Below are 144,179 nucleotides of genomic sequence, written 5' to 3' on the forward strand. Positions count from 1 at the left end.
TTGTATTCTCTCGAAGAATAGCCGTTGCTTTCATTGAAAGAGGAGGAAAATGACGAAGAAGGAGAAGAGGGTGACCCCTTTCTCGCCTTTTTCCTCCTTTGTTTCCTCTCTTCCCTTTCAGAGTAACAAGGAGAAGGACTATAGAGGATGATCTTTTTCTCTTGGGTGGAGTTGGGGATCGTCAAGACCATTATCTTTGTGGATCCACATCTTCAAAGAAATTCAGAGATTCACTTCTTTCTCGTTCATTGGATTCCTCCTCTTCTCTTATCGGACCTAGTCTTCTTTGGAAGTCTCAACAAGAGGCTTACTAAGCTCTCTTTCTTCTTGGAGAGGTAGGAAAATCCCATAAGCACGATGTTGTTGAGTAGCTTTGACTTGCAAGGCAGGGTTGCCTATTGTAATGGAAATGGCCTATGAACTTTGAGAGTAGCGGAATTAGGAAATTAGATGAAGCACTTTTGTGAGATTACTTTGTGAGCATAGAGGGTGAACTTAATTGAAGGTAGCAACATAAACATGATACTTAGTTAGCTTGGCATGAACAATACTTTTGCAAGAAAGAGAGTTTAGAGAACATGACAATAGTTGAGGACCGGATTCATACGGAGCCGGTCCCCCCTCCAATAGGAATTTGTATTATAGTTTCTCCCATCAAGAAAGACTTGGTACAATACAATCTTTGTGTTCCTTGTGACCTAGGTGATGCAATGAAGATGGAAAGCTTCATGCATCACAAACATAACATAAACTTTGTAGAAAGCATTAACTATCCCAAGGCCTCAAACACCTTCGAAGGTGGAGAGAGCTAGTGGGGAGTCAGGTAGGGAAGAGGAAGAAGAAACATTCCATAGGAGAAAGAAATAGTTCCTCACTTATCATCACTTTTTTTGCTAGCATACATAATAGCATAGCAATGAAGATGGAGAAGATGGCAAGCTTAAACATTGAAGCATGGCTCTTGGTTGGATTTGCATTCCATAGCCAAGAGTGTTGGTGTAGGCTCTCACTTTTCACAAGCTTGGAGAAGGAGGTGGAGTTCCTCAACTTTCACCAAGTGAGAATGAATCCCCAAAATGAGTGTGTGTGTGTGTGGTGTATACCCCCCCAGCACCCCCCTTGCTTGCTTGGGGCGAGTTGTAGCTTTTACACATGTTTCAAGCTCATTGGACCCCTCTCCCCCTAGCCAATCACATGCAACATGCATTCAAGTACATGGGTAGTCTTTCAACAAGTGTCCTCCTTACCCCTTAGAGAGAGAGAGCTTGAAAATATCTAGATATTTGTTGGATGGAACTAGAAGCTCATTGGACCCCTCTTTAACCCAACCAATAGCATTTAAGCACACCATGTGGTTAAGCATAGGAAGAGTCTGACATGTGTCCCATGTGCCCTTTGAGAAAAGGGGTGTCCTTTGGGTGAGTGGAAGGTTAAGTCAAAGATTCCCCTAACTTTGGGACTTCCATGCATAGGAAGCTTCTCCAGTACCTTCGTCATTAAGTTTGTAGGGTCTCTTTTTTACTCAAGCACCTTACCACCCATGCATGGAAAGCTTCTCAAGCACCTTTCTCATTAAGTATGACAAGCACCTCAAGTACCTTAGTCATCAAGCACCTCAAGCACCTTAGTCATCAAGCACGCACCTTAGTCATTAAGCACCTCAAGCTTGGGTTAGGTTCCCACCTCAAGCTCAGCCCTAGCTTGCCTAAGTTCAAAGGACTTTTAACACTAAGTATTGGAGGTCTTTAACGAAGATAATCCTAAGGTCTTTTTAAGCTCCATAATATGCACGTTGCTCTTTGATAGACTATCTCCTTTTGGACCCGTATTGAGATGTAACCATCTCTCCTCTTGGTCCCCTGTTGAGATAAGTTTAGAAGCACTTATTGCACCTTGCTCTTTGGTAGAACCTCTCCTTTTGGACTTCTATTGAGATGCAACCATCTTTCCTTTTGGTCGTTGCATCTCTCCTTTTGGTCCCCTGTTGAGATAGGTCTAGAAGCACATGTCTCTATTCTAACTCTTGTTCTCGTTTATTCTCCCACATTAAATGATAAGTTTAATATGACAAAATCATTTGGGTAAGCTAGATGTTAGATTTTATGACACTATAGCTTGTTGCAACCTAGTAACAAGATAGTTCACAAACATTGGGGCATTATCTGTAATGGAATTGGCCTATTAACTTGAGAGTAGAGGAAATTAAAGAGAGTACTTTTGTGAAATTACTTTGTGAGCATAGCGGGTGTACATAAACATAGCATTTGATTAACTTGGCATGAACAATACTTTTGCAAGAGAGAGAATTTAGAGAACATGACAACAATTGAGGACCGGATTTATGTGGATTCGGTCCCCCCTACGATGGCCATTTGTATTAAGGTTTCTCCCATCAAGAGGGACTTGTTAAAATACAATCTTTGTGTTCCTTGTGACCTAGGTGATGCAATGAAGATAGAAAGCTTCATGCATCACAAGCATAACATAAACTTTGTGGAAAGCATTAACTATCCCAAGCCTTCAGTCCCAAGGCCTCAAACACCTTCAAAGGTGGAGAGAGCTAGTAGGGAAGAGGAAGAAGAAACATTTCATAGAGAAAGAACTAGTTCCTCACTTATCATCACTCTTCTTGCTAGCATACATAATATCATAGTAATGAAGATAGAGAAAATGGCAAGCGTAAGCATTGAAGCATGGCTCTTGGTTGGATTTGCATTCCATAGCCAAGAGTGTTGGTGTAGGCTCTCAACCTCTACTTGCTTGGAGAAGGAGAGGGAGTTCTTGCACTTTTCACTTACACAATGAGAGTGTGTGTGGGAGAGTATATCCCCTAAGCAGGTCCCCCTACTTGCTTTGGTCGACCCCTCCCTTGTAGCTCATGCTTGAAGCTCATTGGACCCCTCCAAGCCTAGCCAATCACAAGCAAGAGTCATACCAAGCAACAAGGGTAGCCTTGGGACAAGTGTTCCCCTTTCCCCTTTTAGAGAGAGGGCTTGATAAATGCTAAAATAAGTAAGTATTTCCACTAAATTATCATTGGACCCTTGGAAGGCCAACCAATAGTTTTTAGGCACACCATGAGAGTAACCTAACTAGGGACTTGAGATGTGTCCTACTTGCCTCTTGGGCAAGGGGTGCCCTTTGGGAGAGAGAGTGGTCAAGCAATCACCCCCCATTCTTGCATGGCTTGCCCCCTCCTTTGAGGAATTCATTTTGACTTTTGTGCCACCTCAAGCCCCTCAACCTTGGGCCTAGTTCTCACCACAAGCTTGGCCCTTAAACCCCTTGAGCTTGGATTGGGTTCTCACCTCAAGTACAGCCCTAGTCTCTCAAGCATGACAAGCACCTCAAGCATCTCAATCATCAATCATCTCAAGATCCTCGGTCATTAGGCATGACGAGCACCTCAAGCTTGGGCCGTGTTTCCACCTCAAGCACAGCCCTAGCTTACCTAAGGTCAAAGGACTTTTAACACTAACTATTGGAGGTCTTCAATGAAGCTAACCCTAAGGTCTTTACTCTCCATTGGTTAGCCTTGCTCTTTGATAGACCATCTCTCATTTGGGCCCCTTTACCATTGACCTCGTGTTGAGATAGATCTGTTAAGCACATGTCTATATCCTAACCCTTGTTCCCGTTTGTTCTTCCACATTAAATGATCAACTTAATATGAGAAAATCATTTGGGTTGGTTAGATATTAGATTTTATGACATTACCTCTCTCTTGAAATCATAGTCGTCCTCGACTATGAGGTAGAAGAGATAAAGCCTTAGTCATTAGTCCATCTTACTTAGCGGGTAGAGGATCCCTTTTTACCCTACGACATCTTTCCAAGATGGATGACTAATCCATTTGGTGTTTGGGAGACATAGCTGCTGCAAGTATGTCTGCTCTTTAGTCCATTTCATGTTCCCAAGTAGAGTGACAAATTCTACTTGGTGTTTGAGAGACGTCGTCATCACAAACATGATTCTAAGCATGTATACTATTTAGATTTGCGCACAATAAAAAGGGAACTAGTCTATTTGCGCACATGTATACTATTTAGATTTGCGCACAATAAAAAGGGAACTAGTCTTATAAGACAAAAACATTGGTCATTTAAAAGAAATTTGTACATGTGTTTACTCTAATGTAGCATTGTATGCATTGACAAGGTTCATACTATACTTAAGATATATTCCTTGCATCAATCTAGCATCTTCAAAAGGATAATTTTTAAACTTAATAAGATACCGGCGGATAATCTTACCATGTCGTAGTACCTTGTCTTCATGCCGAATAATAGCTTTGGGTTGTAGCACCTCTTCTTGGTCTTCCGGAGGGTCTTCAATAATTGGTTCACTTGGTGGCTCTCCTTTATAGGGCTTGAGTAGGCTCACATGAAAAGCATTGTGTATGAGCCAATGGTTGGGCAACTTTCGTTGATAAGCCGTCTCATTGATAGGCTTCAAGATTTGAAAAGGACCATAGTATCTTTTTGCTAGCTTAGCATAATACTTTTGATGGCCTGTAGGATTTTTGCCCATCGTTTGCCTCAATCCAGCCTTAGGAAATTTAAGTAAGAGCCAATCATTTTCTTTGAACAATTAGGCCCTTATGTGCTTGTCAGCAGCAGCTTTTTGCCTTTGTTGAGAGATGGATATAGCCTCCTTAATCTTTTGAAAAGATTCTTGTAGGTCATGGCTATACTCATCGGCAACGAAGATCTTCCCATGTACTTATAGTAGCAAGGGACTTTTAGGTCTTCCCTCAATGATCTCAAAATGTGCTTTTCCCGTAGACATATGTACAATATTATTGTAGGCATACTCTACAAGAGGTAAGTACTTTTCCCATTGTGAGCATTGATCTACTTCGCTAACGTAAGTCTTTAGTAGATTGAGTATCGTAAGATTGGCTATCTCACTTTGGCCATCCGTTTGTGGGTGATAGGTCGAAGAGAAATTCAATCTTGTTCCTAGATTTTCAAAGAGACCTTTCAAAAAGTTCCTGGTCATTCTAGGATCTCTATCTCACACAATGGATGTTGGTAATCCATGGTGTTTGAAAATCTGGGATACGAAGAGAGTTGCCATTTGGTGTGCCTTAATAGTCTTTTTGACAGGAATAAAGTGTGCTTGCTTGCTAAACCTATCGACTATTGTCCATATTCCCATGGATAGACTTGGGTAATCCAAAGATGAAATCCTTGGATATACTCTCCCGTGGTGAATTTGGGATAGGCAATGGCTGGAGTAACCCATGTTGCTTCTCTCTATCATACTTGGTCTTTTGGCATACTACACATTTTGAAACATACTCTTATATGTCCACTTTCATGGTACGCCAATAGAAATATGTCTCTACTCCTCGGAGAGTAGGTTGAATATCTCTATGCCCCGCATAGGGAGGAGCATGGGACTCATACATAACTTTCTTACGAAGGGAATGGGTAACACATAGCCTATTGCCGTGGAGAAGATAACCATCCTGCAAGGTGAATGGTTCCTCTTTCTTCCCCAAAGCAAGGGCTGACATTATGTCTTTAAAGTCAGGGTTAGTAGCATACTCATCTATCATAGAGGATAGATCATTGTGAGTAGCTACAAACACCGGTCGTCGTGAAAGTGCATCAGCCACCTACAAGCAATGTGAGCAATATGAAAATTAAATTGCGAAAGAAAATTTGCCCACCTCATTTGTTTTTCGAAAAGCTTGGTTTGCGTCATGAAATACTTAAGACTTTGATGGTTGGTTCATAAAATGAATGGAGTCCCCAATAAGTAGTAATTCCATGTGTCTAGGGCATGTAGAACAGCTAAAGCTCTTTCTCATAGATGCCCAAGATTCGTTCATCCGTATTGAGCTTTTGGCTCTCATATGCTATGGCATGCCCTTCTTGAAGCAAAATTGCTCCAAGGCAATCACCACAAGCATCACATTGGACCTCAAATGGTTTTGAGAGATCCAGAAGCATGAGGACTGGTTGGAAAGTAAACTTCTCTTGGAGCTTATCAAAAGCATTTTGCTCCTTAGCAGTCCATACATACTTAATGTTCTTCTTAGTTAAGTCATGTAGTGGTCTTGCTACTTGAGAGAATTTTGCTATGAAGCGTCTATAGTAGGCGCACATACCAATAAAGCATCTTAGCTCTCATGTAGATCCCTTGGATTAGGCCATGCTTTTATTAACTCTAACTTTGATGGATACATACGGATACCATCTAGAGAGATAATATGACTTAGGTATTGAATCTCTTGAAGGAAAAAATTGCTTTTCTTTTGGTTGAGGAAAAGCTTGATTTCCCTTAATGCTTGAAAAATCGCTTGGAGATGTTACTTATGTTCCTCCAAAGACTTGGAGTAGATGATGATATCATCAAAGAGCACTCCAATGAATTTGCAGTAGGGTCTAAAATTTTTCTCCATTAGACGATTGAATGTAGCTGGTGCATTAGTCAAACCAAAAGACATGACTAGATATTCATAAAGACCAAACGTTGTGCGAAACGCGGTCTTTATGATATCTTCGTCCACTATCCTTATTTGATGATAGCCACTTTTAAGGTCAATCCTACTGAAGTAGGTAGAGCCTTGTAGCTTATCAAACAGATCTTCTACTCGAGGCACGGGAAAATTGTTTTTGATAGTGATATGGTTTAGTGCTCGATAGTTTACACACATACGGTATGTTTCATCTTTCTTTTGTTCTAAAAGGACTGGAGAACAAAAGGGAGAGGAGTTAGGCCTCACCATCCCTTTGTCTTCCAATCCTGTACTTGCCTCATGATCTCCTCTTGCTGAGCTTGAGAGACTGGATAAGGAGGCTTGTTAGGTGGTGAGCTTCCTGGAAGGAGCTCAATTCAATGGTCATCATCCCCTCGTTTTGGAGGTAAGTCTATAGGGATATCATCGATAAACACATCTTGGAATCCTTTTAGAAAATTAGACAAGTCTAACTCTTCTTGATTCCTACCATTTTGATGACACATTAGGATCTTTTAGAGACTCATTGATTTATCAAAAGCAGGAGGATTTATAAGTGGAAGAGTGCAACCACGCTCACTAGCATCTATATACATGTTCTTTCCCCTATAGGTGAAGTAGATTCTCCTTTTAGGGAACTTCATATTGGCAGCCATGCGATCAAACCATGGCGTCCCTACGATAGCATCCTCATGTTGGAGAGGAGAGATGAAAAAGTCTTCTTTGTCAACATACCTTTGGACATGAAGCCTCAACTTCCCCAATCAAGGGAGTAACGGAGGCTTGTTGTCCCTTGAAAGCTGGGTCAGCCGTTACAATATCTCCCATCTCGAAAGCTTGAATGCCCAACTTGGTGGTCAACTCCGTTGATATGACGTTGTGAGTAGAGCCAGGGTCAAACAAGATGAAGGCATCGTGCTCTCTTACCTTTCCCCAAGCATAGGAAAGTGATGATCCTTTGCAATGAGCATCCTCTTATGGAGCTTCGATGGTGGAAACCCCAGGAGTCTCATTGTGAGCATTCTTCTTGGGGCAAGAACGATAGCCATGTCCTTGCTCTCCACACTTGAAACACTTATGGTCCCTGCGAAAAGCTTCAAGCTCTTCAGGAGAGAGTTTGTTTTTGCCTTTGTAAACTCTCTTCTCCTTAGACCGATTGTTGTTGTTGGAAGTGTCTCCGGAAGAATTTTGAACATTGGTTTTGCCCTTTGCATCATTTTTATCTTTGTTTTCCTTGTGCACGACATTCCGTCTAGCCCCTTGTTGGAAATTGATGAGTGAAGCAACCATGGTATGATGGATTACTTTGATGATAGAACCAGGCCGTTGAGAGTTAACGTATTTGGCCATCTCTTCACGTAATCCCGCGCAAAATTGTTGCTTTTGCTCGGCAAAGTCTATCTTTTGGAAGACAGTAGCCTTGAGATGTAAATCCCAAAACTTGTTTACATACTTGTGGATAGAATCATGAAAGATAAGCTTCAAGCTGCACCATTCGGTAAGCACTTTGTCCTTTGCATCGCTTGCAAGGAATTGCTTCATGATGGAAACTCGTAGAGTTTTCCATGTCTTTGGGGCTTCTCCGTTGCCACGAAGGCTAGCCCACCATTGTTGAGGTGATTTTTGGAAGTGCATGGCTACATGGAGTAGCTTGGAGGACTCCATGAAGCCCTCGTCTCCAAAGGCCACATCAAATTGTTGGATGAAGGCCAACACTTTGTCGGTAGCACCAAAGGTGCCCTCATAGGTGAGAAAAGAGATACTCTTTCCTCCCTCTTTGAACTTCTTTAGCTTTTGTGACCTTCGCCATGCTGGGTAGGATTTGCGATGTCCTCCCCTCCTGTATTCTCTAGGAGAATAGCCATAACTTTTGTCGGAAGAGGAGGAGGGTGAAGAAGAAGGAGAAGAGGGTGACCTCTTTCTTGCCCTTTTCTTCCTTTGTTTCCTCTCTTCCCTTTTGGCACGACGAGGAGAAAGACTATGTGTTGATCTTTTCCTCTTGGGAGGAGTTGGTGATCGTCTAGACCACCGTCTTCGTGGAGCCACATCTTCAAAGGAGCTTAAAGTTTCATTGCTTTCTTGATCTTCAGATTCGAGAGTCTTCTTTTGGGGGTCTCTTCAAGAGGCCTCCTAAGCTCTCTCTCCTCTTGGAGAGAAAGGGAAATTTCATAAGTGCAAAGTTGTTGAGTAACTTTGGCTTGCAAAGCAGGGTTGCCCATAGCTTGCTGCAACCTAGTAACGAGATAATTAACAAACATGGGAGCATCTTCATTAGCACCTTCATGTGCAAAATCAAAGCTATCAATGTTCATTCTACTCTCTTGGTTATTGTTAGCCATGCTAACAAATTTTGTGTACGTACTTAGTGTATGATTTGGCAATTCAAAACCTTAGTTGCCACTCCTCTTAGCCTTTGAAAATTGGCTCTTAAGTATCTACACCCACGGCTCGAAGTGGTTAATTATAGAGAGTAGTGGAGTAAGTCTAACATAGTACAGTTGTCGAGGGCTAGCTCCTTTTGGACTTCTTATGGCTCAATAATGGTAAAGCCACAGGCAAGTCTAAAAAGACTCCATTATTAAGTCCAAATCTCCCGAGGTAATGGAATTTTCCTATTAACTTGAGAGTAGCGGAAATTAAAGAGAGTACTTTTGTGAAATTAGTTTGTGAGCATAGCGGGTGAACATAATTGATGATAGCAACAAAAGCATAGAATTTAGTTAACTTGGCATGGACATACTTTGCAAGAGAGAGAATTTAGAGAACATGACAACAATTGAGGACCACATTATGTCGAGCCGGTCCCCCCTCCAATCGACATTTGTATTATGGTTTCTCCCATCAAGAGAGACTTGTTACAATACAGTCTTTGTGTTCCTTGTGACCTAGGTGGTGCAATGAAGATGGAAAGCTTCATGCATCGCAAGCATAACATAAACTTTGTAGAAAGCATTAACTATCCCAAGCCTCAGTCCCAACACCTCAAACACCTTCGAAGGTGGAGAGAGCTAGTAGGGAACGAGGGTAGGGAAGAGGAAGAAGAAACATTTCATAGGAGAAAGAACTAGTTCCTCACTTATCATCACTCTTCTTGCTAGCATACATAATAGCATGATAATGAAGATGAAGAAGTTGGAAAGCTTAATCATTGAAGCATGACTCTTGGTTGGATTTGTGTTCCATAGCCAAGAGTGTTGGTGTAGGCTCTCAACCTCTACTTGCTTGGATAAGGAGAGGGAGTTCTTGCACTTTTCACTTCACACAATGAGAGTGTGTGTAGCGTGTGTGTGAGAGTATACCCCCTAAGCAGCCCCCCTACTTGCTTTGGTCGACCCCCCCCTTGTAGCTCATGCTTGAAGCTCATTGGACCCCTCCAAGCCTAGCCAATCACAAGCAAGGGTCTTACCAAGCAACAAGGGTAGCCTCGGGACAAGTTCCCCCCTTTCCCCTTTGAGAGAGAGAGAGAGAGAGAGGGCTTGATAAATGCTAAAATAATTAAGTAATACCACTAAATTATCATTAGACCCTTGGAAGGCTTTAGGCACACCACGAGGGTAACCTAGCTAGGGGCTTGACATGTGTCCTACTTGCTTCTTGGGCAAGGGGTGCCCTTTGAGAGAGAGAGAGAGGGGTCAAGCAACCACCCCCCCTTCTTACATGGCTTGCCCCCTCCTTGGAGGGATTCATTTTGACTTTTGTGCGACCTCAAGCCCCTCAACCTTGGGCCTAGTTCTCACCACAAGCTTGGCCCTTAAGCCCCTCAAGCTTGGGCTAGGTTCTCACCTCAAGTACAACCCTAGTATCTCAAGCATGACAAGCACCTCAAGCATCTCAAGCACCTCAGTCATCAGGCATGACAAGACCTCGAGCACAGCCCTAGCTTACCTAAGGTCAAAGAACTTTTAACACTAACTATTATTCAATGAAGCTAAGACTAAGGTCTTTATGCTCCATTGGTTAGCCTTGCTCTTTGATAGACCATCTCTCATTTGGGCCCCTTTACCATTGGCCCCGTGTTGAGATAGATCTATTAAGCACATGTCTATATCCTAACCCTTGTTCCCGTTTATTTTCCCACATTAAATGATCAATTTAATATGAGAAAATCGTTTGGGTTGGTTAGTTATTAGATTTTATGACATCATCAGTAGCATCTTCATGTGCAAAATCAAAGTTGTCTATATTCATTCTACTCTTTTTATTATTGTCAGCCATGCTAACTAAACTTATGTATATGCTACTATGTGCTTTGGTACCCTCAAAAACCTTAGTTTCTACTCTTCTTTACCTTTGAAAATTAGCTCTCAAGCAGCCACACCCATGGTTTTGAGACTCTTGATTACAAAGAGTAATGGAGAGGATCTGACATTGCTCAGTTGATTATGGTTCCTATTGAGCTTGCTAGTAGCTCAATAATGTTTAAGCCGAAGGCAAGCCTCGAAAGACTCCATTATTAAGTCTAGAGTTCCCAACTGTGTGCCTCGAACTGAGTACTTTTCAACCAAGGTAATAGATCCCTGTCCCACTTACCCTCTTGCAAAAAACAGGTCCAACCTTTCATGGACAACTTAAGGACCTCTCTTCTTAAGCAATAAAAGAGAGACCAATAGCTCGGATACCAATGAAATGGAGTATGGCTATAACATTGGCTGTAGCAAAAATTGAAATAACAATAGTCAGCATATTCCTTTAAGAGATTTCTTAAAGAGCATAAGAAGAGTAATTTATTAAAGGTAGCAAGATGAACATTACACCTAATTAGCTTGGCATGAACAATACTTGTAAAAGAGAGAGAGAAAGGATTAGAGAAATTGATGACAGTTAAGGACCAAATTTATGTGGAGTCGGCCCCCCCTCCAAACGGAATTTGTATTATAGATTCCCCCATAAAGTGAGACTTGGTACAATACAAGATTGTGTTCCTTGAGTCTCTCTCATGCCTCTACTTGTGGGGCTCGCTCCTCCTTGTGTAGGGATCTAGGTTGACTTTGGAACACCTCACCCCTTAAGCACCTTATTCATCAAGCATGACAAGCACCTCAAACACCTTAGTCATGAAGCACCTCAAGCACCTTAGTCAGCAAGCATGACAAGCACCTCAAGATTAGGCAGGGTTCCCACCTCAAGGTTAGACCCAGCTTGCCTAAAATCCTAGGTCTAAGGACTTTTAACACTAAACTTTGGAGGTCTTTTACGAAGCTAACCCTAAGGTCTTTTAAGCTCCATTATTTGGCCATTTCTCTTTCATAGACCATCTCTCTTTTGGACCCATTGCCTTCTCTCCCTTTGGTCCCGTGCTGAGCTAGATCTAAAAACACATGTCTATATACTAACTCTTGTTCCCGTTTATTTTCCCACATTAATTGATCAGTTTAATACTGAGAAAATCATTTGGGTTAGTTAGATATTAGAGTAAATGACATTACCTGTCTCTTGAAATCATAGTCGTCCTCTACTATGAGGTAGAGAAGATAAAGCCTTAACATTAGTCTATGTTTTGTAGCGGGTAGAGGATCCCTTTTTACCCTACAACATCATTCCAAAATGGATGACTAATCCATTTGGTGCTTGGGAGAAGCATGTCTGCTCTTTAGTCCATATCATACTTCCCAAAGTAGAGTGAAAATTGATACTAAGCATGAATACTACTCAAATTTGTGCACAATAAAAAAGAGAGATCTAGTCTTATAAGACAAAAACATTGTTCATTTAAAAGAAACATTTACATTTGCTTACTCTAGTGTAGCATTGTAAGCATTGACAAGGTTCATACTATCCTTAAGCTATGTTCCTGGCATCCATCTAGCATCTTCAAAAGGATAATTTTTTAATTTAATAAGATATCGTCGGATAATCTTACCATGGTGTAGTACCTTGTCCGCATGTTGAAGGATAGCTTCGGGTTGTAGCACCTCTTCTTGATCTTCGATCTCTGGGGGGTCTTCAATACTTGGTTCTAATGGTGGCTCGTATGAAAAGCATTGTGTATGAGCCAATGGTTGGGCAACTTGAGTTGATAGGCCATCCCATTGATTGGTTTTAAGATTTGAGAAGGACCGTGGTATCTTTTTGCTAATTTAGCATAATGCTATTGGTGACCCGTAGGATTTTTGCCGTAGATTGCCTCAATCGAGCCTTGGGAAACTTAAGTAAGACCCAATCATTTTCTTTGAACATTAAGGCGCTATGCTTGTTAGCAACAGCTTTTGCCTTTGGTGGGAGATGGATATAGCCTCCTTTATCTTTTGGAAAGATTCTTATAGATCTTGGCTATACTCATTGACAACGAAGATCTTCCCATGTACCTTAAGTAGCAAGGGACTTTTAGTTCTTCCCTCAATGATTTCAAAGGTGCCTTTCCTGTAGTAGTATGAATAGTGTTATTGTACGCATACTCTACAAGTGGTAAATACTTCTCCCATTGTGAGTGTTGATCTTCTTCTATAACATAAGTCTTTAGTAAATTGAGAATTGTAAGGTTAGCTATCTCACTTTGGCCATCCGTTTGTGGGTGATAGGCCGAAGAAAAATTCAACCTTGTACCTAGATTTTCATAGAGATCTTTCTTGGAATTACTAGTCATTCTAGGATCTCTATCTGACACGATGGATGTTGGCAATCTATGGTGTTTGGAAATCTGGGATATGAAGAGGGTTGCCATTTGTTGTGTCTTATTAGTCTTTTTGATAGGAATAAAGTGTGCTTGTTTGCTAAACCTATCGACTATTGTCCATATTCTTGTATTTCCATGGATAGATTTACGTAATCCAAAGATAAAATCCATGGATTTACTCTCCCATGGTGAATTAAATATTGGCAATGGCTGGGTAATCAAGGTTGCTTCCCTCTATTATACTTTGTATTTTGGCATACCACACATTTTGAAACATACTCTTGTGTGTCCACTTTCATGGTGGGCCAATAAAAATACGTCTTTACTCCTCAACGAGTAGGTTGAATCCCTCTATGCCCCGCATAGGGAGGGACATGGGATTCATACATCTCTTTCTCTCACGAAGGGAGTGAGTAATACATTGCATGTTGCCGTGGAGAAGATAACCATCCTGCAAGGTGAATGGTTCCTCTTTCTTCCATAAGGCAATGGCTAACATTATTTCCTTAAAATTAGGATCAGTAGGATACTCATCTATAAGGAAGATAAATCATTATGAGATGCTATAAACACCTCATTTCCCTTGGTCGTCATGATATTGCATCGGCTACTTGATTATGCTTACCAACAATATGAGAAATATGGAAATTGAAATGTGAAAAGGAAATTTACCCACCTCATTTGTTTGTCGGACGTCTTGGTTTGCACCATGAAGTACTTGAGGCTTTGGCGGTCCATTTGTAAGATGAATGGAGTCCCCAGTAGATAGCACTTCCATGTGCCTAGGGCATGTAGAATAGCTAGTAGCTCTTTTTCATATATGCCCAACACACTTTCATCAATATTGAGTCTTCGACTTTCATATGCTATGGCATGCCCTTCTGGGAGCAAGACTGCTCCAAGGCAATCTCCACAAGCATCACATTCGACCTCAAATGGTTTTGAGAGGTCCGCTAGTGTAAGCACTGGTCCAAAGGTAAGATTTTCTTTAAGTTTATCAAAAGCGTTTTGCTCTTTAGTAGTACATGCATACTTAACGTTCTTTTTTGTTAAGTCATGTTATGGTCCTGCTATTTGAGAGAATTTTTCTATGAAGTGTCTATAGTATACGCACATACCAATAAAGCTTCTTGTGGGATGGAGATTAATTATACAAGCCACACACAATGGAGAGGAGCAGTCACACTATGCATGCACAATATAATGCTTACTATACATGTATTTAACTATTACAACTTATGGATATGTACGATCAATATTGTATGTTTTGATCAATGTAGTCAATATGTTGTAGATGGTGGTTGGGTTTCCTCAAAATTAGCTCGCGATGCTGATCCCAATGATACATAGGTGGAGTCAAATAGAGAGGAGACTAGTATCTATTCAAATGAGTGGATGGACATGCTCCATGGTAAGGATGCTTAGATTGATTGTCCATGGTTCTTGGACTATGCCGATGGCAAGTTCTGCAATAATGAAGTGGATGCATACACTGGTAAGTTTTATCCTTTTTATGCAAAGAACATGGTACTCGTTGGTGTTCAATGCCCTCACTATTGATATGAATTGCAGTACTACACAAGAATGCAAGGGAAAAGGGTAAGAGTTAGAGCATCTCCATCAATCAGCTATACGATGCCCTTTCTCCTAGCACAATGAAAAGACATCCAAGCCCAAACACAGTAGCAAGAGGACCATCTAGTGGAAAGAAGAGAGGTCAAGTAGATATTGAAGAATCAAAGGAGTCATCAAAAGAGCAATAGATCGAAAGAAGCGAATAGCAAGGTGGCCCAAATAGGGTGACTTCAAGCAGCACTCAAAATCACATAGGTCAAATCCATTATGGGACTCAAGGCCTAGGGGTTGGATATGCACCACCTCTAGGGCGACTAGAATGAGCATTTGCAACCATCCTTCTTCAAATCATCTCGCAGAAGGTCTTTTGATACATTTGGTTAACCTACCCATGCTAAATGTTGTGATTTTCGCCTCTAAAATGCACCAGAATAATTGTTTGATAGTTCCTTTCCACATGGTAAGAAAAACAAATAGAATACAATGTATAATGTGAATATCAAAGTAATTTACAACCATTGATTACATTTTTCATGTAACGCAGCCTCAATTCACTCGAGCGTGGACATGGTGAAACTTGGCATTGCTAGAGTGATTCCCCTATATCTTGCAATGCTCGCCGATGTAAACCATCTATGGAGGGTGCTACTCGACCTAAAAAAGTGTCCTTGAGTGAGTTTATAGTGCGCTAGTTTCTATTTTCTAAACCTAATACATTGGATACTCATTACAACATGTTTTGCATTGCAGGAGCTTCCATCCGTTGTTTTGTAAGCTCTCTTTCCTACACCAACCTAATGGAGCCTGAATAACAGCTCGGGAGGGGTGCAACTTGTGTGGCCGGACTTATTTGACCAGTGTAAATTAAAAGGTGGTATCGACGACGTTCTCCTTTGGAATGTATTCTCTGTAGAGCTTGTGTGGAGAGTGTATTCATCTCGACTACAGATGATGCAATTGTGGTGACGTGTTAAGCTGACCATTTGTCAATCATCACCCTACTTTTGCCATCTCCACACCATTTTCATCGCGCATGTATGTTGTTATCAATGATTTCACATATGCAATCAAGTCCTGAACTACCTCTCTTTATATTTGATGATAATTACATATTTGTTTTTGTTATAACTATAAACCATATTATAGGTTGAGACTTTGGTGCTAGCCATGTTTGTACTGATTGCGACTCCTAGTGATTCCATTCTACAATTGTCGCATCGGGATGTTGCAGTCGTCGATGATGGTTTTGATGTTGACAATTATATAATTTGGAAACAATTTTAACGAGGCATAATGGACTCCAACCATTGTGGATCACCCTTTCGTCCCAATGCAGAGAAGAGCAAATTTAGGGCTCGATAAGTCATGAAGCAATTCAAGCTACAAACTATAGGTGTCAATACAATGTCTAATGATATATGTGTGCTTCTTTAGGTGGCTTTTATAGACAATCATGAGGGTTGGCAATGTAGTCCTTCATTGTCTCGCTGGATGTGCTGCCTTGGCGATGGTGTAAAAGTCTACTACGACATTGCATTAGCATCGAGCAAGAGCGCAATATGTTTAGAGCACATACGTTGTCACAACAGTGGCTTTCGAGTGAGATGGTTCAACTTTATGTTTTAGCAATGTATCACTATCCATGGAAACACAACCACCCACGTTGCAGTCATTGCACCCAATGTTGTCGTTCTATCCATCCACAATATACATCCATCTACACTACTTGGATGGCCATACCACTACCCACAACTCCACATGCCACTCTTTTCCTCACAATATACATCCATCTACACTACTTGGATGGCCTCCACCACCACTTGGCTAGATAACGGAGCCGTGTAGAGAAGACCACTTTGATAGAGTGGTTCATATGCAACTTGGAGAATCCTGATGCAAACAATACTTTGTACATTGATTTTCCTCAAAAGTGGCTGTGGAATTCATGCTCCAAGAAATGGACGAAGAGACCCATGGAGACCCTATTGGGAGGATGTATTTTGTGTAGCCCTTTGCAGGTGAACGATATTATGTTTGTTTGCTTTTGACTATTTGTAAAGGATATAAATCATTTGAGGATCTACATTCCGTAAATGGGGTATTGTTTCCAACATTCAAGGCAGCAAGCATTGCAAGGGGTATCTTGGAAGATGATGGATAATGGTTCAGATGCATAGAGGAAACTTGCAATACACATACATGCTTGCAGTTGAGACATTTGTTTATGACCATTCTAATGTTTTGTGAACCCTCCTCTCCTCATCTCTTATGGGAAAGATTTTAGCATTGTCTATGTGAGGACTATCGACACATGTTGGGGCTGAGATACGAGTCCTCAGATGGATGTGCACAGATTTTTGAAGGGTATATGTTGAGAGATTTGCATAACATTCTTGGTACATTCGGGCCAAGTTTGATTGAATATCCTGGAATTCCAATGCCTGAGGAGCACTTTGTGTCACATGATAAAAACAACTTGCTTTTCTAAGAGCAATGCCTTGATACAATGCAAGAGCTATCTGTGTCACATGCAATGGAGCAGACGCTGAATGAAGATCAAAGGTTTGCTTTTGAGGCAATTTTACATGGATTGACTGTTGATGGTGGGGCTATTTTTTTCTACACGGGCCTGCAAGGATTGGAAAAACTTATTTGTACAATTGTTTGTTGTCACACGTGAGTGGAAAAGGAAAAATCGCATTGGCCACAACATCTTCTCAGATTTCAACATTGCTATTACAAAATGGATGCACCTCACATTCCATATTCAAGATACTCTTAGAGCTCGATAGTTGCAATATCTTTGTTCACGGTGAGCTTGCTAAATTGCTTAGACTATGCAAGTTGATTGTGTGGGATGAGGCTCCTATGATGCTTAGATACACCTTTTGAGGCTTTGGAAAGGTCTTTGCAAGATATCATGTGCTCAAGAAATCCATTTGGTGGAAATGTGTTACTTTTTGGGGGATTTTAAAAAAAAATCTTACCAGTGCTCCGCGTTCTACCATTGTTGATGCTACACTTTGTTGATCATACTTATGGAATCATGTGAAGATCCTTAGATTGCCACATAACGTGCGTGTGGGAGGTGGTGATGTTGCAAATTTTGCCTACAGGGAATGGCTTATGGATTTACGAAATGGGATTTTGACAATCAATGACCAATAGAAGATGGAAATCCCCTGTCATTTGGTGCTTTCTTCACCTCCATTGGATGTATTGATGGGTTGCATCTATTCAGAAATGGATAAAGACGTGGGCCATGCAGATTACTCAAAGAGCGGGCCATCCTTGCTCCCAAAAACTATAAAGTTGATATTCTCAATGCTAAGGCCTTGTATGCAATGGAAGGTAATGTTGTGCAATACTTTAGTGTTGACTCTATGGTGGAAAACCCGATGCAAGATTCGTTCTTATACTCTGTGGAGTTTTTAAATAGTCTCACCTTGGGTGGTGGATTTCCAGGACATTGCTTAGAGTTGAAGACGAGCACCCCAACAAATCTACTATAGAACCTTGATCCAAGTCGAGGTCTATGTAATGGGACACACTTGGTGTGCAAGGCATTTTATGAAAGAGTGTCGGAGGCAGAAGTTATTATAGGTACATGGGTTGGCACCCGGGTTTTCATTCCTTGAATATGTTTTGTGCATTCTGGCACGGAGTTGCCATTTGTTCTAGACGAAGATAATTTCCAGTCAAATTGGCTTTTGTATGACGATAAATAAGTCACATGGCCAAAGAATTGCCATGTTGGGCATATACCTGGTGACACTGGTCTTCACTCATAGACAATTGTATATTGCATTGTCACGCGCACGTTCAACTGCTGGAGTGAAGATTCTCCTACGTGACGTTGATGTAAATGATACAACTGCTCTAAGAAAAAACATTGTGTACCATGAGATATTAAACAATGCCATATAAATGCTCGGTTCCTTCTTATCATTGTCTTCTTTTTTATGCGTGTTTCCACTCATAAAATATATAATGAACTCATTTTTCTACCTCTCTCCTTAACATATATTACACTATGTCATGTGAAGGTTTCGTTCATTCATCACATTGTCTATTTTTGGTTTCCATTTAACTATAGATCGTGGATCAAATTTCTTACATCTCTATGGCGGCCTTTCTTTTCAGTGTAGAAGATCATCCACATCTTGGTATGTTTTTGTCCACCATTTAGTCATTATGTGGATACTTATTGTGCTCCTTTTAGGACCTCGATTTTTTTCATTATTTTAGGTAGAGCCACGTTTTTGGTGCGCACCTTTGCCGCACGGAAAAATTGTTAAGACCATTTCCAAAGACTACAAGACTAGGTGTGTGTGTGTGCATGAAATTAGGAATTCACTTGGCATAAAGTAAGATTCATGGCCTTTTTTGTTTCTTTCTGTTTTATGGACATTAGAAAGTTGCCATCTATCAATATTTTTATGTTGCGTATTTTGGCATACTCCTCCAATGTTGAGTACGACGTATACTCGATTAGGAAGGACTGTGTGTCTTCCCTAGAAGAAGATGATGCTCAGTGGTTTGTTAGATATGAAGGATACTCCATTCTCGATGATTGGGAGTACCTCTAGAGTTCTAGGTTCTCTAAGTTGATCTACCAAGTCTACTTCCTAAGCAATTGCACGTCAAGCTCCATATGTAGCTACAATAACTAGTATGTGTAAATTGTTGGGTTTGGTACTTTGATTGCATTATTTAAAAAAAAAACCAATTTTCACTACTTTAATTTGTTAATCCAAGAGATAATCAAATTTGGGATGGAAAAACGATCCTTAATTTAGGAATGGAGAAACTCCTAGCCAATTGCCAATTGCATGATAAAGTGAGTTGCATTGATATTGCCTCTTATATCATTTTTGGCAAAGTAATGTCCTTGATTGAGTTTGTTTCTATGACAAATATATTAATAATGTTTCCATGTTCTTGATCCATTTTAGGACATAATACATTTATGAATATCTTGATGTTTATTAGGACTTTTCCAATTCTATACAATGGAGTTTTTGACTTGCAATTTTAGTTGTATAAAAAATACTAGATTCATATCTTAGATATTTTGTTCGAGCACGTCAATATTATGCATGATCTTCACACTTGTGAGAGGATAGGTTGCTAGAGAGAGAGAGAGAGAGAGAGAGAGAGAGAGATAAGAAAGATGAGATAAGGAAGAGAGAAAAGCATGCATGTTGCTAAGATGTGTGAGAAACACTTTAAAGTCTCTCTGTGTCTTTTCTTGAACTCACACGACTTATGTTTTGTGTATATATATATATTTTTTGTATGATAAAATATTAAGTATATAGCCTTTGTACAAGGGATTGCTTCCTTGGTGGTAGTCAATACATAGTTCAACTTCATATGCATTGTTATGTACTTTTTAATGGTACAATTATGGAAAATACTAATAACAATGTGATCGTTGATGGTATTGAGTCCACTTCTCCAAGATTTGCCAATGTTCGAGTAGCAAAGAGAAGTGCTCGATGTGTGGGATCCTCTTCTACTAATCCTGTGGTACATGATGGGAATTACCAACTCCTGGTTGCATTAAGGGACTTCTTTGCCCATAGTGAGTCTAGGCAGTTGGACTTTGAAAAAGCACTTTTGGACGTGACTCAACAAGCTTATGACCAACAAATTGAAGACCTTTGCAAGGAGGTGCGTTTATGTACACAACGCTTCAATGACAGAATAACTCACATTGAGGACCACCATTTTGACATGCTGGTGCACATGGAGCAACAACATTTCGAATCGTTGCAGAGCTCACACATGCCCAGTAGGGAATTTCGGATCCAGATTGATGCCCTTAAGGAGCAAGTCCTTGCTTTATAAGGAGAGGTGGCACGGCTCAAGATCCACGTAAATCGATTGAATGCATTGATGACAAAGATGGCTCGAACTTCTGATGTCTGTGCCATATAGATGCATTCAACCTTGGCTATTAGAAATACTTGAAGCACATACTTGTGTGTGCTAATTTCATTGATTGTCTTGATGTACTAAAGCATACCTTGATTTGAACTAGGTTGGTAGGGTAAAATGATGAACATGTTGTTTTGTTTGGTTTTATACTTGTGTTGCTTCATATGCATGTCATGAAGCCAGAGAGTATACTTAAATTTAGTTTTGAGACCTTGGTTGAGATGATGTTTGTGTCAAAAAAATATGAAGTACTACCTTTGTGGCTTGGGGACATAAGGTAGCATGCTATTATAAAGGGAGGCTTCAATTACTGCAACTATGCTTAGCTATGTGAGCTTAAAGGTCAAAATGAAACACTTGGAAGCTCGATACTTTCCAAGATATTTTTTCGCTATCTAAATTTCATTGTGAATGTATCTTTAGATCTACAAGTGGAAATTGTCTTACTCCTTTACATTTGGTTCAATTTTTGAACTCCCAAATAATTAGATAGGACTAGGTATTTGAGTGTATTGATGCATATGCATATGCTTGAGGTTTGTTTCCTCTTCGCAAACAACTAACTTCCTCCTATGAAACACTTTGCTTTGGAAATTAGGGACCAATCGACCCCTATTATGATGTGTACCGCAAAGCATGTATAATGTAGAGCTTGTGGAAGGTTCAAACAAGACGATAGATTTCGTGGATTTCATTTGCAAAAAGGGTCATTGATGTATGATATGCATATGGATTTTGGATATTATTATAGTTATTATATACTAGCAACTGCAACTCCAACAAAACATTCTTTGCCACCAACTATTTTGTTTGTTTCCTAAGAGTTTTGACATTTTGCATGGAGTGGATAATGTAAACCGTAAATAAAATATTTTGGTGCTTGAAGGTTCATTGGTATTGCATTTGGAGTTATTTGTTTTCAAAAAAGGCATCAAAATCTGAAAATTAAGTGTTGCTTTCCATGTTAAGTTGTTGCTTTGATAAAGTGTATAGATTTTTCATATTTTTTCATCTCATTATCTAAGAATGCAGAAAGTTTATGGTTTATGTATACATAAATGAGCAGCTTTGTGCGAATCTTTATGTATGTCTGTGAGTGATTGAGAGATAAGGTTTTGTTATAAATTTAAGAGTTTTAGTGGTATTAATAGTGTACTCTTTTGGTTTGCACCAACAAATTAGTCACATAATATGGTTGTGATGTTGATTCAATTCTCTATACACTTTCATTGTCGTGCAAGGCTGATGTTATGGTGTTTCTTGTGGATGGGGTTGGAATGTTCTATTCATAGATGCCACGTCAAAGAAGGCATTGGGTATTATCTACTTTTAGTTGGATGCTTTATTATCCGCCACATCACATCTATGGTAAGATGTGACTATATCCTTTGTAAATTTTTTAGCTCGATGTTCAAACCAATAATTTTCTCATGTAGATCCACCTGGTGGGAGAGGCCCACTTACTATGCATGATATAATACACATTATTGAAAGCTTTGAAGTTGTTAGATAAAGAATATCAATGAAGCACAATTTCTTTTTATATTTTGTTTGGTTATTGAACTTATTGTTCTTAACATGTTGGCTTGTAGGAATCACTATTATCGTGATAACATTTTAATGGAGGTACATAAGTTTTTTGGAGGACCCCAATGATAGTTTCACATCCATGTGGCTTTAAATCGTAATGCAGGTTCAACTCGCATACGGGTTCGCGAGTTCGGAGATCGCTTTTGCTGGCCAATGCAGTATACTCTTACAGGGATATGTATGAGAATTGGGCATGAGGGGCATCGCCATTTTGGTAGGAGTGTTCGTTGTGTGGGTCCATGGGTTCTACGGGTGTCAAAAGCAACATCTCGAAGGTTGTCGTTTTGAAGTTGCAACTATTTTGTGAGTTAAAATTTAGTGGCTTTCAAAGAACTTTTTGATTAAGAGACCAATTTAAGGTTATGCTTACAAAGACTACTTACAATAATAGAAGTGGATTGTTTCTTTGTTTTAGTCTCTCTCTCTCTCTCTCTTGCTATAAAGTTAAAAAAGCTATGTTCTTCTTCTTTTCTCTCTCTCTCTCTCTCTCTCTCTCTCTCTCTCTCCCCCCCCTTCCCCCCAATGTGTGATCATTTTAGTTTATGTTCATTCAATTCTCTGTGCACTTTCCGTCATCGCAAAAAATCGGTGTGATTTTTGGTTAATACAAAAAAAGATATAAAACCTTATTGTACATAATTAAACATTTGAGATATGGTTGTCACTACTTTGAATTGGATGCATAAAGAAACTTAGGCCCCTGTCACACAAGTCCGACTGACAAGTGTGAGCTGGCTCCTTTGGGGCGGCTACTTTTTCCACGCCTCAAGGCATTTCCGCTCGTCGCAGTCACACAGGGCGATATCCAAGCAAGTGATCTGCAGCGAGCTCAACCAATAGCCTGCGTTTTTCTTCAGACGGGCGAGGAAAGGGCGGCTTGGGGGGGTCGCCCACCAGCAAGAGGAAAATGCCCATGACCTGGCTGCCAGCACAAACGTTGGCTTCTGTGTCCACCGGATGCGTGTGACAAGCAAGGCAAGGAGCGCCGATTGTGATTCGCCCACCTCAGCACTAAGCTTGTCCATCCGGATGCGTCTGACACAGGCCTTACACATGTTGTCACCTTTAAAAAGAGAGGACATAGCCAGAATTGAACCATACTCCTTGATGACTGCAGCAAACGCCCCGAGTCCTTCTTAAAATATCGCTTACCTCAGTTGGGGTGGTGGTCACACTACATTTTAGTGCGGCGGAGCCTTTTGGTCTTTCGTCATCTACAAGCTTTATTGAAGGAAGGCTTTCCCCAAGTCTTCTGCTGCTCCGCTTTCCCGAGACGGCAACTCGTATAGGATTGCTAGCGCACATCAGCGCGGACTCTTTGTTTACTATTATCTCCATACAAAGATTTGTGCAACCGAGAGCTCGACTGCGAAGGAAGGAGCTCATTTTTTTATTGAAAACATCAGAGCGGAAGTCTTAGCTCGATCAAATATTGCCGCATGCAGCGGCATTTGCAGTGAAACTCATTGCGCAGAGACTTGAACATAGATCCTCCTCTTCATCACCTGTCTAAGTTTCACTTGCATCTTTGCAGTCGACTATCCCGCAGTGCCAGCTTCAAGCTAACAGGTATTTGTCTTTTTCAAGAGAATGATCTCTTCCGGCGGCCGACACAAAGGTTGCAATCCATTCAGTAAAGTTTGCAGAGATTTTGTTTCCCCAAGATGAAGCGACAGCCTACTGGTAGAAATAGTGCAGTTTATGACTTCGATGAAGGCGATGTTGAGCCTTTCAGCACCAAGAGGGCCAAGAGTGCCAAGAAAACTCAACTTTTCCAATCCTTTTGTAAGTTAAGCGTCCTGCAATTGTTTTTGACATGCTGGCTAGCTTCATGCCCAATTTGCTGGGCTTTATTCAAAGACTTGTTGACAAGCGTGTTCAAGATTTTCACGTTTTATGATGCGTGCTTGATGTATGGCATATGCATCTGCTTGCATACTTTTTTCATGGAAGATGCTCTCTTTTTGTGATTGCTCAAGACCTTTGTCTTACTGGGGTATCTACCACAGTCAAAGGCACACATGAAGGCAGAGGTTGGGGCAAGAATGAAAAGAACAATTGTAAAGATCTGACCAAAAGAAGGCTAAGCAAAAGCACATGTCGTGAAATCTTAATTGCCGAAGAAACCAATGCCAACCTGTCTTCATCTGTGAGTGATGTGATTGAGGTGAGCTAAATTAACTTCAGGTGTCCAAATAGGAATTTTTATGTGCTTTTTCTCTTTATGGTGGGATTTAAATAATTGACTGGCCTGGATGGATGTGTCAAATCTGTTGTAGACTGACGATTCTGACATGGAACCAAATCAAATGAGGAGGGACTTAGACATGAGGTTTGGAGGTGCCCTTTTCAAATGTTCTATCAGTATGCTTTCCTTCGTTAACAGTTCGGCTATTCTGAGAGTTTCTGAGTGCTTATTTTGAATTTATATAGGTGCTGTTGAAGTCTCATTTGGGGTATTGAGAGATGAGGTGAGGTGTTTGAATTCTCAGTTTCCAGTGATGTGCAAGGTTTGAAGCCCCGGTCACACTGCTATGTCCCATCATTAGCTGAGCCGGGTCCATACTCTTACAGGATCCCATGGCAGAAGAGAGCAGAAAAGTTGGGATAAAGGGAGAAGAGCTTTGGTTTTTAAATGAAAAGTATAGCTCTCCAGAATTTATTTTTACAGCCGCTGCTATTGAGTTGAAAACAGAAGCTTTTGGTGCTTTTGAGCTGCCTTTGTCCATGCTAAAGAATTTCAGATCTGGCTCTTATGAGGTACTATTTTTTCTTGCTGATTATGTTACTTGTTAAGTGCTAAGATGGAGTTATGAGGATGTTTCAAAGAGGTTTTTGCTTATAGGAATTAGGCCGGGAGGCAGCTAAAGGTTTCTTGTTGTTGCAATTGTGTACCAGAAAGGCGTTTTTTTCATTGCACTTGATCTAACAGAGCTTGGAGTTAAATGCCTCCAGCAGCATTTGGGGCATTCTGATAATCGTGAGATATTTTTATTTATTTTATTTTTGATTTTTTGTGAGTAAGAAAAGTATTTTTCAATGTAGGGGATAGGTAAGAATTTCTGTAGTGGGTTGTGGTGCAGGCCCTTCATGTTACACAATATATAGCACTTTTTCAGACAACAATTCCCGGGCTGAGAAGATCAAGCAGATTACTTCTCTTTCCGATGGATACAAAAAAACATGGAGACCTGATGAAGAGTAAGTACCCGTTTGTGTTCTGTGTATGTCTTTATGTCGGAACGTGCATTGATTTATCCTTTGATTTTGCAGGAACCTGAGGCATCATGATGAAAAATTTGGGAACATCATCCACAGAGACAGCAGGTATTTTAGTTATCCCAGACAGAATGTGAATATGCTCTTGGATGTGATATGCCTAGCCATGCATGTTGATTGCTAAAAGGCACACCATATCCAAGAGCAGAACACTTTTTAAATGCGCCTTGAATGATCAAATTTGTGTCTCTTTTCATCATACAAGTGTGATATGCATGAGTCTGATCTATTGTTTTTTGTTTTCCTGATGGTGGAAATATTAACAAAGGAAGGTCACACTATTCATTGGCAAGATTACTCATTTGATTTGTGGGGTTTTGTTGGACAGGGATGATTCCGATTCTGGAGAAAACGACCATTTGCTTGGTGATTGCTTCTTAGGCAGGTGATTGCTTGTGTTCTTACCTCTTACCAGTCATACCATAGTGATTATCAGGTGTGGTTAGAGTCTTATTGGATATTTGTGATGACAGGAGTAAAGCTAGTTTCGATAATTGGTGTGATCTGATTTATCCTACTGAAGATGATCGTGATGCGGTCACGGTGACGAAATATGATTTTTTACTTCTTGATCCTGACCAGTTTCTAAGTGATACAATTATTGACTTCTACATCAAGTAAGCCATTTTTTGGATTGTTAATGCTGTTTCACATACGATTTTTTAACATCTTCATCCGTCTCTTTCTATTCTTTATAACTGGCAGTTTGTTTTTGTGGTTCCCTTTGAAGTTTGTGTAGCAATCATCATCAGATCATTCGATGCTTTTCTATCTGATGTGGAAATTTTATTTCCTCTGGTGTCGTTTCTTTGCAGAACCAATCAATGCTTATTGCATGTTAACACCACTATGGGGGCAAATTTTCTTAGTTCAGTGGACCACCTGAAAAGTTGAGAAGCTGAAACCCAGACAAGAAGCCAGCAAGCTTGTAATTTCCTGTATAAAGAGAGGATTTAAAGAAACAAAGTGAGATCAGAGTGCAAAAGTCTGTGTAGAAGAGAGACTACAATTTTACGAAAACGAGGAAAAAGCAAGATTTTGAGGCCAGTTGAAAAACAAGAACAAAGAGGATTTTCTAAGATTTCAAGACCGTGGAGATGAAAGCTACTTGTCAAGGGTGACTCATCTACAGATCAGGATCTGGGACTTGGTAGAGTTCTAGCTGAAAGAGGAGAAATGTGGCTATGGCTCCCACTTGCTTACGTTGGGGGTAGGCATTGCCTACTTACCTACAATGAAATCGCGTAGTGGCATGGATTAGGAGAGCTTCCATGCTTCTAGAAGGGAGGCCTAGGCGGACTATATTAATGCACCATTCCACCATGCACACCTATGACTGTCCTTGGTTACCGCTTTTTACCATCAGCACTAGGGATCAGAAAATGGGCTGGTCCTTCCCCTTAGAAGGAGATTTCTTATAATTTCTTGTCACAAACCGGTGATGTGGCATGCCAGTACACATCCACAGACCCCCAACGGGAACCCTAATTGCTGACGTGGCTGGAATTCCAGAAGACTGCGCGAAATGCTGAAGTGGCAGGCTTGTACGGCAGGCCCAGAATTTGCGGCGTGAATCACGGCAGCAAAAAGCAGGGAGCATCTTGCGTGGGATTTTGCTTTTAACAGGCTACGCAAGTTTGAGAGAGAGCTTTACTTTAAAAAGTTGTGCTTTATTGTGGCTCAAGAGGGAGCTAGAGAGAGAGAGAGAGAGAAGGGTGGAATATGCTTTATTTTTCCACAGAGCTTTTGGGCTTTTGATTTTCAGCTTTTGGGGCTCTACTTTTAGCATCCCTTGTACTCTTTAAATAAGTGGGTAGGCCACTCACGACTCAAAGCATCTGGATGCAGAGTCTGAGTGTGAGCGCTTGCTCGCACTCGTGTACTTTGAACTCAGTTTAATACAAAAAGAAATACCAAAAGGGACGCCAATCTTTGGGGCCAATGTCTCTAGGCATGGAACTTCGCCGGGACAGTTGTGAATTGTGAACTGTTTTGAAGTGGTTATTTGTGCTGCCGCGATAGATTCTTGACTTGGAGTGTCCAAGTTTGTTACATTTCTGATAATTACAAGCGCATAAATTCAACACAGCATACATTGTTGCTATCCAATCACTACTCTGATGAGTAAGAGCACATAAATTCATAAGCCTAGTGGCTGAAATTTTCATACCTGTAGCCGTGGATGGCTAATTCTGGTTCGTACTTGAGATTTCCTGAGCGGGAAATACTTTTGCTGTTATCCTGCTTGCGTAGGAAGTATCCACACGAGTTCTTCTGGGCTGAATTCTGCTTTTGGATGTGATTGGAATGCTGAAATTTGTGCGGACAGTCTATACTATGCTTGTCTGAGTGCGACTAGTCCACACACTCTACACAATATAAAGTTGAGAGTATAACGAAAGAAAATTGACACAGCACTAGGGACCAGAAAATGGGCTGGTCCACCCTCTTAGAAGAAGATTTCTCATAATTTCTGATAATTACAATTGCATAAATTCAACACATCATACGCTACTGCTTTCCAGTCACTACTCTGATGAGTAAGAGCACATAAATTCATAAGCCTAGCGGCTGAAATTTTCATACGTAGCCGTGGATGGCTAATTCTGCCTCGTACTTGAGATTTCCTAAGCGGGAAATACTTCTGCTGTTATCCCGCTCGCATACGAAGTACTCACACGAGTTCTTTTGGGCTAAATTCTGCTTCTGGATGCGATTGGAATGCTGAAATTTGTGCGGATAGCCTGTACTATGCTTGTCTGAGTGCGACGACTACACACAAGGACGCACACAAGCTTTGTGGGCTGCCCTTAACTGTTCTCACGTGCTTCGTGGCCTCCTACAAACCCTTCATGGACCCGGAGCAGCAATTCGTTGGAGAGAGAGAGAGAGAGAGAGAGACTTCGCGAAATGCTAGCGCTACTTGTTTTATACCCCTCGTGTGAGTTTCCTGGCCATCTGGTGCCTCATGCGAGAGAGAGAGAGAGAGAGAGAGAGAGAGAGAGAGAGAGAGTTCGCAATTAGCAAAACGCTGGCTGCTGGAATTTTCTCATGCTATGGCTGAGATTTTTTAATGTTTATTAGATTTGGCTGCGTTCATATTGTCTGATCACCGAGTTTATAAGATTCTTAACCTTTTAACTTAAAAACACATGTAAAAACCTTATGTTTTGACCAAACTGGAGCTTGATAAGCTCGGTTTTTTTCATGCCTCTCCTGACTCAACCCGTCTACTCTCGTCGGGACGTATTTACATTGTGTCCGGCCTGCCACTACTGTGGGCGGCTACAGTGAATATTAAATGATGACTTTTCTGAGCCCTTAAGGGACACCATCTTATTCATGCGCTTGTTCAATCGGTTTTGCACTGTGTCCGACTACTGCTCTACTTATCTTACTATTTGCACCGGGATTTTTTTGAGCCCTTAAGGGACACCATCTTATTCATACGCTTGTTCAATCGGTTTTGCACTGTGTGCGACTAATGCTCTACTTATCTTACTATCTGCACCGGGATAAATTCCCAAATGGCACATTGCACCGAGAAATTTACCCGTCTATAATTAATAGGTACCATAAATTCATAAATTCATATATTCCTTCCGTGTGCACAAAAATCATTTTCATTTAACTGTAGCCGTAGCTAAAAATATTACATTCCTCTCAGAAGTGCAGAAAGTGGTTAACACTAGTTCTGTAATCGGACACTCAAATGTCTTGAGACACTAAAGTGTCCTCTTTTCCTAGCAACTTGTTATAATTATTTGGTGAATTTAGAAAAAAATTCATAGATCACGTTCATATCTTAGGTTAGCTATGAGGTGAAGAACATAGCCAAATTTTACTTTTGCCAAAAGTTAATACGAGATTATAATGATAAGTTTTAAGATGAAAAAATTATAGAAATTTAGTGCAGTTTTAACAAAATTTTCATAAATTGAATATAACTTCTCATCAAAATAAGATTTTGCATAGATTTCAAGGTGTATGGATAGGAAAAAACTTATTTTAGCAAGAAATTGAGCTTCATAACCTAGTTATGGGACTAAAGTTTTGTTAGAATCAAAAGATCCAAATCTTGAAAATGCTGACAAAGAGGAAAATTTTGGTCTTTCAAGGCCTCTTTCATTAACATGATGAGGTTATGGGACAAAGCCTAAGGTGTATAATGTATCTATAGGTGAATACCCATCAACTAAACATTTTTCAAGGGTTCAAACACAAAGGCATCTTGTAATTTAAGCTCATTTAAAAAAATTTGTAGTACGTAATTTCTTGCAAAAAAAAACAATGCTATGAAAAACTAATGAAAGTGTGTATATAAATCTCCCGATTGTGTCTATATGAGGTATTTATATACAAATAAGTCAGATGAACGAAAAAATCCAAAAGTGGACTTTATTTTAAGGCTTATCTTTGATAAATAAAAAATCATAATTACAACATGCGCAGTTTTTTGGATATGCCATAAATCACCAAATGTGGCTTGAATAACTATTAAAAACTATCATCTTATGTAATGGAGTCATAGATCTAGTATATATGCATCATAAGACATTGTAAATTTAGATGAACTAAATGTTTTTTGTGATTGTTAATTGAATTTGTGAACGTTGCATATTTGACCCACAGGACTTTCTATATTTAATTCTAGTCACAAAGATTTTTTTTCTCACGTGACAATTGCAAAAATATCAAACACATATATAAGTAGTTACCACGGATTATTGCATGCACCCTGCTCATTTTTTTCTTAGGCTAGGGTACGAGTTTTAATGAAACATTGAATGCTGTTTTGCGTAGGTTCTTTTCATGAGTAGTTACTATTGAGGTTATGATCAAAAGTGAGGGATTATAGTTTCTATGAGTACTTTGAATAACATTTTATAGGTTTGCAAAAGCATTTCTTGAGATGTGTTCTAAATTTCTGTACCATTTTATTTAAATTCGCGAAAAAAGGACACTAAAGTGTCCTTTTTGGTACCAAACTAGTGTTAAAACCCTTGAAAAAGGGAAAACAAAGATGGTGGAAGAACCACCTCAGAATCCCGCAGTACCAACTCAGGGAATACCTCAGACTGGAGCCCCAACACGGCCTTAGATTGACCTTGCAGTAGGAACCTCCCGACAGCATGAAGAGGAAGAAGAAATCTCTTCGCCGACTTACTCGCCAAACTACTCTTTCATGAAGAACTTGGAAAGTATCATTCCTGATGAGGAACTCGAGGTACCCCCGGACGAGGCTGTAGACCCCAACCATCAAAATCAGAAAAGCAAGACAAGGATCACGCTTCCGTTTTTATGACAGTGGTATCAGAGCAAGGTCCTCTCGTTTCCTTAAGGAGAGATGGTCTTTGGCAAAATAAAAAAAATATACCCGTCATGGCAGGACAAGGAGAAGAGCTTGAGCGGCTCAGGCAGCAAATGACAAAATTGCAAGCTGCTCTTGCCCAGCCAGAAGTGCAGAAAGTGCTTAAGACCCTTGAAAAAGGGAAAGCAAAGATGGTGGAAGAGCCACCTCAGAACCCCCCAGTACCAACTCAGGGAATACCTCAAACTGGGGTCCCAACAAGGACTTAGAGGGACCTTGCAGTAGGAACCTCCTGACAGCATGAAGAAGAAGAAGAAATCTCTTCGCCGACTTACTCACCAAACTACTCTTTCATGAAGAACTTGGAAAATATCATTCCTGATGAGGAACTTGAGTTGCCCCCGGACGAGGCTGTAGGTTAGCCACTAAAGCAGAAAAGCATGACAAGGATCACGCTTCCGTTTCTGTGACATGAAGTATGTTCCTCCTTACTATCTCTCTCTATCAAGTCTATGGTGTGTGTGTGTGTGTGTGTGAATGGTGCCATAGTCTAGGTGTGCTCTTGGTTTTGGGAGAGATTGTGAGAGGTTGACAGGTAAGTGTGTGAGCAATTGGAATTGTGGAAGCGAACGTTCTCCCCTTCTCCCCCCAACAGTGGTATCAGAGCTTTCAAGGAGCAATTTTTGAATTTGCAGCATCAAGTTTGCAAATCAAAGCTTAATTGGAAATCAATTGGTAAATTGACTAATTAATTCTTCTTAACGATCATCAGATTCGATATGTCAAGCACTAAATTCAAATTAACGGCTAAATCTTGTTGATTGTGAAGGTGAAGAGCGAGAATCAAAGAACCAAGAGATTTTCAAGATATTAGAGAAGCGATGATTAAGGAAATTTGGCATCGGTGGCACATGCAAGCTGGTAGTCACGTGCATATGGATTTGTGTGCCACATTGACATGTTTCATCGACTTCCAAAGCCAATTTTAAACATATTTCTAGACAGGAGTGTCTAGAATCCTAGGAGGATTAGTACCGGTAATTTTGTGAGCCTGTTTGTAGGACCTGCATGTCCGAATGAGTCCATTAGATTAGGTTTTCCAATGTTGAAATGTCACAAAATGGTGACGTGGCAAACCCTAACACACACACACTCTCTGGCAGGGCTGAAATGGTGACATGGCTGCCGGAGTAGTTGATGTGGCTGGCTGTGTACGGCAGGGATGCCACGTGGCAGCAGTATGGACGTCCGCGAATTACGGCGCAGATTGCGGCAGCTTTTTGGCGCTGATTTTGGCTACACAATTTTTGGCTGAAAGCTGACACAGGAGCGTTTTGGGGATTGCTTTATTTTTACATTAAGCAAGAAAGAGAGAGAGAAGCCTTTTTGCTTTATTTTTAAAGGCTTTTAAAATATGTAGCTTTTGAAGCTTTCTTTGGGCTCATCCTTTGTATTCTTTAAATAAGCAGGCAGGGCCTCATAACTCAAAGCATATGGACGCAGAGTCCGAGTGTGAAAGCTTGCCCGCACTCTTGTTCTTTGAACACAGATTAATACAAAAAGAAATACCGAAAGGGGCGCCAGTCTTTGGGGCCAATATCTCTAGGCACGGACTCCACCGGGCCAGTGTCGAATCAATTGTGAACTGTGAACTGTTTGAAGTGATTATTTGTGGTGTCGTGGGAGATTCTCGACTTGGAGTGTCCAAGTTTGCTACAGTCGTATCAGAGCGCGGCCGATTTCTTTCCTACGGGAAATCAGATCTTTTTTACACGACACCTATGGCTTTAGGCAAAGATCATTAGACTCTCTCGGCATTCGGAGATGCAGGAAGGGATCACAACGAAAGGAGTATGGCCCGCCTCGGCCTACTTAGGCGGAGCGTCAATAGATGGAGTGTCGACAATTGATCGGCGATGCAACAAAAATGATCCTTAATTTTGCTAAGGACCCGAAATTGGCAAAATATATGAGCCAGACTTCTTTCGAGGAAGTGCACACGCAGTGGCAGAAGACCACAAAACCACCCCGAAAACCCGCTCTCAAGAAACCTCCTACTCCAAAGAGGTATACAGAGAAAGAATTAGAAGAGGTGGTTGATGCACGAATTGCTTAGCTTTTTGACACGTAGAACAAAGTTAAAAAGCACGACAAAAAGCAGAAGAAAAGCACTGACTTCTCGGGGTTATTGGGGTTGTCAGTCTACTTTTGAAAAGGCAAGAAAGCAGAAGAAGCGTGTTCGATTTGAAGGAGTACCCAATTCTTCTTCTTCTTCTTCTTCTGACAGTTCTTCTAGCTCATCTGACACGAGCGAAGAAGACAGAAAGGGCAAAAAGCGAAGCAAAATGCAACGCTTCAGAAAGGGCAAGAAAAAGGCAAAGAAGTCTAAATCTCGCCCCGTGGTTGACAGTTCTACAAAGGACTCGTCTAGTTCGGACTTGAATAACAACAGCTTTTATGCAAAGAAGAAGAATTTTTACAAAGCCAACCAATATGACTTTCTGGAAGACAAAAGCAAGAAAGTCCGAGAGTTTAAGGAAGGTGGACAGTCAATTAAATTTGACATGTTTTTTGGTTATAGAGATGCTTCTTTTGTACATCAGTTTGACATCGCTTTCGCGGGAGGGCGATACTTCGAGCACTCTAAGATTCGGAGAGCTGCCTCTTACTTTAAGGGGAATGCTTGAACTTGGTGGTCCACGCTTCTATTAAACAAGACTGCGCCAGTTAAATGGTTGAAATTCAAGAGGCTTTTTATTTCTTCTTGGCTGACTTGAGTGTATGAACGCGATATACGAACTGCTTGGAACCATCTTCGGATGACCAAGAAGGATACAGTGGGCGCTTATTGCGAGAGATTCTAGAGCTCTTTTCTACCCGCCTCTTCATTTAAGAAGATCTCGTTCAAGGAACAAATTGAGCGGTTTACCTTGGGTCTTCCTACAGAGATCCGAGATCACTGCTTGGAATAGAAGTCAGCTTCCATTCAAGAGTTGATGAGTCATGTGAAACAGGGTTTTGCCATTCACTTTGGCAGTTTGACCTACCCCTCCGATGAGATCATGACACAAAAAGAACAGACGTCGACAAATGAAAGTAGAAAGAGGAAGAGCAACCCCGAAAAGAAGGACGCACGACCCAAGCTCACTCCTCAGGAGAGAGCTTGCTACATCAAGGAGGGGAGGTGCTTTGGATGCGGGGAAATTGGACAAAGTGCCCTAAAAAGGCACAGAAAGGATAGAACGTCGAAAGGCCTGAGAGTTCGAGAGTAGCTGAGGAACGTGGAAGAAAAGGCAAGATGAAAACATGACTGGTTCCAGATTGTGTGGGTACCGATCTGAGCACATTGGACGAGAGTACAGAACTTTACCGAGCTTGGGGCAAAGTGAAAGACCAAGAAGCCCTTATCTTCTGATGGAGGAGCCAAGGCAAACTCCATTTCACCGGAATTGCCGGCTCGGCTCGAGATCACTCCCGATCGTATGGGACCACTTGCAGAGGCAGTTCTAGCGGCACCCGGCAAGGACGTAGCCATTACACCTGTCATTGGCAAACTTTGGTTGCATTGTCAGGGGTATTTGGGGCATGAGGACTTTTACATAATGCCTTTGGAAGGTTGTGATGTTCTCTTGGGAATTCCCTGGTACCACAAGAACAACGCCGTGGTCGACTATCGGGTGAGGAAAGCGACATTGACCACAGAGAAGGGCAGAACCATTGTACTTGATATTAAACTCAAGGGCGAGTCTGTCCCTATTGTATCGGCTTCAGCCATTTCAAAGTTAATGAAATTCAGTCTGTTTGTTTACTCGATCTTAATGAAAGAGTTGAGTGATGAGGATAGGACTAATATGTCTGAACTTGATAAAGAACGCTAAGATTTTCTCCACTCTCATGCCGATTGCTTCTCAGAGGGCTTGCCAGGCGAGTTACCACCCGCTCGTCCTGAAGATCATACCATTGATCCGATACGTGGAAGCACACCACCGAACCGGCCACCTTACCGTTTGAGCCGAGCCCAGAACGAAGAGATTATGAAAGTGAAAGACCTCTTGGAAAAGGGTCTTGTCCAACCTAGTACTTCACCGTATTGCTCTCTAGTGCTGTTGGTTTTGAAGAAAGACGGATCTTTGAGAATGTGCATAGATTATAGAGCTCTCAACAAAATCACCATCAAGGACACATTTCTGATTCCTAAAATCGATGATGTACTTGACCGACTTCAGGGATCCTCGTGCTTTAGCAAGATCGACTTGAAAAGTGGATATCATTAGATTTGAATCGCGCCAGGAGACGTCTATAAGACGGCCTTTTGGACGACTTTTGGGTTATTTGAGTTTTTGGTGATGCCTTTTGGCTTAATCAATGCTCCTGCGACATTTAATTGGATGATGGATAGGATTTTTCGAGAGTACAGGCTATTTGTTGGCACTTTCTTTGACGACATCATTGTTTTCTTCAAGGATGAGGCAGAACATAGAGATCATTTGCTTCAGGTCTTTCATGCATTACGAGATCACAAGTTAATGATTAATGCGAAGAAAAATGAATTTTTCCTATCAGAGACACTTTTTGGGACACATTGACAATTGTGTCAGCAACAGGAGTGAAGATGGATCCGGCCAAGATAGAGACTATCCGTGATTGGTCCGATTTGAAGAATCTCCATGAAATTAGAAGCTTCTTGGGATTGTGTTCGTATTACAGGCGGTTCATTCGAAAGTTTGCAGAGGTTGCTTCCCCTCTGCATATCTTGACACAGAAAGGAGTCCCTTTCTCGTGGGGACCCACAGAGGTGACTGCCTTTCAGACATTGAAAGAGAAATTGACTGCGGGACCAGTCTGGATGCGGTCTTAATGCAAGAAGGCCATGTCATTGCTTACGAGAGTCGATTGTTCTCAAGGCCAGAATTGACAACACAGATTTATGAGAAAGAGCTTTTTTGGCGGTTATCCATGCTCTTACTCAGTGCCGGCACTATCGACTCGGAGCGGATTTTACTGTCTTTACAGACCATCAGAGTTTACGCTACTTCTTGTCACAGAAGCAGCTATTGGAAAAGTAGATGCGGTGGGTGAACATCTTGTCACAGTTTCACTTCCAGATTGTCCATGTGCAGGGACATAAGAATTTGGTGGTAGATGCTTTGTCTCGGAAGACGTTGGTTCCGACTATTTTCGCGATTCACTATAGGAGCTTCGAGGATATGGTCGATCAGTATGCCACGGATACAGATTTTGCAGACATTTTCACACGGATAAGGGATGGGGAGACAATTGCGGGATATTTCATTCGGGATGGCTACTTGATGAGGAAAACCATGTTGTGTGTTACACAGCCGTTGAGGGAAAAGGTTATGACTGAATGCCACTGTCCGCCTTTTACGAGTCACCGCGGCATTGCTACCACCATGAAAGGGGTAGAGAGAGACTTCTTTGGACGAGATTCAAGAAGGATGTGGACGAGTTTGTGCGTAGTTGCTTGGTATTCAAGCACGGCATAAGAAGGCAGCCGACAAGATTTGACGCGACTTGCAGCTGAAGGAAGAAGATCGGGTGCTCTTATGGTTTGAGAAGGCACGCGTAAGAAAATGCAAGAGAAAAGAGCAGCTTTTTCCAAAGCTAAAAATGTGGTACTTTGGTCCTTTCAAGATTCAAGAAAAGATGAGTGATGTGTCCTTCAGACCGAAGTTGCCAGATACTTGGAAGATTCACAATGCTTTTCATGTGAGTCTCTTGAAACCTTTCAAGGGTGAGGTGCTAATCGACAAGGAGCCTCAGGAGCAATCTAAAGTGGAAGAGAGCGAGGAGTTACTCGTTTTGAAACAGATACTGGCTCACAAGGAAAGGAAAGTGAAAGATAAAGTGAACGGCGGTTCTTAGTCAACGCATTGGATGCGAAGTGGATGGAGGAGGAGGACCTAGCAGATGCTCCTCAGATTTGGAACTTTACCATGAGATTTTCGATCCAGCTTCGACTATTCCGAGAGATCCCATGGATCAGCAGGGTTGAATCTGGTGCAGAGGGGACTTCACAAGAGGGGAGTCACTGCGCTTCTTTATCACAAATTACCTGGATGGAATAAAGTCACTGATTTTCCTTTAGATTTCAGGGATACTGATGGGCTGATAGTATTCTGATGGCTGAAAAACTGAAAACGCTGGTCCTACTAGCTGATCTGAAAACGCTACTAATCCGCAAGGGGTGCTTAGGGCTGAAAACCTGGTGGGAGACGCTGAGGGAAAAGGCCAAGGCTGGCTAAAAACGCTAATGGCTGTTGAGAACTGTTGAGAAGAGGGTGTTGTCGATACTACTTCGTCTTCTGCCTCTTCTGCCTTCTCTAGCGCCCAAAGGGCTTCTTTTATAGGTCTTTTAGCCATTTGCCCTACCTACTTTTAATAAATGTCATGTCAAAGTCACTTATTCATAAATGACTTCAGTGACTTCATATGCCTATATGCTTAAGTGACTTAGCTGTGCAATTGAGGGTATGCAACTATGACTTGCTTGATCATGCATGTCCTTCTAGAGGCTCACAAAATGCAAGGCTAGATCCTAAGCTAACTAAGACTGACGCTTGACTGTAGGAGTGGCTTGTCCATGTGGCGCAAGTGAAGTGAGTAGGTGACATTGTGTCTTGTGTAAAGTCTTTCTTTCAGTTCAGTTGTTTGATGTGCTAAACGTCTATCTTAGTCTATTCTTTTCACTTGGCACATGGTGCCCGCTATAACCGGCCCGTACAACGTAGAGGGCGGTACTATTTCAATTACCTGTTAACTTTACACAGAGCACTGAGAAGGGAAGAGAACACAGTTGCGTCCAGCGACTAGAATGTCACTGCGCACACGAGACCGACACCCTGTAGGCCCCAAAGACTGGCGCCCCTTTCGGTATTTCTTTATTCAAATTAAGGTAGACGATCCGACCACTTAGCACAAGCTTTCACAAAGCTGTCCAAACCTGGCGAGGGCTGAAAACGCAGTTTTTTGACCTGATTTTGGCAGCATAACGGCGCAAAAACCCCTGTAGGTCAAAAACACCTGTCTAGGACGGATTCCCTCGATATCTGGAAGCTTTCTGGTGAGCTGTCACAGAATTTCAGCGGGCTGTAATTCCCTGTTTTTCACTGCCGGGAGCCCAAAAGCCTGTACACGCATCCCAGGGCTCTCACGAGGCTCCCCCGATGTCCCCTTGCAGTTTAGGTGTGAAATCCTAAACCTGCAGAAAAACACAGCAGGCTGTAATTCCCTGTTTCGGATCGTTTTTAGCGGAGCGAACACGCCTACGCGTGTCCCAAGGGCTCCCGCACGCAATGGGACAGTTTCCCAGTGAATTGGACGAGTTTTCACGCGAGAAAACTCTCCAAACTCGCAATCTTTCGTGATGGAACTGTGCGTACCTGTGGGGGATTAGCAATTAGCTAATCCGGTTCCTGTTCAAAAGGCTCTTGCCTTGGCAAACGCGCATAAACCCCCAGAACTGTACATAGGTCAAATGAGAAGCCCACTAGTGGGGCATAACATATTGTACGTAGGGGAGAAAGAGAGCAGTATGTAGCGTGCGGGGCATCACTCCCGTCACCATACTGTGCATAGAGGGCAAGGTAAGCATTCCATAGCTTCTGTACTTGCTACAATCCACCTGAGGCTGAAAATGGCGCCCCCTTTGTTGATATGCAGCTCGTTTTTGCCTCCTAGAGTGGCAGAATCACTCACAGGCTGACACGTCACCCAGTTTCCGAGTTTGGGCTTTCCCTGCTAAAAATATCTCAACTGGTGCGTCAGTTGACTTGACAGCAGCGTACTAAAATGTTCCCCTTGTCATTCCAGAGCTAATGACGCGAACACATTTTCTGGTCAAAAATAGCAGTTCCCTAAATTTTAGGAGATGCTTCCATGGCGTCCCTATCGGTCTCCTGACCATCATTGAAGACTACCATTTGACCAACATCTACAATGTGGGTTAATTTATTGGCCCCTTTCAACTTATAAAGTTGCAGTGACTTGACGAGTGGCCCAAATTCCAGTTTGGCGCACACGAGCTTCCATACTCATCAGAATTCAGTGCTAATTGGCCCGGGCAGTCCCTGTCTGACCGACCTAGATCCCCGATGTGAGAAACCCATTTGGCTGCAGCCGTTTCACACTGGCCATGCAATGTCCACTTGCACCTTTTCAAGGATTCCGGGACAAAAAACTAAAAATACTTATTTACGGAAGGCAACGGGAAAAATACACCTCCTGGTGACACACCCCACCCTTGAAATACTGCAAGCGACCTCGCTTGCATGCCAATAATACATGCAGATATCTCCTGATATCACATATATTCTATGATGGGAATCCAAGATATACATGCTTCCGGAAATGTAGCGTTGGACGATTAAACAATCCCACCAACCTGGCTACGACACATATATCAAGCATAGAAGTCTTCTAGTGTACTCTTGAGCACAAACTTCTCTAGCTAAATTCTGTATGGAAAGAGTAGATACAATTGCTTAACTACTCTCTTGAGCATCATGAACCATGCTCTTGCCTTGCTCCAAAAAGGTTGCATCAAGTCACTGTGGGTTCCATTTGAAAGGCTTCAAGATACAATTGCAATAGATGAGGTGAATCAAGCAATTCAGACTCTTCCATCCATTTGGCATCTAATGATGGATAGGTCTTGAACTTCACCAAATAGCGTCTTGCAACTTTTCCTCTAACCTTTCGTTCTTTATGTGCCAATATCTGTTCAGGAACAAGGATTTCATCCAATTCTTCCACTTCGCGTTGTTCCTCATCAAGCATATTCTCTGGCACATCACCAACAAAGGGCCTTAGAAGGCTGACATGAAAAGCATTATGTATTTTCTAGCCTTCTGGTAGCTTTAACTTGTAAGCTACATCGCTGATCTTTTCTGAAATCTGAAAAGGACCATAATATCGCATACTGAGCTTAGGAAACAAGCGTTCCTTGCCTTTCCTTTTCCTTAACCTGGCCTTTTCAAAGCGCAAAAGTACCCAATCACCAAGTGAAAATACAAGTTCATGACGGTGACGATCAGCAGCTTTCTTTTGCTTAGCCCGAGTCTTCTCAAGAGCAATCTTTATCTTCCTGTATGTTTCATCCATATCTTGCACATACTTGTCTGCCTCAAATATCTTGTCCTTAGTCTGCAAAATGGGTGGGACTTTCTTTCCTCCTTCCACTATCTCAAATGGTGCCTTACCTGTTGATGTATGCACAATGTTATTGTAAGCATATTCAACCAATGGGAGATGGTGTTCCCAAGTTGCCTTGTGCTCTGAGACATAACATTTGAGTAGGTCCAAGACAATAGAATTTGCCTCTTCTGACTGTCCATCAGTTTGCGGATGAAACGAAGAAGAGAACTTTAGGGTAGTGCCCATGTTCTCAAACAATGCCTTTTAGAAAAGACTCGTCATACGTGGATCCCTGTCATTGACAATTGACTGAGGCATCCCATGATATTTAAAGATATTGCTCATGAATATCTTGACCATGTGTTCTGGCTTTATCTTCTTCCTAACAGGAATGAAATGGGCCTGCTTACTGAACCTACAAATGATAGTCCAAATCCCATCATTTCCTGTTTGTGTCCTTGGAAGATCAAAGATAAAGTCCATTGCTATACTTTCCCATGGCCTATCAGGGATCGGCAATGGCTGCAACAATCCCGGTTGCTTTTGTCTGTCAAATTTGACTTTTTGGCATACTAAGCATGATCCTACAAATGTGTCAACATCTTGACGCAAAGCTGGCCAATAGAAGAATGCTCAACCCCTTTCACTGTCGCATCAATTCCACGATGCCCAGCATAAGGTGGAGCATGACTTTCCATCAAAATCTTTGGCCGTAACTGTTTAGTAACGCATAACTTTCCATGCATCATGAGAAAGTCATTCTTAAGCATATAGTGCTCATGATGTTGCCCATCAACAAGCTGGTCATAGATCCTTGCAAAATCTGAATCTTTAGCATATTGTGTCTTCATTTCGTCTAGTTCACAATGGTACGGAATTGACACTGCTGAAATTTGGGGCTTTCGTGACAACGCATTAGCCACCACGTTCTTTTTCCCTTGCACATGCACAATCTGAAAATGGAACATTGACAAGATGTTTGCCCATCGCATGTGCTTCTCAGACAACTTCGTCTGTGTAAGAAAATATCGCAAGGTTTGATGATCCGTTTGGACAACAAAATCAGCCCCTAGCAAATAGTGTTTCCAACTAGTGAGAGCATGAATTACTGCCAGCAATTCTTTCTCATAGACTTGCAAGTTCCTTTCAGTCTTCAAAAGAATTCGGCTCTCATATGCGACCACTCGGCCATTCTGCATTAAAACTGCACCAAGACTATGGCCACACGCATCACATTGAACCACAAAAGGTTTAGAAAGATCTGGCAAAATAAATACCGGATCTGAAGTCGGCTTCTCTTTCAAGTGTTTGAACGCTAAAATTTCCTTGGCTGTCCACTTGAAAGTAACTCCTTTTCCTTGCAGTGCATGGAGTGGAGAAGCAATCTCAGCAAAATTTCGGATGAACCTCCTGTATTAGGAACATAAGCCTAGAAAGCTTTGAATGTCATGTACGGACTTCAAGTCTGGCCATGACCTAATTGCTTCCACTTTAGCGGGATCCATGCGTACCCCATCCTTTGAAACAATGTGCCCAAGGAAGTGAATTTCTTGCAAAAAGAACTCACTTTTCTTCGCATTGATGAGTAGCCTATTCTTGCGTAGCTCATTGAAAACTGTGGTCAAGTGATCCCTATGCTCCTCTTCAGACTTGAGTAGACAATCATGTCATCAAAGAAGGTACCCACGAAGTTTCTGTGGTCTAAAAATTCTGTCCATCATTCTATTAAATGTGGCAGGAGCATTTGTGAGACCAAACGGCATGACAAGAAACTCATAGAGACCAAATGTTGTCCTGAACGCAGTCTTATGGACATCTTCTGGTCTAATGCGTATCTGATGATACCCGCTCTTTAGGTCTATTCTTGTAAACAATGACGCTCCCTCAAGCCGATCAAGAATGTCATCTATCCTCGGTATGGGGAACCTGTTCTTGATAGTATTCTTATTCAAGGCGCGATAGTCAATGCAAATGCGCCATGAACCATCCTTCTTCTGCACTAAGAGTACAGGCGAACAAAAAGGGGATGAACTGGGCTGAATCAGCCCCTTCTCAAGCTCGTTGACCTGACCCATAATCTCTTTCTGCTGGGCTGCACTAACCCTGTATGGTGGTCTATTCGGTGGACTAGAACCTAGCACAAGATCTATAGTATGATCCTCAGGTCTCTCAAGAGGTAACTCCCCTGGCAAAGAGTCCGAAAAACAATCACTGAAACCACTCAAAAAAGTTGACCTGTCTTTATCTAAGGTAGACAAATTAGATACAACTTGAGGTACTTTTGCAAAGATCTTTAAGTACGCAAAAAGATGATTCTTTATTACAGATGAAATAGCAGAAGCAGAAACAATTGGAACAGACTCGCCTTTAAGCTTTACATCAAGGACATGAGTCTTTTCTCTATGTACAAGGGTAATCTTTTTGTTGTAAGTATCCACCATAGCATGCAACGTGTAACACCATGGGATGCCCAATAACACATCACAGCCCTCAAGCGGCATAATATGAAATTCTTCCGCATCCACATAGCTCTGAATATGCAGACGAAGCTTTCCCAGAATGGGAGTAACAGGCTCTGAATGTCCTGGGCATGCCAAACTTGCTTCGCGTGTCATACCCATCTCCTCTGCACGAATGCCCAACTTTGATGCCAATTCTGGTGATATGAAATTTGCACGGGCTCTTGGATCAAAGAAAACCTGCACTGTCTGGTCTCTAACTTTGCCCCAAGCTCTGCACAGCTCCGTGGCATCTGTGTTTGGCTGATCTCCAACCAAATCTGGAACAAGTCGTGCACTCGACTTTGGCTTCTTCCCTTTATGGTCTGACTTGTCATCCTTATCCTGTGACTTTTTCTGTGGGCACTCATTTGCAAAGTGTCCTTCCTGTTCACAAATGTAGCATTTCTTGGCCTCCCTAAGAGCTTTCCTTTCTTGAAAAGTTTTGCCAGAAAAATGCCTTTTTTGTCCTTGTCCTCGTTCCGAAGAAGATTTAGACTGCTTCTTAGACGTATCAGCTTCTTGAGTGGAGGGCTTCTTTGCAGGAGACTCAGAAGGCTTTGCTGCAACATTGCCCTTGGCTGAAAACTGTTTGCCTTGGGCCCCTTTCTTGTGGCTATTAAATCGCCACTCTTGCATTCTCTATCAATTGAAACATATTCATGACAGTAGTCTTTGTGCAGTAGTCCCTGATTTTCTTGGGCAATCCGCAACAGTACTTCTCAATTTGTTCTGACAAAGGCACAAACCTGTAAGAGGTGACTGGCGACAGTGTGGCCCAAAACCGTTTATTGTACTCTTCCAGATCCGCACACTGTTTAGCATTCAACTCGTGCCATTCTGTCATTACATCCACTTCAAAAGTGTTTGTCAACCATGCAAGCGCAAAAAGTTGTTTGAATTGGACCCACGTTGTTGGGGCTTGACCCTGGTTCAACAATGCGGTCCACCATTCGAGCGCATTCCCTTTCAAGAAAGTGGCAGCCTTGCGTATCTTTGAAGATTCCGTGAAGTTTCCTTCAGCATAAGCTGCATCGAACTGCTGTATGAAGGTCAACGCCTTTAATTGGTCCTCAGTTCCTCTGAAAGTTTCAAACTTCACTCCCTGCCCACCTTCCTTGTAATCCTTAGGCTGACTCAAAGGAGCCACATTATCATAAACAGGTGCCTGTAGCAGTGGTGCTCCATGAGTGTTCATTCCAGCACTCGCATCAATTGTTTTCCCTGTCATATCTGCATTTTGTACGTATGGCTGCGAAAAACCAGCCATACCAAATTGTGTTCCAGGCACTCGAAACTGGCCATAGGCACCCTGAAAACCTGGTTGGACACCCATGTTCGCGTACATAGGGTTACCCATGCCTGTTTGCATTGTCCTGAACACATTCCCTGGCATATAACCTGTGGAAGGTCGAGCCATAGCTTGAAACACTGAACCACCTCCAAAATAACCAGGATAAGTATTAGGTAATGGAAGGGTCTGACGCATAGCCTGTTCATTGCTCCCTTGACCATTCACAAACGGTTCCTATCCAGCTAAAGCAAGTTGCTTTGGATCATTGGACACCGCTAGTTGCTCAACCACATGGGCTTTCCCTCGAGCATCATGAGTCCTCTGCGCATTGGAAATCTCCTTTTCCTGCAATGGCTCAGTCATGCCTTGTGTAGGAGGCTGAAAACCCTGTGTCGGAGCCTGTAAGAATTCCTGCATCCTTGGGTTGTTAACCAACTGTTGAAACATGTCCATGCAGCAACGCAGTTGAGTTCTAAACAACCTATCCTCTTCTTGAAGAGTTGAAGGAATTTTCTCTGTGCCATGTGAGGAAGATCCCTCTTCAGGTACTTGGTCTCTCTTCTCTGCCATATCGACAAGCTCTGTGTTGCTTTCACCCACAACAATCCACGCTGCACTTTTTGAAGAAAAAGTGACTATCCCGTCGATGGAACCATATAGCTGGCCCGTACAACGTAGAGGGCGGTACTATTTCAATTACCTGTTAACTTTACACAGAGCACTGAGAAGGGAAGAGAACACAGTTGCGTCCAGCGACTAGAATGTCACTGCGCACACGAGACCGACACCCTGTAGGCCCCAAAGATTGGCGCCCCTTTCGGTATTTCTTTATTCAAATTAAGGTAGACGATCCGACCACTTAGCACAAGCTTTCACAAAGCTGTCCAAACCTGGCGAGGGCTGAAAACGCAGTTTTTTGACCTGATTTTGGCAGCATAACGGCGCAAAAACCCCTGTAGGTCAAAAACACCTGTCTAGGACGGATTCCCTCGATATCTGGAAGCTTTCTGGTGAGCTGTCACAGAATTTCAGCGGGCTGTAATTCCCTGTTTTTCACTGCCGGGAGCCCAAAAGCCTGTACACGCATCCCAGGGCTCTCACGAGGCTCCCCCGATGTCCCCTTGCAGTTTAGGTGTGAAATCCTAAACCTGCAGAAAAACACAGCAGGCTGTAATTCCCTGTTTCGGATCGTTTTTAGCGGAGCGAACACGCCTACGCGTGTCCCAAGGGCTCCCGCACGCAATGGGACAGTTTCCCAGTGAATTGGACGAGTTTTCACGCGAGAAAACTCTCCAAACTCGCAATCTTTCGTGATGGAACTGTGCGTACCTGTGGGGGATTAGCAATTAGCTAATCCGGTTCCTGTTCAAAAGGCTCTTGCCTTGGCAAACGCGCATAAACCCCCAGAACTGTACATAGGTCAAATGAGAAGCCCACTAGTGGGGCATAACATATTGTACGTAGGGGAGAAAGAGAGCAGTATGTAGCGTGCGGGGCATCACTCCCGTCACCATACTGTGCATAGAGGGCAAGGTAAGCATTCCATAGCTTCTGTACCTGCTACAATCCACCTGAGGCTGAAAATGGCGTCCCCTTTGTTGATATGCAGCTCGTTTTTGCCTCCTAGAGTGGCAGAATCACTCACAGGCTGACACGTTGCCCAGTTTCCGAGTTTGGGCTTTCCCTGCTAAAAATATCTCAACTGGTGCGTCAGTTGACTTGACAACAGAGCAATAAAATGTTCCCCTTGTCATTCCAGAGCTAATGACGCGAACACATTTTTCGGTCAAAAATAGCAGTTTTCTAAATTTTAGGAGATGCTTCCATGGCGTCCCTATCGGTCTCCTGACCATCATTGAAGACTACCATTTGACCAACATCTACAATGTGGGTTAATTTATTGGCCCCTTTCAACTTATAAAGTTGCAGTGACTTGACGAGTGGCCCAAATTCTAGTTTGGCGCACACGAGCTTCCATACTCATCAGAATTCAGTGCTAACTGGCCCGGGCAGTCCCTGTCTGACCGACCTAGATCCCCGATGTGAGAAACCCATTTGGCTGCAGCCGTTCACACTGGCCATGCAATGTCCACTTGCACCTTTTCAAGGATTCCGGGACAAACAAGTAAAAATAAAATAAATATATCTAATACTTATTTACAGAAGGCAACAGGAAAAATACACCTCCTGGTGACACCCGCTCGCTACATTCTCGCAAGAAGAGTACTTGGTGCAAAAGGCCATGTTGTGTGAGATATGGTACGGGCTTTTAGGCAAAAGGTGTTCACGGAGTGGCACAATTCTCCTTTTGTTGGGCTTCGGAACACAAAGGCAACACTTAAGGGTGTTAAGCGTTACTTCTATTGGCCTCAGCTCAAGCATCCATGTGACAAACGCTAGCATCAACCTTCACCAACGAGATTCTATGCGAAAATTAAAAGAACGAGGAAAAAACTTATCATAGATTCCCACCACGAGTGTCAGGTACAACAGAATTGAAATGGTGAAGATCTAGACTTTACACTTCCACAAATCTTTATTTCTTTGAACCGTAGTGACATAAAAATGATTTTTGGCCCTCCGAAACCTCGAAACGGACGAAACGAGTTGGATTTTCTTTTTTGCCCCCTTTTGACCAATTGACCTCAAACTACTCGTTTGGGGATTTTTTAAGCGATGTATCTTACCTTATTTACTCATGACTCAAGTCTCACATCTAGATTTTGGTATTTCGCATGTCTTGACAAGTGAATTTTATGTATATTCAATGTATAATGATAAGTTCATACATGTAAAATGAAACGTGTGTTTCGCTTTCTTTGAGCTCCGAAACAAAGCGTTTCAGAAACCTCGCAGCCCCGAAACACACGAAACCCCAAAACGTTTCGTGTCACATTGCTTCTTTCCTTGCTTGAATGTGTGCTACTTAGCACATATGATGGTTTCTTTTATTTCCTTGTAGATAAAGAGAATTTAGAGAGAGAGAGAGAGAGAGAGAGAGAGAGAGAGAGAGAGAGAGAGAGAGAGAGAGAGAGAGAGAATGGCACCCTATGGGGTCCCAACCAACCCTCTCAAGGGCCTCCCACACCTTTGCCGATGGGGTATTTGCTTTCGATTGCGTAAATAGAATGTACACACATGCAATACCTCAAAAATGCAGACTCTACTGACTCGAATGGGGAATGTCGCCGCGGTAACTCTTCAAAATGAAGCACCTCTGAGGTTGATTTGACGCACCTTTGAATCCGTCTCGATAGGCTCATGCTCCTTATACAGGGTTAGACTACTGTATAAGTACCCCTCAGGACTTAGGTAGGGAAACCTTGGAAAACCAAGTTATAAAATTAAATCATTTAAATGATTTTTTAATAAACTTGTCTAGGTAGGTGAAACTATCGCACATCTGCCAAGTTGGGAATCCGATTGACGGGGGGATTGTCTCATTGGATTCCTCTAACCTAAAACTATATGCATGTAATGTCACATGCCCACCGTAGAATAACTACATCTATCAAAACGCTTGTACACACCATTTATGCAAGAGGGTTCCATGTAATAGACTTGGACGCTCCAAGTCGAGAATCTACCACGAAACCACAAATAATCACTTCAAACAGTTCACAGTTCACAATTGATTCGACACTGGCCCGGCAAAGTTCCGTGCCTAGAGATATTGGCCCCAAAGACTTGCGCTCCTTTCGGTATTTCTTTTTGTATTAACCACAATAGTGCGGGCAGGCGCTCTCAGTCAGACTCTATGTCGAGATGCTCTGAGTTATGATGTCACGATTGTGACTATGTTAACAGCAATACATCTACTCCTAGTTGCAGATACGCGAAGTGCCATGCCTAGGAGGATCCCTACGCTTGGATGGTCACACCCCTTCGCCCAAAGGACGTGTCTCTTCGCCAAAAGCCACACTCCTTTGACGACTGGTGACACCCCTTCGCTCTACGGGTGCGACTCTTCGCCCAATGGTTGCAGCTCTTCGTCGAAAGGATGTGTCTTTACGTCTAAAGTCATGTCTCTTCACCAAGAGACGTGTCTTTTCATTATGTCTCTTCGTCTCCTATATAAGGAGCCCTTGTATCACACATTCAATCAATCAAACATAGAGTCTTCTAAGTCTTTCTGTTGCTAAACTTTCTGTTGCTAAACTGGCTTTATTTGACAAGAAAATAATTCTAAATGAATTATTGGATTTATAAGTGAGAGGGTTTTCTCGCTTGGAACAACAGGAAAAATAATTCTAAATGAATTATTGGAATTTTAAGTGAGAGCGTTTTTCTCACTGGAGACATCCGAGTACAGAGTATTCCTAGTGCGTCGTTCAAAGTAATGACGGGAGCATTGTGAATGAGAATATTTGGAAGGCCACCAGGAATGGGTACTGCTGATGCGTCACATCAGATGGGTGACAGGGAGCATCGGGAAGAAGTATCCGACCATCCAGATTGTACCGTAAGTTCGGTAGGAAAGGACTAGGTGATGGGTATTCTTGATGCGTCACAAGGTGGGTGACGGGTGCATTGGAAAGGGAATATCCATAGTCGGGAGGAAATTCCTAACTGTGTTAGAATTGTGCACAAGGAAAAAGCAAGCACTTGAATGAAGATGGGTTCAAAGGAAACTTTGAGGAAAAACAGATGCTTTTTGAGAAAGCGGGATTGCTTTTCGGGAAAGCAGATGCTTTCCCGTGAGGAAGTCTATGTCTGCATTGCAACTGTGCATGTGATTGCATCCATGGATGCCTGGCAAGTGCTGTGAAAGCATTGTTTTTAACTTATAAGGTTTTCTTGAGTTTTTGGACAGATTCAGACCATTTTTAAAGGTGACCGGCCGCCCACTTAATAGGCAACAGATCAACCAACGTTTTCTCTCTCTCTTTTTTTTCTGGCGAAACAACGCCGAAAAAAAAAAAGAAAAAAAAAAAGAAAAAAAGAAAAAAATGGCCGCGACCTCTACGCCAGCAGCTATTAGTGCCCGTGGCCGGGAGCTATAAAAGCATCTCATGCCCTCACTCAGAGGGAAGGATCAGTTTTTACAAGGAGGAGATGTTGCTGCAGAGTTCACCCGCAAAGAAGACGTTTGCCGGTGATGCCCATGGCTGTTCTAAGTGTACCCGATGTCGCCAAGACCCAGTGCGCGAGTTCCCTCGCGAAGAAGTGCCTACGGAGCGTGTTTCCATCGCGACCAGCTGCTGTTTTTCTCTGTTTTCAGCCCATAAACGTGGTAGACGGGGCTGATTTACGAGAAGGAACCCGAGAACACACCTCTTTTGTGTGTAGGATTGGAAGAGAGGAATTTTCTATGTAGAGATCTCTTCCGGGGAATTGCTTTTCGAGAATCGAGTTGCGTTTCGAGCGTCAAGACTTTGAAGGTAATGATTTTCATGTTATGATCTTTGAGTATTTAATTGCAGGTGTACTTTCTCTTCGTGAGGGAGTAGGAGCAGAGGAAGGCATGAGCCTCTGCAGGAGAAAAGCACTCTGAGGAACTAGAGCCAGATCAGCCCAAGGGTTTCGTACCCGAGTTTGGAAAGTAGATCCACGGATCGGGGAGAGGTAGTCTCTCAAGTTGTGATCCGGAAGTTGGGATTCCCAATTAAGGACTTCGTGTCCGGGAAAGCAGAGTTGTTCTGTGGGAAGAGGACTCTGGAAAGAGAGTTGGAAAAGAGTTGCAGGGATGCCATACCTTGAGTCTGAAAGGTGAGATCCAGAGGCGAGAACCTTGATTCTCGAGGAATTGGAATAAGGAACGGAAGTTCCTTGGAATAGGGTTCTAAGTTATTAGAGCACTTATCTACGTAAGAGATTACAAAATCACGATGAAATTTCCTAAGAGCATCACGATCAGAAGAAGATAAGCTATTTCTTCCTGAAGAAACGTTCCAAGAGCAAGATGCTAATTTCAAAGAAGCTTTCTTGAGGATTACAGACTTCCAATGGGTAAAAATACCTTGAACTCCTAAAGACTCCTCAAACTTTACTACGAAAGTAGAAATTCCTTTTTCTATGGCTTTGAGAAGGCAAGAGTCGATTGAGGAAGGGAGCCTATATTTAGTACCTCTTGAGAAAGGTCTTTCAAGGAATCCGAAGGAAGGATAGAACAATCGGCAGTAACAACATGACCCAAAGCTCCATTTACGTAAGAAGAAAAGGCAGTTTTACTACAAGGGCAATCAATACTTGACAAATGCTAGCCTTTATCATGGCTGAGTATGCCCATCACCTCCGGAGGGTGATAGAAACTTAGCTCGTTGGTTTTGTAGAGTACGTTCAAAGCATGAATGACCTCTATACAAACCTGCACCTACTCTTGGGCACTGGCGACGTGAGTAGGGATGTCATAGCTGTTGTCCAAGCTATGCATGATAAAGGTGATAATCTTATTCTTCCTGTTTGGACAAGCAACGAAGTTGAGATCAGATATTGTCAAGTTTTGTTCTTTGCTCTTCGTAGGTTTGTAGAGTATTCATTTTTCGATTTCGTACTTAGCTTACGTGAGGACTTAAGAATGTGTTCCATTACAAGTAGTTGTGTGAAGTTTGATTTCTAGGATAAAGTTTTTTAGATGTCTTATCCTTCTTTTGCTTAAAGTTGAGTACTTGTTTTAGGCAAAGTAAGTTGCGTCATCTTATTTTACACTTGTCTTTTCTAAGAACATTTTTAAGTTAATAATGTTTTGTTTTATTTAGTTTTGTTTCGTAGCAAACTAAGTGATTTAGTTAGTTTGTTTGTTTGTTTTCTTTTCTTGTGTCCCTTGCTTTTATTGTTTTATGAGTGCTTTATTCCCTCTTATAATTCGTGCGTGAGTTCAGACTATTCTGAACTTATGAAGGTATATAGGGTTTTACCCTAGGAATTGGAAGCTGAGGCTTCCGGGAACCATCAAGTCTTATTCTAGAACGAACGTGGTAATACGTTCGGTTCAAGTGCTTGTATAGACTTCTCGTAAAAAAGATACTATTACGGGGGGGGGACCAGCCCATCTTCTGGTCCCCAGTACTGTGTCGATCTTCTCACTCTCTACCTCTCTCTCTATTTATTTCTCTCTATATCCTCTGGCTTCAGTAATAAGTGATAAATCCTATTTATCTGAATGTATTTTATATTGTTATGCGCTCCCATTTGTGACACTTTCTTTGAGTTCAATTCAGTTTCTTAAGTCTTAATCATGAGTTTAAGTACTTAATCATGAGTTTATATTAGTACCTAGAATCCTCACAATGGTATCAGAGCAAATTTTTTTGGGACCCGAAGGTTGTGAGCCTCTCACCCTCGCCGCTACACTCTACCCCTACCCGGAGTTGCATGGATGCAGAAGAAAGATGGTACGCATGTGCATACAAGCATGAGGTAACATGAATTTTTCTGTTCCAATTCTATAAAAAAAGACAGAACACAGATATGTGTGCATAGCATACCCGGAGAGCCTCGTGTACCTTTGCTCGGGTTGTACTCCTGCTAACCCGCCCTCGCACCCGTTCCCGCGAACGGGAGCACGACAAACATGCCCCTTCTTCTCCACGCTCGCACCTTTTCCAAGGGTTGTGCCCCTTTGAAGTTTGTGCACCCTTTCCCCAAATCATGCGTTGCTGCGCTGGCTGAATGAAGGGCTGAATCGCTGGCGTGCTGGCTGGGCTGAAACGCTGCATACTCTTCACGCACCCCTTCTCCAGGCACTCCTTGGCGCACCCTCTTTCATGTTGAAATGCTGCCATGCTGAAACGCTGGCTGAAACACATGCGCTGGCTGAGATTTTACACGTGGCTGAAATTCTACGCCGACTCTTTGTTTAACGCTGGCAGCAGCCCTTATAAGTTGGAGAACTTAACATATTAATTTTATAAGTGACCGCCCAACCCCATATTGTTTAAAAACCATGTGAAAGCCCCTTTTCACTTGAACCCTTTAATTAAAACTTACTTTAAAAAAAAGTGAAGAACCCAGCAGGATAGTTAGTGAGACTTTCCAGATTTGCCACCTTGCCCCCATTGGTTCCTCCTCTCACACTCGTCCTCTCCTCCGTGCGCCATCGGCACCGTATCATGGCAAACGTTGAAGTCAAAGTGGACATTCCCTAAGTTTCATACAAAGAGGAGATTCATGACAACGTTCTCGCGGAAATTCCTACTACACCGAAGTCATAATTATTCTCGATACTCCAAAACCGGAAGTTATTGAGATTCCCGATTTGTCATAGCCGGACGCGATAATTAGTTCTGATTCCTCAACTCCAGAGCGCGAACTTTTTCCTCTCGAAGAACTTGTTCCCAACCAAGAACTTGCACCTGTTCGAGTTCATTTAAGGCGTAACCATGCCGAATTCTCAGGATGGAGGTGGTCAATCTGACGATGCCCTTACTCTTATTGAGGAGCAGATGGCCATACTTTCCATAAGCCTTGCATCACTTCACACTCGCTTGGATGAGATGCACACGGAAAATACTTCTTGAAGTCGATTTGTTGCTTCTCGGACTACACATGCTGATTCAACACCTTCTTTTGAAGCTTCAGTGGATGAACCAAACGAACCAGATCCAACTGAAGAGGTAGATAATCGCGAACTTCATTTACTTTATAAAATTTTTAATGCTGCACAGAAGAAGCTTGATGTTAAACTGTCGGAACCGTACAATGATCGCTGTGACAAGCACGTGTTGGACCATTGGCTGTTCAAAATGGAGGTTTACTTATCGAACACATGGTCGAAAGTAAAAAAGTTGCACTTGCTAGTTCTCTGCTCAAAGACACAGCATTTCTTTGGTGGCAACGATGGGTTGCCGATGATAAACACACACCTTCTTGGGATAAATTCCGGCGTGCTATTCGCAAAGCGTTCAAACCTGCCAATGCGGATTTTCATGCCCGGTCCTCTCTTCGCCGCCTGAGCCAGACAGGTTCCTTGGCCGCGTACATCACAGAGTTCCAAAGGCTAACTCTGGAGATAGAGACCCTTAGTTCTTTTGATAAACTTCACAGCTTTATCGACGGACTCGAACCCAACCTGAAGGATGATGTGCACAAATAAAACCCTACCACCTTGGATGTCGCAATTGCCTATGTCGAGCGTCTTGGCAATAATCGGCGCCCTACACGGAATTTTCTCCTTGGTGACAGATCTTCAAACAGCGCTCGCTTTTCACAGCGCGATCGCAGAGACAGCTATAGCCAAAGTCAACAAAATCAATCTCAGTTCAGATAGCAAGCAACACAACCTTATTCAACTTCAAGGTTCTATTCTCAAGATCGACAATCTGAAAGCAGATCTTCTTCACATGTTCCTCCACTTGATCGTGGTAAAGGACGTGATTTTTCTCAAGATCGGCATTCCAATACTCAGCAAGGCTCTTTGTCAAATGGATCTTCGACTTCAAAGAAGGAAGGATTATGTACAATTTGCAGTGGTGACCATAGATTGTATCAATGTCCAAAGAGACCAAATCCGTCTAATTCGAAAAGAAATTCCAACGCGGAAACATCATCGAATTTTGAACAACCAGATTGTGCTAAGGATAAAGGAAAATCTGTGGTCAATACGATTCGTGTCTCAGAGGATACGACTATTCTTATGAAGCATGCTCAATGCAATTCTTCAATTTTGGAGCCTCTCTCAAAGCAAGTTTTGAGCCTTCTTGGAACTATCAATAATCGTTCCATCAATATTTTGGTGGACAACGGATGCTCGAATAATTTCGTCAGCACTCAGATAGTTCTACAAGTTGGCTTACCAACTCAGAAGACATCTCACTTATATGATGTGGAATTAGCAGATGGATCAATTTTGACTTGTGATCACATAGTTTGACAGTTGCAATTCGAGATTCAAACTTATGCAGATCAACTAGATTTTGAAGTCATGCCTTTATCTTATTACGACATGATTCTTGGTAAGCATTGGTTATTTCAGTATGATCCAGCAATTAGCTTTCGAGGACATACTATCAATTTGTTCAAAGATGGACGTGAATTGACTTTACACGGGCTTTCACGTGTACAAGTCAAACAGCATGATATAGTGGATTATGAAACGAATATGATTCCCGATATTGATGTAGATATTATTATTGATGAATTTTTGAATTCATTAACTTCTCATGAATCAATTGATGAAGACAAAGATAAAGATATAGTTGTAGATTCCGAGTCTGAAGACGACTATGCTTTCTTTGATTCTTTACTGGATGATGATATACCAAGTACAAGTCATGAAGTTACAGTTCCAGAAGATGATTTTGAAGAATTTTGGGATTCATTATTGGAAGATGATTACAGTCTCAAGCCAAAATCCTCTCCAGAGATTCATAAAGATGAAGTTACCCCATCTGAAGAGTGCCTTGAGAAGATTTCCTCTTCCCCAAATATTTCGCAGTTACTGGAAGATTTTGAACCAGAAATCTTACATCGCATGAAGAATTTTGAAGGTCAACCTCTTGTTGCAGTTAACCTGATTATATCAGATTCCTCTAAAAAGTCTTTGAATAATGCAATGACATGGGATTTAGCAGTCAAAGCAAAAAGGTTTCGAAGAAGCAAAGGTTCAAAACAAAGGTTTCCAATAACTCGAAGATTGAAGATTTTCAAAGATTCAATGCTTTTCCGGAGTTCTATCAACATCAGAAGTCATTTCTTTGACACGGGCTCTCATTTTCAATGGGAGGGAATGTCACGATTGTGACTATGTTAACAACAATACATCCACTCCTAGTTGCACATACGCGAAGTGCCATGCCAAGGAGGACCCCTGCGCTTGGATGGTCACACCTCTTCGCCCAAAGGACGTGTCTCTTCGCCAAAAACCATACTCCTTTGACGACTGGTCACACCCCTTCGCTCTACGGGTGCGACCCTTTGCCCAATGGTTGCAGCTCTTCACCGAAAGGATGTTTCTTTACGTCTAAAGTCATGTCTCTTCACCAAGAGACGTGTCTTTTCATTTATGTCTCTTCGTCTCCTATATAAGGAGCCCTTGTATCACACATTCAATCAATCAAACACAGAGTCTTCTAAGTCTTTCTTTGAGTTCAGTTCAGTTCAGTTTCTTAAGTCTTAATCATGAGTTTAAGTACTTAATAAAGGATTAGTCCCTAGTGTTGCTAAATTGGCTTTATCTGACAGAAAAATAATTCTAAATGAATTATTGGATTTATAAGTGAGAGGGTTTTCTTGCTTGGAACACCAAGAAACTAATTCTAAATGAATTATTGGAATTTTAAGTGAGAGGGTTTTTCTCACTGGAGACATCCGAGTATAGAGTATTCCTAGTGCGTCATCAAAGTAATGACGGGAGCACTGTGAACGGGAATATCTGTAAGGCCACCAAGAACGGGTACTTCTGATTCGTCACATCGGATGGGTGACAGGGAGCATTGGGAAGAAGTATCCGACCATCCGGGAACGGACATCTCTGATGCGTCATAGGATGGGTGACATAGAGCATCGTGAAGGGGATTGTACTGTAAGTTCGGTAGGAAAGGACTAGGTGATGCGTATTCCTGATGCGTCACAAGGTGGGTGACGGGTGCATCGAAAAGGGGAAGGCATGGAAGGCAATCTAGTAGTTCAGAGGAGGAGAGGTCGTCCTCTTTTGACAATGACCATATCAACAAGAAAACCAAGGAGTTTAAGGAAGGGAGTCAGGCCGTCAGGTTTGAGACATTTTCGCTACTAGGACAACCATCGAGCCTTAGTTTCTACAACAGTTTGACATCGCCTTCTCTGGAGGCGGTTCACAGAACACTCTAGGGTGCGAAAGGCGGCAACTTACTTGATAGGACTACACAAACATGGTGGTTTCCTCTGTTGTTATGCAGAGAAGCACCTACGATGTGATTAAAATTTCAAGACAATTTTCACGTCAACTTGGACATCACATGAATATTCACGAGATGTCATCAAAAGATACATTGGATGACTACTGCCAGAGGTTTTGGGATACTTATTTGCTACTGTCTTCATTTCGGAAGATTACTTCGAAAGACCAGATTGAGCAGTTTTGTTGTGGTTTGCTAGAAGGGATTCGAGACTACTATCTAAACCAAAAGTCTGCCTCTATTCAAAGACTTATGCAAATGCCAAGGAACGATTTGGAACGCATACCAACTCATTGACTTACTCTACGGACAGAATACTATCCACCTCAACAAGGCAAGAGTGTGCCAGCGAAAAGAATTAATCAGGAGAATCGGATGACAACTCGTCGCAGAATTTTGGTGAATCAAATGGTAGCACATCCGAAGGTTCTGACGAACTAAGAGAACCACATGCAAGTTCATCAAAGGATCCGGAGAAAGGAGATCGGATAATAGTGGATCTCAAGGTTCCGATGATTGAGACTGACGTGTCAACAAAGCTACCCACAGGTCCCAAGCCACAAGGAAAGAAAGGAAAATGGTAATCAACTCGTAAATTACAGAATTCCCACACCCACGATAAGATTTTTGAAGCGGATCAGTGTGATCTAGGTCTAGATACTGCTTTTTCCAAGGTGCACGAGGCTCTTGGGAAAGGTCCATAGTATCTTTTGCTAAGCTTTGGAAAAAGCCGCTCCTTTCCCTTTTCCTTTCTCAGGCGTGCTTTCTCAAATCGTAAGAGCACCCAATCGTCTTCCTTTAATTTCAAATTGCGACGGTGTCAATCTGTTGCCTTCTTCTGTCTTTCTTGAGATTTCGCTAAAGCCTCCCAGACCTTGGCAAAAGCAGTGTCCATGTCCCTCGTGTATTGGTCGGCTTCAAAAATCTTATCTCCGTGCTTAGGACAGTGTGACATAAAAACGCGTTTCATGCAGATGAAACCTGGAAACCCCGAAACCTATGAAACGTTTTGCCGAAACGCATGCAACGAACAGGCATTTTTTATGAAACGTTTAAAATTGGGGCTTTTTTTCTAGAAACTTTGTTCAATAGAAATGCTTTGCTAAATGAATCAATGATGCATCAGTTATGATTCATGAAACTAGTGGCTGCGTTTTAACTTTCATCAATACTGAACATCTCTTTGATCGTGCTCGCTTGTAGTCGCTTCTAAGCAGTGAGCACGTCTCTCTCTCTCTTGTGAACATTAAAGTCTAGAGTCGTGTGTGCTACATTGTATACATATTTATCATATTTTATTAATATATCATTTAATGTCGTTTATGAAACTTGTTTCATGTTTTTGATGCTATGAAACGAAACGTTTCAAAACCTCGAAACCCCGAAACGATCGAAACCACGAAACGTTTCATGTCACACTGGCTTAGGAGGGGTGGAACCTTGGTAGCACCTTCAATAATCTCAAATGACGCCTTCGCGTTGAAGAGTGGATCGTGTTGTTGTAGGCAATTCACCAAGGGCAAAAACTTTTCCCATTGAGTCTTCTGATCAGAAATGTAAGACTTCAATAAATCCAGTACAATTGAATTTGCAATCTCAGATTGCCCATCTGTCTGTGGGTGGAAAGAAGATGACGAGAACTGCAACCTAATGCCAATGTTCTCCCAAATAGCCTTCCAAAACAAACTCGTGAATCAGGGATGTTGCTAAATTGGCTTTATCTTACAGAAAAATAATTCTAAATGAATTATTGGATTTATAAGTGAGAGGGTTTTTCTCACTGGAGACATCCGAGTACAGAGTATTCCTACTGCGTCATTCAAAGTAATGACGGGAGCACTGAGAACGGGAATATCTGTGAGGCCACCAGGAACGGGTACTTCTAATGCGTCAGATTGGATGGGTGACAGGGAGCATCGGAAAGAAGTATCCGACCATCCGGGAACGGACATCTCTGATGCGTCATAGGATGGGTGACAGAGCATCGTGAAGGAGATTGTACCGTAAGTTCGGTAGGAAAGGACTAGGTGATGGGTATTCCTGATGCGTCACAAGGTGGGTGACGGGTGCATTGGAAAGGGAATATCCATAGTCGGGAGGAAATTCCGAACTGTGTTAGAATTGTGCACAAGGAAAAAGCAAGCACTTGAATGAAGATGGGTTCAGAGGAAACTTTGAGGAAAAACAGATGCTTTCTGAAAAAGCGGGATTGCTTTTCGGGAAAGCAGATGCTTTCCCGCGAGGAAGTCTATGTCTGCATTGCAACTGTGCGTGTGATTGCATCCAGGGACGCCTGGGAAGTGCTGTGAAAGCATTGTTTTTAACTTATAAGGTTTTATTGAGTTTTTGGGCAGGTTCAGACTATTTTTAAAATACGCTGGCCGCCCACTTAATAAGTGGGCAGCCATCTAATAAATAAGGCAACAAATCAGCCAGCGTTTTCTCTCTCTCTTTTTCTGGCAGAGTAGAGAAAAAAAAACTAAAAATTTTGAGGGGGGGGAAAAAAAAAAACGGCCGCGATCTCTACGCGAGCAGCTATTTGTGCCCGTGGCTAGGAGCTATAAAAGCATCACTTAGGAGGAGGACCAATCTTTGCAAGGAGGAGATGCTGCTGCAAATTTCAGCCGTAAAGAAGACGTTACCGGTGATGCCCATGGCTGCCCCAAGTGTACCAGATGTCGCCAAGACCTAGTGCGTGAGTTCCCTCGCGAAGAAGTGCCTACGAAGCGTGTTTCCATCGCAACAAGTTGCTGTTTTTCTCTGTTTTCAGCCCATAAACGTCGTAGACGGGGCTGATTTACGAGAAGGAACCCGAGAACACACCTCTTTTGTGTGTAGGATTGGAAGAGAGGATTTTCTATGGAGAGATCTCTTCCGGGGAATTGCTTTTCGAGAACGGAGTTGCGTTTCGAGCGTCGAGACTTTGAAGGTAACGATTTTCATGTGAACTCTGAGTATTTGTTTGCAGGTGTACTTCCTCTTAGTGAGGGAGTAGGAGTAGAGGAAGGTATGAGCCTCTGCAGGAGAAAAGCGCTCTGAGGAACTAGAGCTAGATCAGCCCAGGGGTTTCGTACCCGAGTTTGGGAAGTAGATCCACGGATCGGAGAGAGGTAGTCTCTCAAGTTGCGATCCGGAAGTTGGGATTCCCAAGTAAAGGACTTCGTGTCCGGGAAAGCAGAGTTGTTCTGCGGGAAGAGGACTCTGGAAATAGAGTTCTAAAAGAGAGTTGCAGGGATGTCATGCCTCGAGTCTGGAAGGTGAGATCCAGAGGCGAGAACCTTGGTTCTCAAGGATTTGGAATAAGGAACGGAAGTTCCTTGGAATAGGGTTTTGCCCTAGGATTCGGAAGCCGAGGCTTCCGGGAACCATCAAGTCTTATTCTAGAACGAACGTGGTAATACGTTCGGTTCAAGTGCTTGTATAGACTTCTCCTCAGTTATAAAGATACTATTACGGGGGGGGACCAGCCCATCTTCTGGTCCCCAGTACTGTGTCGATCTTCTCACTTTATCTCTCTCTCTCTCTCTCTCTCTCTCTCTCTCTCTCTCTCTCTCTATATCTATTTCTCTCTATATCCTCTGGCTTAAATATTAAGTGATAAATTTTATTTATCCGAGTATATTTTATATTGCTATGCGCTCCCGTTTGTGACAGGGGATCTCTGTGAGAGACTATTGTCTCAAGCATGCCATATAATCTGAATATCTGGGCAATGAACAGTCTCGCTAAATGATCCGGCTTGACTGTTTTCTTCACTGGAATGAAATGAGCTTGCTTGCTAAATCTGTCAATAACAGTCCAGATACCATCGTGCCCATTCCGTGTCTTCGGTAGATCAAAAATGAAATCCGTTGCAATACTTTCCCAGGGGCGGGTGGGAATGGGTAAAGGCTGTAACAATCCGTGTGCTTTATGCCCGTCAAACTTGACCTTCTGGCATACCAAGCAACTGTGTACAAAATCGTCCACATCCTTCTTGAGTCTCGGCCAAAAGAAGTATCGCTACACACCTTTCAAGGTGGTATCAATGCCACGATGACCCGTAAATGGTGGACAATGGCATTCGGTTAGAACCTTTTCCCTCAACGGCTATGTAACGCACAACATCGTTTTCTTCATCAAGTAGCCATCCCGAATGGAATATCCCGCTACTACCTCTCCATTCTGTAATTGACTGAATACATTTGAAAAATCTGGATCTGTGGCGAACTGATCGACCATGTCCTCGAAGCTTCTATGATGAAGCGCGGAAATAGCTAAGACTAACGGTGTCTGGGACAAAGCATCTGCCACCAAGTTCTTTTGTCCCTGTACATGGACAATCTGGAAATGAAACTGTGACAAGATGTTAGCCCACTGCATCTGCTTTTTCGAAAGCTGCTTTTGTGACAAGAAGTAGCATAAACTCTAATGATCAGTGAAGATCGTAAAATCGGCTCCGAGTAGGTAATGTTGCCACTGAGTAAGAGCACGGATAACCGCCAAAAGCTCTTTCTCATAAATCTGTGCTGTCAATTCCGGCCTTGAAAACAATCGGCTCTCATAGGCAATGACATGGCCTTCTTGCATGAAGACCGCACCCAAACTACGATCAAAAGCATCAGAATATACTTCTAATGACATTTGCAAACCCGGCAAAGTAAGAAATAATCCTGTAGTCAATTTCTCTTTTAATGTCTGAAAGGCAGTCTCCTCTGTGGGTCCCCACGAGAAAGGGACTCCTTTCTGTGTTACAATGTGCAAAGGGGAAGCGACCTCTGCAAACTTTCTAATGAACCGCCGATAGTTAGAATGTAACAGACTTGGACACTCCAAGTCAAGATTCTACCGCGACACGACAGGAATTTACTTCAAAACAGTTCATAGTTCACAATTGATTCGACTCGGCCCGGCGGAGTTCTGTCACGTGACACATCCAACCCTATGTGTCCGTGGACAAGCTACAGCATGACCAGGGTTCAGTTCAGTCAAGTCAGTCTAGAATAGGAAGTGATCTGGCACCTTTGCGAGTCTGTTCGCAGACCGTGCATGTCCAGACACTTAGATTAGATGCATATCCTCTGGGTGCACACAGCATGATCATCAGATTCCAGTCAGATCCCATTAGTAGCATTTTTACAGTGCATAGGCCTATTTTTCCTATTTTTGACATTTTTCACTTATTATTTTTAAGTGACTTTTGTTGGAAAGTAGGTAGGGCAATTTTGCTAAGTTTGTATAAATAGAAACCTAGCGCTAGCACTTTCTGGCAGAAGAGGCAGCAGGAGCACACATTCAACAGGCAACTTCTCAGCAGAACCCAAGAGGCCTAGCGTTTTCTGCATCGTCATGACAACCCTAGCGTTTTTCATCTACAGGACCAGCCTTGGCGATTTGTGCACAACAGATCAGCCCGGCGTCAACACGACACAGCAGACCAGCCTAGCGTTTTGCATTTGCAGGACATCCGGCGACAACAGAAGACAATTTCAGTCCTTGCATTTTTGGTTTGCATCACAACCTCAGTGTTTTTGCAGATCATCGCGACGGAACATCAAGAACACCAGCGTTTTCAGTTTTCAGCCTTTAGCACTCGCAGATCAAGTTCCAAGCCTCACAGATCTCACCTTCCCGTAGCAGATCCCCGTCGCACAGTCAGATCCCACGAAGTTTACAGTTTCAGCCCGGAAAACGCAGATTTCAGCATCTGCATTTTCAGCGCGTCATTGTCGCATCGTCGTCATCGACATCGTCATTGACATAGAGTCAGAATTCAACAGATACAAGATTTGTAGATTTCAGCCCTTAGCGTTTTCAAATTTCAACCCGTCTCATCGTCGTCGACATCATCGGCAAGTCCAAGCATTGCAGAGATTTGTGCAATGATAAGTAGACCGCTCTCGCCATAGAGAGTGGGGCCTTCGGAGGAGGGTTTTACAACGTCTTTGGGGTCGTATTCTCTTCTCTCTCTATCTCTCAGTCTCATACACTTTCACGCACAATGTCCATTCACTTTGTTTGTGTTCATTGCACTCTCTCATTAAGAACGGAAGGCTCTCCCTTCCATAAGAACAAAAGGAACCTTGAGCACAGTTCGGAGCACTCATCTTGAGCAAAGTTTAAACATTCATTCTGCTGCACCTTACAAGTTCCGTGCCTAGAGAGATTGGCCCCAAAGACTGGCGTCCCTTTTATTTCTTTTTGTATTAATCTGTTGCACAAAGTACACAGGAGTGGTTGGGTCTCACTCTTAGACTCTACGTCCAGATGCTCTGAGAAGTGGGAGCCCAGGCCTCTAATTTATAAGTTTTACAAGGGATGCCAAAAGAAGAGCCCCAAAAGCTGGCCATTAAAAGCCTTCTCAAAATAAAGCAACTTTTCTCTCACAAGACTTGCTAAAATAAAGCTCTCTCTCTCTCTCTCTCTCTCTCTCTCTCTCTCTCTCTCTCTCTCTCTCTCGTAGAGCGTAGCCCAAAAAGATGCACGTTGCTTTTGTGTAGACTTTTCCATACTGCTACCGTAAAATGCGAGCATCCATACACTCAGCCACGTCAGTAGTTTTAGTGCCGTTAGGTCATGCCACGTCAACAATTCATCACCGTACAGGCCATGCCACGTCAACAGTTTCCGGGAGCTGGCCAAACTGGGGAGGGTGTGTGTGTGTATCTACTGGGCATGCTCCAAAGGTAAACCTCTCAATCTGTTCTTTGAACGAGATCTTCTTAAATGAAGAAGCTGGTAGAAAAGTGTAACAAACTGCTGACGTGTCAAAGCGTAAAGAATGGAGCCAACTTACAGATACCGGCCGAGGGGCCTAAACCCTAAGAAGAACAAGTAACAAGAAGAAGTGCTACCAACTTATGGGGATCCCGTCCGATGGGGCCCAAGTGATAAAGGCTTAAAATATAGCAGGTAGATTTTCAAAAATTGCGTTGGCATGATGACGTGGCAGGTTGTACGGATTTTCGCGTTTTGCGCTGTCTGATGACGTGGCAGCTGTACGGAATTCCTTGATTTACGCTGACAACTTGTTGGCTTTGCTTTTGGACCAGATGCTTTTGAGTTGAAGGCTTTTCACTGTAATTGCTTTTTAGGCCAAGGGCCTTTAAATATGAGGCTCGGGCTCATTCTCTGGCATGCTTCCTGGAGAAGGTGCAGAGTTTGGAGTGCCGGCTTGTACTGTGTTGATGCAATATAAAGAAATACCGAAAGGGGTGCCAAGGTTTGGGGCCAATACTCTCTGGGGTGGAATTCCGCCACTCCGTGTCGCGTGTCGTCTCTCTTTTTCAGTTCAGTTGTTATTGAAGTGCTAAAAGTCTGTTGAGTCTGTTCTTTTCTATTGGCACGTGGTGCCCGTCTTGTGACAGTGGCCCGGACCTTGTCAGGTTATGCGGGAGGAGTGTCCATCGGCGGCTTTATGTTTCTATGTCTTGTAACATGTATATGTGAGCATTTGTGTTGCATTGTGATGTGCCAACCATTGAATATTCCTAATTGGATGAGATTGCCTGGGTATGTAATTTTAGTGCATCAAGACACCCGTGGAAGATTAGTACGGTCTGGGTGTGATGACTAATTTTACTACGCCGGAATATCAAGAGTTCCGATTTGGAGAAAGGAGAAGCTAACCCCTTGATCAAAACAGCCGAAAGGAGAAGCTAACTCCTTGATCAAAAGAGCAGAAAGGAGAAGCTAACTCCTTAATAAAAAGAGCAAACTGATTGTCCCTCGGAATTTTTTTTGAGCTAACTTGAGTTGTTTTGTAGATATACTGTAATCGCGGACGATTACTCTCTTTCAAGAAGGGGAAATGTAACAAACTGTTGGCATGTCAAAGCTTAAAGAATGGAGCCAACTTATAGATGCCGGTCGAGGGGCCTAAACTCTAAGAAGAACAAGTAATAGAAGAAGAAGTCCTACCAACTTATGGGGACCCCGTCCGATGGGACCCAAGTGACAAAGGATTAAAATAAAGCAGGACCCGCACACACAAAAACTGATGACGTGGCGGATTTTCGAAAATTGTGCTGGCATGATGACATGGCAGGTTTTACGGATTTCCGCGTTTTGCGTTGGCTGATGACGTGGCAGTTGTACGGAATTCCGTGATTTATGCTGGCAACTTTTTGGCTTTGCTTTTGGGCCAGATGCTTTTGAGTTTGAAGGCTTTTCACTGTAATTGCTTTTTATGCCAAATATAAGGCTAGGGCTCATTCTCTGGTATGCTTCGTGGAGAAGGTGCAGAGTTTGGAGTACCGGCTTGTACTGTGTTGATGCAATATAAAGAAATACCGAAAGGGGCGCTAAGGTTTGGGGCCAATACTCTCTGGGGCGGAATTCCGGAACTCCGTGTCGCGTGTCGTCTCTCTTTTTCAGTTCAATTGTTATTGAAGTGCTAAAAGTCTGTTCAGTCTGTTCTTATCTATTGGCACGTGGTGCCCGTCTTGTGACAAAAAGAGCTCCAGAATCTCTCGCAATATGCATCCAATGAATCTTTCTGGTCATCCGAAGATGGTTCCAAGCAGTTCGTATGTCACGTTCGTACTCTCGAGTCAACCAAGAAGAAATAGAAAGCCTTTTAATTTCAGCCATTTAACTGGCGCTTTCTTGTTCAATAGAAGCGTGGACCACCAAGTTTGAGCATTTCCCTTGAAGTAAGAGGTAGCCCTCCGAATCTTGGAGTGCTCTGAGTAATGTCCTCCAGAGAAAGCTATGTCGAACTGCTGTATGAAGGCCAAAGCCTTCGAAGCATCTCGAAATCCAGAAAACGAGTCAAATTTAATTGATTGTCCACCTTCTTTAAACTCTCGGACTTTCTTGCTTTTATTCTCCAGAAAGTCATGCTGGTTGCCTTTGTAGAAATTCTTCTTCTTTGCATAGAATCTGTGATCATCGGAGTCCGAGCTGTCTAAAGACGAGTCCTCTGTAGGACTGTCAGAAATTGGGCGAAATCTAGGCTTCTTTGCCTTTTTCTTGCCCTTTCCGAAGCTTTGCTTTTTGCTTCTCTTTTCCCCTTTTCTGTCTTCTTGGCTCGAGACAAAAGAGCTGCAAGAACTGTCAGAAGAAGAAGAACTGGATACTCCTTCAAATCTGACATGCTTTTTCTGCTTTCTTGCCAAGGCAAAAGCATATTGACGACCCAAATAACCCGGGAAGTTAGTTCCTTTCTTCTGGTTTTTGTCGTGCTCTTCAACTTTGTTCTAGGCGTCAAAAAGTTGAGAAATCCGTGTATCAACCACCTCTTCTAATTCTTGCTCAGTAAACATCCTCGGAGAGGGAGGTTTCTTGAGTGCCGGTCTGAGGGGTGGTTCTGTGGTTTGCCGCCACTGTGCGTACACCTCGTCGAAGGAGGTTTGGGTCATAAATTTTGTAAATTTCGGGTCCTTCACAAAATTTAACATCATCTTTGTTGCATCGTCAATCAATCGTCGACGCTCAATCTCTTCAAGTTCCGCCTGAGTAGACCGAGGCGGCCGTACTCCTCGCGTGAATCTTCTTCGTGATCTCTTCTCGCGTCTCCGGATGCAGAGGAAGTCGACTGATCTCTGTCTAAATCCATAAGTGCCGCGTAAAAAAGATCGGATTTCCCGGTAGAAGAGAAATTGGCTGCGCTCTGATACCACTGTAACAGACTTGGACACTCCAAGTCAAGATTCTACCGCACACGACAGGAATTCACTTCAAAACAGTTCACAGCTCACAATTAATTCGACACAGCCCGACGGAGTTCCGTGCCTAGAGATATTGGCCCCAAAGACTGGCACCCCTTTCGGTATTTCTTTTTGTATTAATCTGTTGCACAAAGTACACAGGAGTCGTTGACTCTGCGTCCAAATGCTTTGAGAAGTGGGAGCCAAGGCCACTAATTTATATGTTTTAAAAGGGATACCAAAAGTAGAGCCCCAAAAGCTGGCCATTAAAAGCCCACTCAAAATAAAGCAACTTTTCTCTCACAAGGCTCGCTAAAATAAAGCAATGTAAAATAAAGCTTTCTCTTTCTCTCTTGTGTAGAGCGTAGCCCAAAAAGCTGCATGCTGCTTTTGCGTAGACTTTTCCATACAGCTGCCGTAAAATGCGAGCATTCGTACATTCAGCCACGTCAGCAGTTTCGGCGCCGTACATGCCATGCCATGTCATCAGTTCAGCGCCGTACAAGCCATGTTACGTCAGCAGTTTCCGGGAACTGGCCAAACCAGGGAGGGTGTGTGTGTATCTGCTGGGCATGCCAAGTCACTGGATTGTGACAAAGAACATAAGCCCAAGAAGCTTCTAACTTCATGAACATTCTTCAATTCGGACTAATCACGTATAGTGTCAATCTTGGCTGGGTCCATCTGTACTCTTGCTGCTGAGACGATGTGTCCCAAAAAGTGCATCTCCGGCAAGAAAAGTTCACTCTTCTTGGCATTGATTACTAACTTGTGATCTCGCAATGCCTGAAAGACGTGTAGCAGATGGTGTCTATGTTTTGCCTCATCCTTATAATGTCATCAAAGAAAGTGCCAACAAAAGATCTGTACTCTTTGAAAATCCTATCCATCATTTGGTTGAAAGTCGTTGGAGCATTGGTAAGGCCAAAAGGCATCACCAAAAATTCATACAAAACCGAAGCTCGTCCGAAAAACTGTCTTGTAGACATCTCTTGGCACGATTATGATCTGATGATATCCGATTTTCAAATCAATCCTGCTGAAACAAGAGGATCCTTGTAGTCGGTCAAGAATATCATCAATCCTCGGAATTGGAAATCTGTTCTTGATGTTGATTTTGTTGAGCTCTATAATCAATGCACGTTCTCCAAGATCCGTCTTTCTGTAAAACCAACAACACCGGAGAGCAGTAGAGTGGAGTACTCGGCTAGATAAGAGCCTTTTCCAAAAGGTCTTTCACTTGGTTCATAATCTCTTCATTTGGGGCTCGGCTAACACAGTGAGGTGGCCGGTTCGGTGGTGTGCTTCTAGGTATCAGATCAATAGTGTGATCCTCAAGACGAGATGGTGGCAACTCGCCTGGCACTGGCAGGCCCTCAGAAAAACAATCAGCATGTGGAGAAAATCTTGGCGTTATTTTTCGAGGTCAAAACATATTCGACCTTTAATCATCATTCAGCTCTCTCCAAAAATCGAGTAAAGAAACTGAATTTCATCAAGTACAATCTCTTTGCCCTTCATTTGTCAAAGTCGCTTTCTCAGCCCGATAGTCGACCATGGTGTTATTCTTGTAGTACCAAGGGATTTCTCGGAGGACATCACAACCCTCCTAAGGGCATTACGTAGAAGTCCTCGTGCCCTAAATACCCCTGACATTGCAAACGAAGTTTGCCAATGATCGGTGTAATGGCAACATCCCGTCCGGGTGCCACTAGAACTGCCTTCGCCTGTGGCTTCAGCCTGCCGGATGTAATTCCAAGTCAAGCCACCAATTTAAGTGAAAAGAAGTTTGCCTTAGTTCGATCTTTCACTTTGCCCCAAGTGCCACAAAGTTTTGTACTTTTGTTATTTGATTCGGTTCGGGCCCCATGGTACCAATTCTGTTTCATCAGCCTTTTTTGCCACGTTCCTCTGTTGCTCTAGAACTCTCTGGCCTGTCTTTAGTTTGTTCTTGCTGTGCCTTTTTGGGGCACTTTGCGGAGATGTGTCCAAATTCCCTGCAACCAAAACACTTCCCCTCTTTGAGATAGATAGCCCTTTCTCTAAGAGTCAGTCGGGGACGTGTATCTTTTTTTTCTTTGTCCTGTGAACTCTTTCTCTTTCCACTTTCATTGTGAGAGGTCTGTTGGGTTCTCCGAGTCAAGATCTCATCAGTGGGGTAAGTCAAATTTCGCGAATGTATCACAAAACCCTGTTTCGCACGATCCATGAATTCTTGAATAGAATTTGACTTTTGTTCCAGGTAGTAGTCTCGGATCTCTGTATGGAGTCCGCAACAAAACCGCTCAATTTGTTCCTTGAAAAAGACCTTCTTAAATGAAGAGGTTGGTAGAAAAGAGTTCCAAAATCTCTCGCAATAAGCGTCCAAAGAATCTCCCTTGGTCATCCGAAGATGATTCCAAGCGGTTCGTATATCTCGTTCGTACTCTTGAGTCAACCAAGAAGAAATAAAGAGCCTTCTGAATTTCAACCATTTAAATGGAGCTTCCTTCCTTAGAAGAAGAGTGGACCACCATGTTCGAGCATTTCCCTTGAAGAAAGATGTAGCCCTCCTAATCTTGGAGTGCTCTAAGTAATGCCCTCCAAAGAAAGCTATGTCAAACTGCTGAATGAAGGCCAAAGTCCTCGGAGCATCTGGGAACCCAGAAAAGGATTCAAACTTAGTCGAGTGTCCACCTTCTTTGAATTCTTTTCTTTTCTTGCTCTTGTCTTGGAGGAAGTCAATTGTTTGGCGGTAGAAGTGCTTCTTTTCAAGAGTGCTTGTCCATGTCTTTCTGCGAGTACAAGTTCCACTTTTCTGCACTCGTCTGTCTTTTCGGCTTTCCTCCCTACCTGAGAGGAGAAGCAATGGCCACACACCATCTCGAGTAAATCTTATCAATTGGGTAATTCTTCAGGTGTTTCGCCAATCTCGGTCCCTGGAGTACTTAATCAATCTGTTCGCACATATGCCAATCTATAGTTGACGTTTGTACTCCTTTCTGACAAACTTGTGTGAAAAAAAAAAGAATTTGCCCAAATCTTCACTCTTTTCTTCAGTTCCGGCACCGGATTTTCAACTTTTTATTGCCTTCCCACTGAGAGATGTCATCTCTGTCAGATTCTTCACGAGAACCCATGTGTAATTTGGGATTCTTTATGGCTTTATGCCCTGTAAGACAGAGCGCACCCGATGCGCGATGTATGAAGGGTGGGGGTGGCTAATAAGCTGTGTGCGCTGCAAAAAGGATCGGATCCTCCGTAGAAGAAGAATCTTTTTGTGCTCTGATACCACTGTAACAAACTTGGACACCCCAAGTCAAGATTCTACCACGACATAGTAGAGATTCACTTCAAAACAATTCACACTTCACAATTAAGTCGACACGGCCTGCCGGCGTAGTTCCGTGCCTAGAGATATTGGCCCCAAAGATTGGCGCCCCTTTCGATGTATTAATCTGTGTTCAAAGTACAAATGAGTGGGCATGTGCTCACTCTCAGACTCTGCGTTCGGATGCTCTGAGAAGTGAGGCCTTGCCCACTTATTTAAAGGTGCAAGGGATGCCCAAAAGAAGAGTCCCAAAATCAAACACTTCTTACTCTAAAGCATTGGGCCCAAGAGCTTTTAGAAATTAAAGCATTCAAGCCCCAAAAGCATCTTAGCGTGATTTTCGGAAAACCATATGGGTGTGTCAGCGTGAAAAGCAAAAATCCGTACAGTTGTCCATACGCTTGCCACGTCAGCGCGTTTTGCGGCGGGTTTTCCCGGATTTCCGTTCTAGCCTACCACGTGTCAGTCCGAGCACAGTGTGTGTGTCCGGGTCTACTACCGCTTCACCAGTTTGTGACAAACTCCATCAAGGGCAAGTACTTTTCCCATTAAGTCTTCTGATCCGAAATAACCATCGAATTGGCTATGTGGATGAGGACAAGAACTGCAACCGCGCACCAATGTTCTCCTTGATTGCCCTCCAAATCAAACAAGTAAACCAGGGATTTTTGTCCAAAGCAATGGACTCAGGCATGGCATATATTTGAAAAATCTGTGAGACAAATAGTTTCGCCAAATGATCGGGCCTCTTACCGGAATGAAGTGGGCCTGTTTACTGAATCTATCGATGACTGTCCAAATGCCATCATGCCCACTTTGATTTTGGGAAGATTAAAAATAAAATCTATGGCAATGCTTTCCCAGGGACGTGAGGGTATAGGTAAAGGCTGTAGAAAACTTGGTGCCTTATGCCTGTCAAACTTGACCTTTTGGCATACTAAGCAATTGCCAACAAACTCGTCCACATCCTTTTTGAGCTTCGGCCAATAAAAGTAACGGTCAACACCCTAAAGTGGTATCCATGCCGCAATGGCCGGAAAAAGGTGGACAATGGCACTCTATTAAAACCTTTTTCCTCAAAGGTTGTGTAGCACACATTGTTTCCACATCAAATAGCTGTCTCATATGGATTGGCCTGCAATTGTCTCTCCACTCTGTATTTGGTGAAAGATATCTGCAAAATCAAGATCTGTGGCGTAATGATCTACCATATCCTTGAAGCTTCGATGATGTATTGTGGAAATAGCCTGAACCAAGGGCTTCCGAGACAATGCATCCGCCACAAAGTTTTTCGGTCCTTGAACATGGACTGTCTGAAAGTGAAACTGTGACAAGATGTTGCATTTGCTTTTCCGAAAGCTGCTTTTGCGACAAGAAGTAGCGTAAACTTTGACGATCTGTAAAGACTGTAAAATCAGCTCCGAATAGATAGTGTCGCCACTGAGTAAGAGCATGGATCATTGCTAATAGCTCTTTGTTCATAATAGCAGGACGTAAAAACATCCTGCTCTCATAGGCAATTACATGGCCTTCTTGCATCAAGACTGCTCACAAATTGCGACCATAAACATCACAATAAACTTTGAATGGCTTTTGCAAGTCTGGTAAGGCCAACGTGAGTCCAGTAGGCAACGTTTCTTTGAGAGTTTCAAAGACTACAATCTCTGTGGGTCCCCAATAAAAGTAACTCCTTTCTGAGTGAGCAAAGGCAAAGGTGAAGCTATCTCTGCAAACTTCCAAATGAACCACCGATAATAGGAGAAGCAGCCCAGGTAAGCTCCGATCCTCATGAACATTCTAACCGGGTCCACATTTATTCCTTCTGTTGAGACGATTTGTCCCAAGAAATGTATCCTAGGCAAGAAAAACTGGCTCTTTTCACATTTAGAACCAATTTATGCTTCCCCAATGTCTTAGAGAACTCAGAAAATCCTATCCATGAAGCGGTTGAATGTAGCTGGAGCATTTGTAAGACCAAAAGGCATCACCAAATATTCATGCAAACCAAAAGATGTCGTCAAAACTGTCTTGTAGACGTCTCCCATAAGTAATCCGGATCTGGTGATAACCATTCTTCAAATCGATTCTGCTAAAGCAAGTAGACCCTTGAAATCTATTGAGTATATCATCGATCCGTGGGATAGGGAATCCGTTCTTGATAGTGATTTTATTGAGAGCTCTATAATCAATGCTCATTCTCCGAGATCCATCTTCCTGGTTCATTGTTTCTTTATTATTGGCTCGGCTAATTGTGTAAGGTGGCCGGTTCGGTGGTGTACTACCGGGAATGAATTATGTGATCTTCAAGACTTGAAGGAGGCAACTCGCCTTGTAAGCCCTCAGAGAAACAGTCAGCCAGAGTTTGCAGAAAATCTGGTCGGCCTGACATATTCGACCTTTTATCATCATTCAGTTCTTTCAAGAAAATCGGGTTAAAAAAAAATATCTGGATTTCATCAAGTGGGATGGACTTGCCTTTCAGTTTTCCATCAAATACAATCTCGTTGCCCTTCTCATTCTTCAAGATGGCTTTCCTTGCCCTAAAATTGACCGCCAAGGGATTCCTCGGAGGACGTCACACCCTTCCAAAGGCATGATGTAAACGTCCTCGTGCCTTAAATATCCTTGAGTTTACCAACGACAGGTCACTGATGGTTATATTGTCTTGTGGGTGACTACCATGGGTCTATACCTTGCACTTTCCTTCAAGGGTGAATCTGGGCTTATCCTGGATTCATCTAGGTATAAACTTTTCTGCCAAGAGTTTTCCAAGTCTTCATTCTTTTCTTGGCCGGATTTTAACTTTTCTCTGCCTAGCCACTGAAAAGTGTTATCTCTGTCAGATTCTTCACGAAAACCCATGTGTAATCTGGGATTCTTTATGGCTTAGCCCTGTAAGACAGAGCGATGAAGACGGGAGCGTGCCCGATGTGCGATGTACGAAGGGTGGCAGCGACTAATAAGCCCGGGTTTGGGGGACAAAGATTCTTTCACAAAAACCTGCGTGCCAAAAAAGAAATGGTGTTGTGTAAGTGTGGTTTACCATCTGATGTGCATATCTTCTCATCTGTATGTTCCCACGATGTGCTGGCGACTTCTTGTGGGCGTGCTTCTGCCATGTGCTAATGTGACAGTTTGGGAATTTTCAGCTACATTTGGAATGAGTAAGTGAAAATGGGAATGCGAAGTGGAAATGCTGAAATGGAAAATAGTAGCATTTTGGCGATTTTTGAATAACAATGCCATCTCTCTAGAGATATTAGAGTGTGCAGGGGTATATTTGGGTTTTATTGGCTAATGTTTTTGATGTTGGACAACATTGCTCTATTTGAAGGTTCTTGGAGTCAAGATCTTGTATTTAATGTTTTTAGATCAGAGTTTTACTTTCGTTTTCAATTCAGGTACCTCCAGAGCCAGATTCCAGAAGCCGACAAAGAGAGGTTCTATTTTTACAACAGTTTTTTCTTCCGAAAGCTAACTGAAGTAGACAAGAACCTTCAAAATGGCTATGACAAGAGCAAATCATCTTTTGAGCGTGTGAAGCGATGGACAGCAGGAATTAATATTTTTGACAAAGATTACTTGTTTATTCCTGTAATGCAAAGGTAAGATGCTTTTTCAGCAACGAGCTCACTTCTAAAGGGGCAATAGTTCTAGTAGAATAGAACGATAACCAGTTCATGACTAGGGGTTGTTTTCAAGACACTACACTAGCTTTGTGATTGGGGATTTTTGGTCTGTTCTAAGTTAGCAATCCAGGTACACAAAAGAACTGCAAATTATCTCTTGGTAGTCATATTTATTGTATAGAAATGTTGTAGTGGCATTCAAGCATCTTCCTGCCTCCATTTATTGCACCTTATGTATTTGTTTATTTATTGCATATCCCAGCATACACAATCTGTTTATATGTGAAAGATTTGCAGTTTCTTTATTGCATGCATGTGTATTTCTACACGTATAGTCATATATGTGGTCTCCTATTCTTATCTGTAACCATTTACACTGGTAGACAATTCATGAATGCTCATGTTTTGCAAACAATACATATTTGATCTTCTTGTATGTTCTGTGAACATTGCCAATGGTAATATGCATACAAGCTAAAATACTTAAATTTCGGCAACTATGCTTGGAAAGAGACCTTTTGTATGATCGAGGGTGACTTGTGTTCTTCTAATTATTAAAGTTTTTGTGTGTACTGCGTGATGGATTGTGAATATCTTTGATTTCTGTCTATGGATACTTGATGTATTACCAGCCAAATTAATTCTTTATTTTGCACTTTGAACAGTGCTCACTGGAGCTTAGTGATCATTTGCCACCCACGATACTTGTCAGAAGGTTCAATGCGGTCTAGATGCATTAGTTCTTTCTTGCTTTCTTATGATGACTAGATTAAAGGCCTACTAATGCTAAAACATGGGGATGCAGGTCGCTCAGATGAAGGTGATTACCAGCCTCCTGTGATCTTTCATTTAGATTCTTTGGAGGGTTGTCATACATATGTAGAGGAACCTATACGAAGGTGTGATTCTATTTACAGATTGAGATTGTTCTTACTCAGTGACCTAATCTGAAACAACTAATTTGTGGTCCTACATTCAGTTATCTTGTGGAGGCATGGAGAGAGAGGAATGCCCGCAATGACGATTCCGAAATCCTTCACGCTTCGAAGTTTGTAGCACTCCAGGTAATCGCTCTTATTTTGTGCTCGAGCGAAGGTAGAGATTTTATGTGATTTCATGTCTTGAGAAGATTGTGGAAGGACATGCAGCAGAGTCGCACTCTTAACCTGGGCCATGTCAGGTGCCACAGCAGACCAATTATTCTGATTGCGGGCTCTTCCTCCTCCACTATGTTGAGCTCTTCATTAAAGAAGTTTTGGAGAACGACTCTACAGACATTGTAAGTCACATTTTATTTATGGATAGGAATATCTGTTGATAATAGATCTTTTTTTGGCAAAATCAGGATGCACATTCTTGTATGGATCTATTTTCTTCATTGCTTGTAGAAGAGGGTATACATTAAGAGTGTTTAACATGGTATTGTAACCTTTTCGTTTAGTTGCAAATACATTGGTCCAAGTCGAGTGTCTTATACTGGGCATCCAAATGTATCTCATGTCCTATAAGATACTATTGTAATCGATGACATGTTTTCTTGGGGTGGCGGTTGCCTGCAGGCTTTTCATGAGTGGTTCAAACCAGCGGATGCCTCCGGAAAGCGGGCGCACATACAGTCGCTCATTCAAGGTTTAAGGGCAAAGAAATCAGCTGGAGAGCCACAGCATCTTACAGACACCTATGTTATGAGGCCTTCAGAAGTAGGTAGTTTCTTTTGGACATGATGTTTGTGATGTGAATAAGACAGCCATTCTTTCTGGTATTCTGTTTGATCGGCCTTTGAGTGTGCTTGCTTCTTGTCATCAGCATCATGAAAATGATTTGCAGCTGAGTGCTTGTACTAGGCTGGGGCATGACCATGTAGAACTTGGATATGTAGAGGTTGTAGAAGAACAGCATTACTTTTGTCATTGCTGCCAACATGATTCTTTTGATGAGCGGGAACAAGGAGCAGAAGTCAACAATGTGAGGCCAATTCTGATGCCTTTTAGTACAAATGTAGAAGATAACTGTGTTGTGCAAAGATATGGCGACTGTGTGTCACTCGATGACTCTATAGAGTGTGATATCCTCGATGTCAATATGAAAGATGTTCATGCTCCTTTAAGAGAAGCAAGCAATCGACCAGATGAGTGTACTGTGAAAAAGGTAGAGGATGCCTCAGTTAAGTCCAATGCTGTTGAGGAAAGAGTCACGTCTGCAATTTCAGACCCTTTTGTAAACAGTAGCACAGCGTTTGGAGTGGCTTTATGTTGTCATTATGATGATGAAACAATTTTTGACAGGCGAATCTGTTCAGCCGGGAAGTTGTCATTGGATGATACATCTGAACAAGTATTCCAGATATGCTCAACAAGTAGTACTAGTTCAGAAAAAGCTGGCAGTCATCCGAAGGTAATTAATTCAGTCATTGATGGATCCAAAGCTGCTGTCCAAGAGCCGAAAGATGATTCCCTTGTAGATCTCTGTGTCTGGCTAGAAGGCAAGGAAGCAGTCAACAAGATTGATTTCAAAAATGTCATAACTCAGCAAACCGCTGTTGATAGCCAGCAAGAATTTGGTATGAATTGTATGGAAGGATCCAAATTTCACCTGGTACGCGAGGTCGCTGCTGCAAACGAATCTTCTGAAGGCAGTCTCTTACAAGAGAAAGTTGACTCTTTGGTGCCGACCTTCAAGGAGCATGGTGTTTGTATGTCAACATTGTTGTCGACAGCAGATGAAGATAGCCGTGGTCTAGATGTAGCTGAGCTGGATGGGACCCCAAGGATATTTACTGACAGAGCGCTGATGTCCGAGGGTGAGGAGGGCTTTGTAGATTTGGAAAGGGAGCGGGGAAGTCAAAGGAGGAGTAAGCAATGCAAGGTGGGTTCTGTGGCTAGGCGCATCACAAGAAGTTCTACAAGGGGAAAAGTTTAAGCCATTGAGAAAGTGATCAAATGATGCAATACTGACAAATATTTATGTAGTTGAGCTTCTTCCAAAGTAGACACTTCATAGACTTGGCTTGCTTACTCAAGCTGGCAGCTCAAGTGACCTTGCCTATACCTTAAAGCACGTTAGTGCTAATTTTAGGGATACTTGCAGGGTCTCTTTTTGGTAGGTGTACATCTTGTTATATAACAATTTTGTGCACCTCAGAGTTAAAGCATCATTGTCGAGCGGAAAGATGGTGCTTTGTACAGACCTTATGATACCTTCAGAATCATTGATCAGCTTCTGGCTGAAGTAACTAATGAGTAGGCTTTTAGGTTTTATGCGACCAAAGAGTCCTTGGTTGCCTTGTAAATTTTTCTGTATAAGAAACATGTTCCCTCAAGAATCTGCGCCCGGCTTCGGACTTTTCATATACTCTTTATTTAACTGTTTATTGTCTATATGCATCTTTAGAACAGGGCATTTGGAGTGGGGTAACTCTTTTGTTTTCCCAGGCTTCTTAACTATCTTCTTACTTGCAGTCCGCAAATTCGGCTGTTAGTAAAGGGTGCAAAATGAAGCCCATTACAATTGGGCATGGTCCGATTAGGGTCATTATTGTCATTTTGCACATTTTTGAGATTAGTGAACTACTTTTGGGAAGGCGTACTCGCAATGAAAAATTGAAATGCTCCATTCTCTTATGTATTTCTTGCAAGCTCTCCCTCTTCCTTTGTTCTCCCATATTAATACTTCACACGCTCAAAGTTACCATATAATAATAAGGGTGATCATTAATGCTAATTCTCTTATGAAACTCCTATCACCAATTTCTCGAGACTTCAGCATTGATCCCCACGAATATGCGAAGTGTGTAAAAATTGAAATAAACTTCTGCACTAGACAAAACAAGAAGATTTTTTTACGGTATGGAGGTAGGAAGAATAAGGTATCAAATTAATCCTACTGTATGAATTCATTGCACAAATCAACAACCATCTTAAGCTCTTGAGCTGCTTTATTAAAACTTTGAAGGGGCAAGGTAGAAAACCTTATAGAACCTTTCACGTTGCAAGGAATACAGAACCAATCTTTGAACAGCTAGAATCTTTAGGCATGTGGTCTCAAGGTCAACAAAAATGAGAGAGCATCATTTGTTTATACGTATTGAACCCAAGGACAATTATTTTTTACTCCTTGGAAGGGAGTATGTAAGGGGTACCCAATCCTATAAAATCAAAAAATACAAAGATACGATGTGGGCAATGCGGCAGTCAAGACCGATGGGGGAGGTAAGGTGATGCAGGCAGATGTCATAGTGGGAGGTCCAGGAGGGTGCAAATTGTAGAACGACGCGGACTGGCATCGCACGAAGTCAGTAGCGAGGCTGGGGGTCAACATTTTTTATATATAATAAAAACGAGTGCTGTAATTAATAGTCGTGTTGGTTTGCTCGCCTGGTTACGGGGTCCTCACGAGAGTTGAAGTGCAGGTGGTTGCATGTCCGAATCTTTAGTTTCCCTTTTGATGGTAGGCATCTCGAGTTAGGAGCCTAGGAGGTGAGCCTTCTATCGAGGAATCTGCGAAACTAAAGAATAAAACTAACATACGAGCCATTATCCTTGGAAGAGAATCCTACATGATAATTCCACAAAAAAATTATGAAAATCAACAGAGAAAACATGGTGAAGATATCCATGGCTTCCCTTGTATTGTATCTTTTATTAAATTTTAAATTCACACGAAGCTACTTGGGTGATAGACAAGTTGAAACGTAATGGCTCTACTACCTATACAATAGGTAATTTGTATAAAGAACGTACTTATAGACTAGTGCCTTCCTATCATGCCTTCATGTCTTCCTCTTGCTTGCTAACTTGCATCTTTAATACAAAGGTGCCAAGCTCATGTAAACATAATAGAAAAATAAAATAAGAGATCGTACTTTTAAGTTATTAATGGAAAATGTGCTAGTGCATAATGCTTTAGTATGCACTTTCTTTTATCCCAAACTATATCGACTTTCACATTAATATTAACACACTATAGGACCTTGAAGTGCTTTTATATTATAAGTTCGCACTCAAATCATCCTTGGATATTTACATTTGTGCCTCATGCTCATAGTGTTTTGTAGCCAAAAGAGCTTTTTATCACAAAATCTCCCTTTTTTTTTTGAGAATTTGGAAATAATTGTAGGATTGATATTTGATACCTTCGATGCAACGTCTTATACAACTTACACGAGTTTATGTTGCCTTTGTGGAACTCTCTAACATCTTCAATAGTAGGATTGATATTTGACATCTTCGTTGCAACCTTATTCAACTAATATGACATTCTTATACAATTTACAAAAGTTTTTGTTGCCTTTGTGGAACTCTACAATCTAGAATGCCTATTTGCACGTACACGCTCTTATGTGTGTAGTAGTTTTTTGAAGATTACACAATGGCCACATATTTAGTATGTTTGCTCAATGCCATAAGTACAAATTTTTCAATCTTTAGCTTAATTGTCATACACATATATGCAAACCCACTTGATGTTGAAGGATAACACATCCACTAAATGTAAATTTGACTTCATGATAATGTATTTTGCAGGAGCATTATTTGGAGATATATATTTTGAGTTAGCTATCGTTATAAAACTACTTTGCTGCAAGTGAGACAGTCAACAAACACATGTCCATTTCTTCGTTGTGATTTGGGATTATTTTCGCTTGTCTGTGTTTCTTTGAAAAGAGGCCTCTTGGGACCATCATAATTATGTAAAGGAAAGACCGATCTTTAGAACAACAGTGTCAATAAGTAAAAGCATAACAAAATGAGTTGAAATTGAGTTGTAATTCCTCCTCTCAACTTGATATGCTACAAAAAATCACAATGTTATGAATGAGGGGTATATATGATGCTATGAAATCTCTTCTCCACGAAATGAAAAACCTTAAAATGTACTATAAAATTCATTTTTTAATGATTAAAAAGAAAATAGCATCTCCTTTGAAAGACAATAAAAAAGCAATTAACTTAAATTATTATCATCATTAGATGAATAAAGCCAGTTTATTCCAAACCGATAATGTCTTGCTAGAAACTTTGGCAATGTGGTAATGGTGGCTAGGAGAGCTTGAGAATCAAGATCTTCAAAGTCAACCCCCAAGGTTTATTTTGAGACACAATTATTCATCACATCAACACAAAACAAAACCACTCAAAACCTTCTTGTTGCAAATATTGTAGTGCTTCAATAGTGCCAATAATGCTATAAAACGTACGGTAGTTCAATACTTAATTATTGGGCACAAAGATTCACAAAAGGTAATATAAATCCAATAAGAGAATACCTTGCAAAGAAATAGTGTTGATGATTGAAAATGCCACTCACAAAATGCACGACACATAGTAAACACCTATATTAACTCTTTTGTTGTTTGAAAATCTTTGATTTTTTGCAACCTGTTGCATAATATGTGTCGTGAAAACTAGTTATTCCTTGCTAAATTATGTTTTCTCTTCTATCATGCAATTTTTAAAGTATGAAAGAATTTGGCAAGTTTTAGTTTCAAGCAATATAAGGCCATCAAGTTTTAGTTTCAAGCAATATAATGGCCAATAGCTCTCTTAATGGCTTCGAAAGAAATATATTCGCTACCTATATAGTGTAAGGACACACTCTAAAGAGAAGAAAACGTTAAAGGGAAATTAAGAAAAAAAAAACACACATGTATCAATGTATATATATGGGCATGAAAAGTCTTTTGACTTTCCATTTTCATGGGTCCTTTCATTTCCTAAACTCACGCTTCACTTATGCACTTAAGATGTTTCGAAAGGAATTCCATTATTTCGAGGTTGGAGAGATCTAATCAACTAGTCTTACATTTACTTTCAATAATATAATTTAGCTAGTCTTTTTGGATGAAGGCACAAAGAAGTTCTAAGAGCAGTTAAGTTAATGTTACATAGCTATTTCTATTTTTGAATATGTTAATTCTCACAACTACTTGGAATCCACATTTGGTTCCATTGTTTTTTGTATTTTTAATCACAAAGCATAAAGCCTCAACGTATTTTTAAGCAATGCCAAGAATATCCATCACACTTTTGACCTAATATGAGTTAAGCTCACATTGATATGCAATTAGAGGTAAACCAAGCTCAATTAATTTTCTAGAAGCAAGTCTAAGGAAAAGATCCTCATAAAGGCATTCTTGGGTATCCAACATCCTTTATAAGATGTTTAACCAATATAACACCAACATAGCCCACAAATTTTGAATAATATTATAAAGTGCAAGATCTTCATCTACATGTAGTTATTTGACATCACAAAATAGTTTGTGCTTTCTTGGGAGTAGTGCTAAAACAAACGTGGGTTTAGTGTAATCCCACCAATAAATTTTGCGGTTTACCTGTAGAAATTAAATTTGAAGGTGAAAAAACCTACAAAATTAAGCATAATTTTGTGTTAAAACCTTCAAATTTAGTCAATTTACCTCTATAATTTCTCATATGTAGGTTTGCCAAGTTTTTGGCAATTTGTTTTTTCGAGCACTACTTGGGAGTCCTTGTGTGGAGAAATTGTATGGAAGATGCCTTCATGTAGGGCAATCAATGTTTAACACTACAAGATTGGTGCAATATAAAGGTTCATTTACAATAGGGCAACATATTCCAAAATTTCTAACTGACGTTAATCAAATGAAGAAGACATTCAACAAACAAGTAACTCTTAAAAAAAACTTAATGCACACTCCAATTTGTGATTATATCATTCTATAAAGAGGCTTAGATTTTGATGGCTTCAATTGAGACATCGAAAGGGTTTTCCTCATGGTTGCTTTGTTGTTTCTGTAACCAAGTGTCACAAAGATCTATGCGAGCAAGATCCCGCATGGCTTTTCAAAAAAATAGCTTACTCCACATTGCAGTGCAAAGCCTACATCATAAGAAATCTTTTTATGATTACTTGCATCATACATGCTTCTTTCACATCAAGGACTCTGTTTGCAAAGGCAATAGTGCTAGTGGTGACTAGAAATGTCGACTACTTGTTGGATTACAAGTTGTCCAACTAAATGCTACATCACAGACATTGCTCGTATATTTAAGCAGTAGAATTTAAGTACTATTTACCACCTCAATGTGTAAAGTCACTAGCGTTGTCGATCAATCTAGGAACCTCCCTTATTATTCAAATATCTTAAAATAAATGTGTTTCCCACTTATAAGCCTGTGGTATGCAAGCTCTTTTAGCTTTGAGATTGATCTTTTTGTGTACTGGAAAATGCAATAAAGTAATGCATGAGATGTCCTCTACTCAACCAAAAAGGCAACTTTACGCTTTATACTCTATTCTACTATTCATACACTAACAATGCTCTCAAGCAACAATACTAGATTCTCGTTTCTTATAAATAGGCATGCTCACTTTTTTATTAAATATAACCCACACATCAAAAGGCAATAGCTAAGTCATATGAATATTCTCCCTATTCTCTATCAATGTACTTTATATGTGATGTAGAAAATTAACACGTTGCATTGACAATCAATTTCCTTGCTTGCATCGGCATAAAGATTTGCCAACATGTGGGAGAGTGGGTCACAGGGCTAGAAAAATACTTCTTTCCTAGTAGAAGAAAATAAGGGCAAACTTGAAATTCTCCCGGTTTTTAGGTCAAAATTGAAGCTTTTGCCGGTAATTACACTAAAACTGTGAAAATTTCCCGGTTTTCTTAAAGGCAAGCTCAAAATCTAACTGGGATTTTGGGATTTCAGCTTGTTAAAATACACTAAACCCCGGTTTTTTTCTAACACTGGTGGGTCATTGACAAATCATGCAAAAATGGGTTTTTGATTTTTCATGTCTTTTAGAATAGTGTAAGGTCTAGATTTTAGATGCCTAGGCTTCAATTCATCCCTCAAACAAGAAAAAAAGGAAATTTATTCAAGCAATTTAGTGTGCATTTTGATATTCTTAAGCTATCTAGCCAAAAAGGAATTCATCACTTAAACATTCATTACATAATAAATTTCATGTATTAAAATTGCCATTACCATTTCTTTTTGGCTTTCTAAAACAAGCCTTATAGGAGAAGAGAGTTAGGCGGACATTTGAAATTTTATTACTTCCATTACTGATTGGACCTACCTTTTCATGTGAACAGTTGAAACCTTCAATTGTTTAGTTTATCAATTTGTTTTTTTGTGTGAATGATAAACCTAATGGCTAGATTCTTCCCATTTGCTCATTGATTGTCATTATGTGGCTTACCATTACCATAAGGCATCCATGGTGATAAAGGTATTTCTTGACAAGAAGTCTAGATGCTACTTTCAATGGAGAAGGAAGTCAATCATAAGGTGGTAATGCAATCATTTTGCCAAAAACAAAAGGGAATAAGCATAACATCTAAAAAGCCCATAATAAACTAGTATCCACTTTCCATAGGAATGTGGAAATGCATGCCTGATATGTCATTTTTAGGTTGAGGAACCTAGGAACCTACTAGTGAGGGGATTGAGAGCCATTTGTGAGTTGCAAACTTTTTGAAAGGTGAAAATATATACACACACACATGATGGCTTGCCTTTCACCCCAGCTTTAGGAAAGCAACCACAGCAACTAATAGTCAAATCTCTTCAAATCAATTCATATATTCTCAAGATCATGGCAAAGTTTGTGCTCATTCCAAAGGTATGTGAGCACTTTGTAATAAGTCAATTGAGTGCTTGAGAACATCTTGAGGCAGTGTTCGGGAAAAATCATTTTTCCAAACATACAGAATTCCTTTTCTTGATTTTGTCAAGAGGAAATTTTAGAAAATTAGGTCATTTCTCCGGGTTTTTACACTATTTTTCTCTTTTTCCCCTTGCTCTCAACCGGCATCTTTGAAATTGAAGACGACACGATATTAAACTGAGACACATTTTTCCCGAACACTGTCTTGAGGCAACTAGATCCATACATAAACAAGAGTAGAGAAAATTCAAGAGCTAGCAATTTATTTTTGTAAATGCCCATTTCTTTGTCTACATTTAGTTCTACATTTTTTGATTCATTTATTGCTAATAAGAAAACTGGCTTTTAGACTTTTGTTGAGCTCTTCCTTTTGAGTCATGTATAAACAGCAAGATGTTACAAATGAGAACGTAAAAAAAGAGAAAAATTCTTAATGGGACGGTTGCATAAAAAAATGTCCATTTCCTTGCAAATTCAAACCTACACTCTATTCTTGTAAATGTCCACTTCCTTGTCTATGTTTGGGTCATGTTGGTAATAAGGAAGATTGGCTTTTAGAATTTTGTAGGGTTCTTTCCTTTTTGAGTCATGTTACTATTGCTAGAGAATATACCACCCCCTTGATCGAAGAATAAAATGTTATAAATAATAACTTCAAAAAAAGGAGAAGGGAGGGAGGGGCTTAATGGGATAGTTACTACCAAAAAGCTACAAAAAATTATTTAATTTGATGCCCTTCCCTTAGATTCTCTTCAAGGGTCATGTAGACAATGATCTACCCACAAATTTGGGAGGCTGACAATCTTAAAAAGAAAGTCAAATAGAAATTTAGAAGGTGTTGATTATGGCATCATAGATGTACAAAAGCATCTTTGCCAATCACACAGCACTAAAAATTAACACACTTGTCCTCAGTGATTCCTCACTTTGTAGGAGTCATGGAGAGGACAAAACCGTTAGCCTCACATGAATCGATGTGGGTTTTAGTATATTTTATTAGGTACCGATAAGACGTTGTGTTCATTAAGTGCGCAACCTCAACAAGGCATAGTTATTGGTTATTGTTACCAATAACTATGCCTTGTGTGACCTTGCTTAACCTTTAGTTGGTATACAATTCCTATGCTTTGTAAGAATATCTTGTGCTAAGTCTCTGGCTGCATTTTGCTAAGCACATGGTAGTCTTGTAACCAAAATAGAGTGTGTTTCATAAAACTTCCTGTAGAAAATTTAAACTTTATAGTTTTGATGTGGTAAGGTAACAAGAAATAGTTTATAGTTTGATGTGGTAAGGTAGCAAGAAATTTTCCCTGAAGAACCTGTTGGTGAACACAAAACATGATTAAGAATTCTAGAAAAACCATGCTTGAGCAGGTGATTGAATTGACTCCTTGTGTGCATTAAATGTCCAACAAACCATTTTTCTTCTGGGTATCAACTAAGAGTTACTATATGATATCAGATGAGTGTATAATAGAGTTTTTAATAAGGCAAAAAAGGTAGATTTTACAAAGGAGAGTATAATATGTAAGGGTCAAAAATGCAATTTTGGTGCATGCAAGTGACATCTCCATAGTCCTTCTAATAAATCCCTCAACCTATTTTCAAGTACCATTTTTTTTTTTTTTTTGCATAAGCACAAACTAGATAGTCACAAATGGCCTATGTAAGATAATGGGAGAGTGCGTGTGACCCCCTAGTTAATGCAATGGCTTATGCACTAAATAAAATGATACGAGAGAGTGTGTGGCCTTTTAGTGAATGCTCTCTTAAACACTCCTAGGAAATAAGTTTGATTTTGCCATGTAGCTTAATCTAATGCTCCAATGATCTCCACAAATGCTCCCAAAAGTTCCAAGAGTCCAGGGAGGCCTTATGGAGGCCAAAAAGCTATTTATACATGGATATTTTATATCAACAAAATCAAGGAAAGGGCATATGGTTCAGTTTTGTGCTAGCCCAACAAGATTAGGGTTAGGTATAAATTTGGGTCATGAATCTACATAATGAAAACACAAAAAACTAGAGAAACAATGTGAAAGTTCTCTAGGGCCTATTTAAGGCTATTAATAGGAATTCAATAATAGAGGCTTTTTGTGTGAGAGAAAACAAAAAAACAACACTAACATTTTATAGCATTTGCTATCACAACAAAATATCATGCTTTTTGAAAACAAGTGTAAAAGTGTATTTAGATTACAATATATTCCAAAATCATAAAAAATAATGATTGGAAAGCACTTGAAAGCAATGTAACAAATTGAGGGGAAAAAGAAAGGTGTGAGAGGAGTAAAGAGATTGTGTGTGACCCAATACTCAATGCCCTTCCCAAAAGAGAGAGAGGTACATAAATGTCAACAGCCTCTCACAAAGGTTTACAAGAAATAGTAAAAAAAAACGTTCGTTGCCAGGTGGAATTAATCAACAAGCTTCATCCAATGGTCCACAATTGCACCCAAAATGCTTACAAGAAATAGTAAAAAAGAACATTCATTGCCATGTGGCATTAATCAGCAAGCTTCATCCAATGGTCCACAATTGCATCCAAAATGCAACCCTTAACTAAGGCCTTAGTTAAAGGAATCCGAAAAAGCATAAACAATACATGAGGAGCATGTTGTAGAGCTCAAAGTGAAGTCCTTATAGCCCATACTCAAGCACACCTCAACACCTAGAGAAAGGGAATTGGAATGCTCACATGTGAATCATGCTTCACAACGTGTTACAACTCGTTTAAACAATTTGTTGGTGGAATATAAGCATTAAAAAGCATGAAGAGAGTGACTTTAAACATGAAGAGAGTGAGTTTAAAGGTAGATTTCTTGTTGATCTTTTGCTTTACTCTCAACAAACCATTTGTTGACATCATGCTTTCCACTTGAAATCGCGGTTTACAATATAGATCTCATGCTAAAAAAGCATATCATGTATTTATGTAAATGTGTGTGTGTGTGTGTGTGTGTTTGTGTTTATTTTTATGTATATGTCTACATATATATATACGTATATCTATACATAAACATATACTTTACGATGTGAATAAATTTCGACACTAGAGTGCTTCATTAGCTGGGTTCACATCGAATTAAAATTCAGCAAAATAGATGTGCCATTTCAACATTTCTCAAATGAAAGAAGATTGAAAATTTTAATTGATGTTATGCTACTAATTTTGGCTAAAATATTTATTGATAAGCCTAGAGGAAAAGGGAGCATGCGAGAGAGACACAAAATGAAGCAATATGAGTATGAGAGAGAGAGAGAGAGAGAGAGAGAGAGAGAGAGAGAGAGAATTTTCATGAAAGCATGTGAGATTTTTTAACTTAATAGTGTATCGGAGTAGCGAATTTCGTGTTTCAAAGGTGTACCTTGTAAAAAACCACAAGAAGGGTTAGAGTTTTGTCAGGTCAATGCTTATAATCATACAAAACATCAATATTAATTCTTTATTGTTTCATTTTTATGTTTCAAAAAAAAGAAAATATGCAATTTTTTTTGCATGGAAGGGTTTGCACAGTCTCCCCAAATTATCATAATATGTGGGAACGTGCCATCCCCATTGTAGGATGGAATTTTTAGCGCATTCATTCACTGCAGTCTCAATGTCAAAAATCGAAAGATAGTAGTGCCTACTCATCACAAGTTGCGTTCAACCTTCCTAATGGCCTCACTATTGGAAATGAACATGGTAGTGAGGTGGAGTGGCCAGTGCAAAGGTTGAAGCTACTTCACCAAGCTTTGGTTAAAATAGCTTTGAAATCAACCACATGATCACGAAGATCATCAAGACCTTCCATAGGACTGCCACATTTGACACATACATATTGACCAAAGCATTGCAAGCACAACTAGTTCCCCAACACCCCCCCCAAACTAGAAATATCGTTGTGAATTCTCTCACGCATGTGAAGATCTTGGATCCCATCAAGAACTTTTCATGTTTTTGTAAGGGCACCAAAGTTGGCATACATATCGATGAAAGCACTACCAAACACAATTTTTTTCTACAATCGCCCTTGACTAGCAATCTCAACATGACCTCTCTCTCACCCATGTAAAGGCCTTGCATAAGGCCACAAGTTCTCAAGGTGCAAGCATATGTGCTTGCATTTGGAGAAAGGACACATCAACCAAAGCACTACCAAGAACGTCTCCAATAGCCCTTGACTAGCAATCTCATCATAAATTCTAACACCCATGTCATGATCATGCATAAGGTCGGTATCTTGTGAGGCCATATGTCCTTGAGGAATAGGTGATTGTATGTGGAAAGAAGGGAAGACATCCTTTGAAAATGGCACAGATATGCCTTGCCACAACAATGTTGGGAGGCATACTTTGCAATCAACACATTCCAAGTGATGACATTTTGGAAAGGTGGCCCATCAGAACTTCTAGCACTTTCATAAGGATACCACATTTGGCATACACGCTCACCAACGTGCTCTTGGATCACATCTGACAAAAAAGTTCTTTTCCATTCAAGAAAGCATGAGCCTAAGAGAGATACGAAGCAGAGATGAAGCCACAAACATATTGGTTGACCAAAGCACCGCCAAGAATGAAATCTTTCTCCAACATCAATCTCATCGTGAATTCTTTACCCATGTCAACATCTTGCATAAGACCACGAGCCTTCAAGGTGCAAGCATAGGTGGTTGCATCTAGAGAGAATTCTTCCCTTCACTTTTGCTGAAAACAACAAGGAGCTTCCTTGACACAGCCATGTTGGGAATAATGTGCAATCAATAGGTTGCAATAGATGACATTTCAAACAGAAAGCTCATCAACTTTTTGTGCTTTCATAATGACCCCACATTTTTTCCATACATATCAACCAAAGAATTGACGAGCACAACACGTTTCTCCAACAACCCGTGACTAAAAATCTCATTGTGAATTCTCTTCCCCGTGTGAAGGTCATGTGTAAGGCTACATGCCTTCAAGCTGCAAGCATAGGTAAATGTAATTAGATAGAGGACTTCCCTACGCATCCTAGGAAAACAACACGAAGCTTCTTTGCCATACCCATGTTGGCAAAAAAGAAATAGATTTGAGAAGCCAACAATCAGTTTTAATTGATGAATTTCAAATACTTAAACAATACATGTCGATTGTACTCTGAAATCGGTAAGACCTAGGTATACAAATTTCTTGGTTTTGGCAGTAGCAAAAGCTTTCATAGTTGTAAATAACTTGAGAAATCAAGAGAGTTTTGACAATAGCAAAACACTCTTTTCGTCAAGAGAGATTGAGAGCTTCTTTCTTGTTCCTCCTCTCCAAGCATAGGCACACCCTTCCTTCTTGTCTTCCCTTCACATACTTCACAACCACTTTCAAGACCTTTCCAAAAACGTCCCCCAAAAGAACCCCAAATTGCCCACCTCTCCTTTTCTTGGTTGTTGTCAAAAAAGGTTTTTTAGTTTTAATATTTTTAGTGCTCCCTTTGGTTTCCCATCATGGCACCATATATATCATCTACCTTGACACTTACCTCATGGTGGAATAGTCATGGTACCATGGATGTTCCCCTCCCAATTATCATAAGAATCATTCTCTACATAAGGGCCGCTCATGAGGGCGCCTAGGGCATGAATATCCCCCTTCAAGGCACAACCTCCTTCGACACACTTCATTAGCAATGCTAATATTGGCTGACAGAAACACTAGGGATGACACACATGACACCATGCACAAGAGGGGGATGCACCCCCACTGATGCTTATGGGGTGAGTCTCACGTGGTGGTCACACAAAACTTAGTTAGTAGTTATTTGAACTGATAACTAAGCCTCATTCTTGGTCACACATAAAAAAGAGCATTTAATGTATAACTATGCCTACCCTTTGTAACTATGTCGATTTTGGCATAGCTGGGACTTTGATTGAATAAATAAGCATTGCATGACCATGCAACAGGATTGGTCGTTTATTTACTGGGCATAGTTGGCACAATTAGCTATAATTGATAACTAAACCTCGTGTGACCATAGCCTCACTCTATCTTTATACCATGCATTCCATTCATTTGTGTTTGCTCATGGGATAAGTGGGTGCCATGTGGCACTCCCTCATCATTCCCCCCTTTTTAACCACCAAAGTCTACCAAGTAATATGAAAAAAATAGGTTAATGGCCATTGTAAGAGCTTCCTTAACCCAAATCAAGCTCTATAAAATCACAACACAACCCAAATCTTCAATTTTGGTCCAAATTCCACCAAGATCTTCAATGATTACATTGATCTGACACTCCCTCAAGGCTATCTTGAAAATCATAATATAATAAAAAATTGGTGCTATTTTTATTATATCAAGCTCATTTTGAATCCGATTGAGCCCCAAAGACATTCAACATCAAATTGCATCCATTTTCCATAATTTCTAGCATAAAATACTTTCGGCCTATGATTCCCAACCACATCTAGCATACAAACCAAGAAACCATACTGCATTGACTAGTAAACTGCATCAAATTAATTGTTTGACATCACTCGATACTTCATTTGGCATACTTTCAATTTTTTTTTGGGCAATATTGGATATCAATAGTAACGAGTTTAGTGTTGTGGCTTGAATCTAGCCTTAAGGATTTGGATCCTCCACCTCAACGTTTAGTTTACCAAATAGTCCTCGTGGCCCTAGCCACGAGGACTATTAAAGAGTGTTGAGGGTTGTGCTTGTTACTTCGTTAGAGATAGTATCACATTCAAATCTCTCTCATGTCATGCATCCACATGTCTAAGGTTTTGAAGTGGAAACATCTATAAAGATAACCCTTCATTACTTCGGTAGCAATAGTTTCACACTCAAATCTCTCTCACATTGTGCATCCACAAGTTTGAGGTTTTGAAAAGAAAATATCTATAAAAATAACCCTTCGTTATTTTACGTCAAAAAGAATCAAGAGCTCAATAAATGCATTTGTAAATCAACAAAGATAGTGCGCACACCATCGTTGGTTTCATTGTCACAAGTTATACAACTTGCATTTGCACTGCAGCTCTCTCTCTCTCTCTCTCTCTCACACACACACACACACACACACACACACACACACACACACACACACACACTCACACGATTGCAATTGATGATTCTTATACCACTCTTAGCTCCCTCTCACTTGGCACTTTTGTCTGTTAGGTGCAATTGTCCAAATTTTTTTCCAAAATGTTATCACTCATAACGCACAAATTACAGGATATGCACAACATTGTTGTGGCAAGGAAACTTTGTGCTCTTTTCATAGGGTGCCTTCCCTCTCTCCATATGCAATCACCTATACCTTTAAGGCTTGTAGCCTTATTGAAGATGCAGACTTGGGTGAGAGAATTCATGTTGAGATTGCTAGTCAGGGGGTGATTGCAAGTATACCTATAACATAGATGTGACAGGGATGCTCAAGGCTATTTTAACAAGATGCGAAGTCAGGGTTTCTTGCTAGACAAAGATCGTAGGGGTGCTCTCATAGGAGTGTGGTGCCCAACAAGGTCTTGCCGAGAAAGCTCTGGAATGCTTTTGCAAGGGCTTGCTGAGAAAGCTTTGAATTGTTTTTGTGGATGCAACACGAGGCCAGCTCCCAACTATAATCACTTTTCTCAGTATGCACAATGCATGTAGTCACTTGGGCCTACTAGATGAGGGCCAAATACTTTCTAATAGCATGAGAAAAAAATACTTCATCAACAAAGAGTACTACATTGTGATGGTTGGTCTTATCTACCTGGCATGATATTATTAGTCAAGAGCTCCTTGAGAAAAGAGGTTATGTTGGCCATACTTTGATTGACATATATATGTTGAAAGAGATCTTTTGGAATGCATTCATCGGAGGGATATACTAATGGGAGGAGGCTAGGAATCATGTCACCAAGCTCAATGAAAAAGGTTCAACTGACAACATTCCATTGGTTAAGACAATCAACAAATGAGGTTTAAGATACGTAAAAGTATATGAACAACACAATGAAACAAACACGCTAAAATTTGCACATTGCAATGGGAATGGCATGTTTTCTCGTATTATAAAATTTGGGGAGGACTCTCATGTGCAAGGAAACTTGTATGTTTTTTTAGAACATAGAAAGGAAATTAAGTTTATAGCAATGGTTGAGAGTATTAATTTATGTAAATTCTAACCTCTATTATGGTTCTTTTGTGAGGTATAGAAATAAAAAAAGACATGGTACTAGGTCAAAAACAAGGTAACATATGCTTTTGATGAAAAAAGCTCTCTCTCTCTCTCTCTCTCTCTCTCTCCCCCCCCCCCCCCCCCCCCCGAGTTGCGATTCTCTTGTTCAAAGATGTTATTGAATGTTGAAATGACATAAACATAAATTAGTAAATAGGTTCTAAAATGAAGGAGACAACTGCTCTTTTCTATTGCATTTGGCTTGACTTGAATTCAACCATATTCTTATGTGAGTTCTTCTTTGTGAATCCAGAGGATTGTTTCCAAACTGCAACACATGCACTGGCAATTTGAAACAAGGTGTAAATAGGCAAAATACTACACTATTTCACTAACGAAATTCTGATACAACTAACGAAGCACTCTAAAGAGGATATTCTACATTATGAAATTCGTATTATATGATTAGGACGTGTTGTACTATTTTCCTCCCTCTCTTGTTTCTACCTTGCGTGCTCTTACTTCTACTTACTCTCACTCTCACCCTCTCCCTCTACCTCCACTTCTACACTGTTACCTATCTCCTTTCAAATGAGGCTAAGGAAGCACTCTAGTTGTGTAGAGCATAGAGCCTGATAGAGGGCCTCATAAGAGTCTTACTTTAAACCACCGGTAAGAAGGGTGAAGACGGGCCATGAACGGGGGGCAATGACGGGCTTTTTACGCAAGGGGGTTGTTACTTGTCTTCTTGTGCTGAGCTTGTGCGTTTGCGCTGGTAGCACTAGCGACGACTCTCTCTCGGAGGATGGCAGAGCTCTGATATCTTTCTTGTTCGAGTTCCCAGAGGGCTGCCCTGTTCGTGCAATCCTCTCGCGCTCCTGGATTATCGACCCTTCTGCCAGCGATGGCCCCTGCTCTTGGCAAGGTATTACATGCGACCCTTTTTCTCATCGCGTGGTTTCTGTTGATCTCTCCTTCCTCCCCTGCAACGCGACGTCGTCTTCTTGCTCCCCTGCCTCTCTGCCCCCCTATCTCGCCTCCCTCACCCACCTCCAGAACCTGTCTCTGCCCTTCCTCAACCTCTCCTGTCCCTTCCCCTTCTCCCTCGCTGCGAACCCCCTCCTCCGCTTGCTCAACCTATCCCACAACGCCCTTTCTGGCCCCCTCCCCAGCTCCCTGTGCGCCCACCTCCCCTTCCTCGCAGTGCTCGACCTCCAATCCAACCAGCTCTCTGGCTCCATTCCCCCCGACATCGGCCTCTGCAAGAACCTTGTTTCCCTCTCCCTCCAAGATAACAACCTCTCAGGAAGCATCCCTCCTTCCATTGGGCAGCTCTCCAATCTTGAAACTTTCCATGCAGGCGGCAACACACACCTCTCTGGCAGTCTTCCGTCTGAGCTTGGAAATTGTAGCAGCCTGGTCGAATTTGGCTTTACAGAGACAAGCATCTCAGGGATCATTCCGCCGAGCTTGGGCCATCTTTCAAATCTCAAATATATTTTCATTCAAACTGCGCATTTGTCAGGAAATATCCCACCTGAGCTAGGCAATTGCAGCAGCCTTGAGCACATTGACATCGACGACAACAAACTTGTAGGCCCTATTCCACCGCAGCTGAGCAAGCTTACAAAATTAAAATGGTTCAATCTATGGGGTAATGGGCTTTCGGGTGCTATTCCTCCTGAGTTGGGTTTGTTAGAAAGCTTGGAAATGATCGACTTATCCCAGAATCAGCTCGTGGGCACCATTCCATCGAGCTTTGGGCGGCTCACAAAGCTTAGTAACCTTCATCTTGGTATGAATTATCTGTCTGGTGCAATCCCAGCAGAGCTTGGCAATTGTAGCAACTTGATGGAGCTTCAGCTTGACAGGAATAGGCTTTCCAAAGCCATTCCTGCCGAGCTTGGGAAGCTTTCTAAGCTGCAAGGGCTCCACCTATGGAACAACTCTTTGGAAGGGGAGGTCCCTGCGACCTTGGCAAACTGCAATGAGCTTATCTGGATAGATCTCTCATGGAACCTACTGATGGGATCCTTAGATTCAGGTGTTTTCTCTCTGCCTTCCCTCAAACATATAATTGCTGTTGGAAACAATTTCTCCGGCAAGATACCCTCCACCATAGCCAAATGCAAGCAGCTAATAAGATTGAGACTCGACATGAACAGGTTAACAGGTTCAATACCTCGTGAGCTTGGTGAGCTTACTAATCTTACAGTTTTTGACATAAGCAGAAATCAGATTTCAGGTGGGATTCCTGATGTCATATCCAATTGCAGAGCTTTGCAGCGGTTTGATGCACATGAGAACCTTTTACAGGGCTCTATTCCTGCTGAACTTGGATCCCTTTCAAACTTGGTATACCTTGACCTCTCTTACAATCGCTTGGCAGGACCCTTACCTGAGACGCTTAGTCGCCTCCACAACCTTAGTGTACTCATTGTGAGCTCTAATCGCTTGTCTGGAGTAATCCCTGCAGAGTGGAGAAATTGCCAAAAGCTCACATACCTAGACCTCAGCTCAAACTCTCTCTCAGGTACTATCCCGTCTTCGCTTGGGCAGATATCGAGTCTTGGCCAGGCTCTCAATGTTTGCTGTAACAGCTTGTCTGGGACCATTCCCGACTCCTTCGCCCAGCTCATGTCCTTGGCAGCCCTGGATGTTTCTCATAATACTTTTTCTGGGCACCTTGATGTATTCAGTAAGATGGGAAGTCTGATAACTCTCAACATCTCTAATAACCTCTTCTGTGGCCCTTTTCCCAGCAGCACTCTTTTCGAATCAATGCCTAAAAGCAATTATGCATCTTGCTTTGCAGCTGCAAATGAATGTAGTGGGAAGAGGGGTACTGTCAGAAACAAGGCCATCTTCCTTCTCTTACTTGGACCTATGGGATTGATCGTTATTGTGAGCTGTGCTCTTTTGTATTCCCTTTTCAAAAGATCAAATGTACTCACTGAGAAGCACAAATCTGCAGTGTGGGCACCATGGTTGTTGACCCCTTTCCAGAAGCTCCACTTCACAATGCAAGACATTCTTGACAGAATGTCTGACACCAACATCATAGGGAAAGGCTCCTCCGGAGTGGTATACAAAGCAGTGATGCCAAAGGGAGAGGTAATCGCAGTAAAGAAGATGATCATGGCGAGCTCCATGACCAGGGAGCGTTTTGGGAAGAATCTGTTTAGAACAGAGATGGAGACATTAAGGACAATTAGGCACAGGAACATTGTAAGGCTGTTGGGATTTTGCAGCAATCATGAAACCAGCCTCCTATTATACAATTACATGGTGAATGGGAGTTTGGAAGAGTGCATTCACAAAAGGAGGGGGCTTCTAGATTGGGATGCAAGATACAACGTAGCCTTAGGGGCTGCCCAAGGGCTCGCTTACCTCCACCATGATTGTATGCCCTCCATTCTTCACAGAGATGTCAAGGCCAGCAACATCCTTCTTGGAGCCCACTTCGAGCCTTACCTTGCTGACTTTGGGCTTGCAAAGAGCACCGTCAATGCTTCATGTGCCAGCCAAACTGTGCTGGCAGGATCGTATGGCTATATTGCACCAGGTGTGTTGCTTGTTACACCTCAAATCTACGAGTGCTTGATGGTAAAGTATCCTTGTTTTGTGCTGTTAAGCATTCTTGTTCTGGCCTTGATGATGTTTGGAGATCATAATTACATGAAATGGGTAAATGCCAAAATTTATAGGTGGGATTGCACTAAAGCTAGGTTTGTTCTCTAGTATGAGCAACGTATTGACGGTGAAATTTTTACAAACATTGTGAAATTACCATCAAAGTCATAGTTAGGCCTAACCTTTGCTACCATGGTAGTAATGGGAGACATGCTCGGGGCTGTGCACAACAATGGGGTTCAAATGTCTAGGGCTCAAGCCAACCATTAATGCATGAGTGAGCCATATTGCAATGGAGGAGAATTTGAAGAAGGTTGACTTGGAGTGTTGAGGGGTTTCCTCAATGCTAAAAGACATCGGATCAGTGCTCACAGTTCCCCTCTCAACCATAGATGTGATAATGGGGTATTCCATTAAGACCATGTTGGAGCTACTGTTAAGTGGTTGGGTACGGTGAGGTAATGGTGAGACAGAGGTTATTGCACAACTCTTTCTTTTCATCACTTAAACAACCACAGTTACAAAGCTTAGCAAGAGAGAAGCAAGATTAGTGAAGCTTTAAAGAAATTGTGAATGGGAGTACAAAAAAGAGTCATTTATTTAATAGTGTGTGTTAATTATATATTAGTAGATTGCACAAAAAATGGAGATTATGAAATGCCTAAAAGAGCTCTTGGTTGTATCTCTACTTGGATGAGACTTTTCCCTTGCCAAGCCTTACTTTTCCAACTTAATGAATGGCCGGCTCCTTGGAAAAGATATGATGAAACCTTCATCATGGCTGAGGTCCCTTCAGTGCTTTTATTAGTAGTTTTGGTCCCTCTCTGCAAGTGCCAGCCTTTACCATGGTTGAGCATGCTCATCACTTTCGGAGTGTGATAGAAACTTAGTTCGATGGTTTTATAGAGCATGTTGTAACTATGAAAGAGCTCTATCGAAACGTGCACCTTCGCTTGGGCAGTGCTGATGTGAGTATATGTGTCTTTTGTTTGTGTTGTTATTTATGTAGTGTGAAATGTAGGATTAAAGTCTCTGTGATGTTTTTATTTTAAAGTTTCTGTCAAGTAAGTTTCCCTCATTTATTCTGCCTAAGCATTTTCTACAAGCATTGGTAATTTTCCCTTCCTATGTGTGTGTGTGTGTGTGTGTGAGAGAGAGAGAGAGAGAGAGAGAGAGAGGCTTTTATCATGATTTTGATTGTCATTCCTGGTTTACATGAGCAGAGTATGCATACACCTTAAACATAACTGAGAAGAGTGACGTATACAGTTATGGAGTGGTGTTGCTCGAGATGTTGACAGGGAAGAGGCCCGTGGAGGCGAGCTTAGGAGAAGGCCGACACCTCACAGAGTGGGTCCACGAGATGCGCCACATCACTGATGATGTGGTGGACATATTGGATCCTCGCCTACGTGGCATGGCAGACCCCTTTGTAAAGGAAATGTTACAAACCTTGATGCTTGCCCTAGACTGTGTCCACCCACTCCCCGCCGAGAGACCCTCCATGCGCGACGTTGTCACCCTCCTCCTCCACATCCGCCAACCCCACTTGGTTGACAACAACTCTAAGCTTGACCCTACCAAGCTTGATGCCCTTGTTTGTCATACAACCTCCTCTTACCCCTCCACCAAGCACGTCCATGCCACCTCGTTTTCATCCCCTCACAATTCTAACCATCTTTCCATCACTCGGCACTCCGCCGACAACATGCAAGAGCAAAGCAAGGGTAGTGATAGTTGAGAGCTGTAATGGATAAGGGCAATGAAGGTTAAAAGCTCGATTGCATTTAGCATGCATGTTGAGCTTCACTAATGTTTGTATCCTCCATTTGACCATAGCTTAACTTACAAGATGTAAATGCCTTAACCCTAAAACAAATAGAAGAGTAGGATAATTTTTACCTAGGCTAGATTGGCTAGGATATACATTGAGGGAAAGCCATTTATGGAGACTAGACAATACCTATGATGCTTGATGTATAGCTCAATTATTACCACTTGTATATAAATTCATTTATGCTTTTGTAGTAGTGTTTTAGTTTTTTTTTTCTTTCAAATTTAAGTGTAGTTGTAGTACATATGATGCAAAATAAGTGTGCTTTAAGGTGAAAGATGGTAATGCTTATAACTTGGCAAGATTGATCAGATGAATTTTAATTTCAGAGTAACTAACCTATGATGTGAGAAGTTCCAAAGTCAATGATTATCTGACATAATCTGAATTGTAAAGAGAAACCATTACAATCCAATACAGTGGGAAAGTCAATGATTATCTGACATAATCTGAATTGTAAAGAGCAACCATTACAATCCAATACAATGTTGCAAGAGACAAATCTTTAGGCCACAAATTCAATGATTATCTATTAAAATTTGAATTCTAAAGAGCAATCTCTAGCTGGGGACTCCCTACCAAGCTTGATTCCCCTGTTTGCCATGCAACCTCCTCTTACCCCTCCAACAAGCACACCCACACCACCTCTTCTTTAATCCCCTCACAATTCTAACCATCGTGCCACCGTCACACGGCACTCCTACAACATGAAAGAGCAAAGCAAGGGTAGTGATAGTTGAGAGCTATAATGGACAAGGTCAATAAAGGTTAAAGCTCCTATAGCATGTATTTTGAGCTTCACTAATGTTTGCATTCCCCATTTGATAGCTTTAGCTTACAAAATGTAAATGCTAAATTAAATAGAAAAGTAGGATAATTTGTACCTAGAATAGATTGGTTAGGATATACATTGAAGGAAATCCATTTATGGAGACTAAACAAAACCTATGATGCTTGATGTATAGCTCCATAATGACCACATGTATATCCATAAATTCATTTATGCTTTAGTAGTGGTGTTTTGTTTTTTTCAAATTTAAGTGTAGTTGTAGTATATAGGATGCAAAATATGTGTGTTATAAGTTGAAAGATATTAATGCTTATAACTTGGCAAGATTGGTAAAATGAATTTTAATTTCAAAGTAATTAATCATTATACGTGAAAAGATCCAAATTCAATGATTATCTAACATTTTTTGAATTGTAAAGAGCAATCATCACAATAGAATACAATGGAAAGAGAAACTCTCCACAAAAAGGTTGTAGAGACAAATCTTTAGGCCACAAATTCAATGATTATTTAAAATAATATGAAAGAGAATCACTTCAAAAAAAGATCGTAAGAATAAAATCTCTTCTCCTTAGTATTTTCATCATATTCTTAATTGGAATGATTATAAAACCATCTTTTGTTGAACATGCTATGGTACAAATAGGAGATGATCACACTTTTCCTTAATATTTTCATCATATTTTTACCTCGTATGATAACCGCTTGCTGTTTGACAAGCAATGGTAACTAATGAGAGCTAGCAGGTCTTAAAGGGTTTCCTTAGATTATATGTTTGTAATTAAATATCTCACAAACCTCATCAAAGCCTAGAAGTTCATTCAGGTGGAATCAACTCAATTAGAGTTAGATTGAACCCAATTTTATAGAAGTCACGTGATTATATCTATGGATCTTTGACATGCTTCTATCTTCACATGGGTACCCACCCCTAAAGTTATTATGTAAGGATCGGGGCTTTCATTGCTACCCTAACGATCACGCCCTCGCTCTCTCTGTCCCCCTTGACTATACTACTACACATCGCAGCCTACTGCTAACTCCTACACACACTCTCTCTCCCTCTGAACTCCCAGTACGCGAGCAGGGGTGGCCATAGAGGCGGCTTGGGAACCTGTAGCCACTAATCACTCTGATCGTGGGGCTTCTTCTCACCTTGAGCAAATCGGATGAGCTATAAAAGGTGAGGGTGCTTTGGCCCCTTACTTAGTCTGTGGGTATTTCTCTCTCTGCGTGTGTACTTCAAAGTGAGGTGTGAGGGCTTTGACACTGTGCAGCTATGGAGGTTGTTGAACTACCGTCTCAAGTCGGTATTCTCCTTGTTAAATGGTACCTTGATGACATGTAATAATGTTTTTTACCTTCCTGTTACTATGACGAGTTTATATTATTTTTTTCTATTCACGTAGTTACCGCTTGGCTTGACTGGGTTTTTTCTTGATATTCTGCCGTGACTGCATATTGTGCATGAACTGACTGTTTCAAGGAAGGATTGTGAAAAACTATGGCTTGCAATACCCATTTTTATGATAAAACTCGGGATGATCATTGGGGGGATCAAAGGTTTTTTAATCCATACTGATCACGCTGATGATTACTTATGCTTTTCTAGCTTTTTTATGGTAGGAAGTTGGTTTTTTCATACAATGGGTTATGACCCAAAAGCAATTGGTAACTTGTATATTTCCTTAATGCATTGTGGTTGAGGCTTCTGGAAACCTATGCATAATCATAGTCCTGGTGCTAGATAATGACGAGTTCGGACAACAAAATAAAGGGGATTTTATGGTACTTGATACTACATAGCCTAAAGTTTTGGGTTTTATTCCCTTGACACTAGCTAAAATGGTAATGGTAAAGTTGGCCCCGAAGGAAGAATATTACGTGAAACAAGCTATGGGGAACATGGTTTGCATACTTTGGGATAAAACGTTGATAACAGGTTCATATCACGCTGTTCTGCTGCTTAAAAATTGCATTTTTAAAGGTTGTTTACTAGTGTGTAATTAGTTTTAAACTAGGATAGATTTAGCAGATTTCTCTCTTATCTATCACAACATATACCAATACAGATTGAGGTAAATCGTATTCGGTACGCCCATGTGGACCTGCGAGTTTTGGTTTTTGCTTGATGACATAGCCAAAATTGATGCTTTAACCCAACAATGTTTTTTTTTTTTTTGGTACATGTCTCAAGTTGTTAATTAGGTTACTTTATGCTTTATGGTACTTGTAAAAGAGGAATTAGGGCCTGACAATATGGCAATGCAATATTTGAAAAACTAACCTATGGGCTAAAATAGAGATTAAGACTTGGATCAAAAGGGGTGATGGCCTTTTGATCAAAATGATATATATGTTAAATATATATTTAAGGTCTTATAAAAACTTTTGATATATATGGTAAATATCTATTTAAGGTCTTATAAAAACTTTTGATATATATGGTAAATATCTATTTAAGGTCTTATAAAAACTGGGCTATATAGAAACCATAAATATAATTACTTCCAATAGATGGGATTATAAACTTTAAAAAATAAAAATAAAAATAAAGAACTGAAAGACATGAACACTTTGGACAATGGTTTTAAGTTAAAAAGAGTTGTAATAACTGATATAGTCAGTTGACACCTGTAATACACATCCAAGGCTAACAAATATGTTGTCTTGTTTGGATGAAAGCAGGTGAGGACTCTATCTTTTTTTGGATTTTTTTTTGGCTTAAAGCTATTGTCTGTCCGAGAGTATACTTGCTCCTACCACTTGGGAAGTAATTCTCTATTGGATCATTCTCATATGCCATGTACAAGATATTTCTAAGACTGAGTGTTTTTGTACTAATTTTTTCCTTTCTCTAAAGCCAGCTGTCTTTTGAATGTAAAAGTTCATTTATGTCTTATTATATAAGTTGAAGGAACTACACACACATCCTATACATAAGTTTTTTTCATTGCATTTTGGAAAAACCAGGACACTGGCTTTAGAAACTTCTTGAATCTTGGTTGTATGTTGGACCCACTGCCTGTAAATCCTTGATTGGTTGACGAGTGTTAGGTAGTCCTTCATAGGCTAAGATTTTGGTTTCCTGCTCACGGCTATCATAGTCTCTGACTTTGCCGGTTTAAGGATTGTAGGCCCAACCTATTGGACTAATCATTTATATACTCTCTTTCAGGATCACAAACATTTTAAGTTGACAACTCGCATGAGGGTAAACCACAACCCAGAGAAATATACAAGGATTTTAGAAAAAATTAGATTTTACCTAAAGGACCACGCTCCTAAAAATTTCCTAGCTGTTAGAACTAGACCCTTTTTGGCTAGACGGGCCAAAAATTGTGCTACATATTACCACAAGTAATCCATGACTTACTAACATATTTTGTCTATAGCATACCCTTGCTCTCTTGCAATACCTGGAACTATCTTCTAAGCCCCTATCTATGGCTACCTCTCTTGTCCTCAGATGTATTGGCAGTTTGGATGTTTCTCAATTAATATATGATTCGGCTCTATCTTCAGATAAAAAATTATCTATCTTACACATGGTGTCCTTTAATGATTGGATCAAGATTCTGTCTACCTTGGACAAGGAATCCAAAGATGGGGTGAATATGATTTCCTAGTACATAGCCCAATTGCCTATACTTTCTTTACAATATCAGCAAGAGCTTGCCTTATTTTCTTCTTCTGGAGCAGAATTATCTAACTTTTTGAAAAAATCATGTGGGCTCAATCCATCTTTTATCAGTATCCCTGCTGCCCCAACTGTTCCTCAAATTGGTGGAATATTTTGCAGAGATAGTGCAACACTTGCGGATATCAAGGAATTCCAAAACAATCTTTGCTCCCTAAGTGACTCTAACCTTTAAGAAATGGTACCCAAAGTATCCAAGGTTTTTCCTTTCCTTCTTGCTAGACAAATTGAAATTGAATCCTTTGGTGTGGACCATCAGCTTTGGGTTCTACCTAACAAAGCCTTTCTGACACCTATTCTTAGCGAAACATGGGTGTATCTGGCTAATCTCCCTGACGCCACTATCGAGGACTATAGACTAAATTTTTTGAAAGGTGGCCACTTCTTAGACAAAGGAGAACTCATTAAAGCCCCCTTCAACCTTAACCTGATAGACCACTCCAAGTGTTCCTCTAATATAGGTCTATACATACGAACAAAAGGGAACATGGAGTTTGCTAAAAGTAATCTTGATTTCTACACAGAATCCATTTGGAATGTTTTTTGACCTTATGTTAAATGTGTTTGTAAATTTTTTGACCCTAAAGCTTCATGCAAATCCAGTATTATGTGGTTTGACCATGCTATCTGGTTTATCCTCAATCATTTGGACCAGCTCTTTCTTGAAAAACGGTGGACTTTCATATGTCTCTCATCTGCTCTTGGCTAAGTGGCCAGGCTAAACAATTAGTAATTGCTCAAATTGCTTTCAACATTTCCTTGTGGCCTTATGCTAGATATCCTCAATTAATTAAAAGCTGATGAACGAGGGACTTATTTAACTACCTATGCAAATTACAAAGGTGTTAAGATTATCACCAGTCTTCTCAAGCCTTGTATTGATGATGATGATTCCCCCTCACTAAAAAGACCCAACTCTCTTGCCACCCCCAATTCTTTCACTTCGTTCTTGACACCCCAACTCCTCCTCTAATTTTAATAGAGGAAAATCTTGTAGCTTCACTAGGGGAAGAGGAAGGAACACCCCTATCAGACACCTTCTTGACTTATGATCACTTATGATTGTGTAGGTTGCAGTTAGCTCTTGTGGAAGATTGTGTCTCACCAAAAAGACATCTAACAAAGAGTATATTTATGAACATTGTCTTTTTCAAAATGTACTTCTAGATTGGGTACACCGTAAAACATTTTTTTGTGAATGTTTTGACTTGTTGTTTGGAAACCATGAGATACTTGATAATGTTATTGGTTGGAAATATTAACAACCTATTAAGAATGTGGTCTACAACAATGATTTCTTATGACACATCACTGTGCCTGATTGTGATTGTGATAAATTTATCACATATTGCAAAGATTTTGATACTTATGGCTGTTGGAATTAGGGTTGCAGGAAAACACAACTTGGAGAAGATGAAGGAAGCTCAAGACACACAACAGAGAGTATATTACTTAGTGTGCAATGGAAAGATAGATAGCCCTAGAATGAATGGACGCGTATATACAATGTACGGGGGAAAATCCCTCCTAGTGAGGGAAAAAATGCCCCGGCAATCCTAAGTGTGTTCACACACATCACTACCACATGTATATGGTAGCGAATCCTCCCTGGAGTGATGCGGTGAACGAGAGCTGGCACATGAGTAAAGGTAAGTGCCATGCCCTGAGGACATGCTCAATCCACAAAGGGGAGTAAGCCCAAAGCTTTGTGGAAAGCTTCAAACTTCTCACGAGACAATGCCTTTGTGAAAAGACGTGCAAGGTTGTCCTATGTTGGAACAAGCCAAGCTGATCTCTCCTGCTGAGAGCCTATCCTTGACATAGTTGTAATGCACCTCAATGTGCTTTGTGCAAGCATGAAAGACTGGGTTCCTTGCAACTGCCAATGCGCTCTAACTGTCAGTGTAGATAGTGTTGGTAGTGTCCTATCCAACACCCAAATCAGCCATAAGGCGTCTGAGCCATACACACTTAACCGTAGTTGTGAAGACTTCCCTGTACTCATCCCCACAACTCAAAGTGGCCACAATAAGTTTCTTCTTGCTCAACCATGATATACATTGTAACATTTAATGGCCTAGTAACTTGTGTGTAGCGGAAAATAGAATGAACATAGTGAGCATTTCATTACAATAGATTCCTAATGAGCATAACAAGAGTGCTTGGGTGGAGAGAGCAACAAAAAGCATAACACCTAGTTAGATAGGCATGAACAATACTTCAAAAGAGAGAGAAATTAAGCTATTGACAATAGTTGAGGACCAGATTTACATGGAGCCGGCGGTCCCCCCTCCAAAAGGCTTTGTATTATAGGTTTCCCCCATCAAGGGAGACATTTTACAATACAATTCTTTGTGTTCCTTCAATAACTAGCTAGTGCAATAAAGATGGAATCTTCAAGCCCTAAGCAAAACACTTATAAAACACAACGTCAATTCCCTCACGGTCTCAGACCCGAGACCTCACACACCTTCGAAGATGGTGAGAGCTAGCGGGGTATGAGAGTAGATTGAGAGGAAGAAGGAGTAGTCTTACGAGAAAGATGTATATCTCCTCACATAATCTCTCATATTAGCATAGCATACCTTAGTTGGTGTATAACCACATATATGGTGCGTGGCCTTTGGGAGGTGACATACTCCGTTATTTCTTCAATTAAGCCCGCACAAAATTGTTGTTTTTGCTCTCCAAAATCCATCTTTTTGAAGACAGTGGCTTTGAGATGTAAGTCCCAAAACTTGTCTACATATTTATGCATGGATTCATAGGGAGAGAGCTTCAAGATTCGCCATTCGGTGAGTACTTTGTCGTTGGCATCGGTGGCCAAAAACTGCTTCATGATGGAAGCTCTTAAAGCTTTCCATGTTTGCGGGGCTTCACCGTTGGCCTGTAGGCTAGACCACCATTGCCTGACGGACTTTTGAAAGTGCATAGCTACATGGTGTAGCTTAGAGGACTCCGTGAAACCCTCATCTCCAAATGCCACATTGAATTGTTGGATAAAGGCCAAGACTTTGTCTGTAGCACCAAAGGTGCCATCGTAGGTAAGAAAAGAGATGCTTTCCTCCCTCTTTGAACTTCTTGATCTTGGACGACCTCTTCCACGTGGCATAGGATTTCCTATGGCCTCTTCTTTTTGATAATTCAAAAGTTACACCATCGCTTTCTTCAGAAGATGAAGAATTTGAGGAAGTTGGAGAAGAGGGTGACCTCTTTCTCACCTTTTTCTTGCCTTGATCCTCTTTGTCTGCACCATCACTTTCTTCATAAGAGGAAGAGGATGAAGAAGATGGAGAAGAGGGTGACCTCTTTCTTGCCTTTTTCTTCTCTTGGTTTTTGTCATCCCTCTTTGAATTATGGTGTGGAGAAGTGTGTGATGGTCTTCTCCATTTAGGAGGTGATGGAGAGCATTTTGCCCACCGTCTTCAGGGAGCCATCTCCATCGAGGTGGCAGGAGACTCACTTATTTCTCATTCCTTTGGTGGGGGCTCTTGAGTTCTCCTTTGAGAAGGAGATGCATCATCAAGAAGCAAAATTTTGAGCCCTTCATATGGATCCTCTGCTTCTTCCCGGATTGGAGAGAGGCCTCTTTTGGGAGTCTCGCAAGGAGGCTTCCTAGGTACTCTCTTGTCATGGTGGGGAGTTTGGAGAATCCCATGAGCATGAAGCTGCCGTTGCACTTCACTTTGGAGGGATGGATTTCCCATGGCTTGTTGAAGCCTAGGAACAAGGTAGTTAACAAGCATAGGGGCATCCTTAGTAGCCTGCTCATTAGCAAAATCAAAGCTATCAACAATAATTTCACTCTCTTTACTATTGTCAGCCATTCTAACAGCTTTTAGGTGTAAACTTTTTTAGGTATACTTTGGCACTTCAAGCCCTAGTTGCTACTCCTCTTTACCCCTTTAGAAAAGCACTCAAGCTACTGTACCCATGGCTTGAATACCATAAATTGAAAGGAATAAAAGAGAGGGTCTTTCAACACAAAGACAACACAAGCTCCTGTCAAGCTTCTAATAGCTCAATAGTGGTTAACCCATAGGCAAGCCCCGTAGGACTCTACTATTAAGACCATAGCTCTCGACGGTGATGCCCCGTGATCTGCATGAAGGCAGACGCACTACAAGGCTAAAAAATCCCTATTCTACTTATTCGATTGCAATTAATAATAACAAGCATTTACAGCTAGCTTGAGGACCTCCCTTCTTGAGCAAAAAAAGAGAAATCTTGTGCTCTGATATTAATGTAACATTTAATGGCCTAGTAACTTGTGTGTAGCGAAAAATAGCATGAACATAGTGAGAATTTCATTAGAATAGATTCCTAATGAGCATAACAAGAGTGCTTAGGTGGAGAGAGCAACAAAAAGCATAACACCTAGCTAGATAGGCATGAACAATACTTCAAAAGAGAGAGAAATTAAGCTATTGACAATAGTTGAGGACCGGATTTACATGGAGCCGGCGGTCCCCCCTTCAAAAGGATTTGTATGATAGATTTTCCCCATCAAGGGAGACATTTTACAATACAATTCTTTGTGTTCCTTCAATAACTAGCTAGTGCAATGAAGATGGAAGCTTCAAGCACTAAGAAAAACACTTATAAAACACAACATCAATTCCCTCACGGTCTCAGACCCAAGACCTCACCCACCTTCAAAGATGGTGAGAGCTAGCGGGGTATGATAGTAGATTGAGAGGAAGAAGGAGTAGTCTTACAAGAAAGATGTATATCTCCTGACATAATCACTCATATTAGCATAGCATGGCTTAGTAATTAGCATGGTAGAGGAGATGAGCATGCATTGAAGCCTGGCTCTTGGTTGGATTTGCATCACAAATCCAAGAGTTGTTGGTGTAGGTCTCCCTTCTCCAAGCTTGGAGTAGATGATAAGCTTTCCATTAAAGCTTGAGAAGGAGAGAGAGAGAGTCTTCTTGCTTCACACAAGAGCTTGTGTGAGCGTGTGTGGAATAATGCCCTTGAAAAATCAGCCCCCTCTCTCTCTTGGTTGACCCCTCTTGCTAATTATTCTTGCTGACACCTCATTGGACCTCTCTAGGCTTAGCCAATAGGATTTAAGAAGCGTAAGTGATAGCCTTCTGACATCTGTCCCCCTTTCCCCTTTTGTGAGAGCTTTAGGGTAATTAATTAATGCAACTAAACTCTCTCGTTGTACCCCTTTGTTTTCTGGCCAATAAGAATCAGGCAAGCCATTGGGATGTTGAATGCTCATTGGACCCCTTGGGAGACTGTCCAATAGTCTTCTAGAGAGCTTAATTCTTATTGGTTCTTTTATTAAGTGTTTGTAAATGAAGTAACCTAGATTTACTCTAACCTAATTCTCATTGGTCCACCTCCATGGCCATCCAATAGGACTTGAGTGCACCTTGTGGGCAATTGGCCTAGGGAGTTGACATGTGTCCCTCATTCCCTTTGTGTAAAGGGAGCCTATGAGTGTGTGTGTGTTTCTCTCTCATCCCCTACTTACAGGGCTCACCCCCTCCTATATAGGAGCCTTGAAGACTTTTTTGGCACACTCACAAAGCATTCAATTTTACTAAACTTGACCATTGGACACAACCTTTGATTTTTGGAACCTTAGCATTTTGGAAGTCTTAATGGGCTGAACCTTAGGGTCTTTAAAGCCCATTGTTTCACATTGCTCTTTTGTAGATGCCCCCCCCTTTGGATCCCTACTGTGGCCGGTCTGCCAACTTAACCAATATTCTAGCTTTTCCTCCCCTGGCACTTACCCATATTAAATGATCAGTTTAACATGAGAAAATCATTTAGGAGAATCAGATATTAGTTATTATGACATTAACTCTCTCTTGAAATCATAGTCGTCCTCGACTATGGAGTAGAGAAGATAAAGCCTATTCATTAGTCCTTTTTCTAGCGTGGGTAGAGGATCCCTATCTTACACTACGACATCATTCCAGGATGGATGACTAATCCATTTGGTGCTTGAGAGCCTAAAGATGCCACAAGCATGTCTGCACATTAGTCCTATCAATCTTCCATTGTAAATTGACAAGATCTACTTGGTGTTTGGGAGACGTCGTCTCCGCAAACTTGATTCTAAGCATGCATACTACTTCACATTTGTGCACAATCAAGATAAAGAGAGTCTTATAAGACAAAAACTTTGTTCATTTTAAACATTTGTACATTTGCTTACTCTAGGGAAGCATTGTAAGCATTGACAAGGTTTAGGTTATCCTTTAATTGTATGCCTTGCATCCATCTAGCATCTTCAAAAGGATAATTTTTAAACTTAATAAGATACCATCGGATAATTTTACCACCTCTTAATACTTTTTCTTCATGTCAGAGAATGGAATCGGGCTGCAACACCTCTTCTTGGTCCTTGATCTCCGGTGGGTCTTCAATAGTTGGTTCTTGAGGTGGATCTCCTTTATAAGGATTTAGTAGGCTCACATGAAAAGCATTGTGTATGAGCCAACGGCTGGGAAACTTGAGTTGATAGGCCATCTCATTGAGCGGTCTAAGAATCTGGAAGGGACCATAGTACCTTTTTGCTAACTTACCATAGTACTTTTGATGTCTCGTAGGATTCTTGCCCGTCGTGTGCCTTAATCGATTCTTGGGAAATTTAAGTAAGACCCAATCATTTTCTTTAAAGGCTTGGGCTCTTCTGTGCTTATCAATAGTAGCCTTTTGCCTTTGCTGTGAGAGAGAGATAGCATCCATAATCTTTTGGAAAGATTCTTGTAGGTCTCGGTTATACTCATCTGCAACGAAGATCTTCCCGTGTACCTTAAGTAGCAGGGGACTTTTTGGTCTTCCCTCAAGTACCTCGAAAGGTGCTTTTCTTATGGAAGTATGTACAGTGTTATTGTGGGCATACTCCACTAAGGGTAAGTACTTCTCCCATTGGGACCTTTGATCTACTTCCGTTACATAGGCTTTTAGTAGATCAAGAATTGTTAGGTTAGCTATTTCACTTTGGCCATCCGTTTGCGGGTGATAGGCTGAAGAGAAATTTTGAATTGTCCCTAAATTCTCAAGGAGACCCTTCCAAAAATTTCTGGTCATTCTAGGATCTCTATCCGACACTATGGACATTGGCAAGCCATGGTACTTGAAGATTTGTGAAATGAAGAGGGTTGCCATTTGATGGGCTTTGATAGTCTTTTTGACAGGTATAAAATGAGCTTGTTTACTAAACCGGTCGCCTTTTTTCCAGGATGAAAATCACATATAGTCCATGTGTCATTTTCTATAAGTGCATCATATTCTGATTGCATGGCAGCCATCCAATTTTTTGAATTCTGTACTTCATCAAAAGACAGAGGTTCTTCAACATCATGTAAGCTAGACACAACCAAAGCATAACAATCTGATGCATAAGATGCATGGCAAGTGCCGGAACGAGTGCGACTAGACAAAGGTGCATCCAATTTACTGTCACGCAATGTATGCACCAGCCATTTGTCATACCTCTAGCCTGCTCATTTTGAGCCCTTCCTCATCAAGTACATCATGTACATCTACATCAGTAATAGGCTCATCTGTAGCATTTTCAGAAACCTTCATAGGATGTACATTTGCCTCATGGGAATTTACATTCGTACTTCCACCACTGAAAAGAGGCAACAAAGTGTCATAAATGTCTTGTGAGCTTCCACTATTGTCTCTAGTACATGACAGCAAGGGCTGAACAGAATCTTTCACAAACACAACATCCCCTGAAACCAGAATACGCTTTGTTTGTGGATGATACAATGTGTAACCTTTTCTTTCAGCAATATAACCAACAAAAATACATATGACAGCCTTATCATCCAATTTTCTACGCTATGTTTGTGGCATCAAAGCATATGCCAAACAACCAAAAACACACATGTGCTCAATAGAAGGCTTTCTATCATGCCATGCTTCATATGGAGTAATAGATTGCAAAGCTTTCATAGGACACCTGTTTAGTACATAAGTGTCACACATGATGGCCTCAAGCCAAAAACAATGCAACAAAGCTTGACTTTTGACCATACATCGTGCCATTTTCGTAAGCGACCTGTTTTTCCTCTCAGCAACACCATTTTGCTGAGGCGTATAAGACACTGTTCATTGGTGTTTTATCCCACAAACTAGCTAGAAATGCATTAAATTCATGAGACATATACTCTCCCTCTTGATCGGAACGGAGGGTGCCCAGAGTACATTTCGAGACATTTTCAGCCATAGCCAAAAATTGTTTGAAGCACATAAATACTTCAGACTTTGCTTTAAGTAGAAATACCCATGCATGCTTGGAGTAATCATCAATAAAAGTCATGAAGTAAAGGTGATTTCCCGAGGAGGGAGTTTGCATGGGCCGACAAACATCACTATGCACAAGCTGCAACCTGCATGTGGCCCTATTTGAACCATCCTCTAGAAACTAAAAAAGCTACATGTTACCCAAAACACAGCCTTCACAAACATGTTTGACAAGTGCTTCAAGAGGTGGCAAAGAAGCAACCATATCAGATTTCTGCAAATGCAGCAAACTAGCAAAATTCAGATGATCAAAACGTGCATGCCAAAATCTTGCATTTGAAATAGCCTTTGAATCCACAACTGCATTTGCAAAATTCTTTCTACACTTGTCATACAAAGTGAGCTTATACAGCCCATGACATAAAATGCCAGATGCAACAATTTCATCATTGAAATTGAGATCATGTACAGTACATCTGTCATACACAAATTTGACTACAAGACCAAGTCTAGCAAGTACAGATACATACAAAATATTCTTCTTGATCCCAGATACATAAAGTGTATCAATAAGAGTGAAAGAACCGCCATTTGCAGTAGTAAGCACAATCTTTCCAACTCCCTGAACTGGATAAGAGGCATTGTTGGCGCAAGTGGCTGAATTCCCATGAGGGACAAACTCAAGAGAGGTAAACAAATCATGATGTGAGGTAATGTGCTTTGTAGCACCAATGTCAAAATACCACACATGTAAATCTGTAGCAATTGACATGCATGCATCATGGATAGTAGGATTATAGGTACACTGCACTAAAAGACCATTCTGCATCAACATTTGCATCACAGTCTCCTTTCACAGAAGACTCAACAATAGCTGCATTTGTAGTGGAACTAGCATTTGTAGTAGAACCACCCTCTTTCTTCTTAGCCTCGTTGGCCTTCAACTCAGGACACTGCTTGATCAAGTGATCATTAGCTTTACAATAATGGCAACTCATCTTCTTTTTGCCCTTATCACCAGAATTTCCAAACGAATTGCTGCCAATAGAAGCATTAGGAACGGGTGATTTTCCACTCGTAGAAGAACCATAAGAAGTGACTGCATTGATATTACCACCCTTTCTTTGAGCAGCAATAAAAGCCTGTTCAATTGCATGCTGTCTAATCCTGTTTTTTGTGGAAAGTGACTCTTGCAATAACAACAATGTGCAAAATGCATCAAACTTGACAACTTAAGGATTTCCTTGGGTCATGAGTCTCCAAGTACTAGCAAAAGTTTGGTAAGAGTCTGGCAAGGCATCAAGAACAATTTGCACAAGGGAACTGTTTGAAATGAATTCACCTGCAGAATAAGTTGCTCATTGATATCCTTGACACCAGCAAGGAAAGTGTCCATATCATCTTCCTCATGCATAATCTTCGACTCCAGCTCTTTATGCAGCAATGCAATTTTTGCCTCATTGCGGCTTGCATAAAGACCAGCCAGAATATCCCAAGCTTGTTTTGCAGATTTCACTAAACTAATGTGAGGAATAATGGTGTGCTTCACAGACAACACAATCAACACATGAACTTGTGCATCCTTTACATCCTAATGAGCTTGTTATGCCCTATGCAAAACAACTCTAATAGCAGCAATCCTTGCAGCAAGACCTGCAACATCCTCAACATCGCCTACATCCTCAGAACCAGGACGTGCATCAATGCCTTGCACAATACTCCAGATGCCCTTTGACACAAGAAAATGTTGAATCATTTAAGACCACATAGGTAATTGTCCCCATCTAATATTTCCTCAGCAAACAACAAACATCTTGAACACATATGCGTTGTTTGGCAGCCATGGTAAATGTTGCACCTGATGTGAAAACTGTCCAAAAAAAGGAGAAACAAAGCGGGAACAACACGTGCTATATAACACAAACCATAGAAGACTGTAAGGGACCTCTTATGCAAAAAACAGCACTGATAGAAGCTCTACACAAAATGACAAAATAGCACGTGCAGTACTGCCTGTAGTGAAAACGGAGGCGTAATGGAGCTCGAATCAAAAATCTGAGCAGACTGAGCTCTATGAAGCTTCCTGATTTATTTGTCAACTTGTGAATGCTTTCCAAAGCTCACTGAAATCAGAGAAAGTGAGCAGGCATGTGCTGGTGATGTTGGCAACTAAGCCCGGGAGGATGCAACCTGCTCTGATACCAATTGTTGGAATTAGGATTGCAGGAAAACACACATAACTTGGAGAAGATGAAGGAAGATCAAGGCACACAATAGAGAGTATATTACTTAGTGTGCAATGGAAAGATAGATAGCACTAGAATGAATGGGCGTATATACAATGCATGGGGGAAAAGACCTCCTAGGGAGGGAAAAAATGCCCCAACGGTCCTAAGTGTGTTCACACACATCACTACCACATGTATATGGTAACAATGGCTTACAAGTGTGCACTTGTAATCTGGATCTCATTGAAAATACCACAATCCAAAAAATCCTTGCTAAGGGACTTAATCACATACCCACTTTTCCTAAAAACCCATACCTAGCTTTAACAGCTTTGCTTAGTTGTTTAATTGACCTTGTCAATACTCTCTAACTGGAGAAGATAGTTCTATTGGACTTAGTTAAATTGGTTGAAAAATGCTTCTTTTAGAAGATCTCCCATATACCTTTTCAATGGCTGTCTACTGAAAGCTCTTGGATCACACCACAACTAGCTGTTGATTTTCAAAAACTTTCACAAGACTGGTTTATTATAGGACTTGATAAAAGCTCCAATTGTCCCACTCTTATTTGCAAAAAACTTGGCTTGGAATGCAGCTCACTCTAGCATTTCCGGGAAGCAATTCACACCACTTAATACATCCCCTTATGAGGTCACCTATAATATTTCAAAACATCTAGAAAATATGGGGCATTTTATTCAAGATACCAAGCTTCTAGTACTTATTCCCACCTATAAATCACACAAGCATAAGTATAGATGGATATCTGATGCCTCAAATAATATTTTTTCTAACATTACCAAAGATATCACCCTCTGCCTTGACCTTTTTCTTTCAAAATTTGAAAATATTTGGCTTGGAATGTAGCTCACTCTAGGATTTCTAAGAAGAAATTCATACCACTTAATACATCCCCTTATGAGGTCACCTATAATATTTCAAAACATCTAGAAAATATGGGGTATTTTATTCAAGATACCAAACTTCTAGTACTTATTCCTACCTATAAATTACACAAGCATAAGTTTGAATGGATATCTGATGCCTCAAATAGTATTTTTTCTAACATTACCAAAGATATCACCCTCTATCCTTTTTCTTTCAAAATTTGAAAATATCCGTGCCTCTAAACGAAAAATCTACTCTAACTTTTTACGAATACACTATAACCCGTTCTGGTTGGTAAAAAATGCCACTAAGGTTACTCTACACCTCCCTAAACATATTTTTCATCTCTTCACAACTGATATTACTGCTATGAGAATATACCTTTGGAAGGTGAATTAGGACTGGAAGATGTTCTATCTCAGATGATTAAGCTTGAATGCTAGGAATAATGGTTTCTTCTACATACCGCTCTCGCGAAAACCTAGATGGATATCTTGGGTACTTGATAACTGTACCATTCTCTTTGGAGGACAGTGCTTTAATAAAAGCCAGGGCACTCCCATGGGATTTTCCTGCTCACATCTAATGTGTAATCTATGCTTAGTCTTCTTTGAATACAAATGGTTTCTCAAAACCATGAGTGACAAAAGTAACTATCGTAAACTTTCACTTTTTGATCATACTTACAGATATATGGATGACTTATTAAGCCTCAGCAATAGATTATTCTCAAAATAAATTAATCATGTATATCCCAACTTCTTAAAAATTGAACCAACCTTTAAACATGGGTTTGCTTCACCAACTGGCTTCTTTGCCACTACTATCCAATTCCTTAAATTTACAATTGGACTACATAACCCTTGTGTAGGAGACCATGACTAAAAGTTCTCTTGTAAAACACATCCAAGGCTAACGTATCTGTTGTCTTGTTTGAATGGATGTAGGTGATACCTTGAGGAGAACCTTGTCTCCTTCTTGGAAAGTAGCAAGATGGTGATGCTCATCTGTGTAGTTCTTATATCGATCTTGAGCTTGCTTAACATTCCGTCAAGAAACTCAAAGCATATCAAAATGGTCTTGGAGAAAATCCTTCACTTGTTGTATCTTCTCTGTAGCCAACCCCACCGTTACGGGTGATCTAGGTTGAAAACCATATAAAAGCATAAATGGACTAAACCTTGTAGTCACATGCTTTGAACTATTATAAGAAAATTCCAATATACGCAAGTAGTCTTTCCAATTGGTTTGCCTCTTGCTAATGTACGCTCGTAGCATATCCTCTAGCACTTGATTAACCCTCTCGATTTGATCATCTGTTTCTGGATGATCAACCGTACTAAGATTAAGTGTAGTTTTCAACTTTTGGAACACAGATTTCCAGAAGTGATTATTGAACTTTCGATCTCTGTCACTAATGATACTAGCTGGAGGACCATAGAATCTATATAAAAGCTTTATAAATAGCCATGCTAATTTTGATGTCTTAACTATAGTCTTAGTGGGAATGAATCGACACATATTTGTGAGACGGTCTACAATTACCCATATGGCATCATGGCCATGATTTGTATTAGGTAGTCCTACTACAAAATCCTTAGAGATACTCTCCCGTGACTTACTTTGATGAATCTCTAAAGGATGTAAAAGGCCACCTACCTTGAGGTGCTATGCCTTATTAACTTGGCACTTTTGACAGTTTAGTACGCACTCTTGAACATCATGATGTAAGCCTAGTCAATAAAATTGTTGTTGAACTAAGGCATACGTCTTACGAATACTTGGATGACCAACACTTGGACTACTATGACACTCAAATAATATTTGGTGCATAGTGTTTGAGTCCTTTGGCACACATACTCTACCCTTGTGGAGGAAGTAGCCATTGTCAATAAGAAAAAATCTTCCATTGCTTAAGCTCTTCCTGAGTAAGAGAGGAGCTCTGTGTGTTGGAGTTTTTATCTGCACGTACAAAAACATGTTAATCTGGCCGTGCAGAGACATGTGAGTTTGAGCGATCCCTTTGTACAAATTCACTCCACACTTTAGCATACGATTGATCTTGTGCACACTTGCCATGTAATGACTCCAAAAATATACTTTTTATTTTTGTGAAAGCAAGTGAATTAATCTGAGGCATCTGACTTAGTGTATCCGCTACTACATTATATCACCCCTCGCAATATCGTAGCTTACAATCATAATCTTGAAGGATCTCCGCTCATCTAGCTTTACGACCCTTCAAGTCCATTTGAGTAGTAAACCATTTTATATCCCATGATCAAAAACCACTTCAAACTTGGCACTATATAAATAGTGTTGCCACTTTCGTAAGGTGTGAACTATGGCATAAAGTTCCCTCTCATAGACAAAATAATTCTATTGAGCTCTATCCAACTTTCTACTTTCAAAGGCTATATAGGTCTTCCCTCCTGGAGAAGTACCATACCAATTGCTTTATCACTAGCATAAGTCTCTACCACAAACGGCTTAAGTGGTCAACAATTTCTAGGATGGGAACACTGGCTACAACTACCTCGAGCTATTCAAAACTGTGTTGTTGGGCTTCTTCCCCAGAAAAGGTCTTATCTTTTTCTTTAAGCTGATCCTCATAGGAACAACGATTTTGGCGTAATTACAGATATATTGTCGATAAAATCCAATCATGCCTAAGAAAATTTGAAGCTCCTCAACCGTGTTGGGATGTGGCCATCAAAGACTGGCCCAATAACCTTGTCAGTGTCCATCTTGATGCCAGAATAAGAGATCACATGATCGAGGTAATGTATCTCTATTTTAAAGAAATCACACTTGCTTGGCTTAGCATACAGGGTGTGAGTTTATAGATGTTCAAACACCAATCGTAAGTGCTCTATGTGTTCATCTTCAGCCTTACTATAAATGAGAATGTCATTAGCGAAAACCACATCAAATTTTCCAAGATAGGGATGTACGACACTATCCATGAGTGTCATAAATATAGATGGAGCATTGGTTAAACCAAAAGGCATAACAAAAAACTCAAAATACCTAAACCGTGTTCTAAAGGCAATCTTAGAGATATCTTTCAAAAGGATACACACTTGGTTGTATCCTGAACAAAGATCTATCTTTTTATAGTATCTTGTCCCTTGGAGTTGATCAAACAACTCATCCACTTGAGAAAGAGGATACTTATTCTTGATGGTTATGGAGATAATCCGCGATAATATATGCACATGTGCACAATACCATCTTTCTTTTTTACCAATAGAATTGACGATGCCCAAGGCGAAGTGCTAGGTCTAATGGAACCTTGGGCGAGGTAGTCAGCCAACTAATGCTAAAAGTGGACGAAATGTTCACTTTGGATATAAATGTGCCTAAGGTGAATGCTGCCATGTTTGCACGAGGTGCAGTTATTATTCCAGATATAGAGATTTCACTAAAAGGAGGGGAGTAATGCCATGTGCTAGTCACCACCCAACCATGCTAACTTTTAGCCTCCCCTAGCATACACACTATTCGGCCATGCCGGTGGCCTTGCCCATAGGACCCGTGTCCTTTAAAGTGTAAGAAAAGAAAGTAGAGAAAATGTTCACTTTGGATATAAATGTGCCCAAGGTGAATGCTACCATGTTTTCACGAGGTGCAGGTGTCGTTCCAGATATAGAGATTTGACACAAATGTATTGTTCATGTAAATTTTTAGAGGCTGAAAATGATGCAGACTAAAGAGATGGTTACATGTTTACCGATGTTTTGAGTTGTTGAAATGCAGAAAGTGTGTGACGCTTGTCAACTTGGAAAGGAGGCAAAAGAATCCTTTCCTCATGATAAGCATGTGAGCAGGAATGCATTGGATTTAGTGCACACAGATGTATGGGGTCCAACAAAGACTGCATCTATGGGTGGATGTTTGTACTACTTGAGTTTCATTGACAACCATACGAGGAAGGTATGGATCGATCATGAAGCAAAAAAGTGAGGTGTTTATGCATTTTCATAATTTTCAAAATTGCATTTTCATAATTTCAAAGTTGTGGTTGAAAAACAAACTCGGAAACATGTAAAGTGCTTGAGGTCAAATGGAGGGGGAGAATACTTCTCCAATGAAATTAATGGTTTTTTGAAGAAGCATGGAAAGTTTAGAGGCAATTTTCATGCAGGTATACTCCGCAGCAAAATGGTGTTTCTTAGCGGAAGATTAGGCACATTGTAGGAGTGGCTAGAGCATTGATGAATGAGAAGAACATGCTCATTGTTACCGAGCTGAGGCTGTTGCTATAGGTGTCAACATTATGAACATGACCCCTACTACTACACTAATGACACCCGAAGAAAGGTTCAGTAGTGAAAAACCAGATGTATCAGATTTTAAAGTTTTTGGATGTATTGCTTATGTGCATGTGCAGGATGAGCTAAGAAGTAAGCTTGATCCAAAAGCTAAAAAATGCGTGTTTATTGGATGTTCCCTTGAGCAAAAATGGTAAAAATACTATAATCTTATCACGGGTAAAGTGAAAGTGCGGAAGGATGTGTTGTTTTTGACAAAATGGAAAGCTGGCATGCTAATGTAAAAGATGATTTGGGGGCTTATGTAAGAGAGAATGTGGCTGTACAAAATACAGGTGCATAGTCACAAGTTTGAGTGGGTTGCAAGGGTCCTCTAATGCAAGCCATGATGGCAAGAATCCATGGAGTGGCAGGTTATGTGAGAGAGCGAATTCTGCAAATTCCTTGAATGTATCAAGGAAAGGAAAGGAAAAAGTTGATGATGCTCCTAAGTTGCCAAATTTGAGTGCTGGTTATGATGATGGTGATAGTAGTGGTTCTGAGTAGAGTTTGGATTAGGAGTTTGGCATACCCTCTGTGAAGACTCCGAGTGCAAGAAGAATGCAAGAAGGGAATAGGGCACCTATAAGTGATCTTGGACCACGCAGATAAAAAAGAGCAAGAAATCCTATGCAGATATTGACTTATGATAGCTATGTGGCTCGTCATTGTGCATTTATGGCGAAGATTACAGAGGAAGTAGAAGCCTTATGTTTTGAGGATGCTGTGAAGGATGAAAAATGGCGGTAAGCTATGGATGAAGAGATGGCTTCACTTGATGGAAATGGAACATGGGAATTGGTGCCATTACCAAAGGATAAGAAGGCAATTGCATGTAAGTGGGTTTACAAAATAAAGCATAATGCTGATGGTAGTGTAAGCAGGTACAAGGCTAGACTTGTGGCAAAAGGTTATGCACAAACTTATGGTATTGATTATGAGGAGACATTCAGTTGCGTAGCTAAGATGGCTACCGTTCATGTGTTTATTGCAGTGGCTTCCGCATTAAAATGAGTGCTGAAACAAATGGATGTAAAGAATGCATTTTTTAATGGAGACTTGGAGGAAATTGTGTATATGGAACATCCACAAGGTTATGCAAATATGAGGCTACCTGACCTTGTATGTAGGTTAAAGAAAGTATTGTATGGGCTGAAGCAAGCACCTAGAACTTGGTATGAGAGGATTGTGGCATTCCTCATTTCATTGGGCTTTGAGACGTCTAATGGAGACCATTCATTTTATGTGCAAAAGAATGAGGCAAGAATTGTGATAATATATATCTATGTGGATGATTTGATTGTTGGAGGTGATAATGTGGTTGAAGTAGAGGGCGTGCATGCTCTACTTATGCAGGATTTTGATATGAAAGACTTGGAAGGATTACAATGTTTCTTGGGCATTGAAATTATTCTCATAGAAGAAGGTGTATGGATGTCACAAAGGCAATATGCTTTGGATATGTTGAAAAAGTACAGTATGGCTGATTGTAAGCCAATTGCAATGACCACAATGGCATTATGCTTTGGATATGTTTAAAAAGTATGGTATGGATGATTGTAAGCCAATTGCAATGCCCTTAGTTCAAAATTTGAAGTTGAGGAATGATGTAAGTCAAGTGCTTGATAATGCTACCATGTACAAGAAGATTTTGGGTAGCTTGATCTACTTGACTATCTCACGTCCAGACTTGAGCTACACAATTGGATGGGTGAGTCAGTTTATGAAGCTTCCCAGGAAACCACATTTGGATGCAATGAGGCATACTTTGCGATATGTGAGTGCTACTTTGGATTACACACTCTTTTATAGGACTGATGTGGAGGTGCAGCTCTATGGCTACATGGATGCAAATTGGGCTGGTAGTACATACGATCGCAGGTCTACCAACAAATTTATGTTCCCACTTGGGAGTGTTACTATCACTTGGAGCAGCAAGAAGAAACGCACGGTTGCTCTTTTGGTACAAAGGCAGAGTACAAGGGTGCTGCAATGGCGGCATGTGAGGTAGCATGGCTTGGATTGCTACTCCACGAACTTGGAGTACATGTATAGAGGCCCGTTGCCATTTATTATGAAAACCTCAGCAGCATATAGTTGGCACAAAAACCAATGCTACATGCCAGGACAAAGCACATTGAGGTGCACTACCACTTCATCAAAGAGAGGGTCTTAGTGGGCGACATCAACCTAGAGTACGTGGAGACGGATGAGCATGTTACAAATATCTTCACGAAGGCCCTTGGAGGAGTGGCAAAGCTACAACAATTTTGAGCAATGCTTGGCATACAAGAGATGGCATTGAGCTTGAGGGGAGTGTTGAGATGTCAAGCTCAACATGTACGACTCCTGGATGACTATCACTGACAGTCATCATCACTGGTGCACCTTGGTGGATACGCATATCTTTGCCAGTGATACTACAAATGGAATACACCGAGCTGGTCTACCTACTAGAGTTATGGCACACTTGCCTACTCACCTCACTCACTAGCAGTTCATACTAGAACTTTGTACTAGTTTCCCTTTTATGTTGTATTTTCCCTTATGTTTTGTAGACCTCTTATCTTGAGTTCGTGAAGAAGAATAAGTACAATCTTTTGCCTGTGTGCGTGCAAGAGCTCAAGCTCTCTCCTTTTCTAAATCTTGACAATTGGGACAATACTTAGAAAGCAATGAACCCAACACAACCCTACCAATCACTACTAAAGGATTAATTGTGAAGGGAATCTTTGATGGTGGTTTTGGGGTCATCATTGTAGCTAAAAATTGTTGGGATCTATGGGAAGACCTCACCTTGGGACCACCAACATAGTGGTAAGATGGCCAATGGGACTATCATTAAACCTATTAGGAGGCTAGAAGATCTCAAGATTAAGGTCCTTGGAATCACTACTAAAGGATTAACTATGAGGGGAATCTTTGATGGTGGAACTGGGGTCATCATTGTAACTAAAAATTATTGGGATCTATGGGAAGACCTCACCTTGGGACCACCAACATAGTGGTAAAGATGGCCAATGGTACTATCGTTAAACCTATTACGATGCTAGAAGATCTCAAGATCAAGGCTACCATAGTCCTCTGGAATAGTGCCTGTAAGCTTGTTTTGGCTAACATCAAAGAATGTTAGGCTACCTTCACTAGATCCTAGAGGGTTAGGGATGTAGTATGGTGCAATGTCTGCATAAAAATGCTAAGGTTGCATCTCTGCTCTGGAAGTTTAGAATTTTGCTTAGCCTTAAAAGGTGAACTCTTCTCATGGTAAGCATTGAACCCAAGCCATACTCTGTGCATAGATCTCCGTACAGATACTTAAAATACCCGAATCGCAAACCAGTGTTGAGCGTTCCTTTTATCACCTTCCCTGCTTGCTCGGTCATCCTCGGACACAAGGTAAGGCATACCTTCATTGTTGTTATGGATTTTTCTAAGCATCCTATGTCATCTAAAATGATCTTAGGACATCCTTTCATGCGGGAAGCAAAAATGGTGCATGATTGGTCTAAACACCGTGTCTGCTTACAGTTGCAAGACTCTGTCATTCAAGTTGATCTTCTAACTGATCGAGCGCATCCTCTAGGAAACAGATTTATAATTGACCATCAATCTGATACCACAATTCACTCAGTCTCATTGTAATATCGTCACACATGTAAAAAGAACATTGATGTTGGGGAAAAATCCCCTTATATGGATGTTCTACTTAGAATGGATGAGTCTAACAACATGGATTGGTTCCATCTAGTAGCAACCATAGACACTTGGGGAAATAGAGGGACAACTTGGGTAACACCCGAGGGGAACAAAGTGCCACAACTCGTACCTTTAAATATGATAGGAGCAATGCGTGTAACTTTTGATGACATACAAGATGTAGAATTCACTAATGTTATAACTAGTAGTGTCTGAAAAGACTATAGTTCACACAATTTGGAGTCTATATTATCAGAAGAAAAATTGACTCTAAGATTGGTGGAGAATATGGACTAAGTATTGGCACAAATATGGAAACAAACCGTTTGAAACCTAGTAGTACCTTATATGACAATCTATCCTAGAGAGAAGAAGACACGAGTAGCGATTCATCCAATGATTTTGCAATAGGGATTGGTGATAATAAAACAATAGACAAGAGGAGTAAAATATTTAAGGGGCAACGACATCAAGCAAATGTGTGTGCTCGGATGAATGAAAAGAAATCCACTGCAGATTGGTTCAATTATGTGGGGGCATGTGATGCTCATTGAAAGTTGGTAGATAATTAGGGTGAATACCTTCAGAGTGTCATGTGGTGCAATCCACAACCCTTTGACATTGCACAATTAGAGATTGCAGAGAAGCCAAAGTTAAGTCATACTGTAAGGAGACGCCAAAATCAAGAGTTAGCTCAACAAGAAAAGGAAGCAGAAGAGAAATCACAGTCCATAACCTAACAAGAACCCACTAACTTACACCCTGCACCTGAGAATTTCAAAGATCACACCATGAGGGAGCATAAGGTTGTGTACACAAAGGCCCAAAGAACACCTACCAAGGGAAGTAATGGAGTCTATTATTGTCCGGTGATAGTTAAGGAAATAGAGTTATCAAACCCAAGTGAGGAGTCCAAACTCGTATTCATTGCCCAAGGCCTCACACGGATACCAAGGAAGCTGTACTTAAGGAGCTCCTCAAGGAATTCAAGGATATATTTTCTTAGACATATCATGATATGTCTGAGAAAATATGAAGGGCGTTCTACCTTCCGTAGTGCAACATACAATTCCAATGATTAGCACTCCTAAGCCAATCCAACAAAGACCCTACCCAATGAGTCCTAAGTATGAAAATATTGTTTAGAGAAAGAACTCAAAAGCTTATCAAATGTGGATTCATATACCCTATTGAGAGCAAAGAAATGCAAGTTAAGCTTCTTTGAAGCCTTCACATTTATTGAGTAGTGATGAGAGCTTGGTAACAGGCCAAGTTTTATGATTAATGTATGCTAGATACGGCTTTAAAAAGACAACAAATGCCTTAATGATGCTAAAAAGGAGTATGCTTGAAGTTAGCACAGATGGGAGTTTAAGATCTAGAACTATAGTGCTTGAATTGCTCTACTGGCGTGTCCTAACGGCTTGTCAATTGGAGCTACGGTGAAGAAGTTATGACAGTTTGAAGTTTGAGTCAACTGCAGATCTGTACCGGATTGAGCAATTGCAGTTGAGGGGAAAAAATAAAATGAATGCATGGGCCTGAAGTGCTCACTTTGTGGAGCGCGTTGGTCTTTTCAGATCAGCGATCGGAGTTTCGGTTGCCAAGATATCGGCTGTTAAAGATTCACCGGGGCCAGTTTCGTACTAGTCTCGTCCGCTCGGTTGGTGTGCCATCTGGGAATTTTGAGTTTCAATCAAGAAATGCCGAAAACCGATGCCGCACTTGGCAATGCTTGAATTAAGTTGCATGCCAGACGGCTAATGAATGCACTTGCTTTGGAAGTTAAATATGTTAAATGTGGTGCTTGTACGAAAGCACATAAGGTTTTTGAAGAGTTTCGTGTCCAAAATGTCGTCTCTTCGAATGCAATGATTGTGGGGAATGCCCGACATGGTTGCGGTAAGGATCTCTAGGCTATTTTCATTGAGTGCAAAGGGGATGCCTTCCGGAGAATCTTAAAGGCATGTGGCATTATACGAGATGTTGATACGGGCAACAAAACTCAGATGAGACAGGAGCTCTGGTCTATTTTCACCGAGTGCGAAGGGAATGCCTTTCGGTGAATCCAATCACCTGTACTTGCATCTTGAGGGCCGAATACACTGATAGGGAAACAAAGTTCACGATGATATTGTTAGTTAAGAGCTAAAGAGTGCCTATCATTGCCTTGATCGACATGTAACCAAATGTGGGCCACTACAAGGGCTACGCCTGCCCATAACCTCAAAAGGTGGCTGCCCAATATAATAAAGGCCGCCCATTAGCTTAAGTAAGGCCGTCCATTGAAGAAAATAAAGCCTATTTTGTGTGAAGGGGGAGAGAAAAAGGGAGAGACAGCGTGTAGGCATAGCGATAGCGTGATGAGAGCAAGGAGCACTTGCGCAGAGCCGGAGAGCACTTGGTTGAGCTCGCACCAGAAGGGAAATTTTCTTAGCACATCATGGCGCCATTATTTGGCCTCGCTCTCGACGGGTTTGAAGCAGCTTTGTACGTCGACTGCCACATCATCAAGTTGCTTCCCACCTAGCAGCGACGACACCATCGTTGCTTGGGGGGGGGGGGGGGGGGGAAGGGGCCTATTTTAAGAGTGTAGAGGGATATGTGGTGGGAGAGGAAGACAACCAGCTGTAGTAGGGAGGGCTGCCAATCTCTTTGCATGAGAGGCATAAAAGGAAAGCGGGGAGAGCTTGAGGAGAGGAAGAAGGGGCTCGCAATCTCTTGCTATCGACCTCGCTCTCGACCTCAAGGAGGAGGATCCCTCTCTCTTTCTCTTGACCTCGCTCTCGACCTCAAGGAGGAGGATCTCTCTCTCTCTCTATCTCTCTCTCTCTCTCTCTCTCTCTCTCTCTCTCTCTCTCTCTCTCTCTCTCTCCCTTACTCAAAGAGGAATCGAAGAGAGGAGAAAGGGTATTTGACAAGGAGGCAGGAGGGAAAAGACTGGCATGTAATCTCCACCTCTCTCTCTCACTCTCGGAGTTAAGCATGAAAGCAAGGAGAGGCTCTCTGTCTTGCTCTCGCACATAAGCTTGAGAAGAGGGGAGCGAGGAGTCGGAAAGCAGGGAAGAGAAGAAAAAGGAGCCTCATATGGGAGGATGAAGCTACCAAGGGCATGAACGTGAGAAGGGGCTTACGAGAAGAAGACATGAAGAGTTTTGTGGTGATTGAAGAGGGAAGAAGAGAGAACAAGATCCTGTGCTTGAGCTAGGAAGGAGAGGCTCTCCCTCGATCTTGCTATCAAAAGAAAAAGAAGACACGCTCTCTCTCTCATTCTTAGATGAGCAAGGGAAGAAAGCAAACACAATCTCTCTCTCTTTCGTGCATGAAGAAGGGAGTCTCGTGCTTAAGCAAGGAAAAGTACCCACACTCTCTCTTTCTCTCTCTCTCTCTCTCTCTCTCTCTCTCTCTCTCTCTCTCTTTCTTGGACAAGACAAGGAAGGAATTCGCATGACCAAGGAGAAGTCACACTTTCTTTCTCTCGCTCTCGGACATAAGAAAAGAGACAAAGGGAGGAAAGGTATTCAAGGAGGAGGAAGATAAAAAAAAAGGGGCAAGACAAGGAGGTAAAGGGGGAGAAGCTAGGAGGAGACTCTCTCTCTCTCTCTCTCTCTCAACCCAAGCTCGGAGTTTGAAGCTCTCAATATCTCTCTCTTAAGTATAGAGGGGAGGAATCAGAGAGGGTAAGCAAGGGAGGGGTGATTCTTGAGGATCTTTCTCATTCTCTCTCTCGATCTTGAAGGCTTCAAAGGTAAGCTTTCTCTTGACCTTGAGGAGCAAGAAAGAAAAGAAATTCAGAGCAGCAGAGGGAGCTTTGAAAGCGTCGGATGGTAATTGAAGAGCAGGAGAAAGTTGAAACTTGAGAACGACAATTAAGGCAGTGCAAAACACACAAAGCAAGAAACTGTTGAATGTTTGACAATAATTGAAGCATGAAGATTGAGGTAGTGAACAAAATTAACATTTGCAGAATCAAAGGGCAATTGAAGTAGATAAAGCAACAAGAGAGAATTAACATCACCGTCATTAGCTAGAGATCGATTAAACATCTTGCTAAGTCCCGATGTTGTTAACGGCCCAATTTATCCTGTAAAATAGGAGGTTAAACCCCTAGTTATCAGATGATCCAAGTGACGGTGTTGTTAATAGTCCGCCTTGGCTAAGAAGTTGTACTCAAAGCATTGTTCATTTAATTGATGATCACGGTCATTTCCAGAGCTTTCAATGTCTGCTATTCTTTGTCTTTCACACCTCTCACAGCCAGAGGCCCGACGCCCGACGCCCAGCTCACGTTTCGAACACATATCCCCCGACACTTCTACGCTTCAAAGATTAATAAACACTGATTTTAGAGAATATTTAAGGGAGTTTTGTGAAGCTTTTTAGATAACCTTTGTGTTTATTCTTATTGGAAAGAAAATCTATCATGTCTACGAAAGGTGTTTGAAAAGTACAGGTTATATCGTATCTCATTGAATCCTTTCAAATGCCAGTTTTGGGTCAAGCATGGAGTTATTTTAGGGCATATATTGTCCAAGAATGGTATCTCCATTGATAAAGGAAAAATTAAAGTAATTTTAGAATTGACACCACCCACCAACTATATGGGAGTTCAAAGATTCATGGGACATGTCAATTATTATTGATGGTTTATTCTATTTTTTGGGGAGATAGCTTGTCCCTTATACAAGATTCTCATTGAATTTAAATAGACTGAAGAGTGTGATAAGGCCTATGAACTATTCAAGAAATCCATAGTGAGTGCCCCAATTTTAAGAGAACCTAACTGTGATGTTATCTTCCATGTGCATATTGATGCATCAAACTTTGATATTGGGTGTGTTCTGACTCAACCATGAGAACACAGTTTGGACTACCCAATTAAATTTTCCAATTTCCAATTGAATGATGATGAAAGGAAGTACATCACTACAAGCAATAAGGTTTAGCTATGATTTATGCAGTAAAGAAATTTTGCTATTATCTTCTTGAAAGCTTGCTTTGTTAATGACCACTTTCGATCCTCAATCTTGTTCAAAATATAAGCCTTGCAAGAAACACTTCACTCGACCCAAGAAATGCAAGGATATGCTACATTGGATTTGTAAATGACTATTGGAAGCCCAAGGTTACTATGACAGTAATGCTAGGAGAAGGGGAGACCGGATTCCTCACAAACATCACGATCAACTTGTCACCTTCTCTCCCAAATCCAAGTACACACACACACACACACACACACACACACACACACACACACACACACACACACACACACACACACATTGCTTGAAGTAGAGTGTTTCTATCCCCATGGTATTATTAACTGGGGATTAATTGGCCTGGGGAACCTTGGGTGAATAACTGTATTAAATTCAGTAGGTGACTTTTTTAGGAGGTACCTTAAATGGCACCTAACCCTTAGTAGCTAAACTAGGGTAATGGGGAGAGGCGGATTGCGTAGCTCTGTCTTTTCTGTCCTATTCTGGATAATTTCACTGTTCCCCCCTAGCGGGTCTGCACTACTATGCTATCTAAATGCCCTCTTTCTCCCCCTTTCTCCCCCCCCCCCCCCCCCCCCCCCCCCCCCCCCCCCCCCCACCCCCTCTCTCTCTCTTCCTCTCTCTATACATGACGGTGATGATGTATCTTCTACCCATTGAAGCTTGGCCCGCCTCAATGCTATGAAAGAAGGTGGCCACTGAATAGGGGGCACTACTATATCATCTTCATCTTGATGCTAGGATCGCCTCACTGCTGTAAAGGAATATGGCCACTGGCTCCCAACCCTATAAAGGTGAGCTTCCATGCTCACTTAGCATTGGTACTGTGAGTGTTTGTGTACTTGTGTACATTGGGGTTGTGAGGGTTGTTTCCCGCAAGGGTGTAGTGTTAAGTGGTCGGCTATATGGCAAAAGGCAAGGAGAAGAAGGCTATTGTGGAGTTGGCTGCTCCGACTCAAGCTCAGGTGATTTATGGAAGTGTTATGGATGACTGTCCGTATTGTGTAGTGTGATTCATTTGATGTTATGGTATTATTTCTCATGCATATACTGTAATGTTACTTGAATGGCAACTTCTACTGAGCTAGTTGTGTCTACGGAATTGATGGTTTACTCACCTTTAGGAAATGCTTTCAATTGATTGAGGAATCAAAAGCATGAAGAAGTGCACCCGTTTGGTATATGTGGCTTTGGTTTTGTGATTCCCTTTCAAATGTAGAGTTTTTTGTCGATGTATACATACGGTCTTGCATAGACATGGTTTGTTTAATCATTAAAAGAATGTATCCTCTTGCAATACATAATGAATGTTGCTTTAAAAAGCTAAAAATAATGATTGAGGTTCTGCCTAACACTTAGTAAAGGACCCTATATGGTAGGGTGGACCTACTTGTGGGGTAAAAAATCGTGACTTGGCATATATACGGTCCTAAGCATGGTACTATTGAAGAAAGACATAGCAAGTGCCCCAATTTTAAGAGCACCTAAATGGGATGTTATTTTCCATGTGCATATTGATGCATCAAACTTTGGTATTGGGTGTGTTATGACTCAACCATGAGAACACAGTTTGGACTACCCAATTAACTTTTCCAGTTGCCAATTGAATGATGAGAAAAGGAAGTACACCACTACAAAGGGAGAATGTTTAGCTATGATTTATGCAATAATTTTTTTTTGCTATTATCTTCTTGAAAACTTGCTTCATTAATGACCACTTTCAATCCTCAATTTTGTTCAAAATAGAAATCTTACAAGTAACACTTCACTCGACCCAAGAAATGCAAGGATATGTTACATTGGATTTGTAAATGACTATTGGAATCCCAAGGTTACTATGACAGTAATGCTGGAAGAGAGGGAGGCCGAATGCTTAGACAATTCAACAATTCCTCACAAACATCACCATCAACTTGTCACCTTCTCTCCCAAATCCAAGTACACACACACACACACACACACACACACACACACACACACACACACACACACACACACACACTCACACACACACACACACACACACACAAAGAGAATAGATTTGACAAAGACATAGTGTAAGATATTGTAAGAGATGTAGACATGATTAGAGGGTACACATCATGATTTGCATAGTCTAAGAGAGAAGAGCAGAGAATCTTGCAAGTGAATGGCATAAAATTCTAGCCTCAAACCCCACGGTACCCCTTCTTGTGGATTTTGGTATTTATTATATTATTTGAGTTTCTGGGGTGCCAAAATTGGAGGCCCCTCTTTTACATCTAGTCCACTTTTGTACTTGAGTGGAGCACATCACTTATTGCATGTCCCATAAGGGTGAGTTGTCACTAGAGCTATTTACAAGTAGCCATAATGGCTTATTGAATAAAAAGTCTAAAATATTGTGCAAAGGTAAAATGGCTGAGAGGGTTATTATTTGCCAGTGCCTCCTTGTCAATTTTTAGAATTCCAATCTACAAATAATCATCAACTCCCTATTAGTAAAATCAAATAGACAACACATAATTAACCATTATGCCACCTATCCCAATTGTAGTTAACCACATACAACAGGAGGGTTCTCAGTCTCGTAACATCTCTCCCACCAGGGATAGCAACTTTTCTTAGTTTCTCAATAGAGAATCAACTGGACCATGAGCAATGGAAAGTGTGGAGAAGGTCTGGAAGTTGTAGAAAAACTTTTCATGCATCCACTTGGCATTCTATATAGGGTGGCCTTTGAAAGATAAAAGATAGTAGTTATAAACCATGCCACTACGTGTGATGATGGTCTTGTGATCAACTATTTGTGTAGGGATGATTTGTTCTTGTTGGTCCACAAGTAAAGGTAGATCCTCATAAAGGCAATGTGTAGTTAGGGGTCCTCTGAAAAGTCTTAAAAGACTAATTTGAAATGCATTTTGAATGTTCCAATGTAAAGGTAAGTCTAAAAAAAATGAAACATCATTGGTCACAACAGAAATTTTGAATGGACCATAAAAACAAGGAGCAATTTTAACAAAAACATTACTATCTACATCCTTTGTTTTTCAATGCAAAGCATAACGTAATCTCCTTCCTTAAATTAATGTGCCTTGTGGTTCTTTTTAGCATGCTTAGTGTAAAGTTCTTGCGAATGTTTAATGGAAAAATGCACACTTGTATAACCATCATGAAAATTAGCAGTAAAATCATTAGCGACAGGCACAACATTAGAAAGACGTTGATAAACCACTTTTGGTATGTACAAAGTAGTGCCTATATGCATGGTCATATGTATAAAACGATGTAAATACATGCATTTGGGAGACTTGAAAAGTGGTTTCAAGTTCTAAAAAAGATGCAACGTGTACACATTGTGAATAGTCAAGTTCGTGTGCTAGCAGTTGAGCACATGTATATGCCTGAATAGGGTATCGGGGCCTTGGATATGGTTCTTGGTACCCTCTTTTGGCTCTAGAGAATGTTTTTGAGCTTTCTAGATGTAAATAATGCAAGCAGCAAGTGTGGGTACTCTCATCCCGCTCGAGAAGTTTGGAACATGCAGTAAATGTCTATTTACGGTGCTTGATCTGTGGTGATACGTGCACCGCGCTAGAAGTTATCAAAAATAGAATGTGGGGATGTGGCAAAGTGATCTGGGTATCAAGGATTGAGCGTACAAAATTTGGTGAATTTTGGAGTCCGTTTGGGGTTTTTTCCATGAAAAGTGCCCGTCGGGGGTCAAAACTGGCCAAAACTTGGTAAAAAAAGGTCAAAAAATGATAAAAATTGGTGTGAAAAGACTTTAATTTTCCACATCAATCATGGTGCCGTGAGTGTTCCAGCTGAGGGAGTGTTTTTGAATCCAATTCTTGGCACTTTCACCTCTCTGTGTAGGGAAGTAGGTAGGGTTCCTACAGGTGGTCTAGTGCAGTCCCGTCGCGTTCGCGTCCTGTTTTCGAGTGTGTGGAGGAGTGAATGAGAGATTTATCTCTTCAATTTTGCACTCGGGAGAGTCTATGGAAGTTTTTATGTTTCCATGGATGTGTGTGTGCGAGGAATTGAGGGAAGAAGGTGCGGCTTTCTGCAAGACTGTGTGACCCTGTATTGGTGCCATTAGGGTTGGCGCTACTCCAAAGAGTAAAACAGAGTGGAGTTTGGTGAAGGCTTTGCAATGGTTTGAGAGATGTATTTTTTTGCTGGAGTTTTTGAGTTTTTGAGTTTTTGATGGTTTTTCTTGTATATTTTGTTCACCATCAAGTGTGATTTCAAGTGTTGATTGACTCGACTCACCTTGTAGTGTCTACGGGCAGGCAAGGGCTTGTAGGTCGAGGTGTTTGGAGTTTGAATTGAGCTTGTGGGTAGTGTTTTTATTGAGCTCTTGAGTGGTGGTGTGTGTGGGTTGGAATTTAAGAAAATTCCTTGTGTGGTGCTGAGTTTTCTGGGTGTGTGAGTGTGCGAACAACGTCTTTTGCTCCATCATCCTTTGGCGATCCTGCTGGGGAGCGAAAATTTGCTGGTTGTGCACCCAGGTGAAGCTGTTTTGCTGTGAAGTTTGAGCTTCTTTGAAAAAAAGTGGTGGTTTGGTTGAGGTGCAAGACTTCAACTTTTGTAGAATTACTCACGCAAGGGAGAAGCACTTTCAAAGGGATGGCATATAGTTAGCCAGTGTTCACACGGAAGGAGGATGTGAAGGAATGGATTGTGAACTTTGAGTGGCATACACTTGGTATGCACATTGTGAATGACGAAGCAAAGCTTCATGTATTTACTCTTGCACTCAAAGGAGAAGCTTGGGAGTGGTTTGAAGGTTTAGGGGAAGACAAAAAGAAAACATGGGAGCAGGTGAAGCAGGCAATTTTTGACAGGTTCGAAAAGAAACTAACCACAACAGAAGCGACGACAAAATTGAGAGGTTTGCAGCAAGATGTTCATGCTAACTCTTAGGGAGGCCTTGGCTTATAACTCTTGCTGCTATGAAGGATTGGGGTACGGGCTTGATCACCATCCCCAACCAAGAGAAAGGAAGGACCATTGTCTACAACATGAAGACACATGAGATCTGTACATAGCCCCTATTTGAGATGCAAGATACAGATTCAACAGAAACTACATCATACGATAGTGATGCTTCGTCTACAACATCAACAAAAAGTGTAGAGGAAGGCTTGATGCAATTATGTCCCGATCTTTTTGGGATAAGTGACGAAAAGGAAGCATTGATGCATGATGTGAAGGTCAAGGAGGATAAGGATATTCCAAAAGCAATTGTAGAGCTTGCCAAAGTGAACGCAAGGAGCATGCTAGGAGAGGACTTGACAGAGAAATAAAAAAAGGAGTATGAAGACATGTTCATGGAGTTTCCAAAGCTATTCACCACTGAATATACAGAGCTGCAAGGAGATAAAGGAGTCAAGCATAGAATCAATTTAAAAGAAGGTGCCAAGACAAAGGTTCAAAAGCTTAGGAGGTTGGGGGTCATTCATGAGAAGGCACTTCATGAAGAGGTGACAAAGCTTTTGGAAGCAGATTTCATCTTTCAAGTGGAGGAGTCCGAATGGGTCTCTCCAATTGTTATTGTACCCAAGAAGAACGGAAGATTTAGGATATGTGTTGATTTCAAACCTTTGAATGCTGCCACAAAAGGGAATCATTATCCACTACCCTTCCTAGATGAAATCCTCAATCAGGTTGTAGGTCATGAACGTTACTCAATCATGGATGGAGTTTTTGACTACTTTCAGATCTTGATAGCGATTGAAGACCGATTGAAGACGACCTTCATTACTCCTTGGGGTTGTTTTGCGTACAAAAGAATGCCTTTTGGGCTAGTTAATGCATATGCTACCTTCCAAGGATGGATGAATAGAGTGTTTGGTCCCTACACATTTGAGTTCATTCGAGTAAGTTCATTCGAGTTTTCATGAATGAGATTGGATGTTATAGCTCCAGGTTCACACATTTGGAGAAGCTAAGGTTGAGTTTTGAAAGGCTTCAACAAGAGGGTAGGCAACTCAACCCAAAGAAGTGTAAGTTTGCTCATGCCAGAGTCCATTTTCTAGGACATATGGTTTTCCAAAATGGAATCAAAGCCGACCCAGAGAAAGTTAAGGATTTGTTGCTTAAGGATTCACCCACCAACCAAAAGGATTTAGCATCATTTGTGCATAAGCTGCGGTGGGTATAAGCATGTTAACTTGTCATGCTTTTTGGTGTCCCGGAAAATGCTAGTAAGAGGTGCTTGTTAGCATCTATTCAAAACCAAAGAGCAAGTGAAGTTTGAAATTTTAATAACCATAAGATATATTATTTGTTCCCTCCCATATGGGGTGTGGCCTCTGTTTTCAGTTACGACGACGACGTGGGGTGTGGCCTCTGTTCTCTCTCTCTCTCTCTCTCTCTCTCTCTCTCTCTCTCTCTCTCTCTCTCTCTCTCGGCGCAGACTCCCTCTCTGTCTCACTCTCAGACTAGTTTACAGTTTGCCCTGTTCCTACTCCCTCCCTCCCCCCCCCCCCCCCCCCCCCCCCCCCCCCCCCCCCCCCCCCCCCCCCCTCTCTCTCTCTCTCTCTCTCTCTCTCTCCTCTCTCTCTCTCTCTCTCTCTCTCTCTCTCTCTCTCTCTCTCTCTCTCTCTCTCTCTCTCTCGCATTGCTTCTTGCCTCGAAGTTGAGTTGTCAAAGCTTAGCAGACTTGCAGATATGGAAAACCAGCAGACAACATTATTGCCACTAGAAATGGAGGCAGAAGGGAGCCATTACAGGAAATGAATCACAATTACCAGCATCCAGCTCTTTCTATTATCAGGAAATATGAGACAAAAAGAAAGCGTAAACAGCTGGAGCACCGACAGATGACAACTAAACGAGGACATCATGTGGTCAACGATGAGGAGAAAAGGAAAATTTCCTTCGAGATTGTGAAAGTTTTCAAGAGCAGGACTGAAGGTCTCAACAAAGAAGCAAAGTGTGAAATTTGGAATCTTGTTGCTCAACATCCGCTTGTTCGGGCAATCCGTGATCAGTCTTTAGAGGAGGAGGCTGCTGCGTAGAGTGCAATTGTCTCCAATGTCCGCAACACACTAGCTATCGTCAAGCAGCCAACTTCTAACGAGGAGCTGTTTTTGAAGAATGCAACATTGCAAATGATGATAAATTCAAAGGAAAACATGCCTATTGCCAAATTCTCCAGGGTCCTAAAAGTCGACCGTCACAGCTTGTTCAAAGAAAAATCACGATAGGTGAAGTCTGGTGTCAATGATCGACTGTTTTCATTGGCTGAATGTCACAATCAACACCATCATAGCCCTATCATAGATGAAATTAAGGAATTGGTCTACACATTTTGGACAGAGGAGACTCGTGTTTCACCCAACAAGAAGGATGTTTGTCGAAAGAGAGTGGGAAGGAAAAGCTACATAAAACACCCTGTGCACCTCCTGGATGAGTCTCAGGTGATCAATGACATACTTGCGCCATAACTTATGCATTCTAGCATGCTAGTAATCTACCTAGCATACAGAGCATGCTAGTTATCACAATATGTTATGCTATGTATGCCACCTAGCATGTGTGCTAGTTAGCATAGTCTCACTCCTAGTGTGCTGGGTATGCTGTTTAGCATGATAAGTATGCTGTCTAGCACAATATGTAAGCTACTATAACACCCTTTATGCTAGTTAGTGTTACCATATACATGTGGTAGTGATGTGTGTGAACACACTAGGACCGCCGGGGCATTTTTTCCCTCTTTAGGAGGTTTTTTCCCCCATGCATTGTATATACGCCCATCACTCTAGGGCTATCTATCTTTCCATTGCACACTAAGTAATACACTCTCTATTGTGTGCCTTGAGCTTCCTTCGTCTTCTCCAAGCCGTGTGTGTTTCTCTGCAACCCTAATTCCAACAATTGGTATCAGAGCAGGTCACGTCCTCCCGGGCTTAGTCGCCAGCTGCTCCAGCACACGCCTGCTCACTTTCTCCGATTTCAGTGAGCTTTGGCGAGCGTTCGCAGGTTGACAAATATTTTGGGAAAGCTCAAAGAGCTTAGTCTGCTCAGAATTTTGATTTGGGCTCATTTCGGCCTCCGTTTCCACTACGGGCAGTACTGCACAGGCTATTTAGTCATTTTGTGCAGATTTTCTGTCAGTGCCGTTTTTTGCATAACAGGTGCCTTATAGTCTTCTACGGTTTGTGCTATATAGCACAAGTTGTTCCCGCTCCATTTCTCCTATTTTCGGGCAGTTTTCACATCAGGTGCAGCATTTACCATGGCTGACAACAACAACACAGATGTGTTCAAGATGTTTGCTGCTGAGGACAGGTTGGATGGGGACAACTACCCTATGTGGGCTTATATGATGCAACATGTTCTTGTGTCAAAAGGTGTCTGGAACATTGTGCAGGGCATTGATGTACGTCCTGGTTCTGAAGATGTAGGCGATGTTGAGGATGTTGCAGGTCTTGCTGCAAGGATTGCAGCTGTTAGAGTTGTTTTGCCTACGGTAGAACAAGCTCGTTGGGATGTTAAGGATGCGCAGGCTCATGCATTGATTGCGTTGTCTGTGAAGCGCACCATTATTCCTCACATCCGTTCAGCAAAATCTACAAAACAGGCTTGGGATATTCTAGCAGGTCTTTATGCAAGCCGCAATGAGGCTAAAATTGCTTTGCTGCGTAAAGAGCTAGAGTCGAAGATTATGCATGAGGAAGATGATATGGACACTTTCATTGCTAGTGTCAAGGATATCAATGAGCAACTCATTTCTGCAGGTGAAGTCATTTCGGACAGTTCCCTTGTGCAGACTGTTCTTGATGCCTTACCAGATTCCTACCAGACTTTTGCTAGTACTTGGAGACTGATGACCCAAGGAAATCCTGAAGTTGTCAAGTTTGATGCATTATGCACATTGCTGTTGCAAGAGTCACTTTCTAGAAAAAACAGGACTAGGCAGCGTGCAGTTGAACAGGCTTTTATTGCTTCTCAAAGAAAGGGTGGTAACAGTAATGCAGCCACTTCTTATGGTTCTGCTGCGAGTGGCAAAAATTCTGTTCCTAATGCTTCTGCTGGCAGCACTTCGTCTGGCAATTCTGGTGATAAGGGCAAAAAGAAAATGCGTTGCCATTATTGTAAAGCCAATGATCACTTGATCAAGTCGTGTCCTAAGTTGAAGGCCAAAGAGGCTAAGAAGAAAGAGGGTGGTTCCACTGCAAATGCTGGTTCCACTACAAATGCAGCCATTGTTGAGTCTTCTGTGAAAGGAGATTGTGATGCTGATGTTGATACAGAATGGGCTTTTAGCGCAGAGTGCACTTACAATCCTGCTGTCCATGATGCATGCTTGTCAGTTGCTGCAGATTCACATGTGTGGTATTTCGACAGTGGTGCTACAAAGCACATTACCTCACATCGTGAATTGTTTACCTCTCTCGAGTCTGTCCCTCATGGGAATTCAGTCACTTGTGCCAACAACGCCTCTTATCCAGTTCAGGGAGTTGGAAAGATTGTGCTCACTGCTGCTAATGGCAGTTCCTTCACACTTGTTGATGCACTTTATGTACCTGGGATCAAGAAGAATCTCTTGTCTGTATTCGCACTTGCTAGACTTGGACTTGTAGTCAAATTTGTGGATGACAGATGTACAGTTCATGATCTCAGTTTTGGTGATGAAATTGTTGCATCTGGGCTTTTGTGCCGTGGGCTGTATAAGCTCACTTTGTATGACAAGTGTGGACAAAATTTTGCAAATGCTGTTGCAGATTCAAGGGCTATTTCAGATGCAAAACTTTGGCATGCACGTTTTGGTCATCTGAATTTTGCCAGTTTGCTGCGTTTGCAGAAATCTGATATGGTTGCTTCTTTGCCGCCTCTTGAAGCACCTGTCAAACATGTTTGTGAAGGCTGTATTCTGGGTAAAATGCAGCATTCTAAGTTTCCAAAGGATGGTTTAGTTAGGGCCACATGCAGGTTGCAGCTTGTGCATAGTGATGTTTGTGGGCCCATGCAAACTCCGTCCTTGGGCAATTACCTGTACTTCGTGACATTCATTGATGATTACTCCAGGCATGCATGGGTATTTCCGCTTAAAGAGAAGTCCGAAGTTTTTATGTGCTTCAAACAATTTTTGGCTATGGCTGAAAATGTCTCAAAATGTACTATGGACACCCTCCGTTCCGATCGAGGGGGGGAGTATATGTCTCATGAATTTAATGCATTTCTGGCTAGTCGTGGGATAAAACACCAATGTACAGTGCCTTATACACCTCAGCAAAATGGTGTTGCTGAGAGGAAAAACAGGTCACTAACGGAAATGGCACGATGTATGGTCAAAAGTCAAGCTTTGCCGCATTCTTTTTGGCTTGAGGCCATCATGTGTGCCACTTATGTACTTAACAGGTGTCCTACGAAAGCTTTGTAGTCTATTACTCCATATGAAGCATGGCATGATAGAAAACCTTCTATTGAGCACATGCGTGTTTTTGGCTGTTTGGCATATGCTTTGGTGCCACAAGTGCAGCGCAGAAAATTGGATGATAAGGCTGTCAAATGTATTTTTGTTGGTTATAGTGCTGAAAGCAAAGGTTATAGGTTGTATCATCCGCAAACAAAACGTATTCTGGTTTCACGGGATGTAGTGTTTGTGGAAGATTCTGTTCAGCCCTTGCTGTCATGTACTAGAGACAGTAATGTAAGCTCACAGGACATTTATGACACTTTGTTGCCTCTTTTCAGTGGTAGAAATACGAATGTAAGTTCCAATGAGGAAAATGTACAGCCTATGGGGGTTTCTGAAAATGTTTTAGAACAGCCTATTACTGATGCAGATGTACATGATGTACTTGATGAGGAAAGGGCTGAAAATGAGCAGGCTAGAGGTATGCCAAAATGGCTGGTGCACACTTTGCGTGATAGTAAATTGGATGCACCTTTATCTAGTCGTACTCGTTTAGGCTCTCGCCATGCATCTTATGCATCAGATTGTTATGCTTTGGCTGTGTCTAGTTTACATGATGTTGAGGAGCCTCTGTCTTTTAATGAAGCACAGAATTCAGAAAATTGGATTGCTGCCATGAAATCAGAATATGATGCACTTATAGAGAATGACACATGGACTTTATGTGATTTGCCTCCTAGCAAAAAGGCCATTGGTACGAAGTGGGTTTACAAGTTGAAACGCAAGCCGGATGGTGAGATCGATCGCCATAAGGCTCGACTTGTTGCAAAGGGTTATGCACAACAAAAAGGCATAGATTATGAAGAGACTTTTGCTCCCACTTGTCGTATGACTACTGTGCGTTTTCTATGTGCATTGGCAGCTCATTTTGGTTGGGATGTACATCAATCAGACATTGTTACTGCTTTCTTGAATGGTGACATATTTGAGGAAGTTTATGTAACGCAGCCTCGCGGTTTTTCCATAAAAGGACAAGAGGACAAAGTGTGCAAATGTAAGAAGGCTTTGTATGGGTTGAAGCAATCTCCTCGTGCTTGGTATGAGAAAGCTGAAACTCATTTGGTTAAATGAGGCTTTCGTAACAGTCCAACAGAAAGCACATTGTATGTAAAGCGTGAGGATGATGTATTTCTCATTGTGGTTCTTTATGTTGATGATTTGCTGATCACTGGACCAAATGAGAGACATATTGCTGAATTTAAGGCTGATTTGAATGCTACTTTCAAGATGAAAGATTTGGGGCTGTTGCATCATTACTTGGGTATACAGTTTAAGCAGTGTGATGGTGGTATTGCCTTGTGTCAGAAAAGTTACATAGAGAGATTGCTATGTAAGTTTGGACTTGAGGATTGCAAACCTATTGCCACTCCCATGGAAACAGGTTTGAAGTTGAGTCTACATGATGCTGGCGATCCTGCTGATGTCACTCTTTACCAAACTGCTGTTGGCTGCCTCATTTATGTATGCAACACGAGGCCAGATATTCAGTTTGCAGTCTCGCAGGTCAGCAGATTTATGCATAGCCCAGGGTCTAAGCATTGGCAAGCTGTCAAGAGGATTTTCCGCTACCTTAGTGGAACTTTACATCTTGGCTTGTTTTATCCCAAGGGGGGATCATTGCCGCCAGACTTACATGCTTTTTCGGACTCAGATTGGGCTGGTTGTTTTGACACGCGAGTGTCCACAAGTGGTTTTTGTTTCATGCTTGGCAGTTCATGTATATCATGGTTGAGCAAGAAGCAACCTACTGTGGCCACTTCGAGTTGTGAGGCTGAGTACAGGGAAGTCTTCACAGCTACGGTTGAGTGTGTATGGCTCAGACACCTTATGGCTGACTTGGGTGTTGGACAGGACACTGCCAACACTATCTACACTGACAGTCAGAGCGCATTGGCAGTTGCGAGGAACCCAGTTTTTCATGCTCACACAAAGCACATTGAGGTGCATTACCACTATGTCAGGGAGAGGCTCTCAGCAGGAGAGATCAGCTTGGCTTATGTGCCAACACAGGACAACCTTGCAGATCTTTTCACAAAGGCATTGTCTCGTGAGAAGCTTGAAGCTTTCCGCAAAGCTTTGGGCTTACTCCCCTTTGTGGACTGATCCTGTCCTCAGGGCATGGCACTTCCCTTTACTCATGTGCCAGCTCTCATTCACCGCATCACTCCAGGGGGGATTTGTTACCATATACATGTGGTAGTGATGTGTGTGAACACACTAGGACCGCCGGGGCATTTTTTCCCTCTTTAGGAGGTTTTTCCCCCCGTGCATTGTATATACGCCCATCACTCTAGGGCTATCTATCTTTCCATTGCACACTAAGTAATACACTCTCTATTGTGTGCCTTGAGCTTCCTTCGTCTTCTCCAAGCTGTGTGTGTTTCTCTGCAACCCTAATTCCAACAGTTAGCATACCTATTATGCTAACTAGCATGCTCTGTATGTTCTTTGACACAATGAGTATGCTAGCTACCTTTCGTAGTATGCTAACTAGCATAATGGGTAAGCTGGTTTATGGTATATGCTAGTTAGCATTCCTGTATGGTGGGTATGGTGTTCATCATAAATCTTCAGCTAGTTAGCATGCCTAGTGATCTTGAGGACTACGCTGGTTAGCACAATATGTATGCTACTTTAACACCTTTTATGCTAGTGTGTTGGCTATGCTATTCAACATAACAAGTGTGCTGGTTAACACAATATGTATGCTAGTTAGCATACCTTCTATTCTTCTTAGCACACTTTGTGTGGTTAACCATGACTCATATGTTAAACTACACACTGATTTTTCTTGTTAGCACAGCTAGTATGCTAGTTAGCATACTCAAATGTGCTAACTAGCAATATAGCATGTTAGTAAGCATACTCAGCTATCTAGCTAGCATGCTGAGTATGCTAGTTAGCACAGCTAAGAATGCTAAGTAGCATAACAGGTAAGCTGGTTTATGCTAGTATGCTAGTTAGCATATTCAGCTATGCTAACTAGCATACTCAGCATGCTAGTTAGCATACTCAGCATGCTAACTAGCATGCTCATGAGTATGCTAGTTAGCACAGCTGAGAATGCTAAGTAGCATAACGGGTAAGCTGATTTATGCTAGTTAGCATTCGTAGTGTGTTGGCTATGCTGTTCAACATAATAAGTGTGCTGGTTAACACAATATGTATGCTAGTTAGCTTACCTTCTATTCTTCTTAGCACACATTCATGTGGTTAACAATGACTCATATGCTAAATTACACACTGATTATGCTTGTTAGCACAACTAGTATGCTAGTTAGCATATTCAGCTATGCTAACTAGCATACTCAGCATGCTAACTAGCATGCTGATGAGTATGCCTCGTATGCTAAACTACACACTGATTGTGCTTGTTAGCACAGCTAGTATCCTAGTTAGCATACTCAACATGCTAACTAGCATGCTGATGAGTATGCCTCGTATGCTACACTACACATTGATTGTGCTTGTTAGCACTGCTAGTATGCTAGTTAGCATACTCAGCATGCTAACTAGCATGTTGATGAGTATGCTAACAAGTATGCTAATGAGTATGCTGGTTAGCACAACTAGTATGCTAACTCAGCATGCTAGTTAGCATACTCAGCATGCTAACTAGCATGCTGATGAGTATGCCTCATATGCTACACTACACACTGATTGTGCTTGTTAGCACAGCTAGTATTCTAGTTAGCATACTCAGCTATGCTAGTTAGCATACTCAACATGCTAGTTAGCATACTCAACATGCTAACTAGCATGCTTAGTATACAATGTTATACCCAATTACATGCATGTTAGGACCATACCCAGTTACATGCATGTTAAGACCATACAATGTGCTGTTTAACACACCAATTTGTTTCTATTGTGGATGTATTAAGTAGCAATGCGTATAGTCCTGTTTGGATTATTTCTCCTAGTAAACGTACTGATCAAATATGGATATTGCAGGTTGAGCTCTTTCAAAGATTCAAACAAAAACATCCAGATTGCAAGATTGGCATGAGGATGTTTGAGATGTTAAAGCCATTCTTTTGCAGGAGGATGAAGGATAGGTAGACATGCTGTTGCGAATACCATGTGCATATGACCTTTTTGAAAGATGCACTGAACCACATGCGCTCTCGTGCTTTTGGGCTGCATGATACATGTAGCAACTGTGTATGCAATATCTGTGCTACAGGCAAGAACATTAGCAACGGCTGCCTGGCTTCACATCACACGTTCAAAGGTGTCACACAGATGTGGGAGTCTTTTCTCTATCCAAAGCCAGCAGATGCAGTTTTCCATAGAAGGGAATGCCTGATGGGAGACTGTAAGATATGTGGAGTAAAGAAGTTAGAATTATGTTTCTTAGAAACAGCAAAGCCAGGTAAGAGTATTAATGTGAAAGTATTGGCGTATGTAGAAGCAAAAGACAAGCATGGAAACAGTAAGAAAAGAAAAGATCTTTTGCATAAAGAAATGCAGTGCTGGGAGTTTCTTCGACTGTTGCAGACCAAGTTGAAGCTCTTCATCACTCATAACTATGTGGCACGATGGCAAGGACAACAATTTAAGGATTGTATACTGCGCTTTTTGGATGATGTCATTGTCTCAGTTGTTGACTTTGCTGAAAATTACGCCTTCAAGGAGCAAAATGAGATTCAGTCAATGCATTGGCACTCTAGTCATGTAACTATTTTTGTACACATAACGTACTACCCCAAGGCAGGGGAGGTAGTCAAAACAATCCACTTCTTCATATCAAATGATAGGGTGCATGACACACTGTTTGTGCAACATTGCTTCATGCTACACCGTGACTGGTTACAACAAGAGGGTGTCACTTGTAAACAACATTGGGTGTGGTCAGATGGTGCGGCCTCGCAATTCAAGGGAGACATGCCTTTCTATTTTGTTGCAAGATATGGTGGACTCACAGGGATTGGGATGAGCTGGTTCTTCTTTGGATCAGGGCATGGCAAGGGCGAGCATGATGGTGCAGGAGCAGTTGTGAAAAGAACCTTGACCCATGAGCAACTAAAACCTAATGGAGCTATATTGCAGTGTGCAGCAGATGTGGTTGCTTATTGCCAGGCCAACCTATTGCAGGGAGCACCTGCATCATATCCTTCAAAAGAAAGGGAATGTGCTCGTGTGTTCTGGGAGGTTAAAGAGGGAGATGTTAACAGGGAAGTTAAGTGGAATTGTGCCACTGTGGAAAAAACTCACTCTTTGCATGCTATTCGTGGTCACAACCCGCAGGATCCAAGTGCCCTTGCAACAAGAAAGTTGGCATGCTTCTGTGATGCATGCATGAACGGAAAGTGGAATCGCTGCATCAATAAAGCTCATGTGGAGGCTTGGGATTATCAGATGCTACAGCCATTACTTGAGCAAACAGATGAAGTTTTGACAGAGGAAGTCGTTGGCTATGATGACTTCACATACGAAGTTCTTCATGATGTGTTGAGTAGCGCTCTATGTTCTGGAGACACATTTGCTGTAAATCCAGATGCTTTAACCAACACCGAAGATGTGGATTACTATCTGGTCAAGTGTGTTGCAGAAAAGGAGAAGGTGGAGAAGGGGTACATTGATGAATGGAGAAATGTAATTGAGAGAGGCTCATATGTTGTGCAAGGACTGTATTACAAGCAATTGGATGCATACACCTTCAAGCTAGACCACAAGCAACCTATTGTCCACCTACTTTCACATCTGGTGCGATGTATCAAAATACCCATGGAGCACGTCCCAAGGAGAAGGCAGGTGTACACAATCACTCCAGAAAGCTATGAAGCAATCTGTAATAGCATGCCCTTCAGATTTTAAGTTGTATCCACTGGATTTTCTATATACCACTTTGCTGTAAGGGTATGCAATTTTATTATAAAGTTGGTCAGCATGCTAACTATCAAACTGTTTACATTAATTGCCAGCATGCTAATTGTCAAACTGTTTACATCTTGTGTGAGCATGCTAACTATCAAAATGTTTACATTAATTGCCAGCATCAAATTATTTACATAGGGTTCAATTTTACAATGACAGTCACTAAGACCATATTAGGTATTTTGGTAAAAATCTCACATTATGGGAATCTCCAAATCGACCGAATTCATGTAATTTGGGAATTTTCCACTTAAAGTGGGAAAAATTGAGGTGTGTGGCTAGTAAATAAAGTGAAAATCTCATAGGATTGTGGTGTTGATAAACACCAAAAGTCAAGAGGATGTACAACACATGGATTTGAATAATAACTATAAATTACATAAAACAAAGGAAGATACAAAAAAGATTTTGTTTACAAATTGACTAGTATAGTCACAATAGAAGCTCCACATAATTCTACTCCACATTTGATACCATATCTGAACTTTGATCCAAGTGTGGCTGATGTGCACGAGTGAGGCCTTCTTTGGCTTTTAGAGCATGTCTTTCTGGAATCTTTATTCTAGAAAATGGTCCTTCTTTGTTGGGTCTCCAGGACCAAACAATTGCATCTATAGTTTCCCACACTTGTGGGTCCTTATAGTTGACAGCCCAATAACCCTTCCAACAATTACTGTAAGCTTGAGTATCTGTCATCCCACTTTTTCTCGCGCAAGGTGCCCAATATTGAATCAAGAGTTTTCTGTAGTTTGGTGATGTAGGCTCATTATCAATGTCAGATAAAGCCATTGCAAGCCACACTGGATAGATTTCTGTGTCACTCGGAACAAGCATAAGAAAGTCACCTTGGTGCACATCAGACATAGGGTCAAACTCTTCCCTTGGCCTATCTCGTTGAGGCCCACAAAAATGATCGTTCAACTCTTCAAGGCCTAGGAATCTTTCTGCTCCTTGTTGCAAATTCATTGTAGTGCTTTGTAGATGAGAATATTCTTGAGTTTTTGGCCAAAACATTTCATACAAGACTCCCTCTGATATGATTGCTTTTCCAATCTCTTCAATTACCTTACTCCAATAATCTATCACGGGTCTATAATATCGCGGAATACTTGAACCATTCCCTAAATTTTTCCAAAATTTTATATAGTTCTTTAGCCCCAAAATGACTTCTTCGTGGGCCTTGACATACTCCGCCATTTGTACTAGAGGTGGATCTCCATGTGGTAACATTGGCTTGCCTTCTGTGTCTGTTTTCCAAAGGCGAATACTTCCACTCCAACTTGATACACCTACATGTGCCTTATATTGCATCATTGGTGTCTCATCCTGCATAAAGAACCTGAACTGAAGCGGTTTGGAATGTCCAACAAGTATGTCTTGTCCATCACAAAGATAGCCATCACAATATTGCTTGAAATCAGGGATCTTTGTGAGAAAAAATGGAGCTGGAGATGAAGATGAGCTGTTTCGTAATGTATCCATCAAATGTGGCAAAGTATAGGTTTGTGTAACTCTCAACTTCTCTGAAAACCTACTAAACATGGCGTCTATGTCCTCATGTGTATGCCCAACCATTAAAAATCCCAGCTGGATGGTTTTGAAAACACCCCTTGCAACAAGCATTGACAAATAGGCAAATAAGTATCGATTTTTGTTTTCCCCTGCACAATTATCCAATTGTAGCAACAAGTTCTCTGGCAATCTGCGAAATGTTGACCCCAATTCCTCTTCTGCAATTTCTGACGACTGCACAATGGGCTCTTTTCCATCACTCAAGTTATGGTAGTCCAAAGCATCCCTTGAGTTCAAAGCATGTAGTAGTGAAATATTGCTCCTTGGAAGTCCATTTGTTACTAGATCACCAAGAGGATGCTTATCTATCCTCTCGAGGTTATGTAAACAATTAGCAATTGAGCCAATTGTAAGATTTGGATCAGCTGGCCACAAACCATTCAAGACAAAGTGTCCGTAATGACCTTCTCCATGTCCATGAGTGATCATGCCAATCAATGCCACCTGCAGATTATATCCTGAATCCACACCCTTGGGAACAATGCGTAATCTAGGAATGGCAGTCTTCTTTTGATCCATCTTATCATGGATTATGCATACATATTTTTGTGGTTGAGTTTCTGAATACGTGCGCCATGCATAATATAGGCTTCTGCAACTCTTTTGTTGTGCCATGTGAACTTCTCTCTCCCTCAAGAGAAGAGCTCTCTCTTCAAGAGAAGGTTTAGCTTCTAACCTTGCCTTGATTGAGCTACAAATATTGCACTTAGAGAACTCACTCGTCTTTGTTAAAGTGACATGTGGGTACTCTTTGTTCCAAATTCTACCAAAAGAAGATTGGGATAGCTTCTTCTCATAGCCCATTTGGTCAAGTGTCGTGTTGATTTCACATAAAATATCCACTTGTTTGTATGTTGATGGAATCACCAATTGAGTCTCTCTTGAGCCATCTAGCAGTGTTCTACTTCTATGTGGCATCTTCTCAGAGTTATTTTCCACAAACTCGTTTAGTAGTGCTCTTGCTAAACTAGTATGTTGAAGTCCCCTTCTCAATGTACATGTGTTCCCATGTACATATTGGCGCACACCATTTTCAAAGTTCTCCTTGTATCGATAAAATGATGTCTTTGGTATTCCATGTAGCTCATACCATGCTCTACAACAAACAATAGAGCCATTTAACCTGAATTGGTATCGTGACTTCTCATCTTTCTGATAACATATAGAAAGAACATCATAAACATAATTAGTGCGTGATTTTTGAGACTCTCCCCAAAATTGTTGTCGTAACCTTGTCACCATATCACGATCTGCAAATTGGCAGCATTTTTGTGCACAACAATCAATGCATGATACCCTTTGAATTGATTTGTTTGAAAGGTAAAAAGTCGAAGCTGGTGCTGCTTTTGATTTTTGAGTCCTGTTCATGAAAGTGTATCGTCTCTTCCTTGACAACTGGACAACATTACTCCCATCAAGTTTTTTTCCAACATTGCCATCGTTGGATACATCCTCATATGTAGCATGCATGCCATCAACAGGAACAAAGCGTTGTAATGGGCTCCCATTCAACATTGTTGTCTGCTTGATGGGCCACTTTAGCAAAGTGATGCTACCCACTTCAACCACATCATGAATGCTTGCATTTTCTCTTTCAATACCCACACCCACACAATCAGGACCAAGTTCCTGAAAGTTGACATAATCATGTGGAAATACATATAAGATGGTCCCTTCATTCATGGTTTGCATCATTGTGTCATCTTTTAAAAGGACCCTCTGATTTCTCCAAGACTCTCGAATCATTGCTTCAAATTCTGGGCTTGTCATAGGTATTGCATCTGTAACTAGAGGATCAGAATGATCATGTTCTTCATCACCATTGTAGCTTTCGTGTGGATCAATTAAGTTCCCATTTAATACAAAAGATTGCAAAAGAAGCTTTGACCATCGAACAACACTCCATAATGAGCCTTGGAGAGATGAAGTATCCATTGTAGGAAAAGGTAGGACCACATCCTTCAAGCATTCCTCGACTAGTATGGAGACATTTCCCAGCCCTATCTTTGTACCACCACAAGTGGAATCTGGATCTGTTCTACACACACAACCAATACCAACGATTTCATTGTCAAGTATCATATGTACTTTCTCCCCAGATT

At 41.3% G+C, this 144,179-nt stretch overlaps 2 protein-coding genes across 3 annotated transcripts; both read left to right on the forward strand.

Moving 5' to 3' along the window:
* Positions 1 to 23,358: 23,358 nt before the first annotated feature.
* Positions 23,359 to 75,729, forward strand: LOC147421862 (uncharacterized). 2 transcript variants are annotated; one of them, XM_086502687.1, is made up of 17 exons: positions 23,359 to 23,975; positions 24,200 to 24,357; positions 24,470 to 24,530; positions 24,624 to 24,661; positions 24,765 to 24,950; positions 25,089 to 25,170; positions 25,274 to 25,391; positions 25,464 to 25,517; positions 25,798 to 25,854; positions 25,943 to 26,086; positions 71,882 to 72,085; positions 72,775 to 72,824; positions 72,915 to 73,008; positions 73,089 to 73,173; positions 73,290 to 73,388; positions 73,669 to 73,809; positions 73,916 to 75,729. In XM_086502687.1, exons 1-17 carry the CDS (start codon positions 23,855 to 23,857, stop codon positions 75,026 to 75,028), a joined length of 2,805 nt encoding a protein of 934 aa, XP_086358813.1. In that variant the 5' UTR covers positions 23,359 to 23,854; the 3' UTR covers positions 75,029 to 75,729. The 2 variants fall into 2 exon arrangements, with proteins under 2 accessions (XP_086358813.1, XP_086358814.1); XM_086502688.1 differs by lacking the exon at positions 23,359 to 23,975 and having other exon boundaries at positions 24,310 to 24,357; positions 24,470 to 24,522.
* Positions 75,730 to 90,454: 14,725 nt separating this feature from the next.
* Positions 90,455 to 95,566, forward strand: LOC147421863 (uncharacterized). The gene is made up of 2 exons (XM_086503286.1): positions 90,455 to 93,471; positions 94,763 to 95,566. Exons 1-2 carry the CDS (start codon positions 90,615 to 90,617, stop codon positions 95,278 to 95,280), a joined length of 3,375 nt encoding a protein of 1,124 aa, XP_086359412.1. The 5' UTR covers positions 90,455 to 90,614; the 3' UTR covers positions 95,281 to 95,566.
* Positions 95,567 to 144,179: the final 48,613 nt, after the last annotated feature.

The sequence above is a fragment of the Adiantum capillus-veneris genome, chromosome 27 (assembly GCF_014529385.1).
Source record: "Adiantum capillus-veneris isolate H3 chromosome 27, ASM1452938v2, whole genome shotgun sequence".
Taxonomy (NCBI): domain Eukaryota; kingdom Viridiplantae; phylum Streptophyta; class Polypodiopsida; order Polypodiales; family Pteridaceae; genus Adiantum; species Adiantum capillus-veneris.

What these genes read in the sequence shown, in the direction of transcription:
- LOC147421862 (XM_086502687.1), top strand. Translation starts at nt 23,855, where the DNA reads ATGAAGCGACAGCCTACTGGTAGAAATAGTGCAGTTTATGACTTCGAT. An exon ending in ATTATTGACTTCTACATCAA is followed by an intron (nt 26,087 to 71,881) that starts GTAAGCCATTTT and finishes TTTTCAATTCAG; the next exon opens with GTACCTCCAGAGCCAGATTC. An exon ending in GTAGAGGAACCTATACGAAG is followed by an intron (nt 73,009 to 73,088) that starts GTGTGATTCTAT and finishes TCCTACATTCAG; the next exon opens with TTATCTTGTGGAGGCATGGA.
- LOC147421863 (XM_086503286.1), top strand. Translation starts at nt 90,615, where the DNA reads ATGACGGGCTTTTTACGCAAGGGGGTTGTTACTTGTCTTCTTGTGCTG. An exon ending in GTATGGCTATATTGCACCAG is followed by an intron (nt 93,472 to 94,762) that starts GTGTGTTGCTTG and finishes TTACATGAGCAG; the next exon opens with AGTATGCATACACCTTAAAC.